Below are 144179 nucleotides of genomic sequence, written 5' to 3' on the forward strand. Positions count from 1 at the left end.
AAACAATTTATGTGAGTACACAAAATTTATTTATGATTATTATGCATATAAATACGTATATACATAAAATATGCATACATATTGCATATGTTTACATGCGTGCATATATAATATATATGAACAGTGTGCAAAATAAAAAACGGACCACGCTTAATAGCTTTTGATTCAATCTTCGAATCTTCAAGTTCTGAAATTCATTCTTAGTTATTCGAAGGGTAACCTCAAATATCTCAATTATTTAGTACAGATGATATTTCAAGTTACAAAAGTCAGACACAAAAATTTTCTCTAACTAAACATACCTTTTTTTTCCAATGGATTCTGAGTTCTTATCCAGAAAATATAGGGAGTAGCCGCAATCTGGGAAATAAGATCTCAATAGTGTAGTCAGAAGAGCGGTCCAAAGTTTCAACCTGAAGTTTAGATACAAAGTTCGGTGAAGTTTAGATACAAAGTATGTTAAATATACTTTATGCGTGTTTCGCCATGCCTCGAGATCTTTTTAAGATAATGGAAAAAACTTTGCACACAATTATAAAATTCATTTATCCAAAGATAACTAAATTCAAAAAATGACTTTTAATAAATAGTATTCATCTTTCATTATTATTTAATTTAATTACAGCCGAAATCTTTGAATAGATAAATTTTATAAATTTGTACAAAAAAATTTCAATTCGCTTCAAAAGTTCTTGAGATATAGCGAAATACGTAAAAAAGCAAAATTTACATTCAGGGGTCCAAAATTCGGAAGTCTCTCCTGACCAAAAAAACGCTTTGAATTTTCTTTTCTTGTTTTTTTTTCTTATGTATTTATCAGTGCAAATGATTTCAGTCACATAAGATGGAAATTTAGATTATAAAATAAAATAAAAAGTGCGCCTCACAACTTACCTTTAACAAGGATACTTTGTGCCAACTAAACATTTCCTACCTTTTCTAATTTTTAATTTACCTGGGTCATTCTCACTGAAAAGGTATAAATAGACTAAAATATTTTCTTAAATTAAAGTAATTAAAAAGGTGATAAAAATTACATAAATGCCTTTATTTATTTTTGTTATATGTCCTTATAATAATGGTCAAGTTTTCTATTTTATTTTTTACAAGATTTAAAATATTTTAAATTCTGCCTTGTCCACGGAGGAGATGTAATAGTCAACGGAGGAGACATTTTATGTTATAAAATATAAAATGTCAATGAAGACTAATTCATTAACTATTGGGTACAACTGATATGAGTTTAACATGAATAAGTAAATAATAAAATATTTCATTATTAGAGATAGAGCTACTTCCGATTAATCATGCTGCTATGAAAGGAAACATCCATTTTTAACCTAGGTGTACTATTTTTTAAGTAACTCTTACTGAATTTTAATAAATTAAAATGTAAAGACTATTGAAATAAAAATTCTGACTGCACGTGAAAGTTGAGTGTTGAGGTTACTATTTTATGAACATTTTATGCAAATTAAACATACTGTCATTCAAATAACGTTTTTGTTTTTTCTCTTTTCTTCCTCTTATTGTTTCTTTTTTCCCTGGGCACAAACGGCTTGCTCTATCAATTTCTAAAAATTTAAGTACATTTAATCAAGATTTTTCAGTTAAATCTTTTTCTGATACAGATTTTAAAGTTTCTTGCTCTTTTTCTTAATTTTTTTTTTTTTTTACTTTCTTCAAACAATATAGGGTTTTCTTTTAATTTCTGTCTAGTTTGCCTCATACTAAGTTTTTTCTGTTCCCTTCTCTTTTGCATTTGAACATTTGATTGCTTTCTCTTTTTACATTTTGGTTTTGCCATTTTTTTCCTAAAATTTGAGGAGAAGAAAAATGTTAAACATCACAGAAATTATTTAGAAAAATTGCCAATATTTAATTCTCCGATAAGAAAAAGTTAAACTTAATTGATTTTCTTTAAAAATACAAACAAGTTAATACATTTGTTGCATTTTAAAAAATATCAATTAAAAGAAATAGCTTTTCAACTATTGAAATTGTATTATGGTTATCTAACACATTGTCTCTTCCATTGACTGTGTCTTCTCCTCCGTGGACTTGTTATGTCCACGGAGGGGACGTCCACGGAGGTGACAAAAACTAGTTCTTGAATTTTACTGATTTTTAATTTTAAAGTTGCAAAAATGGGACAGCTCTTTTTATTAAATATACTATTTTTGCAATCTAAAATTCATCTATCAAAAATAAAATAATTTTCTCTTACCTTCTTTATGATGTCCACGGAGTATACGGTGAGAACTTTGCCAAACCCCAGTTGAACTCATCAATCCAAAACTGACACCAAAGAGAACAAAAACAACTGATAGTGAACATTAGAAAATGGAATGGTTACCTTTCCCAGCAGCTGTCTTATAGGGATTTCGCATATGCTGCCCTTTATTGCATATTTACCGAACTATATTAATTGTCCATGAAGGGAGATTTCATTTTTGATGGACAAAGTTTACTAGTCAATTATTTCATAAAAATAATTTTTTTTTAAAAAAATATTAAATAAAAAGTTACTGTAAACATTTAACTAGGTAAAACTACAAAAATCATTAAAATAACGTTTAAATTGTTTAACAGCCATTGAAAATTATTTTGTGTCACAGACGTAGGGACGTCCACGGAGGGGATTTTGAAGTTATGCTTATTAAAAAATGAGAATGAAATATTAAATACATTTAGCAGAAATGCATATGATTTGTTAGTTACAACTTTACAAAAAATGATGAAGAAAAGAAATCTGCTGCATTTCCTAATATTTATTACTAAGGGACTTAAAAAAATCACCTTTTTGTGAGAATGACCCACCTACGATTCTCTAATTTCTCTACCTTTTCTAGTTTCTTAATTCGTTAATTCTACCGTAAAATGCTCGACTTCGCGCGCAGATTGTCGGACTACCACTATACGAAAACAAGAAATACGAAATTACACAAATTAAAAAACACTATACATTGTATTTAATGCTTATTGTTCAATTTTTTAATAATAACTAAATAAATAAGAAATGAATCTTAAAATGAAAACAAAAATTTAAATAAGGAAAACGTAAAGTTTTCTATTTAGAGAAAATTTAACATTTTCTTTTAATATTTTTTTTTCTTATCGGTGCAAATGATTTTAGTCACATAATATGGAAGTTTGGATTATAAAATAAAATAAAAAGTACATCTCACAACTTACCTTTAACTAGAATGTTTAAGGGATATTTTGTGTCGATTAAACATTTCCTACGTTTTGTATTTCTTAATTTGCTTACAATTTCCTAATTTCCCTACCTTTTTTAATTTCTTAACTCGTTAAGCTGTTCTACCGTAAATTGCTCGACTTCGGGTGCAGGTTGTCGGGCTACCAAAATTGGTAGCTTAAGCGGAGGAGCCATTCCCTTTGCAGAGGATCAAATTTGGGGTGGCATGTCTTTGGATCATCCTTGGTTATGATTCCTAGACCGTTGCCAATAGCCCATTGTGCAGCTCTAGTGCGACGTAAATTAAAAAACTAATTACGTAACAGAATTAAATTAAGAAATTAGGTACGTAGCTACGTACCTAATTTCTTAATTTAATTCTGTTACGTAATTCGAAATATAATTAACCTCATATTTTTTGAAGTAAACGAATTAAAAAAATTGAAAATTAATAAGCATATAAAAATTGACAAAAAAAGTTACTGGAAAAATTGAATTTTGTGTCATTTTACTAGTGTTACGTTAAAAATCAAAACTACAATCCATACAGGGCCAGATTTAAACTTGAAAGAACTCAAAGCTATTGCAGTAAGTAGGAACTTCAAATGCTCAACTCCATTTTTCATACATCAATGGCAAAATTTATTATTTTCTATTGCTGTTTATAAAACATTAAATTTGGTAATATTACTAAGCATTTCATCATCATGACATTTACATAAAAATAAATATAGCGAAAAAGTATATTGATAGTGATGGGGCTAAAATGTAGAATTTTTCTTTTATTGCATAAGAAACTTTGATTCTTTGAAGGAAAAAAAATAAAAGGTTACAACAGAAACAAATTTTAAGTAAACTCCTTTCATAAAGCCAAAAGATATATTCTAGTTTTCGGGGAGCCTATCCAGCTTGTACGTATTGGTGATCAAAATGGGCAACAGGTGGCTCAGAGCAAAACTCTCTCTCTCTCTCTATGGCAACAATTCACATGCTTTCATCATTAGTTCGTAGGCAGTCATTGAAGAAGAAAGTACGTTAGTTATAGTTTCTGTCTTACTTTTCAAATAGATTAAAAACTTTTAAGTTCGGAAACTATCTGCAACTCAAAGCTGCATTGAACATAGTATTTAAAGAGAACATCGTGAAAATTTTAGAAATTACTTTAGTAATTAAATATGAAAAAATAGAAAATATCATCGTACATTCCCAAACAACTGAGAAGAGAAGGGGGAAGTGTAGAGACCTGGAACCGGTCTTCTCCCCCCAGATGGCGTATTTGAGCGCTGCGATAGTAAACAAATTGTTCCGAATAATAATAAAATTGGTAAAAAGAGAAGAAAAAAATTGTTAAAGAAACTTTTTAGTCTCATTCAGTAAATGAGATTTAATAAACAGCGGCTGTTGCTTGTTGGCAATCGAAATGGACTGCAGGTGGCGTAGAGCAGAACTCTTTACCTATCGCATGCTTTCCCCATTAGCGCGTGGAGAGTCACAGAGGAAGGAAGTACGTTAGTTTCTCTCTTAATTTTCATATAGATTAAAATCTTTTAAGTTGGAAAACTATATGAAACTGAAAACTACATTAAACATAGTTCCAACGAAAAGTATCACGGAAATTTTAAAAAATATTTTTATTAAATAAAAAGGAAAAATATTAAGAAAAGAGAAAATATCGCAGTGCATTCCTATACAACTGAAAAGAGGACAAGAGGGAAGGGAGAAGGGCCAAAGGCATGAAACCGGTCTCTCCCCAGATGGCGCATTCGAGCGTTACGATCGCCAATTGTCTGCCAATCAGATGAATGCATGTAAGGAGTCTGCCATACAATTATTTTCTGGCGTATATTTTTCTAAGTAAGCTAAAAGCAAATAAAGTAATTTTTGTTATTGTATAAATTCCTATTCTTAAGCATACCATGTAAATAATAATTATTTTGGTCATTTCGTTTAATTTTAAACTTTTTTACATCAATTTTCGTTTGTAGTTTCTGATTTATATATATATATTCTTGATATTGGGGATATTATCTGAAACTTGATATGATATCTTTTGTCAGCTGAGATAAATCTTTTACAATTGAAACGGCTTAGTTTCTCGCTTCAATACTGATGCAAAAAATTATGCTTAATTAATTCTTTGAATAATGTAATTGCAAATAAACATCATTTAAATAAAACATTTTCCTGTTTACTCAAAAACTGGGTGATATTCATGCTGTGATAACTTTTGTTCAAATTTTAGGGATGCGTTTTGCAAAGTGTGTACCATATTCTATTAAACAAATTATTAAAAGAATCACTGAAAAATGTAATGTAAACAAATTAATAAATTATTCATTATAATTATGCATTGGCGGCTGCTTGTAATTAGATATAAAATCTTTTAAAATGCATAATTCTTTTTTTCTCTCATAAGTAGCTTTGTTTATACTGTTCTGGTGAAATATTCTAAAGGAAAAATTATATTTAAATAAACTGGTTCATACTAAAATAAATTCTTGTTCATGCAGTGCTTGATCATATAAAAATTTATTCAGTATGTGTAACAGAACATTAACATTTGATGATAGTTTTAATAAACACTCCCCTCTCAGTATTCCAGAGAAAACTTATTTTTGCTATCTATGTAATAAAACATTTGCACAAAACTCCAGTTTAAAAAGGCACTATCTTATTCATAAAGGAGATAAACCTCATGCATGCTACATGTGTGAGAAAACACAATATTTACAATTTAGCTTAAATAAACATTATTATTACTCATGTTGAAATGAAACATTCTATTCACACTGGAAATAAATATTTTAAGAAAAATCTAATTTAATCAGAAACTATCTAGTTCAGGGGTTTCCAACTTGCGTGAAGCCGGGGGCCGCAATTAAAAGTACTGGTCAAATGGCGGGTCACAACTTTATCAAAATTTTATAAAAGACTCTTTTATGTTTGATGGAACATAAAGTATTACTGTCAGATTTTTATCAAGTTGTACAAAACAAAAGTATTGAATTACAAATTAAAATAAGAAGTAGATTTTTAAAAATATTTAATTGCATATTAAAAAATTCTTGCTACAATAACTTTAATGTGCTCCTATGTATTAAACAATTAATGTGCAACAGACATCAAATTGTCAAGATATAAAACTTAAAAGTATTTAAAACCCATATTGATTTTTTATGAAATTTGTCCACAAAAAATGAAAACTGATATATTTTTGTTCACGGACCACAGAAAAAGACTTCGTGGCCTGGATGCGGCCCAGGGCCACCAGTTGAAAACCACTGATCTAGTTCATACTGGAGAGAATGCAGTGTGTGTAAGAAATCATTCTCACAGTCAAGCAGTTTCAAAAAATAAACTTCTCTCATTCTAGAGGAAAACCTTATTTGTGTGGTGTGTGTAATAAAACATTATTCCTAAAAACTCATATAAACCAACACTCTTTTTGTTCATGCTGGTGAGAAACCATATAAATGCAATGTACGTTATAAAACCTTCTCTGAAAACTAATTTGCGTAAGCATTCTATTCTTCATACTGGAGAAAAACCATATTAATGCAGTGTATGTGATAAAACATTCACGCAAAAAACTAATGTAATGTAATAAACACTGTAGAGTGTAGGCATTTGTAATTCTTTCTAACTTCATATTGTTTTGTGCATGGACAAGTCAGATACAATGTTTTGTTTAAAAAATATCAGTTTGATGTACACAATTAAAAGTAGAATTAAAGAATTAACTCTGAACATATAATTTAAATTGTCATAATTTTAAAGCTGGTTGTTTTATTCCTCCTGTATACGGTAAGTACATTTTGTTCCTATTGGCCGTATACTTGTTTTGTAAATGGAAACATCCTGTCACTAACTTAATTTCTATGCTTGTATTTGGATATAGCGAGTCATTGTACAGGGGTCTGTCCAGGCCGAATTTACTACCGTTTAGCGGTACCTTCACAAATTCAATTTTAGGTAAAACGGTAGTTTCAGAAATTCAACTTTAGGAAAAACAGTAGTTTCACAAAATACTTTTTCTAAAATTTTATTTTTGTATCCCTTAAGAAACGATAAATCTATATTTTAACCATGTTTTTGTATTGATTTTTTATGTAATTTTTAATTTTTCATAAATTATGTCTAAATTTTTACAAAATAGGTACCTTTCACAAAAACCTAGACAGACCCCTGTTGTATTATTTTTATAAATCTATAATTTTGATTATTTTTAGTGTTCACCTTATTCCAAATTTAGTGATACTAATCTATTCAACAGTGTCCTCACATAGTGTGATCACTGAACTTATTGGATTATTGCTATTCCACGATTGTTTTGTACTACCATTTTTCCTAAACAATCACATTCCCTTAATTTAATTACTGTAGACTCTATTTTTGAACTTAGTTTGTTTGTCATTTACTTTGAAATTGATTATTGTTTTTCTCCATTTAATGACAATGGCCAAATAAAATTTTGTTTTATTGTGATATTTTATCTGTTATATTATCCCGGAACCATTATTTCAATCATCCCATATTTGATTTTGCAACAATTTTTATTTTTATCACCCTCCTAGAAACCCACACTCCCAGTCCCAAACTCTGAAAACCATTTAATTAGTTTTAATAATTTTAACTTAATTTTATATATATATTTATATATATAAGTCATAATTATAGTAGTAATTTTGCGTGATTTAATTTCTAATAAAAATATCCAAGTTTTTGACATGTCATAGTAAGAATCAGTTTCTTACCTCAAAAAATCCCAACCCTGACAATTAATTCCACAAACAGGGTTGCCACAGGCAACTAAAATGCGACTATTTGCAACTATTTTCGGCCTAAGGCGACTATGGCAAATTTTTTTGCCTGAAAGGTATAAAAAAGCAACTATTTTCAGGAAAAGGAAACTATTGTGAGACTTCTGTAATCCTAGCAATGTTTTTAGCATAAATTAGGGTGGCAACCTGCGGCCCGCAGGAACACAATGAATTCTTTTTTCTTAAGAAATTAAAAAAATTTCAATTGCAAATTTGAGTCATCACTTTTTAACGTTCTTAATTTGCAATGCAATCTGATTTTAAACCCAATTTCTAATACAATATTACGGTGCGTGAATTTTGCATTTGAGTGATCACTTTTCACTATATCAATTATTGATAAAAGGGAAAAATTTTTAGACAAAGTATGCTTTTTTTTTTAATGAAAAAGTATTTTTTTTGTCTGAAAATATACAAATTTTTTTATATAAAAATTTAATGCTAAAACACTAACGTTTGTATAAAAATTACCTATCATATTTGCCACCCACTTGATTTAATGGATCATGATCAGGGGTGCCACTTTCAAAAAATTTCAAGGCTGAACTTATTTTTTGATCAAATAATACTGTAACGTTGTTTGCCAAACTTTTAGAAATTTATAGCTCACTGACAACAAAATTTACCTTTCCATAATAATAGCCTACATATTAAATCAATCATTTGATTATTTTTTCTAAAATATTTTTCGTTATTTTATGTTTTTTAGCAAACAAAACAAAAATAATAGCTAACCTTGTATATTTTTTTACATTACTGAACAACCTGAAACCATTCATATCTCTATTTTTCATTTCACCGATACTTATTTTTTGTTCTAGCACTATAATTTCTTTCTTTTTTAAAAAAATAATCTTGATTTAACTTTGGCCAGCATGACAATAGGTTAGGGTGGGGGAAGCAAACTCGAGCAGAATTAGATTCATCAATAGTACAAATTTAATTACACAAGTAGATGAAGTTCAATCAATCCCATTTGTCAAGACTTTAAGAATAAGATTTAGTGAAGCTGACAACAAGAAGATAAATAACAGTCCTGACATCATTACCATATCATATGTTTTCATTAATATATAATATTTTTTTATTTTGACCAAAAAAATTTTTAAATTTCTAATGGAAAATTTTTTTTAAAAAATTTGATAGAATTTATTTGTTCATTGATTTTTCTCAGAACTGATTTCAGTCCCCAGGACTGAAGAGTGCATGATATATGACAATTTAGTTACATTATTGAAAAATTTTTGTTCTTATTTAGGCAACTATTTTCATAGTTTTCGGCATCTATTTTTATGGCAACTATTATTTAAGCTTCTAAAAGCAACTATTTTGCCCATTTTTTTTTCTGTGGCAACGCTGGCATACCAACAATGTGTATGTGTAAGATTTAGAAAAATATGAAAATTGCACAAAAGAACAAAAAAAAATCACATTTTATTTACAAAACAATTGACACAAAAGTCATGGCACAAAATGAATAGTAAATTATACAAATGAAATCCCTTCTTTTTACACAATGAATAAACTTGAATATTTAAACTTATGAATGAATAAATATTCAATGAGTATTTACTAATTTTGTACTAGAAATTTTTGTTAAAACATCTATAAAACCTTCGTAACTCCAATTTAAATGTCAGAATAAAATTTCAACAAATATATATACTTTGCACATTGCACTCGTAAACAATTCAACAGGTAATATACTTTTCAGATAAAACTTTGAAATGCAAATAAATAAAATAAAAGTGGAATGGTTTTTAAATTTTTTGAACTTGCAAACATAAGATAATGTAGTTATAATAAAATAATTCTCACAGGTATTAACAATGTATGCATTGTGTAATACTAAAATTGAAAAGTATAGCAGTTTAAAGAAATATAATAATAATCACTGATGTGTTTAGGCATCCATAGTTTTAATCACTTGCTAAACTACATTTGAATGCCAAAAAGTTAAATGATCTTTAATGATAATAAAAAATTACACTTCTTTGAAATCAATTTACTAGCTTAGTAGTACATATACACATAAGCAGAATGTAATTGATAGTAATTAAATAGATAGTGGATGAAGGAGGTTACATTTTTCAAATATTTGAGTTATCACCTTACATAAAAAATTTATGGTTTTAAAACACTGACATCACTGTAACATCAAACACTGGCACATAACTGTAGAAGCTTGAGTAACAAAGATAACTTCATGAGGTTATCATAACATAACTCCATGTAAGTAAAGGTCAGGAGAACTTTAAAATTTTAAGAATTTTCTTATTATAACATACCAGGTCTGAAAATGTCTTGATTAAAAAATTGGAAAATTTATAGTTTTTCTCAGCAGTGCCATCTGTTGATGAATTTCATAACAAATCGTGAAACTTGGTGACAATAAAATATCTTGTTTTCTAAGTAGAAAGCGATAAGCCTTACAATTCCATCTCTTTTTCTTAAACTGGTTTTTCAAATTTTCTTATTTTTGACAAACCTGGTACCTTCCTCATCCATGTACTTTTTTCGATTCTGAGTACAAGCCTAACAGTTTTATATTTAAAGGAACTTCAACAGTTGGAATTGATAGCATACTTTTTCACCCTACACTTTACATTTAGAACAGATATTTGAATATTTCTTAGTGTTCCATTACAGTGTCCATGTTATAATAAAACAGACACAAAAAAAATTTATTTAGAGTCTGTAAGATGTAGATAAAAGATAAAGCCTCACACAAAAGTTATAGAGTTTTGATAGCTAAACATAAAATTTTTTTAACATCTGTATAAAAAAGTATAAATTAGAGTAACAGAAAAATTGATTGTTGCAATATTATCAATACCTTTTGGAGTTCATTTTGGTAATTTATCTAAATAACGAATTTATTTTCTTCATATTTTTTTTTAAAACACCAAAGTTTGCAAGCACCATATGAAGGTAAAGTTTAGAAAAATATGTATTGTTTTTTAACTCTTATCAAAAAAATACGTTGTTCCATAAAAAATTTCCTTTCTTAATCTATATATATTAAAGTAATTCAGCTGTTTAATATTATTAATAATAAGTTTATATAATTAATAAGCATTAAAAATAAATTTTTGTATTAAAAATATAGCATCAGAATAAATAAAATTTCAAACCTATTTTTGCCGAATAACATCGATATATATATGCTAGTTTTCACTTCTTAAAAGAAAAACTTCTAAAATTACAGAAACAATTTTGAATAAATCTGATAAAAAATAAGCGCCTTTGATGTATTTATAAAAAAAAAATTAGGAGTTTTTTTTTTCCTATTCCTTTGAAGATTCTTAAGTCAGGCTGTATTAGTGTGAAAAGGAACGCAGGATAAGAAACAAATATGGATTGTACATTTGTAGCCCTTTCCATTTTTCCCACTAAGGAAAAATTCACATTATTTGATATTAATTTTTTTAACAGATTTTGCAAAGAGATTATAAACTGTACCATGTATTCTAACATTTATAAAACCTCATTGATAAATTCTAAATTTTCTTTGCAAATTTAAAACCAATAGTTGACTAGCTAAATTATATAATAAAGGCAAAAATTAATATATAATAAAGGCAATAAAAATTATATAATAAAGGCAAATTTAACAAAATAAGGTAATTTTAGCTAAGTAAAATGCTTGCAGCATTAAATAATCTAGAAATATTTAGCCATAGTAGCAGAAGGATGCAAATTACAGATATACTTGCATGTAATAACATTTTTATAGTAGAAAAATTACTGATAATTGTAAGCATGATAAATTTATAGGTTAAAAGTATTTGTCAATAAATAAATAATCATAATTGGACAGATTTTGTTCTTCTTGTTTTATAATAACCTTATTATGTTTTTAAAATCAAAAATTTAAACTGATAAAATCACCAACTTTAGAACAAACAAGTTAAATCTTTCAAGTTTAAATATCTGTTAACATTTAAACATGAGTGACAAACAATTAATCATTTGATAAGCTAAATGAAAGAACATGTTAAAGGTCATTTTAGGAACATTAAAAGATATTAAAAGCCAGGTTATAGTATCATATATTAGGAAACATATTTTAATACTATATTCCCCTTATTTATGATAAGCAAATTAACATATCTTAAAGTAAATATTCTTAAATTTTTATTAAAGTATAAATAAATGATAAAATTTAATGGGGTCAATCTAAAAGTTTAAAGTGTTACAGTAACTAAGTAGAGTGCAGAGGTGTAAGAATGCTTGCTGCAAACTCAGCGATAAGATGCCTCAGAAAAGAGTAGTGTAATAATGTTATCTTAATCAGTTAAAAGAGTTAAAAAAGCCAACTTAATTAAAACAACGACATATATTTATAAAAAATTGAATCCATACTTTAAAATCATTTTGATACAGATGCATGCAGAATTTATTCTATGGTGAAAAATTCATTATTTCAATACGTAACAAAAATTAGTAGTAAAAAATATTTACATTTTAATAACCTAAAACTTCATTATTAAATTTCTTGGAAAGTCAAATTTGTTTTTTCTTAAAATATTTTGCTTAAACTATTTATCGAAATAAAATATTAATTTTACAGTTTAAATAATTCGAACAGATTTAAAGTCTTAGTGTCATCAGCTGTCGATTGAATGCCCTTTTTGGCTGGAGCCATTGTGTTTTTCACCCCACACGACCTGCCACTGCAGTTATGTTCAGAACTTGCAAAATCCAAGAGTCTATTTCATGAATATAAAAGTTATCTAGAGTTTAATGAAGTGGTTTTAAATTTTAAAAAAATATCAATATTTTTTAAATAGCTAACTACACAGATCATTTTCTAACTTTAATAAAATGGCCTGTAACATGTTTTTTCCACTGAGCTTTCAAATTAACAGCACTATGAGTTTTATGAAACTATACTTCACATATCTCTGATTCCATTTTAGGCAAGGGCTTCAATAAATATTTTAAGGGTCCACTAATTTTAGAGATATTATTACCATTTAGGGTATATATTTTGCCACCAGAGAATGTATCTTTGTTCCTTAAAGGAACTACCTTCGGCGAGGGATTATTTTTCGGAACAAGAACTTCTTGTAACATTTTCAAATCACTTTTATTTGAAGGCGTGATATAGTTTTGGTCGAATTCTGTACAAACATCACTTGGAAAAACAGATAACGACACATTCGAATCTACACTGTTTGGCACACACGTTTGCGTTCGTTCTAATGAAGAAAAATTAGAAAATGGCACGTAACCATTTCTGTTGAGGACTGGAGTTAATAAAATTTCACTGCAACCAGATGAATTGGATGATTCTGATTCTCTGCTGTCATTGAACTGACTCGACTGAAATGAAGTTTTGTGATCAGGCAGAGAGTTTGTGCAATCATTTTGAAAATTTCTCTCACATGCATCGGAGAGAACACTGACAGAAGGTGATTTATTAATACTCGCATTAGTAGAATTTGAAAGATTGTTAAAAATGGATGAGTTATGAAGGTCTATTAGATGCTCATCATGAGCATCAGTGAGGTAAGGAGATTTTTCATCAATCTTCATGTCTTTCATGATCCACGACAAATGATTTTCATCACTTTGAAATGGCATAGAGTCAATGAATTCCTCTACATCGGCAGAAACATCCGAACATTGATTCACTGAATTCGAATCATTTGCGCTCCTCATGTCTCCAATAGATACATAACCAGAGGGCTGCTTTGGTTGCTCCATATCAGCAGCAACTACTTTTTCAACAGTTTTAAAATAAAAATTGGGCAAGTAAGCATCTTTCGATGAATTCCTTGTAAGCTTTTTATTTTTTGACATTCCTTTGCCAAATGGATGATCAACCATTGCCATACTGACCGTATTATCAAAGTTCACCATACCCGTGGCGTAGTAATTTTTCGGAGGTGCAAAACCAAATTTTGAATAGCCTTTGCTTGAGAATGTATTCCCCAAAATATCACCACTACTTTTAGCAAGACCAACCTTAGAATAGGGAGCAACTGCAGGTCCATTTTCAAACTTCTGAGATTCAAATACAGATGGTTCACTATTTGCAAGATTGCAGCTGTAAAACGCAAAAGAATTGCTTCGCCACGGAACGGTTGACGATACGCCAGAAATACCGAATTTACTGTAAGGATGCTCTTCTCTGAGGGAAATGAAATTGTGTCTGCTTGATTGAGGGAATGAAAAGGGTTTCCTTTGTAATTCAGAGTTTAAATCTAAAGATTCTTGCTCAATCAAAATAGGCAATGGAGGTTTTTGAAAATTATGAGCACTGTGCTCCATTAAAAGTGAATCAGGAGAAGCTGGAATAGGAATATCTGATTCTGCACCTGAATCTGATGAAAGTTGTATTCTAGTAGTAGTATTTGAAGACATACTGCTGCAACCACTGCTATCACCACTTGGTTTCCTGCCAAATTTCGTACACCTCCCATTTTTGAAAACCAACTAAGGAACATAAAGTTAATTAACTACATGACATTTACATGCATAAAAACAAAAACATAGAAGCATGCAACATTTAGTAGATGGTTCTCATAAAGGTTAAAAATAAATATGAAATCGAAATATTTTTAAGAATAAATTTGAAAACTCTTATTATTCAATTTATTAAGCAAATTTTAGAACATCCTTTTCAGCTGGTTTAAACAAGGATGGAAAATTATTGTAAAAATTTTTTAATAGAATAGCTTCCACTAATTAATAAATACATTTTAAAAATTTAAGTTTTTTAATTTACTTACATTTCAATGAAAACTAACTACTACAAACAAAAAATCTTATAAAGAAAAAAATATTTTCTAAGATTTAAGACTTGTAGCAAAAATAACAAAAAATTTACAATTTATGGTAAACATACTAAAGCAAAACGTATGTCCTTAATAATCAATTTTGTTTGAAAATTTAGCTACATTTATTACTAAGTTCCTTTTTTTTATAAACTAAAATAATTTAATACAAAATATTTATTGTGAAAAATAATAATAAAGATTTATTTAAAATTTCAATATGAAATAATTTAGAGAAATTATACTTAATTCGAATCATTTCCAAAAAACTCAAATTTTGACTTATGGGAATCCTAAGATTCCATTTATTAGCTTGATTACTTTTAAACTTAAAAATAAGATTTAAACATACATATTAGCATAACATAAAAAAATAAAATAAAAAACTGCAGGCATAAAGGAGGAAAACTGCTCATTATTTTTTTAAAAAACTCTCAATCCCATTATTATAGAAATCATCTTGCATTTTAAAGTAAAAGTTTTTATGTGATGTGTCTGATTTCTAAGAAAACCTTATACAGAGTTAGTTGCGCAATCTTGACTAAAATTGATTAACCTATACATCCAAAGGAGTGTATTCCAATCAGCTATAAGATATATTGATTCTGATATATTTAATTCGTTTTAACTAATTCATGTGCAGTGCACAAGAAAAAAAACTAATCACCAAAAATAACTTTCAATCTAATGGTCGGATCTTCACATACTAAGACTACATTCAATGGTTCAAGGGGGTGACCTCTAATATACATAATTAGTGCACACAAAATTTCAAGTTACCAAATCAGACACAAAATGCACATTCTCTGAATAAACAAATATTTTTGACAAATTTATATTCTGAGCCACAATCTGAAGAATATGGTTTGGTCAGAAGAGTGGTCGAAAGTTTAGACTTCTTAATGTTAATTTTACTTTTTGCGCATTTTGAAACGTATCTTGGAAATTTAAGCAACTCTCAACATTTTTGCACACAATTATAATATTCATTTATACAAAGATAATTCCATGCAGAAAATAGTTTTTAGTAATTGTTTTTACAATTTCATTAAGTAATAATAGACACATTTTTTTAGTTGAGACGTATAAAATTTCAAAGAATGAAATTTTATGTGACAAAATAAAAAATTTAAATGAAATCAGTCAAATAGTTCTTGAGAAATGGAACTTTAAATATACGACTTTTTTTTTTCAAAATTTAGTTCTCCGAATTTATTTGAAAAATTTCGCTCAAATTTAATGATGTGAAAAACTGTATTCAAAATTTAATTACAATTCAAAAATTTTTCAACCACTATTAAATAATGTAACAATAAATAATTATTAATAACTATTTTTGCATAAAATATATAATTGCAACAATTTAATTAATTTTTTTCATTCTCAAGATATGGCAAAATGCGCAAAGAGTAAAATTAACATTAAGGGGTCTAAACTTTCGACTGCTGTCCTGACCAAACAATTGGGACCATATTTTCTACTTTGTGGCTACTCCCCATATTTTAAGGGTTGGAAATCCAAATTCATAGAAAAAAAATAGGCATACTTAGTCATAGAAAGTATGTTTTTTCACTTATTCTGTAACTTAAAATATTGACTACACTAATTAATTAACATATTTGAGGCCAGGCTGTCAAAACATTAAAATTTAGTCTTGATAACTTAAATCCTGATCTTTACATCAAAAGTTATTCAGGGTGTTCCATTTTTTTATTTTGTGTACTGCATATGAGAGAAAGGCTACTAATAATTTATACATAGAATTTTTTTTAATTATTAAACATTCAAATCTAGAGTATTCAATTAAAACGTAGTAAAAATAAATAATAATAACATTTTTCTCCTCATCTGATACCATTAAAATAAAGCGAAAGATTTTAAGCTTTTATTTAAAAATACATATAAACTAAAGTACAAGTATAAACAAAGCTAACTTAAAGCAACATTTATAAATGCTTACTAGTCTAACAAGTAATTTCGGGCAAATAGAATAAATACCATTTTAATTTGTTTTAGAGCATTAAATTTATCAACATTAGGAAAACAAATGTGTAAAAAACTATAGAAACATAATAAAAAAATATCAATGTCCATAATTAGCAAATATAAAGGCTAAAATTTTAACAAATAAAGATTAAACTAAGCATCTATAAAAAAATGAGAACCATCTAAAAATATAGATATGAAACATAATGAAAAATAAAATATTACAATCAATGTAAGCAGAAACATGGTTAAGGAGAAAAAAAAAGGTTTAATTCCTATCTTTAAAGCCATAACAATTTTTACAAACATAACTCATAATTAAAGCTCCTGAAAGTAAAATTGCATGCAAATACAAAAATCAGGCATTGATATAATTTTTAAAAAAATAGAGGCAAATTAATAAAAAATAAAATGCTGGTAGAGCAAAAATAAAATTACTGAAAATGCTACCATGCTATAAATGTTTTTAAAATTCTTTCCCACTACTTATAGTAGTTAGTGGTGAAATTTAATTCAATATTCTAACGCATTGTGGTAAACAAACTAATTTTTAATCAATTTTTTTTCAGCTAGGGAAATTGAATTAAAAATATAAATAGTTGTTTAGATCTTAGAGTAGCAATTTAAGCATGCAATGAAAAAAATTTATAAAATCATCATTAAATTATACAATTAGATTTCACTTCATATAGAAATGTGTTATTTTAAACTCTTAAAGCATTCAAAAAATTCCAGCACTAGATTTAAAATTATTATAGAAATATAAATATTGTTTCTTTGTGTTTAAAAGATTTTACTCATTTTGTTTTATGACTTATAAATTAAAGAAATATTTCTTGCCATTATCATTTCTTTTTTAAAACATTCGACAAAGACATTACCATTTTCTTTCTAAAACGGTACGTCAAATTAAAAATGCATTCAATAAAGTGCTTGCAAAAAAAAGTTATATGCATGCCATTAAAAATAAAAGGTATATCTTTCTAAAGAAATTTATCATTTATTAAAATTTTAAAAAAAAAAATTATTTTTTTTAATTATCTTGAGCAGATAAATTTTGACCTAAACCTATTAAAAATAAATAGTATAGTTAATCTGAATAATTAAACTGTTACAGCACAATCTGTTTGTAAATTAGTTGTAAAAAAAGTAATTTTTTATTGAAACATAATAGAGGAGTAGAGAATATTCTGTTCGACATATTTGACAGGAAACCCCATATTTGCTAGATTTCTTATAGTTACCTCATCAGCTGATGAGTTACTGAACTGAGAGCTCCCAGATCCATGTCGATTTTTATTTTCACCCTCTTCAAATACATATGATAATCGATCAATTTTAGTGTTTGGGTTCTTTTGAGCAAGACCATTTTTGAAACTTTCATAATTACTCAGAGGATTCTGAAAACAAAAATCGAATCTGATTTACTTGAACAAAATATAACTAAAACACAGAGTTTACATGTAGAACAGAATAAAGTTAATTTATAGGAATGCACCATCTCACAGGGGATAAAAGTAACCCTTGAATAGTCAATGTGCGGCCTCTAACTTTCAAACAAAAAATGTGTTTGAAAAAAAAATCTCAAAACAAGAATATGAAATTTTACAGGGCTCGAAAAAACTCAGAAATTTTACCCGTCCCCGAGGACGGCTTGTCCAACAAAGTACCCGTCCTCCTTTGAGACTAACCCGTTGCTTCTAAATAAATAAAAATATAATTTTCTCTCATTTATTACAAACCTTTATACAAATTGCACAATGAATTAGCAGTTACTAGGATTACATTTTACAGTAATAAAAGAAATACTACGTTACTAATAGTAACCTAGTATTTCTTTTATAAAATAATTTATTTCTTTTATGAAATAATTTAAATGACAAAGGTCAAATTATGTGGAATGTCAATTTATCCGAGGGTACTGCGCTTTTTAAATGAATCAAATATGACGTTTGCCAGTTCCACAATCAAACCAATGATTTACAGAGGTTTCTGCACAGAAATCTGAAAGGGGTTTTCCATTTAGGTAGATGTTCATAATTGCGTTTAACGCTTCTTGTTTAAGACCAGTACGTAATGTATTTTTTTTTTTGTAAGTTCATTGCTGAAAAGCCCATTTAAACCGTTGCAGTACTCCCAGACTGAGAAAACATCAATTCCACCATGCGCAGTATGTTGCTGTATTTCTAGATTAGAGGGTCATTTTAGAAGTGAGGAGCTAGACTCTTGTAAGATAACAAAAATTGAAAATGTATCAGGAACATTAACAGGAAAATGGCCGTCTGCGCGGACGTCGGATTCGAGAAATTCGTTGTCCGCGGGGAATTTTTGACCGTCGAGGACGGGCGGACGGGCTGTTTTTCGAGCCCTGAAATTTTATAACTGTTTTTAAAACTAATTTTACTAAACATTTTTAAGCAATGTCTTTCACAAAAATATACTTACAGGAGACAAAGTTTTGAGATTAATTTTTAAATTCAAGGTAAAGAAAAAGAATTCCACAAAAAAGGTTTAAAATGAGCTATAATTTAATTTTATCAGAGGAAAGAAAATGAGAAACTTTAAATATTTTAATGCAAAAATGTGCACATACTCTATCTTTCAATTCTTTTTTTTAAAAATGATATACTTCTTGTGCATTTTTAAATTGTTATTATTTGGTCCAAAAGTGGAATTTATTGTTTGCCACTAATAAATTTTTTTTCTGGTGGTTCTCTAGTACTCTTCGAAAAGTATTGCGCACCTCTAGTTTATTAGCTTTTTCCCAAATTGTTTGAAAAAAATTAAATACTATTTTTACACAAATAATGTGTTACTTAGAAATGTACTTAAAAATCATGCTTTTTTTTCGGTTTAAAATGGTTGAAACAGCCAATTCTTTAAGGACAAAATGTGAAAAACGAATCAAAATACAAAATCTTAAGAAATTATTTTTAAACAAAATTGTTTCTGCAATATTAATAAAATATTTAAACAACAAAACTTTTCCTTTTTATCATTGCAGATCACATCAGATTACTTTTAAGTTTGATTATAAAATAAAATAAAAAGCTATATTATCAACAAAATGCTAGCTTATTTGATGTTTAAAAAAAATCAAAAGAAATAAATTTGCAATGAAGGAAAACTATTCTGATGAGTTTATAATGCAATTGAAAATCCCTATCTAAAAAGTGATGCTTTTCTTTCACTAAAACATAGCTAAGATTGACGTTAGAAAATGAATGTTTACTGAAATAGAATGAATTTTATTTCAGTATAAATCAGTAAACAATTCTTTTTTCAAAATTTTCAACTATTATTCAAAATAATACTGCAGACAAAATTAAAATTTACGCAAAAATTCTTTAAATATTATGATGCATAAATTTTGAAAAATAAATTTTTTACTTACAAGTTCGGGACCTTCAAGTTCTTTTGGCAATCTAACAGCAATATTTTTCATTTGATGAATTTTATCATGCATCCTACAAATAATGAAACAATTTTCTTACAAAAAAATATACTATTAAAAAATAAAAATAATTAATCACAAAAATAAATATTTTAAAGAAAAAAAATATTTAATAATTTTTTATTAATTTGAGTTTTTTAATAATTTATTTTATATTTTCATTTTGATTTTTGATAGTTGATTTGATTCTTTGTTTTTATAACATTTTATCAAAATCTGTTATTATAAACTTAAAATATCTCTGTTATTATAAATTAATTTAAACTCTTTTAATCTATTTATTACAAAATGTACAAATACTAAATAAACACTGTACAAATACGAGATATTACTAAAAAAAAACACTGTTTCTTTTAGAAAACCACATAATTTTAAAAATAAAACAAACAAAAAGAATATAGATAAAAATCTATTAGCTTAATGTTTAATGCAACACATTAGCTTAATATTTATTTTTTAAAAAAAACTCTAGATTAGACAACATATTTTATGGTATTGTATCTCATTTCCACATTTTCCTCATTTTGTCTAAAATGCAATGTATCAGATTTGTATCTAAGATACTATAAAGCACAAAATAGTTAATTTATACATCTTAAAATGAAATAAAATGATAAAAAACTAATTGATAAATAACTTAAAAAAGTATTCCCTATTATTCACGAAAAGAATAATCAAGAATATTTACACATTTAAATTTCAGAAATATATCTTTTCAAATTACCTATACTTAGGAAAAAAATTTTCATCATTATTAAAATTAAACAAGAGAACTAAAATTTTTATAAATTAAATAATATTTTGTATAAATCTTACCATTTGACTAACTTGTAAAAAACAAACATAAATAGAGCTAAGGCTAGAGTTCCACCAACAGCCACTCCTATTACTAGAGCCAGACCTAAACAAGTTGAAAATAATGTAAATACATATAAAAGTTATACTTAAACTAATAGTGTGACAAATTACAAAATTTTAACATCACTTTATTAAGAAAAACTTTCTAACAAATTAGGCTAATACTTAAAAGAAAACTCAAATTTTTTTATATAAGTAAAGAAATTAAGATCAGGATTTTTGATCATGCACCTTCCTTTTTTTGTGACAACTTAGAAATTAATTAATATGAATGTGTGATTAGATAAATGATAATACTCGTTAGAAAAAGTTCAAAAATACTATCACTTTATAATCACCCATTAGTAATTTTTAGTAATAATGTAAGTTTGATAAAAATTATGTATTATAAGAGTAATATCAATTAAAAGTCATCAATAATCTGTTAATTTAAAATTCCAATCATAAAATAACACACTCAATAAATTGGTTCTTCAATCAATAAAACACACTGAGAAACAAATTTTCATCACAAACACAAAACAAAAATGTATATAAAAAGATAAACTATTTTCGATGTTAAATAAAAGTAAATAAATAAGACCAGAAAAAATTATGAGAAAAAAGTGAACGTAATTAAAGATAAAAAAAATATTCGGAGGAAAGAGAAAAGCTGATGAAAGACAAAACTTTTTTGAATAAAGAAATTAGCATAGTTAAAAAGAAAAAACAAACTTTTTGCAAAATAAAATAGTAATCCTATTTAGTTTTTCTATTAATAAAAAAAGCAGAATTAAACAAAAAATTACATTAGGTGATAAATAAATATAAAAATGTAACACATAGTAAAATCAAAGCTATGTCTTATATCAAATTAAAAGGAAAAAAAAAACAGAAGATGACAAAAAAAAAATACACTTAGTAAATGATGGAAGAAACTAAGTCGAATTTATTCGTACGAATAAATTAAAGAACAAAACTAAAAAGAATTGCTTAAACAAGTGTACAAAAGTTTTTTTAACAAAATAAAACAAATAATTCTTACATAAAGTGTTCAATGGAAAAAAAATTAGAAACTTAAGTAGTTATATGAACGAAAATATAAGCAGGGAAACAAAAATTTAAGATGAGAAGAAATAGAGCAGGGGATAAAATAATCATTTTAGGAATAAAGTAAAAAAAAATGAAATTTAAAAAGAATTTTTTAAGAAAATATTTAAAAGATCATTAACGAAAATAAACAAATAACTCTTATCAAAAATGTTTTATTCAAACGCTGTCAGATATCAAATAAGCAAAATTATAGCAAGGAAAATACAAATTTTGAAAAAGAAGAAATAACAATACTAAAGCAAAGATGATAAAAAAAAATTTTATTTGATAAATTTTTTTATTTATTAATATGTTAAAATAAATTTAAAAAATCAAATTCTAAAAAGAATTTCTTTGTGCAAATTTATGCAAGTTCTTTAACAAAAAAGTATAATAAAATAAAAAAAATGATCAACCAACAAAAATACAACGAGAAAAACAAGAAACATTTCAAATAAGAAGAAATAGTATAAAAGTGAAGATGATAAAAAAATATTTTAATAATAAAGTAAAAAAATAAAGAATTATTTATTTGTTTAAAATAAATTAAAGTTTAAGAAAATTGCTAAAAATTAAACTAACCAAAACTCGTGTTAAATGGATCATTTAAAATAAAAAATATTAGTACATAACTTAAAAGAACAAAATTTAAAAAAAAAAAGGTTTCCCTCAGAAAATATACAAAAGGTCAATATCAAAATAAAACAAATAATTCTTATCAAAAACTTTTGACTTATTAAAAGAAATGCTAAAACCAGATATAAAGGATTAAAAATTAAATAAAAATAATAAAAAATTGAATTTTATTCACTTATTTGTTGAATAAATCAAAAGAAAACTCAAAAATCAATTCTTTTAAAAAAAATCTGTAAAAGTTCCTTAACAAAACAAAAGAAAGAATTCTAATCAAAACTATTTGACTCATAAAAATTTCCACAACCTTGTCAAATAACAAACTAACAAAAATATTAAAAGGTAAACAAACATTTTAAATAAGCAGAAACATTACATTAAAGTAAAAAGGATGGAAAAATATTTTTAAACAAAGAAAGATAAATAAAATGTATTGTTTTAAAAAAAACACCAAAATTTGAAAATGAATTCCTTGATAAAAAGTTATATTCCAAAATAAATTAGTTTTCCGAACAATAAAACATACCAGAAGAAGCAATTCTCATGATAAATGCTTGACAATAAAAATGTCATTCACTTTCAAAGAAAAATCTCAAAAATAACAATAGAAAAATCCATGGTACTTCCAATTATCAAAAGAAGGTGTGTTTCTCCCATTATCATCTGATTGGTTGCCATAAAAAAATGAAATTTTGAAACTGAGGGAAAATACTATTTAGAGAGAGGGTCTTTCTTAAGAGGATGTTATGAGAATAAGGACAGGAAGTAAGAGATAGAGATAAGAATTGATTGCAATGTGGGAAGAGATCAATTTTTATTTTCAGGAAATGTCTCTTGAAATGAAGGTCACATAAGTGACACACTTTGAAACCATGCAGGTTATAGTGTTATCCTCTAATATTAGAATGCAGAAAAATTCTGCATTCATAATTTTTTTAAAAATAATAGCATTATCTGTATGGCCATAATTATTATAGCCACGCGCTTAATCAATATAGTTCGAATTAAGGCTGCTGTCTTGAAATATTGAAGTACATTTTAACTATAACTTACAGTACATAATTATTAACTTAAGTACATTATAATTATAACTTTAAGTACATTTCAATTTATCAAAATAACCATGCAGTTTATTGATATGTTATCAATTGATGCTGAATTCTGCACAGCAATCCCGTTTTTTAAAAGACATAAAACAAAATTAGTTACAATTAAAAATTAGAAGACAATCCTAAAATTCCACTATCTTATCTAGAAAGTTTCATAATCATAAAATGAGATACTGTTGCGATTGCCTTTCTAGAAATTTTACAGAAATTGTTCTTTACTTTTTATTTTAAGCTTTATTTTGGGAAAAAAAAGAAACAATAAGAAAGAGGTAGCTATAGATACTTTTTCAGTTCAAAATTGCTATACTGCTACAATCAAATGTTTTTTTCCAATTCATTTAAGAAATATATTAAAATTAGCTTTTTCAATTTTGTACAGATTAAAAGCTATTGCAGTGCAACAATTTGTTACCCAAAAAAGGCTTTGATATGTCTTATTTTGTTCCATAGAAGAAAAAATATTTATAACTGAAAATTAGGAAAAATAATAAAATTTTGTAATCATTCCTAGAATTTTAAAATAAAAAAATTATAGAACTTTCACATTTGTAAAATCTTTCATTAGAGAATTGTTTTTCAGTTTCATGCTAAAGCTATATATATATTTTTTTTTAATTGAAACATTTTAAGAGACATATTGGGTTGCAAACTGCTGTACTGTCTACAAGTTTAGAATTTTATTAATTTTCTGTGGGAAATATGTTTTCCCAAACTACAATCATTTGCAGTACAACCATTTGTTAAACAAAAAGGCTTGAATTTACTTTATTTTGTTCCAAATCATGTGTTTAAAATTGAAAACTGGAAAACAATTACATAATTCTGCTATCATTTATAGAAAATTTAGAAACGCAAATTTATAAAATCATATTTTAGAAAATTGTTTTTTGCTTTTAATTTTAAGCACAATTTTTTAAAAAATAAATCACACTTTTTGGTTAACAAACTGCTATACTGCGATAGTCAGTAATATTTGAATGATTTTTAAACAAAAATATAATAATTAGCTTTTATATTTTCATCTCATAAAGTATTATTATTTTTAACACAAAAATACATTGATTTTCCCTACTTTGTTCCAAATTATGCATTCAAAATTAAAACTTAGAAAACAATTCTTTAATTCTGCTATCATTTCTAGAATCACAGATTTATTAAATCATTTTTTAATTCTAGCTCTATTCTAGATCAATGTTTTTTTTTTTCTTTTTTTTTAAAAAAAAAGCATACTTTTTAGTTCACAAATTACTATACTGCAATATACTGACGATTTTGAATAATTTTTCCACACCAAAAATATTACTATTAGCTTTTTGATTTTCAACAACTTGAGGAATATTCGATATACAAAATTATTTGATGTGTAGTATTTTTATCCAGAGTAAAACTTTGAATTGAAAATAACAAAATAATTTTAAAATTCTGAGAAGAGTAGAATTATTTTCTAAGAAAAAATTCTCACATTTTGAAATTCTGTTTAGTAGAAAAAAAAGCAAATAAAGATATATTTCAAGTTAAAAATAATAGTAAGAAAATTTAAAAGATTGTTTTACTTATGATTATAAAAGTTAAAATAATAAACAAAAAGTTTTTCTATACTTAAGAATCACCATGAATTATTTGTTCACATATTTTCTCCTTTCTTTTCTTAAAAGAAACAAAACATTTTTTTAATATATTCATACTCTTAACTAATTATAAATGGTTCAGCTTTTAACACATTATATATTGGTACCGAATTCTACTCAAAATAAACTCTAAATACTTTCCAATAACACAACATGGTTTCTATCTATGATACTTAAAAATTAGATTTAAAATATCTTTACATTTAAGTAAAAAGTTTGAATAGTTTCATGTTGCATAAAGCATTCTTTGTGTTACATAATATTTTGTACTGAATAGCTATTCCAATAATAATTGAAATTTAAGTAAAAATGAATTGATAGCTTTAAATTGCATACATCAAAAATAATAATATCTAGGAGTCTGGAATTGATAACTTAAAAAGTTCTTATTAGTGCCTTTAAAAAATACAAAAAAAAACCATCATTTGAGAAGAAATAAATTAAAACAATGCTTTCCTCTTTAAAATTGCTTTCATTCATAACAGAATATACAAAGCAATGCAATGCATGCTTGTTGTCGATTAAAGTTTGAAATTGATGTTATATGCTAAAACAACAAGAAAAATTAAATTTTGACTACTAACGTTTTCTTTTTGTATATAAATTTGAATGAACACAAAGAAATAAAAAAAAATTGAAAAAGAAATAACCCAAAAACTTAAAAATGCAAAAGAATAAAAAATGTCCTAAAAGAGAACACAAAATGTAAATTTCATGAAAATCCGGGACCTAATAATAACAATTAACTACCTTGTGACATAATACAAGCAGTAGCTTGAGTAGCTTCTGAGAATGGACTTTCCAAATTTTTGCCATTCTTGATATTAACAGCTTGGACATAAAACAAATATTTAACTCCACCATCCATTACTGTTGAACAATCAGTTTCTATAACAGCTGAAAGACTCTGAAATTGTTGATAATTTGTTTTATTATCTCCATTCATTTGCCATTTAACAACGTAAAAATCTATCGGTCCATTTGGATTCAAAGGAGCTGCCCAAGATACTTTCAGATTTGTAGAATTGATCATTTCGACACGTGGTGGATCCACTACACCAGGTTCTAAAGGAGAAAATATATTTGTTGTAAAATAAAATACAATGTAAGAAAAAAAAATTTTCTTTAAAAAAATTAATCGACATGGTATATGTGTGGTTTCAACAACTAGTTACTTATTTTTAAATATTAAAAAATTATTTCATTTTATTCAAAGAGAGCATGCAAAAATTTACATTTTATTTCAAAAATGCAAAAAAAAAAAAAAAATAATTAACACATTTTGTGCAGTGATTCAAAATGTTACTTAAGGCCGTTCGCTCGCTCGATCGGGAGAAAAGCAACCCCCATGTTATTCTATGGACAGTTCAGTACTGCATAAAATCGTCAATTTTCAAGATAATAACATTCCGTTTTTTGGAAACGAAAGGAAATAAAAATATCTTTATTATCCTGTCTGGAATTAAATTAAAAAAAAATTTTACTATTTTTTAAATTCGAAAAACTCATTCCAACTTCCAACAGTTTTTATCCATAGTAGTTTTTCTCTCATCTAGTTCTTAAGAAGGGAAAATTAAGGTTAAATTCTTATCTTTCATTTAAAAAAAAAAGAACAGAATTATTTTTAAATTTGACCGAGAAAAATGGTACAAAGACATCACGAAATGTGAACTTTAAATCTAAGCTAACTGAGTTATTGTGCTGCCACCTACAATGAAGGCGTTGATTTACCCAATTATGCGAAGTGAAAAAAAAGCAACCCCCTTAGTCGGCTGGTCACTGATTGGTTTAAGGAATGGCGGTTCATTCGAAAAAAGTAGCCAAATTTTAGCCTCTCCTTACTGGTAGAATAAGTAATTTTCTTTACTTGTAAAAATTTCTTAGTGTTTTGCGAATTTTATTTTGGAAAACGCTTTACGTCTTCGATTCTTAAAGTTCCGGAATAAAGGATAAGAATTAATATTATGGGTATGCATTGAAATCTGGTATTATAGACATTATTCTGGTATTAAGACACTATACTTTATTATTATTATTTAGTCAGCAGTTAGTAACCCCTCACCGAGCCTCGATAGCGAACTAGGCAGCGCGTCCGTCTCATAATCAACCCCCTTCCCCTGAATGAATGATTCTGTATTTCTTTCATTAAAATATAGAAATCTACAAATCGGAAAATTTGCAGAAGTTTTTAATAAATTATTTTTGAGTTATCGGTAAAAAAATTTCACAAATTTAAAAACATAAACTGTGAAATTTTCTGATTTACTCTCAATAAATTTTATTTAAATTGAGTTTACAAAATATACATTTACCCATACATTAAAAACAGGAATTCAGGGGAAAAGTTATATGAAGCTTTATTTAGAATAAATTGATTCTCCGATTTTTACAACTTTCAGGTTATTAGCATAATACAATTTTTTTTTTAATTCAACGAATAGTAAACATTATTTTCTTCTTAAAAGTAAAAATATGTACTGTTATTAATTTTTTTATTATTCGCAATTTTTATAGCAAACTCACAAAAAAATTCAGAAAAAATATAAATTTTCTAATGGGAAATTGTGCTGATTATTTAATGGAATAATCTAATTTCGATGGAATGAGAAATTACATTATTTAATAATTCTAAATTAAACTTTTGAAACTAGATACATGAATTTGTATTCAGAAAATAACACATGATTTACCCCTTCAATAAATAATACATTTTCCTATAAATAATACATTCAATAAATAATACATTTGTTACCGGGGTAAAGTATCAAACACCGGCATTCCATGATCATAGAATGCCAGTTTTTTTTTTTTTTTTTTTTTTTTGCCAAGCACGAAATATGAGAATTATTACATACTTTCCCTAGACACTATATGTAATAGCTACACATTCTATAGAATGACAAATGATATTTAGACAAAGTAAGAAAAAAAATCCTGATAAGGCTATTCTGTAAATCACGCGCATTCCTCAATAATTTAAATGTTATTTGTAAAAAATAATGAGAGTGCCATTAAATAAATGTATTCAAGATGCGTAGAGAAAATGAAAGTTGGATAAAACAAAATTTATGCCTTGAAGAATTAATCTGCTTGCTCTGATATGGTAAGCTTCAAAGACGTTTGAATTACATTTCATTACATTCGAAACGAATCATAGACATATTTTTTACTTTGCAGGTTTTTCATTACATTGAATGCTTAGAAAATGTGAGAAATAAGAGTCCTTTCAGGCACTGGCTAGTTTAGGTATAACAACGCCTTGACATTTCACAGAATGTTGACTTACAAACTTTGCCGGTAACATACATATCAAAATGGAAGAGCCGTGGTTGTTTAGGGGATAGAGTGCTCTCCTCCAAATGAGGTGATTCGATTTCGAATCCAAGTGATAGTTGGTCATACGAAATCCGCCCACGGCTCACACCGAGCGCAATGCTAATAAAAAATCAGACGGATCATGGATCCGTTAGGACTATCCGTGGTAGGTTTTCGTGGTTTTCATGTCCACCTAACGCAAAGACGTGTTAGTTCTTTCAAAACGTTCTCCACGAAGGCAAATTTTCTCCCAATACTTGATTGAAGAGTTACTTTGTCTTCTGGATTGTGTTCAAAAGTACAAGGCTACGGAGTTGGTAGTCATATGCTGGAAATTGGGTTGGCTGTTCAACGACAATTACTAAAAAAAAAAAGAAGTAAAAGAAGGGAGAAAAAAAAATTAAAATATTGGAAACCGGTAAGAAAATTATTTCTTATTTTTAATCCATAAATATCAATATATTTTCGGACAGTTATAATAAAGATACGGGACAGTTTTTTTATCCGAAAAAAATAAATGTTGATGATTATTTTGTAATCACAAATAGTGAAATCTTATTTTATTCCTTACGATCTTAATTTTTTTCCTGACAGTTGCCAGTTTTTTTAAAGAAAATAATAAAATATAGTAAATCATTATTGATAAGATTTCGGAAATAAATAATTTATACTAATACAATTTCCAGTTGTATATAATCTTTATGTCCCCTCCCCATGTATTCGCATCTCGCCACCCTCGCGCGTTTACTTTATATTTTCGAAACAGCGTAAACAGTATAAGAAACGAAAACTGAAAAGAAAAAAAAAAGAAAAGAAAAAGGAAATAAGCTAAATAATGAATATAAGAAAAACAAGAAACTGTATCCATCTCTTCCTGTTACTATGGGGTATATGCATAAAACCGGTTTTTTTCTGGCTATTCAAATGTGTAGTTGTACTAGCAGGGACTAATATAGGGAAGAAGATGATCTTTCAACTAAAATGAGATGGTGGAATACTATGAACTAAGATGCCTCGCTTGCTTAGCTTTTATGTATAATAAAACTAAAATAAGACTTTCTGATGCCTAATAAAACAACTTTTCGAAATATTAAAAAAATCAGATTGTTTTATAACAGAAGTTTAATTATATTAGTATGTATACGATTGTTATTTCATATGATAATCAACGTTATTGACATGATTCACAAGCTTTTCACTTATTGTTTTCGAATAAGGTATTCAAAAACATTATTCTTGGTTCCTAATTTTTTACCGGTCCCTCAAATCTCTAAAAGCTTTAAACTTTATTAATATATATGAGAAAACGCATGACTTTAACACTTCAAAAGTTCTAAAATAATTTTCTAAGTATTCCTTGAAAAATATGAAAAAATGCATTAGTAGTGGATTGTTTCGATTATTTTGACCGATTATTATACATACATACAACCATATCTATCAGCAACTGAAATGTCGATAAACTAATACCCCTGCTTCGTTTTCTAATAACCATTTAATTTCTAGTAAATCCTTTTTTCATACAATAACTTTAAACTACCAAGGATTGCCAAATATTTTGATAACATATTCATATTTTTAAATATTGTGAGTACATTTCTTACAATAAAGATTTTAAATTTGAAGAAATTTTAAATGAGCATGCCGAAAATATTTGTATGCCATTTACTACGCTCAGCGATTTGTTTTCAATTTATATAACAGACATTCAATACTTTTACAAGTAGTGGAGAATCGACTAATATTAAGTTAATCATGATAGATTAAATTAGTTTGTAAATACGTATTTTAATCAGAAATTATATAGCAAATTTTTTATAAAATCAATGTTAGACTTATTTTAATTAGTTATAACTTTTAAAGTCTCTTATCATTTCGAAGCTAATTAATCTAAAACAATAAACCAGAATTCAATGGAACTCCTGGATCCAGCATTGAAACAAACTAACCTTCGTAGCTTCATTAAACTAATAACCGGCATTCACATTACATGGCGAAGAAAACCACAAAAATCTCCCACATTTCGCTCAACTGAAAATGGAATTCTAACCCTGATGGAATTCTAACTTCGTATCAACCAGTCACCTCCTGGCTCGAACCTGGATCTCCAAATTGGAAAGCGTATGCCTTATCCCCTTGGCCTCCGTAGCTCTCTTTATAATTATTTTATTTAATTTTATAACCGGTGTTGAAAAGCCGACCTAGTTCTCAGTCTGCAACTATCATTGTTCAATTTAATAGTCTTGTAATTTTGAACCTAACCCAGAAGACAAGAGAACTCTTAGATCAAGCATTGCGAGAAACTAGTCTCCGTGAAAGGTGTTTTAATGGTACTAATTTGCGCTTGCTGTACATAGAGAGAAAAACCACGAAAACTTCTTACGGTTAGCTCAACTGCAAGGGGACTCTAACCCAGGGTCCGTCCACCACTGGATATATTTTAAAACAGTACTGCGGTTGGAGAGTCGCCAGGTGCAAAATTCATATCTACCAGCCATCGCTGAGATTCGAAATTGGTTCTCCTCATTTGGGAGGCGAGCTTTTTATCCTGAGCTACCACTGATCTTTTGTAATTATATTTTATAACCATCGTTGAACAATTGACCCAATTTTAAATTTACGACTACTAATGTTTAACTCCATAGCCTTGTAATTTGAACCAATCCAAAAGACAAGGAGACTCCTGAAGGACTTCCGAATCGACAGATTTAACGTGACATGAGCTCAGTGCCCTACCAACCAGGCTATCCTGGCCCCTTTAATCATTCTGGGAATTTTTTTGATTCAATTACTTATGTATTTGTTTTTAAGAAAAATGCGTTTCTGAGTTATGTCTAAAGAATAAAGTACTCACAGCATCCCTTGTGCACACAATATATATATATATATATATATATATATATATATATATATATATATATATATAATATAGTATTTTTTATTAGCATTTAGGATTATCATGATTAAGGTATTTACCCAGATCCCCTGTTTTAATTATATTATTCAAAAACTTTAAAAACTAAATTCGATATAATAGCTTTAAGTTATTTATTTTTTAGAGTGAAAAGTTATACATAATATAATTCATGTTTTTCACTCTTTGAAGCAGAATAAATTAAACTATCATTGAAAATAGTTAGCTTCTTCACAGATTCTACAATGCATTTTTAGAAAATTGGGAGTACATCCTTCTGTTTGCAGTCGCTCTCCAAATACTCGCACTCCGGAACTACTCAATTACTCGTGATATTGTTCTAATTCACTTTTTTCACTAATACCCCAGTTTTTATAGTTTAATTTCTTTTGCACTAAATTTTAAATGTATTGTTGACTGTTGTCATCGGAAATAAACGCTGCTGATAGTCTATATATAGGATATTATCACATATCGAGCAATATATTACATATTAACACATACCGAGAAACATATTATATATTAACACATATCGAGTAATATATTATATATTAACACATACCGAGCAATATATCATATATTAACACATATCGAGCAATACATTATATATTGTGATAATATGAATTACTAGAAGGCTTTGTTTCATACTCGATTCGTTCTCCAATCCTCGCAATTGCCTGTTATTTTTAGCATCCTAACGAAATTAAATACTTAATAACCCCTCAATATATATTGAGGGGATAGTATACTATTTTTTGAGGGGATATTAAGTATTTAATTTCGTTAGGATGTTATCGAATTAGGAATACTTCAGTGACCCAATCTGTCATCTTGATTAAATAATATAACTAAAGATGAAAAGGGACAATGACTTGATTTAAGAACTTCACTTAGATATTATCCGAGATTTTGATTTCAAATACTCTATAACGCATTTATTGGATTTTATTAGTTAAAACACTATGGCATAATAAACATGTAGTTGAGATAAATATCTTCGTTTGTTTTCAACTCTTTCATCCCTTTTCTACATCTTATACATTTTGTAATTAAATGGATTGTAATTAAATATCAAGAGCAGATTAGCTTGTTTTATTGTAAATGTCTACTAGTTTTAATGTTTATTAGGTGAGAGTAATTGCATTAATCATGGAATTTCTTTATGTATGTCATATATTTGGATTAAAAAGTAAATTTAATTAATTTTTAATTTTTTTTTACAAAATTTGAAGAAAAAAGTATTAAAAATTAATTTTAATAAGTATGCTTTTCATGCTAAAGCATTGAGGAGAAAATAAAAGTAATAATTTAAACAAATTATAATGTAAAATAAACTGAAAATAATAAAATATTAATAATAAAATAAACTAATTTTATAAAAATAATATTATAAATTATGAAAGCATTAAAAAATTTTAAAAAAATTACTATGGATAATCATTAAAATAATTATTTTTATTCCCTACAAGCTCATGGTTCTGATTGAGGCTGGTTTCCAAAAGCCTTGGCATTTGTTTGGAGACAATTCTTAGGGATTGAGGGGTCGGGGCTCAAGAACCAGTTTTACTCTCCCCTCAACTAGAAGGAGGAGGGAGTGTTACTTCCGCGTCATTGTAAATAGTCTGAGAATAAAATAATAAAGAAAAGAGGATACCCTTTTACTACCCGCTAAACATTTTTGTTTGGAAAAGTATGCATGGAATACGTAGAGTTTGTTTAAAATACGTTATTATCAAAATGATAATATTATATCTAATAAAAAGAGATAAATTGAAAACTGCCGAGATCTGTACTTGGGTATTAATAAAGCATGATTTCGTTAGAGGAAATGACTTGAATGTTTCTCATCTAGTTTTTATGATATATTTTACTTTGTATAAACTGCTTTACTTATTCATTTGCTTTGTGAAGCACTTAAATCAAACACTTTTTAACCCAACTCATCAAAAATTCTTTAATTTGTACAAAGATTTCTGTTTTATTTGAAAACTATGTAGACTCAGTGGTTCTTACTTCTTCTGTGTCGCGAATTATGGGATGCGTTAAAATTTTTGTAATAAAAATAAAATTAAAAAAATTAAAATGAAAGAAAATTTTTAATTTTCAGTTTTAAGGTTGACTACCGCGATAGTGTACTCGTTTCAGTAAATAAATGTTCGGCTTTTGCCTAATGAAACGAAGCAATGTGTTATAAAAAGCGAGACTCGCTTAACAGTTTTGCTTGCTTTTTTTCATCTATTTTCATCTACAAAATTAAAGTATCTATACCTGAATGCAGAAAAGTTTATAAAATTATTAATTTAAAGTTAAAGGAAATTAATTGTACTTAATTTTGAAATGATATATTAAAATATTTTTTTTACTACTATTTTTTAAGACCCAGCATATAATAAAATTAACATAACTCTCATGTTAAAACATCATCCTCTAACTCGTTGTTACAAGTATTTTTGAAGAATCCAATTCAAAAGCTAGAGTAAGTATATAATTTTGTTAGCCAGGACCTCTCGAACCAGTTAGATATATAGATTTTTTTTTCTTTTACTTGCTTTTTGTTTTGCTCGTAAACTTATTAATGTTTACATTTGAAAGTATATGCTACCTTTTATTCATTTACTAAAGTACCACCTGTGATTTTCAAAAATTCTAGAGGTCTCTGATTAATTGCTTGTTCTTTGATTTTTGTCAATTGTAATTTAATGGTAACTATACGTTAGTTCTGTTTAAAAATTTTTAAAGCAAAATTCTTGTCTTAGAATTGCAGCACTATTTCAAATGATAAAGATAGCTTTAACAAAAAAAAAAAAAACAAAAAAAAAATCTAGTATAACGGTTTATAACTGATAACATGTAAAAAACTAGTCTATAGTATTGTTATTACACATTGTTTTATAAAATATACGGAGCACACATTTAAGAAATTGCGCTATTTATCTTTTATATTTTATTTAAACTTGGATTTTATGAATTATAATTTTGTTTAGACATTGTAAAAATATTAATTTCACATTATGTTGTATTTTCTTTTAATCCTTAAATGACTACTGTGTTATTTTAAAGTTACTTACTTTTTTTTCAAATAAAAATTTTTGCATACATTAAAATTAAATTTTTGAAAGTTCATAATTTAATTTTTCAGTTGTATTTTTTTAGATCTATTGAAACTCCAAGAGAATGTAGAAAAAGACATTAAGATTTATTCGTCGTGAATCATGAAAAATACAGTTTTCACATTTTTCAATAACATCAGAAATATAAAATAAACCTTTGAATATACCTTTAGGATCACCATTAAATGCAAGTTAATTGTCCCCGGTTTGGTAAAACCCTTGCGCATTTTAATTAAGTAAAATATGGTCTGAAATATTCGGAGATGTAATGACTATATACACGCTATATTACATAGTTACGTGAGTGAAAGAAAATTCAAAATGATGTCGAGACTGTAATACTTATTTACTGTTGGGGATACGCAGAAAGAAGATTAAAAGACCCAAAACAATTCATACAAAATTATTGTTAGTTAGACTATTAATATTTATAATATAAATCTTTTTCTAGAGCAGAGTAAATGTTTTAAGGCATTCCTAATATGAAGGAATAAAAGACAGTGTCATACATTATTTTAAATTTTATTTGATATTACCAATATTTGGAATGATGAAGAAATATGAATGGTGTAAAAATAATTAAATAAATAAGAGGAGTAACAAGGAATCACACTACCTCCGTTTTATACACCAAAAATAGTGAAAAAGTAATAAGCGTAGTTGCGTGATCTATTTTTGGCGCACCCTTTAAATATTGAGTTTTGCCAAAAAATGTAACCCGGACTTCCACGGTCGCTCAGTATATCTCCACCCCCTATGTCCACGCCTATTCCTCCCATTCTCCCACCCACAGCTCCTTCAATTTGACTTGTCTTTCAGCGTAGAAAGGGCCTTAATCGAGATTAATTCACATTTGGATTAAAATTATGTAATTAGACATAATTCACATCCGGATGTGAATTATATAATTAGACATAAACTTGCACACAAATACTGAATTCCAAAACAAAAAATCTATCTTACACAGAATCTTACATTTCAAAGCAAATGTATAGTTTACTAAGCCCAAATTCCGCAATTAGAGATCTATCTAACACAAGATTAATTAGACACAAAAATATTTACAATGTTTAATTATTATACAGAAAGATCTTGCGGAACACTATTTTGTGACAACTAACCAAATCAGAGCATAACTTATGTACAAACCTCTTAGCCTTAAAAATAAAAGCCTTTTAAGAAAATAGGAATTGAAAGAATTTAATGAATATGTATATATAGCAATACTTTAAAAAGAAAAAATAGAAATTTACATTGATGAGGTAAGTGACTAAAAAATTTATAAGCAGCATTTTACACCTTGTTGTTTCTAGAAGAAATTCTATAATTATTATCAGCCTTTAAAAACCAGTCAAACTTCTTTCCTAGTTTCAGATCTAATAAATTGCAAAAATAATTTTACTAATTTAATTATTTTTATTTTGCAAAAAAATTATACATACTAATCATGATCATCAATATATATATCTATGTATATATATATATATATATATATATATATATATATATATATATATATATATATATATATATATATATATATATATATCCGGTACATTTTTACTGGACAATTTTAAAATAAGTGGTTGCAAGAGAAAGTATGCAAATATATATACATAAAAAAGGTAGTGAAAAATATAAGTACCATAGGCTACATGAGGACAAAAAATATTTGCTTATGTAGCCTATAAGTCTATTTTAAGTAATTAAGGATTAACAATATAAACATATAAAACATAGGTAAAAAAACTTTTTTTTCACAGACGCTATCTATGAAAAGTTATAGAAAAGAAAACAAATAATTTACCACCGACATCTGTCACAGCTATAAAAGGTTGAGACTTAGGAGAGCAATAATTAGAAACACAGGCAGCCATGGAAATATTGTATTTCGTAAAAAAGGATAAGCCTTCAATATCATAAGACAAGTTCTCTAAGGATTTAGCTGATATGTATTTCTCCATCCCATTGCGATAAAGATAATAGTGAGTAATGATTCCATTTGGTTCTAATGGTGGTTGCCATCCCACTCTGATTGCAGTTCCACTTTTGTCGAGAACCTGAATATTGCGAGGAGCATCAGATGGTGCTGTAAAAGATGAAATAAAGAAATTTATATCTCAAAGTTTACATATATTGCATGAATACTAAGGAACAAAAATATCTTAAAAATTGTTATATGTATTATTTAGAGCTCTTTAGCCAAGTAAAGTCATAAAAAAGTTAGAGTCCCTTAAACTTGAAGCAAGTCCTTCTATATTTATACCATCTTGATATGAATTAGCTGCACAATGATATGGAAAATTATAAGTCCAAGATTTGTATAGAAGCTTAGTGAAAATCATTATAACCAATGAATAATTTTTAAGAATTCAAACAGTATAGAGTTGGAATAACGATTCAAACATTAAAAAAACTATATCAAAAATACTTTTCATATACAGAATATTGAGGTATTTGCTATAATTTGATAATACATTTGCCTGTGATAATTGAGTCTTCAAAGAAAAGTCTTTATTCAAAGAATGGAATTCAAAATAATGCATGTTCAAATTAAAGTTCTTCAACCATTTTTTAAAAAAATAGATCATTTATTCACCAGTATTAAAATGTCAAGTAGAGGCTGCACAGCATTGCAAATATTTCTATACTGTAAATACATTTTATCCTGATATTTTTCAAAATTATTCATTTGAATTTAAAGATACCTCTTAATATGTCATTTACATAAATAAGCTAAAAATGGCAGTATAAAACAGAAACAAAAAAAAGTAAATATTTTTTTAATTCAATACTATATATCTTTATCATGATTTTCAATAGAATTAATATATAGTTTGAATATAGTTATAAAATTAATACATAATTAATATACTAGTTTGCCAATACACATAAATATCGTTCATGAAATTTAATTATTGGAAAACGAAGTACACACTCAAATTTCTTTTAGACAAGGAAGTGAGGGGAATTATAGATCGACTATGCCAACCTTCATCTATCAAAAGGTACCTCAAGATGGAATCAAGTTAACATTGGTGACCCACAGACGTGATATAAACTTGTCAACATTGATGAATGGTCCACATTAAACAGTTGATTTGCTTAAAAATATATACTGCTCAAAGAAAGAAAGAAAAATCCGGTGAAGTAAATTAAGTCTCCCGGTCAATAAACAAAAATGAAGAAAAAAAATAATGAGCAAAATGCTATAAACAAAAAAAATTGAAAAGAAAAATATATATATACTGCTCAAAGAAAGAAAAAAAAATCCAGTGAAGTAAATTAAGTCTCCCGGTCAATAAACAAAAATGAAGAAAAAAAATAATGAGCAAAATGCTATAAACAAAAAAATTGAAAAGAAAAAAATATATATACTGCTCAAAGAAAGAAAAAAAAATCCGGTGAAGTAAATTAAGTCTCCCGGTCAATAAACAAAAATGAAGAAAAAAATAATGAGCAAAATGCTATAAACAAAAAAATTGAAAAGAAAAAAAAATATTATGAGCAAAATTGATATAAATAAATAAACAGCATAATCAACTAGTGGTATTGGCTCATCGATTTCTATCACAGATGAAATTCTTAAAGGGGGGTAATGTGACTTACCACTATAAATATCAAATACCAATTCACTAGTATATAAGCCATGTTAACTTGATTCGCTCTTGAGGTATCTCTCGATAGATGAACATGTCTTATATACTAGTGAATTGGTATTCAATATTTATAGTGGTAGTTACGCCACAGAAGAATTAATAGAATGTCAACTGGTAGCAATTTTGTTGTTAATCATTTTAAAAGTAAATATATGGTCAGTAGAGTAAATATATTTAGTAAAATAAATATGTAAACGAAGTAAATATGGTCAGTAAAGTAAATATGTAAACAAAGTAAATATGTAAACAAAGTAAATATAATTAAAAATCACATAATTGTAATTTTGTTTTGAATAATGTGCTTTATTTATACCTCCAGGTAGTGTATTTTGAAAACTTTCTGCCATGTCCTCACTTGGTATATTCTCTTTATTGAATGCTCTTAGTTTCACACTATAATTTGAGAAGGGGTGCAGATCCTGAAGAATGTAGCTTTCATCATCAGGTTCAGCTTTAGCAACTTCATAAGAAATAAAGAGAAAATAATTAATTAAGCAAATTAAATAAAATATTTGACAATTTTTGACAATAAAGAAAAATGCAATTCAATTAAATAATTATTTAAAAGGAATGAATTAAAGGTTCATTTTCAATTTGCTTTTCCTTTCCTAACTTACAAAAGCCTTTAAAGGTTAAATTTTAAGGTAATTGCATATTTTAGAATTTAAGGTAATTTAAAGATTAAATTTAAAAATACAAAAGAACTCATCATATACAAATGAATCAGATACTTCAATATAAAATATTTTGCACAATCTGTCAGAAAAATATCTTAAATATCTATTATCTTAAATATTGATTGAAAAGAAAGAAATACTCATTATTACCTTTACAATTTCCATTCATTCCTAGCTTACAAAAAGTAATTTCATATCTGTCAATAACAGACTTCATAGCTTCACAGTCAAGACTCCAAATTATTTTTAAAGTTGAAGCGTCTTTTTGTTCTATGTGTTTAATTGGAATTTTGCCTAGAGCTGTAAATTTAAAAATTTTAGTGATCGCTTTGACTACTAAAAGTCAGAAAATTTACAAAATAGAAATATGCAAGCTTAATTATAAGATTAATATAACAGCATTTTCTTAACTATAACATCTTAACCTAAACTACAATGCTGGGTCAACTTACAACATCCACGAAATTATATAATCACTACATCTTAACTGATTTATTATTTAGAACTTAATAGGTTTAGTATGAACATCTATAACTATTAACTACACTTGTTTTTCATATAAAGTCAGCCAATTATTACCAAATAAAAAATGTCATGTCTTTCTTTGCCAAATGAAAAATATCATGTTAATTGTACTCCAGCATTTTACAGGCATGACATCTTTTAGACACCCTTGGTAAAGCATTGCTACAAAATATGCTATGATTTTTTTTTTTTTCAAAACGAAAGTAATACAGTTCACAATCACAAATATCAAATATTATCAGCTTTAAAATATGCACAACTGAAAAACATAATCACTGCAATAATTAAACTACATTGCTATAATTTAATATTTTAAAATATAAAGTAAAACAGCACCATTCATACGTCTTTTAAAAGACCAATGTAAATTGATGTGCAAATGAAAAGATGTATGTCAGAAAATGAAATAAATCAATAGAATTTTTCTTAAAAAATAGCAATTTTGATATTGTAATTGTATTGTTAATTTAGCTCCCATATTATTGATACAGGCAATAACAGAATTAATAGTAATTAAAATTAAAAATAATCCCTCTCTCTCAAGAATAAAAACAAAAACAAATCTTTAATCCACATTTTGAGCATGCAAATTTATGCAACTTCTTCTATAAATGTGAACATTTAAGTGAAAAATTCCTTTTTAGAGACTCATTCGGAGTTAAGCAAAATCAGGCAAAATACTTTTGTACTTATTTGGTTTTTTTTATTATAAACGAGCTATTTAAACATTGCATAGATTAAGAATGTACTAGGATTTAACAAGACTGCTTAATAGACATTGCGTATGGTGCTTAACTTTATTACAAATTGTTTAAAATTTAATCAACAGGATGAAACTGATATTTAATAATACTAGATAATCAGCCAATTTTCCCACTCCTTCCCCCACAAATCTGTGTGAAATTAGCCAATTAAAATGCTCTCATTGGAATTCATTTTTTGCTTAATAAAATTTTCTTTGATGAAATTAATATAAAATATACTCAGACTAAACCTTAATCTTCAAGAACCTATTTGTTTTTCTCACTAAGAACTAGAACTAAACTGATTGTTTACAAGACATAAAGCAGATTCATAAACCCTATATGCTGGTATTAGTCTAAAATCTATCTAAAATTACTGATATTTGTCCAAAATTGTGAAATATTTACGTTTTTATAAAAGAAACCTCAAAACGATTTTGAAAACTAGATTGCTAATTCTAAATAAACTTCTCTGAGGAATAATCAAGGTATATGTTCCATGCAAGAACTTACGAGCTTTTTGCGGTACAATACATGAAGCCCACTGCATTCCAGAGCTTTCATTTCCCATAGCTGCTACCACTGCAAATTGGAAGTTGATATGCACATCAGTAACATTCAAGATGAAACTGTTCTCCTTCAGATTAGTATTGGACCACTTGATTGGACCATCACAACGTGAATTGCCACGTTTTGCATTGGAGCACCAAAATACAGTGAAAGTATAGTCATAAATGCTTCCAGCCATTGACCAGGTCAAATTATAATAGCCCAGCTCATTTGAAATAGCTCTGATGTCATAAGGAGAAGGTGCAACTAAAAATAAAATATACTCACAATTAAATTATGCAAAAATTATAGTATGTATGTGAGATATCAATCTTTTGGCACATTACCTGTTAACAGTGTTTTAAAAATTTTTAACAATGAAAACAGTTAAAAAAAAATATTTATTAGTAAAACTTTTAAACAAATATTTATTAGTAAAAATTTTAAACAAATATTGATTTACAAGTCTTTTGAATACAAACATTAACTCTGTACTGTTTAGGAGAAATAAATTATCCTACTGAAACAAGTGTGTTCTTAGCAAAAATGGGGAAATATTTGTTATTCATAAGCAAAAATTGAAGAATTTTGTCAAACAGTTCTCAGTTACCAAGCAGCAGTAGAAAAGAACTTTAATAAAGGATTTTCTACAAATAAATAGTATCGCTTTGCGCTTTAATGCCACAGGTCCAAGGTTTTATCCTCGGAGACCAGGCTAGTTTGACTCAGCCTTTCATCCCTTCAGTGGATAAAATGAGTACCAAGCTTGCTTGGGGACACAATACTAGGGGTTCCCTGTTCGGCTGTCCCCCCCCCCCCAGAGGCTATTGTCAGGAAAACTGAAATGGGCACGGTAGATTTTGGCGCTTCTTGGGCTGTCATACTACTGAGTTTAGTTCAGTTTAGTGAATTCTTTGACAGATTTCCCTAAAATATTGCAGATCTTGCAAGATTAAACGGTCTTTGTATTAAAAAATTCAGCCTAAAAAATTCATTAAAATAAGAATTTATGCTTGATAGCATGTTATTAATTAATTTATTATCTTTAAATGCCACATTTACATACAATTTTCACACATATAACAAACAGGAAACATAAATTCGCAATATTTTCACTGTATAACTGAGTCTTACTTCTATATGAATTCAGAATACCAAAATTCATAATTAAAAAATATCATTATCAATAATAATATTTAAAAAAGCAAAAAATTTCAGATAATGTTCTCTAAAAAAATCTAAACAAGATATAACTTTATTTGATGCCAATTAACACAATTTTCTATTTTCACATTAATTATTTATCTGTAAAATCAAAATATATAATTACTAGATTATCATATTTAAAGCACAATATATATACTTAAAATTGTATTAGTATGATTTGTTATTTTATAGCATATGATTCTTTAAGAAAACCACTTAAGTATTCTTTTGTGGTATGCTTACGATTAAGTTAAATCAAAGTTAAGATTCCAAGTAATGTATTTATTAAAGCCTAAATGTGTTTTGGAGCCACTTGGAACGTCTACATCAGCAGGATAAATTAGTAGGAATGGTAAAAATATTGATAATTATTTCTACATTTTTTACTACAGAAGGCAAAATTTGTGTATTAACAATAATACTCCAATGTTATATTGATTATCCCTCATAGCAATTACTCAATCATAAAAATTATCACTTATTTTTACAATTTTTTATAACATAAAATAAACAAGCAGTTTAAGTGCATAATTTGCAAGGAAAAAAATGATAAAATACTTTTCATAAAGTGTTAAACAATCAAAATATTTAATGCATTAGGTATACCAAATGTAAGATTATAATACTGAAGAATATAATAAAAAAATTTTGCTAAATAATTAAATATTAATGATAAGCAGAAAAATTTGTGTATATAAATACTAAAAACGATTTAATTGACAAAGGTACATTTACTTTTGTTTCTTTCAGCAACATAAATTTCTTTGTAATCAGTTGATAAGCCTTCCTCGTTAGCTGAGTAAATTTTAAAGATGTAAGCTGAATCATTATTTAAATGACCAATAGTGATTACTGGCAGTTTCGATTTTGCATAAAAAGAATTCTTGTTTTCAGTCAGAGCAGAAGGATAATACACAACATGATAGTGAAAGTCTATTCCACTATAATATCTTTCAGGTACAGGCTATAAAGTACAGAAAATATATTAATTATAAAACTTATTAATTATAAAGAATAATACAACAAAAGCTGAAGAAATAATATTGAGAAGTGAGTAAATTTTAAAAAAATAATTGTGAAATATATTTAAAAACAGTATATCATAATAAAATGCGTACATTTACAAGTATAAAACAATTTAAACAAAAAGGACAATTTGGAAACAGTTATGTAAAATAGTTCATAATAACCAACTTTTTGAACAATAGTCATGCATGCCCACAACCATTAAAATAAGAAAACAAAATTCAAAATGTAACACATTTAACGTGGATTAACATTAATATAAACAGTGGTTTAAATCAAATATTTATTTAAAACTCTTAATACAAATTAATCCATTGTCAATGCAATTGTTTTTGTTTCAAATTTATTTTCTAAGGGACTTCAGGGTAAAAGAAAAAATATCAAAGTAAGTTTTGATCACTATTAGAATGAATAGTTTGGATAGGACGTTCTAATAGTAGGAAATAGAAGGTGAACTTTATACATCGATTGTTATAATAAAACTGTTGCAATGGGTTGGTCAGACAAAAGATCATAGACTATATAAAAACAAATTATAATTGTTGATAAATTATAATACCAATTAATACAAAAACAAACTATATAGGATAAACATAATGAATAATTAAATCTATAATTATAGCTTAGCTTTCAATTATAGCTTGCGAAGTACAATTATAAAATTACATTAAAGATAAATATTTTCTTATTACAGATGTTAACAACTTACTTTCCAATATAGAGTGGCGTTGCGATAATCTTCAAAATTATATAATTCATAAGCTAGCGGATTCACTTCAGGCAGAATAGAGGGTACTGAAAAATAAAAAATAAATACAACTTTAAAAAAGGGAAGTAAAAATATAAAGTAATAATTAAGATTTATTTTAAAGAAATTAAGCGAGCATTTAAAAATTAAGATGCAAAAATTTTTCTTATTAGAAAAAAAGCATTGCATACATCAATTTTTATTTCTAGAATTTGTAGAACCAACATAAAATTAAATGATCTGAAAAGAGTGGAGTAGAAATTTGTGTTAAATTATTTTTCATGAAATATTGATTTAACCTTATATCTCAAAAATTAAAAAAGACAATTGCAATATTCATTTCTATATAACAAAATGCATCTCAAATAAATAACATTTCTATGTAATAAGCAAATAATGATAAATTAATTTTTATTATGAAGTAAAAATTTTCAATGTAAAACTTCAAATTCTTTTAGTACATTGAATACACAAGACTAAGAAATACAATTCCTTCATAATAAGTAAATAAAGGAAAATAATAACATTCAGGTTCTAAACATGTGGTAAAAGAGTTGTACAAATTCTAAACCAATAAAACTAGTAATACAGAGAATCATATAAAACATACCATCTGGTAAAGTTTTGATTTGTAAAGATATTATAGGACTCCACATTTCTTCTTTAAATGTATATTCGGATCGACATCTTAACGACACATTATAAAAATAATATGGAACTAGCCCTTCTACTATATAGGTAAGCCTCTCTAAACCACTATTGATAACCTGAAATGATGTAATTAGATGATAAAAATTATGTGTGGAACCTAATAAACTCATAAATTGAAAGTTCAAAACATGGCTTTAAAAATACAAATTTTAAATAAATCGCTACACTTTGGTTAAAAATTTCTTTAATGAACTAATTTGAAATTATAAATTTAAAAATCAAATGAAAAATTATGAACAAATTTTAAGACAATCAATATTAAAAATTATAATGAATATAATTTTTCAAAAAATGTCATAGGAATTATGAACATCCTACACAATAAAAAATTATTTCACCAATTTAAGCAGTAAACTAAGTGGAAGTTTAACATTTTATTAAGGTCAAAAAAATTTGGTAAAACAATAGTGAATTAGGGTGAAAAATATAACTAAAAGATCTAAACAATGCTAATAAAAATTTGATGGATTAAGTTTAATCAGAGAGAATCTACAATATCCTTAAAATATTTACTACAATAATATTACATTTTAACTTATGACGTTTATCTGCACATTTCTAAATGGCAAATTAATTTGAGTGAACAAAAAATGAAAACTGGCTTAGTTTAAAAAAGTTTAATACTAACAACTCTATCACGAGGATCAGGACCAAGCTCTTCAAGCCATAGTTGATAGAAAAGAGGAGGTTTTTCAATAATATGCTTCATTTTTGGAGGAAGCCATTGAAGAATTATGAAATCTTTTCCAATTTTTAAAGCTGTCAAATTTTCAGGACTATTTGGAATAACTAATTGAAAGAAAAAAATATATAATATAAATAAAACCTGAACTAAAATAAGCACAAACAAGCAGATTTTAATTAAATTTGTATAGAAATTAATCTTCTTACAATTTTAACAGCCTCAACTTGTTATTGATCCTCATTCATATTTTAAATGAAAACATTAAAAATGATACTAAAATTTTATAATTTTAATGAAAAAAGCTTAATATATGAAAATATTTAATGACTAAAATTTAATAAAAGCACCACAGTATGATTTAATAAAAAAAACTAGAAAAAACATCACATTTACAGTAAAACCTGAAATCCAGACATCTTGGGAGATTTAAAGGTCTGGATAATGAGTTTTAGACTTTATACATCTCCATTAAACCAATAAAGAAGTCAAAGTTATAAACCTTAAATTTAATCAATAGACATAAGTTAAGGGTCCAATATTAATAAAAATGCAAAAAAAGTTTTTTGACTTTTGTTTTTGGTAATTATATTAATTGTCATTGAGCTTTTAAAATTTTTATATTTAAATTAATGGGCAAAAAAGCAAGGGTCAATTATTAGCAAAAAATTTTGTATATTGACATTGCTTTTCTTAGCTTTTTTAGAAATTATAGCACTAATCGCCACTTGGCTTTTAAATTTTTTATATTTTAATACAATACTAGGAGGCTTTGCCCCCTGCTCGCTGGCGCACGCCAACCCCCGGAACTGCTTTCGCAGTTCATTTCGGATTGCTTCGCAATCTGATGCTCGCTCATTGGATACGTTCTTAACGTCTAGCTTTTGTATACTTTTTTGAACACTGAAGTTCTGAAAACTTTTCACTGTAGAAAATTCTAAACCTGCACATTTCAATATTAATTTGAAATTGAAAACAGTTCGCATATTTTTCTTAATCACACTATTCTAAATTTCAGTTGTTGAGAAAAGTAACTGTTGTAAGTTTTGTTTTAAAGTCTTTCCCACCAGAGGGCTAAAACCATGTGTTGTAAAACAATATGTAATAGTACTGAACGCCGGATGTAAAGCATCGGCTTCGATAAAGATAATTTTGTGAGAATTTTTTTGACAATTCGGTGGGAATTCACCCGATTAGACATATGATACTCACTACATGCTCTTGCGCGCCGAAGCCTATCAATTAAAACGTATTAGCGTTTCATATAATATAGATTAGCTATATGATGCTCACTACGTGCTCTTGCGCGCCGAATCCTATCAATTAAAAATGAAAACTGTTGCCAACGCAAGAAAAGAAATATCATCGGTTTTATTGATACATACATACGTATTAGCGTTTTATATAATAATACAATATTATGACATGCAAATGTTGGCCACTGAATAATCTCTTTATGATCTAAGACTTTATGCAATTTCCTAATCCATATGGTTCTGTCATTTGCTTTTAGAGCAATTATTGATATGCATGGGTTTTAAAAAAAAAAATTTTTATGTTGTTTAAATGCATGAATTTCCCAGTTTAAAACTGATTTTTAATTTTTTTTTTCCTTAGCCATGAGTTGGAAAAAGACTTTTTTCATTTTCAGGGTTTCCATACCTAAGAAGGCTAAATTTTCAAAGCTAAATAATATCTATAAAATTCTTAAAAAAAAGAATAATACCAAAAAATAGTTATTTTATTAGTTCAGTATCTCAAAAAAAAAAAAAAAAAAAAAAAAAACACTAACATGTTTAATACAAAAAATAAACAGTAAAAATAAATATTTGAAAATAAAATAAATGGTTTCAACAAACCTATTGCAAAATGGTCGAGCATAAATTCATTTTCAGATATCCCTAGGCTATTATTTCCATGCACAATGAAAGTGAGATTCCTGTTGCTTGTTTGATAGGGAGGATCTGTATCATCTCGCCACTGGCAAAAAGTGTTGTTGAATGTGGGGCAATTTTGAAAAGCTCTAAAAAAACACACATAAAATTATAAGAATATGATTTTAAAAAAAAGCCTACTCCTCAATAAACTTCAGGAGATCAAACAAAGTCACCTTTTAAGATGAGATTGCACTAATCAGGAACTACTTAATTCTCATTATCAAAATTCATCGCAATTAAATAATTTGTCATTTCACTATAAACCATGCTAAAAAGATTGTTTAGTAAAACTCTACCCAATAATTTTTAAAATTATGCTTCTGAAAACTGTATAAATATTTAGAGCTTAAAGAAAAGAAAATTTAAGAAAAAAAAGAAAACATTACCCCATTGAGAACAAATTCTTTTGCAAAGAATAATTTGTCTTCACTTTGTTAGGCTCAATATCCCAAGTGCAAGTCAAATTATCAAAGTTCTTACTAACACACTTAAAGTTGCTCACATTTTTTGGAGTATCTAAAAAAGAAACAGCTATTATCAAATAAAAACATAACAATAATAAATAAAAAAATATATATATAATAACAGTTTAAAATAGAAAAATTATAAGCAAGTTAGAAAAGAGAGAAGAAGAAAAATTATCCGTCAGTATAATTTAACACCTTGTAACTACAAGGTTATATATGGTCTACCTGAAAACCTATTTTTTGACGGCGACATTGTGAAAAAAAATCCTAGCTGTTAATAAATTCCAAAAAAACTTAAAACAACCAAAAATATATCAATAATGCCCAACCTATTGTTACATACTTTGCATGATATTGAATTTAGTTGGAAAACAAATAATAATAAACAAATCAGAAATTATTAAAACCATCACTTAGATATACCAGCAAATTTTTTTTAATTCAGTTTGTAATCATTAATAAAACTACTAAAATAAGAAACATTATTCTAATTATTCTAATAACATTAATTCTAAATAATAGTTAAATAGTCAGTACTTAATGTGGTTTTTTAATTTGTATTTTACAAAGTTGTCAAAGTTCAAATTTGTAATGCAAAGTCAACTACATTAAGATTAGTTCTTGAAGAAGCAAATAATCTTAGTCTTTAAAGCTCATCCTAGTTAATCTTTAATGATATTTTTAATGTCCATAATATGAACTCAACAGTTTAATCTCATGATTTCATGGACACGCCTCTGGACAAAGCCACACACTGTTTTAATGAGTTGTTGTAATGATATCAACATTGCTGCTTTCTAGCCCTGTTGCATTCAAATGAGTAAGATGTTATGCATTATGATTAAGTTTCTAACAAATACATTATCAATAATTCAATTTTTTGTAAATTGAGTCTTCACACACTAATGTCTAAACACTGTTTTTTTAATTGAGTCTTCACACACTAATGTCCAAACCTATGACCTGCATGCCACATTGTTTGCCACTCGACTTTAAACATTAGCTATAGAATCAATCTTTCAAAAGTATTACATCTTTAGAAAAAGAGAATATTACAATCCACGAAATAATAATATAATGATAAGTTTGAATGTTAAATAATTAATTTAAAAAAATTGTAAACCCAACAAATAAATACTTACAGCCAACACTGACTTGTGTACTGCATACATGAGGATTCGTTGATTTATCAGGTACTGACAATGTACAATGATAGATTCCAGAATCACTTTCCTGTGCTGCGGGAATGATTAACTGAGCTGTCCGTGAATCAATTATATGAGTAAACTTCAACAAATCTTGGTTATCTTTTTTAAATACCAAATTGGATGAATTTACTTTTCCAGATATGCCAGATAAATCTTCAGAATTTAAAGTACAATTAAGATCTAATTCTGAACCAACAAGAAGATCATAATCTCGAGTAGTATCTGAAATTAAAATAATAAAAGTATAATGTAAAATTTAATAGTCTTTATTTCAAGCAAAGATTAAATTATTTATGCAGAAATCTTAGCTACAAAAATTAATACTTCTGCAACCACAGTAGCTACAAATCATAAATCAAAAAATAATTCACTTTTTATCAGCAATTCCAATTAAATTAAATATTAACTTTTTTTATAGGTGAATTTATGTTTTACTTATTTTGCCTAGTTCTCAATAATTTGCCTAGTTTTCAAACCTCCCCCCCCCCCTCTGTTTCCAATTTTTTTATATAGATTGTAATGTTCCGCCAATCAACAAAGTCAAAAGTGTCAATCAACTGATTAACTGATAAAATTCAATCAATCGACGACAGTAACCAACCCAAAGTTACCTGGGATCCATCCATGTGTGGTTTACCATGTATTAGCTTTCAAAGAAGTATGTGCTCATCGTTAGTTTAATTCAAGGTTGTTGTTTTTTTTGTGCCTTCTCTGCTTGTGACTAAGATTTAAAAGCTTTTAAAGAGATCTACAATTTCTATTTTGAAGATAAGGTAAATTTCTACATTTATGATTTCCAAAAATTTCAAAATTTATCGAATGTTAGACGCACATCGTTAGGAGAGACAATGTTGGATGCAATCCAGCTTCCCTTCTTCTGCACATTTGGTGCTCCTTCAATGGGATAAACCAAGGTTTTTTTTCTTCTCAAAAATGCCTGTGAACAGACAAAAACGGCCAAGAATAGACAACAAGAATTCATCCATGAAGAAGCCATAAATTTTTATCTGATCACCACTTGCAAGTGACTCCGGGAATCTCTAAGACAGGACCAGTAAAGATGAGAATAGATTTGAATGAATAAAAATATGATCGCCAATTGTCACATTTATTTCTCGACTCTTCATTCATTTTGGTCACCCGATTACCATTGATCCTGCGATTGAGATCTTTCTAACCAGTTGAATCTTTAATAACCTTTTTTAAACAAACGTTTCATACATTTTTTCAAGCATTTCTTAAACTTTTTTAACATTTCAATATTTAAATTCATACTTAATGAATGTAGTATTATGATCATATTCTATTCCATAAAATCAAATATTAAGAACGTAAAGTCATAATATGCAATATTGACATACCTAAACAGCGTTATTTTCTTATTTTATGAACATGAGTTTGGCATAAAACTAAATAAATTTAATAATATGTTTTCGGTTAAAAACAAATGGTAATATCTTAAAATTATGCACTTTTGCATCAATAACAAATATATAAATAATTTTTATAACATTAATAACTATATTTTTTGAAATTTATAATAACTTTCATCATATATTATAACTTCATCATAGAAGGTGTGAAATTTCATATTCTGTAGGGGTCAAAGGTTGAGAGACAGCCCTGATTTCGTCTGCCGGTATCATGTCGATAACAACACAGCAATATGCCGAATTGTATTTGCAAATAGAAATATGGGAGTTTCAGAATTACTTTAAACCTCTAGTAGTCAAACAGTTGTACTTCTTAAATAAAGCCATATTTCTCCGGACAGCGACTATCGTGAAAGCAAACTAAATTTAGTTGTGCTGTTTCATCTACAACAAATTGCGTTTCTTGAATGTGTCACAGTATCTAAGGTACAGTTAAGGCTTGTGTGCAATGTACTATTATGTGTACTTGAGTCTGTTGTGTATAGCTAGTCCTAGTTAAGTTCTAGTCTAGGACTAGCCAAGTCCTAGTCCTCAACTAACTAATCCTGGATAGCAAACCTACGATAAAGCTTGTCTATTTCTACAATCCCCTGTCTGCTTGATTATTTTATAATTATCACAAGAATTTCATGATAAAAATAGTGAATTTAAAATTTAACATCAATTACAGCATTAATTTGAGGGGGTGGAATGTGGCTCTTTCTTGTTACACTATATAAAGTGAAAATAAAAAAAAATTACACAAGATAACAATTATAAAGAGAACCTATAGAGGGACTGCTTCACAGCACAATATTTATAAATATTTAATCAATTTAAAAAGCTAATTATTAATATTATGTCTTAAGACATCAAAATAAATTAATTCACATCATTCACTGTTTCAGTAAATATTTTTTTTTATAATTTACTGCAGAATTTTATATTGTCAGCATAATATTTCAAGATAAATAAAAGTTATGCTAAAATGAAATTTTTCTCAGCTAAAATATGTCATCTGACAAGAAATATTAATAGATAATAAAACTTCAAGTCTGCTCAAAAAAGATTCATACAACAGTTTTTTAAGAAAGATAAATCTCCAAAGATAATTTTTTCTGACCTGCAATAACCTAGGCCAGTTTTAGTTCAGTAAATAAAAAATCATATGTTTTTATCTAGGAACCTATGTTTTTATCATATGTTTTTATCTAGGCATAGGAATATTTTTTTTTTTTTTTTGAGAAAAAAATAGGTTTTACTAAAAGAAAACAACTTAATCAAAAGTAAGTGAAATAATGAGTGAGTGAAAAGTAAGTGAAATAATGAGCTGGAAAAACTTTCATTATTTTATTGTTAAAAGAAGCTTGTTAAAAGCAAAAATATTTACTTTTATATTAGTCAGTAGGATGCACTTAATTAATGTGATAACTTAATTTCATTTCAAGGCCAATTAATTTCTTATATGAAGTGTACGGTAAAGTAAAAATTTTACAGTCAATTGAATTGTAAAATAAACTTAATTTGAAAAGTAATAGAACTATGAAAAAGAATGCGAGAATTTACATTTTTTTTTAAGTTTTATAATTAAAATAATAATTTAATTATTATAATTTAAATATTATTTTATCAACACAAAAGAATAGTAGAACAAAAATGTAGCTAATATTATGGATATATACAACATAACATTAATGGATTTAGTCTATATGACTAATTTATTTAAATAAGAAAACAAAATATTAGAATTTAATTTAACTTTAACGATTACTTTTTTTCCTGAACTTAAGTAACATCTCTCTAACACTTCAAAGCTGTAACACAAAATTGCAAATTACAAGCCATGCATTTAGTTGAATATATTTTACAAGCTATTTATCAAGTCTTTTCTAAATCTTTACAATGAATGACTTTTCTACATAATAAAATATGATATTTTATTTTAACAAACTCTCCGTACATGATATTATAACTTTCATTTTTTTTTATAATGAAATTACGTTCAAACATCTGAAGCTATAAGAAATCAACAGCCGAGTTTTTAAACATTTCAATAGTTTTTCTAATTGTAAACAATAAAAAGCATGCATTTATTTTTAAATGACACTTTAGGCTTTCTATTTTCGTACATTATAACCTTCTTAAACAAGACTCCTTATAAACCCTGAATGGTTTAACTTAAACGTCATAGCAAATGAAATGAGTTACAGATGGCGCAAAACAGAACTCTCGATCAATGGCAACGCTTAGCATGCTTTTACCATTAGTGTGAGGAGATTCTTAGAATGAGGAAGAACGTTGGTTTCTGTCTTGATTTTCAAATAGATTAAAAACTGTGAAGTTAAGAAACTAAATGGAACTGAAAATTGCATTGATTTTAATTCTAAAAGAAAGCTCCCTATGTTTTTGACAATTAAATACGAGAAATATTAAGAAAGGGGAAAATATCGTAGCACATTCCTATACAACTATGAAGAGGAGGAAGGGGGAAAGGTCAAGACAAGGAACAAGTATTTTTCCCTGAGAGCATTGTGATCGGGAATAATAAACAAGTGAAAATAATTGTACTTTTTTTTTTTTAAGGGCAATCTCATTGCATGCGATTTACGCACTTCCGATCACCATAGAAAGGAAATGCTATTCTGTTAGGTGAAAAACATTTTCCAGCGAAAATCCCCCCAATTAGGTTCTATATTGCTTTCAACAGTGATCTCAAATGCCTAAACCGGATGCAGTGAGAAAAGTCCTTAAAAATCATTTTCACTTTTTTTGATTCACACGTATGGATTTGTGGTCTAATTGAAACAATAACAAGCGTCCTTAAACCGTAAGAAATTTAGAAAATTTCCAGTGTATCCCTCCGCTTATGTTATGACTACGAGGCGATGTATGAACAAGCCTAATATTCTATGCAGTTTTGTTATTGTAATTTGGGTTCAAATCTAAACATGATTGTACCATTCATAAGAGCTTTCAGAAATGTATTGATTCTCAGAGGTCGTAAGGCCAAAAAAAATTTTGGTAAGTTAATATCTCATTGTGAATAATTCTTAAGGTTTGCCATGTTTTGTATTTCATCCCTTATTTAGCTACATTTTAATAAAATGTCGCCAAAAATATCTTTTTAAGTTAGCCTAATTAGAAAATATTCTAATGATTATAATATTAATATGATAATGCTGAAGTTTAAAGGCTGAAAGAAAGAACTCGGCACATGTGAATTACTTTCAAAAGATATGATGCAATAATATAATGGCGAGTTTTTTAAATCTGCGGCGTAAAAAAATATCGGAAGCAGTAACCCGGAAGTCTTGAAAGAGCAATTTTATCACTAGCGCCACCACCCTCAGCTTTACACGATCACCCATCCATATGATTGTCGTCAGGGAAAATTTTCCTTATATAGTATTTTAAAGCAAAATTACGATTTAGAGAAAATCGAATTAAATTTTCCCTTCATGCACTTGATCAAACTGCATAAGATATGTATATATTCTTTCATATCTCAAATGTACAATGAAAAACGTAGCAATAAACCTAATAGAAAATATTATTTTTTAATAAAATTTTACCTTTAATTTAAATTATTCAACTCAGTGTTTATATTTTTTTGCAGAAAAAATTACACTGAAATAATTATGTTTAAAAAAGTTATAAGAATAAAGTAGAAATTTATATTATTTGGAATTATAAAAATTTATATTTATTCGGCTATTGGCGACGGTCAGGGAAACACCCCTGAGGATGATCCGAAGACATGCCATCACAATTTTGATCCTCTGCAGAGGGGATTGGCACCTCCGCTTCGGTAGCCCGACGACCTGCACGCGAAGTCGAGCACTTTTTGGTAGAACAGTTTAACGAGGACCAATACCGCACACCCTTGATCCCTATGCAGACTAATCGAAGTTGTCACCTACCCGCACACTGACCGCAGCCAGTGATGCTTTACTTCTGTGATCTGCTGGGAACCGTGTCTTAACGATAAATCCACTGCGGGAGTAATAAATTTAAAGAACGAAAATTATTATCATGCCATTCAAATAATTTTCTTCAGAAAGAAGAAGCGGCAAGAGCAAAAAAGATAGAAAGAATTATAGATAGAACTATTAAAATTAATCAGTTTGGCCAATTTCATTAAAAAATGTTAAATAATTTTATTATTTATTCAAGAGATTCGTTATTGGATTAAATTCTTCCTTATTATTTGATAATAAATCTTCAGTAGTTTAATAATAATGATTCAGAAGTTATGTTTGTAAGAAAAAGAGAGAGAAATATTCCGTTTCCATAAACTGAAATTAATAGATTTGATACAATTTATCTGAATTAATTTTGCTTAAAATAATTTTCTTTACGGTTAGTTTTCCAAGCCACAAAGAGTTATAGAAAGGGAGATATTTTCCTATAATCTAAAGATAATAGATTTAATAGAATTAATATATTTAGTCCTATTTACTTTAAACAGTCTACATTTGAAATAATATTCCAAATTATTAGTTTATTCAAGTAACATAGAATTACAGAAAAAGTGTAATATTCCTTTCCAGTAAATTAAAATTAATAGATTTGATCCTATTTACTTGAATTAGTCGTTTTAAGTAAGATTCAAAATTCTTAGTTTAATCAAAGAAGTAGAGAGGTTCAAAAAGAGAGAAATTTTTATTTTATCAAAAATTAATCAATTAGGTCAAGTTCAGAGGGGCTTTTTCTTGTAAGTTCCATCAAATTATTTTCAATCGAAAAAAAGTGAAAGAAAAACAGAGATGAAGGAAAGGTAATTATCCTTTCCCTGCTATTTAATCAAGCAATTTCCAATTTTGTCAAGTTCATGACGTTTTTCAAAATAAATGCTTGAAAAATCTATAGTTTTTGCTAGATCAATAGAATCGGAGTTGGAATAAGAGAAAAATTTGCAAGAGTTGGACAAATTTGCACAACTTCGAATTCAATATGTTAAAAGTTAGATCCAATAGATTAAAAAAAGAACAAGTATTTTTGAGGTTATAAAAATTATGGCATAAATTGATCATAAATTGATGACGATGATGATGATGGTGTTCAACAGTAGCTGAGCCCCTGAATTAGGCAGTATAGGAGCCTTAAACAATAGCAGTCTCCTTTCACGACAGTCTTTGGTTTCCCGTTATGTCAAATGTCTGAATAATGATGGTAATTGAGTAGAAAAATAGTTTCTGAAATACTCTTTTATATAAAAAATAAATTTTGGTTTTAAAGTGAAGAAAAATTACGCGAGTTTTACCTACACAATATTTGCTTTCCGGACAAGCCTTGCATTTAATGTTAGGAATCATTTCAAAAATTCAACTCTTAATAGAATAGTAAGAGATACATACCACCATAGTTTGGTGCTGTGGTCCCCCAACAAGCTCCGGATAAAACAATAAAAAAGGGAGAAAACAATGGAATCAAAAGTATATAGTAGAACCAGTTCATATCAAAGAAGGGTCTTGGAAGTTTATGGAAGATGAGGATCGGGAGGATGTATAGGAAGCATGAGATCGGACATCAGATCCTTTTTACTTTTCATTGGATCAGAATTCGCACTGTAAATAAAAATAAATAAATAAATAAAGTAACTATCAAAATATCAATAATATAAGTATACTAGCAAAACAGAGTTTAGCAATCTTAGTTTAAGTTCAGAAAACAAATACGTACTGTGAGCCATATAAAAAAAGGTATCACTTTGATTAATGTTTGTTCTAATGATCAGACTTTCACGTACAATCTAATGATAATGATACAATCTTAGTGCAAATCTTAATGATTTAAAAACATAACTCTAAATATGCTAATTAATAAGTTAATAACACTTAAGTTAGGAAACCAGACGCAAAGACATTTTTATCTCAATAAACATATCTTTTTGTTTTTGATGAATTTGAATTCTTATCCATCAAAATATGAGAGGTATCATATAGTTCAAAGCGTCCCAAAACTCGTAAAAATATAAGTTTTTTTTTTTCTCATTTACTGATTTAACTGCACTGCATGTAATTTTTTTATTCGAGGGAAAATGGACACGAGTACTTGAACAAATGTTCATTTTATTATTTTTAAATAAAGTAAAAGTACTATACGACATATTTTTTTTTCCTAAAATATCTATAAAATTTTCAAAAATTTTATTAGGAGGAATCGAGAGCTATTTTCACCGATATCTTGTTGATTGGTTAGCTTCCCTTGTTTCTGCTCTGTACCGCTCAGTATTTCAACACGAAATATTCTGGACAGTAGCGGGTTCGCAAATTAAAGTACCATTACCATCAGGTAAAGAGTGGAATGTGTCCATGATTTTTCTTCTCAAAGTAACACAAACGCAAATTTATTTATCCGGAATTCTTTTATCTTCTAAGTTAAGTTTAATACCGCACAATTACGGTATTATACATACAGAAAAAAATTGCTTTAAAATTACCATACTTTATATGAATAACGTTTCAGTTTTTAAAAAACAAACAAACATAATTCTGGTAATGAAAAACAAAATATATGGTATTTAAACCATCATTTAATTATTTTTCCATCCATATTGTAACGGTTTAACAATAATTCTAATTTTTAAAATTGTACTTCTTATTACCACATATATTGTAAAAAATACAAAACTGAAAAGTTAATTTAACCAAATTTATGGATTTGTGTGCCATGTTCTAAGGTAGTGATTCTCAACCTTTTTTTGTCGCAGCACACTTTTAACGAAGTCAAAATTTGGCGGCACAAAAAGAAAAAGATAAGTTTAAAAATTGTTTACATACCTATAATACACTGTGTTAAATAGTTTATGATAATAATTTGGAATGTAAAATAAAATAACTTAATATGTACTACACAAACACGTTTATTAAGGGATTAATTACAAATGAATAATAAGAATACTTTTAAAGAAAAAATTTGATATTGATGTTTTTTGATCATTTCATTTACATTTGGTTGTAAAAATGACAATGCTACTCTCATATCGTCTTCTACATTTAACAGTCTCGATCTTTCTTTTCGTTTTTATGTTGGTTAATACTGAAAATCCGCATTCACACAAATAAGATGTAGAAAATTGTAATAATATTTTTAAAGCTTTTTGGCTATCATGGGATAATCGTATCTAATGGTAATCCAAAATGAATTAATTGATTCTTCCGAATATTTTAAAATTAAACCTCGATTGTTAGAAAGTGAAATTAGTTCTTCCTCTCCTTTCAAAGTTAATTCAAATACGGAAGTATTCGTTATCACAAATGGATTACGAACCCAATCCATTCTTTTTATATCTAAATTTGGGAAATAATGAATAATTCTCTCCTCTAATGTTGTCAAATGGCAATAAAAATTTTATGAATAGTTTTATTAAAATATGTTGGGACTGAATGACTCAAACTTTTCCAAATATCCTTCCTGAGCTTTATTCTTCCATAATGTTATTTAATTTTGGAATCCCACCAGTTTATCCGTTGAGTTTAATATATTTTCTTTCTGCCCTTACATACTTGAATTTATGTTATTAAAAATAACAAAAATGTCTGATAGGTAAGCTAGCTTAGCACACCATATTTTATCTTCCAACAAATGAACAAAATCATAATTTTTATTTTGTCCAAAAAACATTTTCATTTCGTCTACACAAGATAAAACTTTTCCTCTGGACAATCACCTTACTTCCGTATGCCGTAACAAGGATTCGTACTTAGCTTCCATAGCTTGGCATAAATTACTACATGAGCGACTATTTAACAGTCTTGATTTTATATAATTAACCATTTTAACTATTCCAGAACTATTTTCAACTATATATATATATATATATGTATATATATATATATATATATATACTTTTCTTTAATTTAAACTTTTCTCGTAATAAAAAAAAACATTATAATTTTTACTATATGCATTTCTGAAATTTAACGGCACACAAAAGTGTCGCGGCACAGTGGTTGAGAATCGCTGCTCTAAGGTATCATGATAAAATTACCGAAATTTACCACATTTGCTTATCACACATTGTGAAAAAATATTTCATTATTATTAACATAATTTTACTGTATTATTACAATATTCTTTTGCAAAATCATTACCAAAGCACTTCATCAAAGACGACCATGCTTTTTCAGCCAGAGAGCCAGAAATACTGTAAATTTAAACCATATTCTATTAGCTTTAACCATATTTTTTCTCAATGTAGGGTAATCCATATTTGCCATTTCCCGATATGGTAAAAAAATGTAAATAAAATAGTACTAAAAATCTGCCTTCTCCATTTATATGCTTTAGCTGATGCTAAGCTTGGATGTTTAGTCCTAAAATGACTTAGACATTTATTTTTATAACTTGATTTCTTTTCAAAAAAAAAAAAAATACTAAAGAATAAATAAAAAAATAAAGAAAAGGAAATGAATGAGCCAATGATAAATTAGAAGATGAACTTATCAGCTTATGAATATATCGAGAATAATTCTTTACAAGAAATAGTGAAGAGCAGCAAATTTTTTCCGAAATCAATTTTCCAGAATACGTTTTAAATCAACGAGTTTTTGAAATGCTGCAATGCTTAAAATTATGCTTAATTTAAAGCGGGAATTAAAAATAAGAAATAAGTGAAATTGTCGATAAAAATCAACATTTTGTTTTTACACTTTTAGCTACTATTTTTAAAATATTCTGAGAGCTAGTAAAACGTTGCTTGAGTTAGATTTCAAAACATTTTAGTGAAAAACAACGAAATATTAAGTCAACAAAAATATGTTTTTTTCATGTAAAGGAAGTTTTTTCTTTGATTTATTATTAGAATCAAATAAACCAGCTGTATTTCAGCTCATTCTACGCAAAAATATATTACTATATTTTGTTCTCTTTCCTTTTTTTTAATTATAAACAAAAGCAGTTTCATAGTCACTAAAAAATTCTGTTAGATTATCAGAATTATTTTTGTACTGAAATATAACATCCGAAAAAATATTTCGATAAAAATGTTTTTTCTCATTCATATTTAGAAGTTTATTAATAATTTATTTTTATTAATTAAAGAAATTTCAACGATGAATAACTGTTTCTCTTAGATTTAAATAACTGCAAATAAGTACAAATTATAAAAAGAAAATATTGTCTGGAAGTGTTCCATGTTTGGAAGATTTTACCTTTAACTCAGAAAAAGACATAGGTGTTTCATGCTTTATTTCATAACCATAAGTTAATTGAAATGTTAAATGTAATATTTTTTGCTTATTTTGATTTTAATTAATACAAAATAATGAAAAAAGTATGAAAAATATATTTAATAAAAATTCTACTTCAAGAGGTTTACTACAAAGCCTTTATTTCTCTGTTATTTATGTTTTCTAATTTTTATCTTTCTATACAATAATTCAATAAAATATAAATCCAGTCTATAGCTAATGAAAGGCATTTTGTATTGAAGTAAAGAACATTACTCTCTCTATGCATTTGATATTTTTACATGGGCATTTATAATCGCGTAAAAGCTTAATTTTCCTATATTTCATTAAAAATAGTTTTACGCTGAAATACATGGCATCTAAATAAATTACAATATGATTATAAATTAACAAGAATATAATTTATTAAATAAGTTAAGAAAAAATATGTAAAACTAAGATTTTTATAGCAGTTACAATATCGGCACTTCTAAAATAAAAAATTTAATGCAAAAGTAAAACAAAATTTGTCAGAATTAAGAGATTTTTAAAAACTAATCCATTCACAAAAGAAAAACTGTTCTTTTTTGTAAAAAATAAAAGTAAGTTTGTTTTAAAAATTATAGAAAATTTACAAATTAAAATAATAATAACAATATATTTCAAATAATAATAACAATATATTTAAAATAATAATAACAGTAAATTTACGCAAATATAACAGATTTTCTAACTACTTTTTTAAAGTTATAAAACGAAAAAATATATAAAACTAGGATTTTTAATTATAATAATATATTTTTAATATATAAAAACTTTAAGACGACAGTTACGATATCAGCATTTCTAAAATAAAAAGTTTCATGCAAAACAGATATAAAATAAAACAAAAGCTTTTAGAACTATGAGATTTTTAAAAACTATTCCATTCACAAAAGAAAAACTTTTCTTTTTGTGAAAAATAAGATAAATTTTTTTTGTTCAATCAATATTCAACTCCGTAACCTTATAATTTTGAACCTAACTCGGTGAATAGGAGAACTCTTGAATCAAACGCTGAGACAAAGTATCTTTCATAGAATACGTTTCGATGAAACTAACCATGGAGAGGAATATCGCGAAGACCTACCACGGTTAGCGCACGTCTAGCCCAGAATCCGCATACCACTGAGGATATTCTTGCGGCATCACTGTGGTCAGTGCAAGCCGGAAGCAGAATTCGCATTGATCAGCCATCACTGAGATTCGAACTTGAGACCACTAGAACCTGGACGCACTTAAAGGCAAGCACTCTATTCCCTGATCTACCAAGACTTGTGATAGGTTAATTGAAAGATCTGACTCTTCGCAAACAGCTATGATCATTTAGAAATGCGCCAGACTAAATGGATAAGTTTTCACTATTTTCTATTCAGCCTGAGAGTTTTCAGGCTTACTGCAATGAGCATACTTACATTTACATAAATTAGAAAATATTTAATCCATTGTTAAATTAGCCTAAGTTATTTTAAGCCGTTTATAATAAACGCCCAGTAGTAAAGATTTATTGCAGTGATCCAAGTGAATCCAAAATTTATTAAAAAAGAATTCAATCAAAAGAAAAAAGTAAAAATTAAAATTAGCCCCTGCTCTTTATTTAAAGCTCATGAGAAAGTACAAAGCTGATTGCAATAAGCCTGAGTAAATTCAACTGATTGAGTAACTCTTCCCAGAGTTTTTGATTAGTCTAAAGGCATATGAACTGATTGTAAAAGACTGAAAAAATATCACGCTTAACAGAAAATATTGGTGAATTTTTCAATTAGCCTAGAGCATTGCATAATGATGAAGTAGTTTGTAAGAGTCGAATCATTCAATTATACTACCTATATGATCTCAAAAAAGTAAATTCAACGCCTTGAATGTTTAATATCTGTACCTTGAATCATGATATGATGCAAATATGCTGCAATTTTAACAAGGTTTTAAGTTAAACCACATTTCCTCTCCTGTTGAGCCATAGTGCAATCAAATTTAACAAGGCTTAATTTGCACGATAATAAGGTCCCACTTGGAAACGTATTAAGGTAGCAAAATTAACTCGGAACTTGTCATTCAGGGACCTATAAATATTTGTAGAAAATGCATAAAAAATATTGGAATTTAATGCAAAGTTGTTAAACAATCAACAAAAAATACATTAATTTTGATTATGATGAAAATATTTTTAATTAAAAACGGAGAAGAAATATATAAAGACGGAAAAAGCTTTATTCAGCTACATAACAACTTAAGTTACTCTTTCTGTCACTTTGCTTAAATTATGTTGCTTGTAGCCTTCTATTTGAGGTTTGTGAAGGTAGTATTAAGCCTTCTGCGTATATTAAACATAGGTTATGATCGTAGATAATAAGGCGAGTTTTGCCTATGTTACCCTATTTACGCAGATAAGAATGTTGAATAACATTTTTGTAGGGAAATAGATTATACCTAAAATCGTTTAAGAATAGATTCATGGATTTTAACAATAAACTTTTAGTTAAGCATTTAATGTATCATAGAACCTTTGTTGAATAGATTTATAGATACATAAACAATACAAATTTTATTTAGTATTAATAGATTTTAGAACTGTGGGAGAAAAGATTTATTGATAGAAATAGTGAAAATTTTATTTATTATTTAATAGACCATGGAATTTTTTACTTTAACATTGTTGTCTATTCTTTTTAATAATCGTAGTTATTTGGAATCAAATATTGTTCATGCTCTACACTTGTCATATTAAATCGATAACTTATTCTGAGATGTTTGATATTTGGAAACTAATACTTAAGTTATAATCAAAATTTCGAGCCTCTTGGTTAAATACAATAAGATCTAAATACATTAATTTCAACAAAAAGTCTTCCAAGATGTCTGGTTTCTTCCAATACTTAATACAGAAGTTTCCTAGTCTTCTGGGTTAGATTTAAAACAACAAGGATACGGAACTGAGCATTGATAGTTTTAATTCAGAATTGGGTCAGCTGCTTAACGCTGGTTATAAAATATAAAAATAAAATGCATTATATTGAATTTAACTTTCTAAACCCGAGCGTTACGTAACGGCAGTAAAGGAGGGTTTTACTTAGAAGTATGTAGCTTAGAATAAAATTAACTCATAAAAAGAATTAAAAAGAATTTTCTTTTAAAAAGTTTTGATTTTTTTCAATTGTTATAGAAAAATGACGATTTTTATTACTTAGCAGTTTTATATGCTGTGGAAGGTTTTTATTCTGTTTGTTATTTCCATTTTTGACTTAAAAAAACTCCATTAGAGTCATAATAATATATTTTTATGCCATAAAACTCTCCGAAAGGTTATTTGAATCGAATTTCTCATACTTTCAGAGTCAATCGCTTTGTTAATTCATACAAACAAACAAAAAATCATCTTTTTAGATATAAAATTGTATCGAATGTTGTCCAATATTTTAGTCTCAAAAGGATAGAAACGTTCCAGAGAAAAATGTATTGGGCTTAAAATAATCTTTACATGCTAAAAAACATATCCTGACTATTTGACTGAAACATTATTGCAGAGTCTTAACTACTAAATCTACAAATATAAAATTTGTACAATGAGTTACTTTTATGACATAGGGACCCACCAAGGAAGAATATTTTGATATTCCATCCCCCCTAGGAGGTAAATAGGAGAAGACGATCTGTGGCAATACGTTTACTATTTAGATTGCTTATTTAGATTCATTTTGCTAGGTTGTCTTAAGTAATAATTTAAGTAGTGATAAACAATTAGTTATACGCCAAGCATTTTTTTTAGATTCACTTTGTTAAGGCATCTTATTTATTTTTGATCTATTCTAAAAATATTTGTAGAAATTTTAAATATAACTAGTGCGATAAGTATTATTCAGATAACTATTATTTTTGTTAGCCTGTCTTAAGTAATAATTTTAGCAGTGATAAATACTTAGTTATACGCCAAGTATTTATTTAAATTCATTTTGCTATAAAGACTTACTTATATTTTATCCTTTCTGAAATGGCTGTAGAAATTTTAAACACAAATGTTGCTAGGGTGCCGCAAACTCTCATACCAATTAATGGTGACGGAGTTTGCCTTTTTTTGAGCATATATATACACTATTTAGAAGAAAGTGATGGGACACGACATTATAACGACATAAATCAATATTTATTAAAATTAATAGCAGGTAGGGCCTCCTTTGGCTGCGATCACAGCTGAAACCCTTCTGGGCATGCTTTCCACTAAATTAGCCATAGTGGCAAGAGGAATTTCCTTCGAAATGCTTAATAGGAAGCTCCATAGTTCATCCTTGCTTTTGTGGAGTGGACTGCAGGCCCTCAACCGACGGTTCAATTCGTCCCAGAGATGTTCAATTGGGTTAAGATCAGGGCTCTGCGCCGGCCACTCCATGCGTTTAACGTTGTTGTTCACATATCAATCAAGAGTCCTCCTTGCAACATGGGATCTTGCGTTGTCGTCGTGATACAAGCAATCATCCATACCGTACGTTGCCCACAAGGTAGGAAGAACATGGTTGTCGAGAATATCACAGTATCCATCGGCATTCATCATACCATCAACCTTTACCAGTGGGCTAGCCCCATACCATCAATCCTCCTCCACCAAACTTTACAGTTGTCCCGTCACTTTCTTCCAGATTGTGTGTATATATATATATATATATACATTTCATAACATTAAAATTAAACTTTAAAATAAAATATTTGTACCAGTTTAAATTTTTACTGTACAGTTCAACTTTAGTATTAAGCATATTTTCTATTCAATTTATTAAAATTTATTTTCAAAATTGGAGTCTATTTTTTACTTTCGCTTCTGAAGGGCACTTATTACAGAAATAGCTAAAATTTTGTAGGTATAGGGATGAAATTTATCCTATTTAAAGCTATAAAAAGCTATAAACATATTACAATCACATTCCAAAACATCTCAGCTCTGCTTTAAATTGCTCTAGGGTAAACCTTATTCTTTTTTCAAAAATTGCTCTAAATCTTCTTACTATTTAGTATTTTTTATAGAACTGTCAGATTTGTTAAAAATAATAACGACAGTATGTTTTGTTGTAAAAAAAGGAATTTTGTTTTCACAATTTCAAGCAATTTAAAATTATTGTTCTTCACACTTCTAATACTTGATGCTGTTTCTTCAAACTAACAAGATCCTTAAATGGTAAACTTCCCTTCTATATTGTTCCAATCACATACATTCTTTTTATTAGGTATTTCTTTTCATAAAACTGTAATATTTTCTAAAAATAATGATTAAAATGTATTTGGTTGCAAAGAATAGGTATTTCATTATTACAATTTAAAACACTTTAAAATTATTTTTATTCACACAATAATGAAGTTATTGTGTAAATGTTCGAAGCACACAACAACTTTATTATTGTGTGTACAATTCCAAGCAATTTAAAAGTATCGTTCTTCACACTTATAATGCTTGAAGGTTCTTCAAACTGACAAAAATAGAATATTCTGTTCCATCTGACCAAACATACCACTGTAATTAATGTAATGTAATACTCAGTTTTTGAAGAAAAATGGTTTTAATAAAAGCCGAATTTTTCTCAACAGGTTCATTTTTAGTAGTTTAAAACAAAGAATAAAAACGTAACATGTTAAACAGTTATATTTGAACTAACGTCAAGATATATTTTTATTTTAATACTTAAAAGCAATATTTTTAAAGATCGTTTTTGAATTAGACCAATAACTTGCTCGCTACATTCTACAATAACACTGGGGAACATATTTCTTGTTGAATCTATACAAATACTTGATCTTGCCTAATTTGGATGTGGAAATTTCAAATATGGAATTAGCTTTGTTCTAAAGATACTGATTTTTCTTAAATGACATTTTTAGACTATTTCTCGTTGAAATGTATAATTTCAAAAACGTTATCTATAATTGGGGATTGCGTAAACTTCTAGGAGAGTTAGAGCAGATAATCCACCAGGATTAAAACAGAAAAGGAACACATGCCCATGAATGTCGTCTTACGCATCTAGGGGTACTTCCCTATTATGACCTGCTCAGAAGCACAATAAGAAACTGCTCATAATAGGGAAGATCCTCTGGTGGGGAATGATAACATTTCCGGACTTTGGTTCGTATGTAATTTTAACCTAGATGATGTGCCCTAACTTCTCTAGAAGTTTGCCACAACATTTACAAGATCTTGAGTTAAATCCAACGTTTTTAAACTTGTACATTTCGGCAAAAAATAAACTGCATCATTTCTTGAAGAAAGAAACCGATTGTAGATTCGAAATCAACTGTACGAAAGCATCTGAGAAAGATCGAAAGATGTGCTTAAAAATCCCATGCAACAGAAGAAAAAAATCAACCTCTAGTAACAATGAGGCCACGATTGCCTTGAAATGATTAATTGAACTATACTATACTATACTATCCAAACAGCATAACTATACTATCCAAAACAGCAAACGAAGTGGATTTTTAATTCGTTTGTTTTGATTTCTTTAAGAAGCTTGAATTCGCGGAATGATCTATTTTTGGGATAGCAATCTATTCCTTTTAAAAAAAAGAAAACAAATAATATTTTAAATAATCACTTCTCAACAACTAAGTTCTGTGTCGAGAAAGTTCAAAGCCAGTGTGTTGACGAGGTATTTATCATCACCTGTAGACAAGAGCGTCATAGGAGATTTCTGTTCAAGATTACACTACATAGTACCGGGATTTCCGAAGCAGCTCTGACGTGAGGGTTTGAAAAAAGGGAAGCAGGAAGAATTTGATAAACAAAAATTAAAATTGCATTTATAAGAGTGCCATAATGCAAAAGGTATACTTTGGTGCTAAACTTCAACAGGAAATAAATTGAAGTTCGGTTGAGCGACCAGAAGAGGAAGTCACTGATAACCAGATAGGAAGCGCTTCCTCACAGTTGACAATTCTTTATAGTAAACAGTCAATGATGCTTCTTTTTAATTATCATTTGTCTTTGAAATGTGACTGAGAAAATAATGAAAGTTAAAGAACTTTATATGTCTGTAAATACAGTATTTGCAGTGGGCCCCAAAAAAAGGCAGGACATTTTTTAGAACATAACATGTAAACCATATTACTTTTAAAAATGCAAACTCTTAACTAAAAAGCATAATTTGCTCGACGTAAAAGCAAGTTTTATTGCAATAAATAATAAAATATACTATTTCTTAGTTTAAAAATTATTGAGTTTAGGATAGAAAGTGATAAAAGAATAATTTAATTATTATATTAATGCTGAAATTACATAATTTTAATAGTATAATTTCATTAATATTGAAAAACGCATAATAATTTCAAATAAATGTAAGGAAAAATTTTAAATTACTGACACATTCAAAATGAACCAGTATCAATTAGTTAATATTTCCTCATACCATTATATAATTAAAATTTGTAATTGAATTCTGGAAACAAAAACATAATGAGTATGCCACTTAACATTGTTGTACAAAAATAATTTTAGTGAATTTAGTAAATTTAGTGCTGTACAAAAATATTTAGTAGGTAATTTATTGGAGGGTTCTTCTATTCATCATTTAAAAATTCGATGATATACTGCATTGCTAATTGGAATCGATCACTTTAAAATCAGATTGAAAAAGGTGAATCAGTAATTGGTGAAACTACAAGACTATTTACTGCATTTGCAGAAAATAATATTTAAACTTATTAACCTTGAAATCATCATCTTACTAATCTGATAATGTAAAACCAGGGGTCTGTTTAGAAGAAATTTGGATCTGTTAACGGACCCTTCACAAAATATCTTTTCATAAAAACGAACCTTCATAAAATAATTTATCTTCATTATTGTTTTGTTAATCAAATAAACCCTTCCCGGTAGGGGGAGAAGAAAGACTGTTACAGACAAACTAAGTTTCCCTAAGTTTAAATTCCAAATGTAGTATTCAAAGAAAATATTTCTACTTTTACAAACATCGTGTGCACATTCTTATTAATATTAAATCAGATTTTTTTTGTAAATAAATAATTGATCAATTTATATTTATTCATAAAATTAATTAATTAAATATTATGTAAATAAAAATTAATTTCTGGCAATTTTTTAAATTAAATATTATAAATTTAAGAGCTGTTTTATTTTACTTAATGGGCAACACATTAAAAGTGATACATTACTAAGTTGTGTTATTTAAAATATGTCAATTGAAATTATTATTATTCGTCCGAAATGAATATTATGTGTTGAGCAGTGTAGGCTAAATACCAAATATTTGTATGTTGCATCTCTAATTTAGTAGCAGCAATTGTTGAGCAGAATCTTGTATCTATTTGCAATTTAAAAACTTCTTAAAAAGGTTTTTAGCAATTTTTACAATAACAGTACCCCATTTGCACAAATTCACAAAAACAGGACCCAGGTTAAAAGAATGTGACTTAACGCTTATTTAATACTATTCACAACTTATGAATAGTTTTTTCACAATTTTACGAAAACAGTACCTTTCACAAAATGTCTGCACAGACCCCTGAAAACAGTTAATCGAGTTTCCTTTACATAGCATGACTAAACCCCCTAAGAGGTTGAAACAATGAATCCTGTGGGTAAGGCTAAATACCTGAACCATGTAGTATATAATTAGTAGACGGTCCCTAAATTGGTATTATTGAAATTTGAGACTTCCACTATCATTATTAATTCAAATAATACGGAATCAAAAATTCAAATCTTGCAAAAGGAGAACTTTTGAACATACGCAAAAATTAGAAATATCAGAACAAAAAGTTGAAATAAACAGAGAAAATAAAAACAACATATTTTTAATCAAGAAAATGAGAAATATCCGGACAACTACGATACGAACCCTGTGAATAGTTAAATTATTATGAATATTAATTTGTTGTGTTGCCTGCTTGCTCTGTACCAACACCACTACAAGACATATTGATATTTTAGTACTGAACTATACTACTTCTTTAAGTCAATGGGCTTTGAAGACATAAAATTCAAAAATATATTCTATAAGTTTTGATTGAGTGCAATAGAGTGCAATTTTTTCTTTACTACCCTGCATATTATATTCGCTCAACATAAATTAATTCCGATCAGTATAACAACAATTTTTCAAAAACCTTTTAAAAAGTAGAAAAGGCAACCAACCTCAAAAACACAAAAACTTTCATGCAGAAAAGAAAATCGTACAAGTTGCTTTGTAATGAAAAAAAATCTGATAAATTTCCTTTGTTACAAACAAAACTCAAGATGGAGGACTAAAAAAAAGCAGTGATGTTAAGGAATTTCAACCTCGGATTAATGTTGTTCGTTAACAGATTCTACAAATCACCCGCTAGCATCTGCCTCATTGGTTTTGGTTTTAAATTTAGGTTCCGCTTCTACAATAATTTAAGAGTTTGAGGCTGGCACCCGTCTAAGGAATTTGAATGGTGCATACATAGATAATTTTAAGCCTCTTTACAATGAGAAGCTCATCTTAGATGATACTCTCTCTCCTGACTTCTACACTGCGATAGCGAGATAATTTTTGGCTATGACAAACTTAGAGTGCATAAACAGCTTTTACAGCCTTTGCACAACTCATTTCGAAATTTTAAATGGTAAAGAATTAGATCACGTTTACAGTTTTCACCTATTTTTTTCCTTAACAGATTCCATTGCTATATTTATTTTTAAGTGCTGTGACTTTATTTCAGAGTTCAAACAATCTCGTGTAGAAAGAGTTTGTCAAAATGGGGATTTTCTAAATCAAATATCGTACATAATTTTAAAAGTAATTCCAAGTGATAATATTTTATTTTATTAAAAACATGGTTTAGAATCATAAATGGTAAATTTTTTTTCAAAACTTATACGCGTTTCAATGTCACAATGGCACATCTTCATCAGTACTATAAATGGCTATTTATCTAACTCATGTTGGCTGTAGTGCGGCTATTTATCTAACTCATGTTGGCTGTAGTGCGGCTATTTATCTAACTCATGTTGGCTGTAGTGCGGCTATTTATCTAACTAGGGTGCATTAATGGGATAATGCCGAAGTTTCAATGAAAATTTCACCATTTGAGATTTTAGACTTTTTAATGAAATTCAAAGATCACATGCTCGGCTGACGTAGTTTTAGAAAATAAAGTGTAACTCATCACGGTAAAAATCTTTATCGTTATCGTCAAAATCTCAACATAGTTAGTCAAAATCTCAACAACATATTCTCTAGTCTTTTTCTGATCGGTATAGATTTTCCACCGTCGTCTCTAATTAACAGGATTATCTTAGAAATAATTTCCCTGAATACCCTCGGATGTATGAATGAGATTTGAGTCGTAGAATTTTTTAAGAACTTAAGGTAAAATATGATTTCATAAAGATAATCAACAAACTGAACATTTAGAAAATTTGGAGCGTATTGAGCCATCGTTCAAATTAACTGCAGCCTTTATATAGTACTTAATTAGATCTTATTATCTAACTGCTTAAACTGTATTAAATGATAATAATATTTTTGTTGAAGTTAAACTGAAACATAATTCAATTTAACACCTTATTAAGGTATACTTGGTTACAAATATTGGCTTCAAAAAGCATGGAAATGGTAATGAAAGTCTTGCGAATGAAAGTCAAGCGCTCTAAAATAGGTGTCCATCCTCAAGACTTGCTGATCACGAGCATTAAAAAAAAGTAATTTGAAACATAAAATGCAAAGTTGCTAACAAAAAGTAGACAAGAAATGTAAAACAGAATTTTTGTTCTTGTTTCGTCTCTTTTAGACACAACGGTTTTCCCAGGGATTTTTTTAGACATTTTTTAAAATTTTTTCTGTTTCACTCTCAATTACTACGGTTTTTCTAGCTTTGGTTTTAATTTTTATTGTCCTTTTTCTCCATTTTTCGTTATTAAGTTTGCTTTTTATGTTTTAAATCACTTTTGTTTTTCTTTTTCCCTTTCAACAATTCTTGAGAATGGGCGCCTATTTTTGAGCGCTTAAAGCATGTGGATTTTTATTACCATTTTGATATCTTTTGAAGCCAATGAAAGTTTAATGAAGTTTATATTTCATTCGCTTTAGTTTCATTGTATTAATTATTTAACATTACGGTGCAATTTGGTTCCAATTTGAACCGATATTTTTCAGAGTTTTTGAAAATTACTTTATTGCTCATTATTGAAAATTAACTTTATTTTTCTTAAACATACACATATCGTCTTAAATACTGATCAATAAACTCTATACAAACAGATTACTAAATTTTCAAGAGATATCGCTACCAAAATAGAAAAAAGTCTATTTAAATATGGTGACATATCTCAGCAGCATTACTTTTATTAACCTTTAACGGTCAGCTATCACTTCCTGGCATGATATCGTACTTTATCTTGCAAGACTTAGACCCCGCAGGAAGCTATACTCTCTAATTAATGCTAAAAATATTACACTTCGCCAACAATCTGAAAGATAAATATTGATGTCTGAAAAGACGCGACAGGCTCAATCATGTTTGCATGGATTGAGTTTCGAAATTTCTGATGTGATGTTTTAAGAACTAATATGATTTAAATGATGGTTCCGTTTTTCAACTATATTTGAATAAATTTCGTAGCATATGATTGTAGATTTTGAACAAACTTTCACAATATTTAAAGCAAGAAAATTTCATATTGTCATTAAAATTTGCGCTACACATATTTTTTTTCATTACGTTTTCTTTTTTTTTTTCAAAAAAAAAAAAAAAAAAAAAAAAAAAAAAAAAAAAAAAAAAAAAACGAATTTGATTGATTTATATATTTAAATAAAAATTTTGAAACAGTTTTGTTTGACTCTGTTGCAACCCTACTTTGAGATTAAATTAAAGTATGGCACATCTTAGACTTGATTACACGTTTGTTGAACTTTAACGAAACCCTGGTTCAAGAAAGCATAACCGCTATTTTCAAAATGATCAAATAACACCAATATTTAGCATATTTATTCATATTTATTCATTTTACCCGTATGCCCTAAATAAGGGCGGGTAGGGGTAAATTCTTCCATATTTATTCATATCACATATTTACCACCTATTTTATTTTCAACCTATATATTCATTCTCCTTAAAGGTTCAAAATGTGCTTTTTTTTTTGTAAATAAATTTTTTAATAAGAAAAATTTAATACTTCGCGAACAGAATACTTCATTAATATTCATATGAAAATAATTTTGGAAATCAATGAAAGTTACTAAAACATAATTTTAATTATTCATCGAAGTAGATTTGCTTTTTTCTATAATTTAAAATTTCGCATTTATTTAGTTTCCTTTAACAAATTAATTTAACTAACAATCTCATTCTTTTACGGACGTTTTGCAATAAGCCCAGAGAAGTGAATACTTATTGTGTATAGCCTTATTGAGGGTTTATTTCAATAAGCCTAAACCAAATTAGTCTGAGGAATTTTTTACTTATTTCCGAACCAGCCTAAAGATACATATGGGGCCGTTCAAAAAGTACGCACACAAAAATGGAGAAATTTTAAACCCCTCCCCTCCCGTCGTACATTACCGTACATAAGGTCTTACTCCCCCCCCCTTAGAGTACGTACATTTTATTAGTCTACCCCCCTTTTTCATAAAAATTAAAATAATTATGTTTTAAATAAAATTAAATATTTACTTAAGGAGGGTGTAGGATAAAGTCAAATTTAAATTTGGTGTATGTTTATAAAGTACGTACTTTGTATAATACCTCCCCCCCTCCCCATCGTACAAAACCGTACATAATAGCAAATCCCCTCCCCCCCTTCGGGATGTACGTACTTTTTGAACGGCCCCTATACTGATTGTAATAATCCTTTAAAATTATCAGAAAAAATTGAAAACACGGAAGGCTCTTACAGTAAGCATGTCACGATGTAAAATGTCAATGACATTTACAAGGAGCAGGAATTTTCAAGTTGCATATGCATAACTTGGCAACGAAAAATACATTTGTTACTCAAATTTAGTGCTAATATGTTTAAAAATATGATATGACTAAAGTAGATTGATCATAAAACGCTGTAGTCAGTAGATTACTGAAGTCAAGCACGACTAGTCTGTCATTGAGCGGGTGGGTGACTACTTTGATCCCCCTGCAAATGAACCGAGGTATCGTATCGATCTTCGTGAAACTGTTCTACCTTAAAGTGCTCGACGTCACGCACATGTCGTCGTGCTAACAAAGCGGGGAGCAGTTCTCTCAGCTGAGGTAAGTGATGGCATATCTTCAGATCGTCCTCAGAGATTTGTATAATAACCCATCGTAATCATAACCCCCAGCTCTAGTGCGACGTAAATAAAGTACCACTACGACTATTAACTACAATGTAAAATATATTATTATACATATCTTGGATATCACGATCAACAAAAATATTTTTTAAAAAATATCATTTATTTTGACTTAAAAAAGGGTGGTATGAAGATTATCCCGTTTAAAATTTAATGTTAATACAGGTCTATAAAGAGACTATTTTTTCTTCCCGAAACTGTCAAAGGAATGAAAATTGAAAAGGAAATTTCTAAATGAGTTTTAATCATTTTCATTTCATTTTATCCCATAAACTGAGCGAATAAACTGATGGTGGATATTTAGTCTGTATCTTTCAAGAAATTTAAAATACAAGGCCGTCTACCTAGACAATTTAGATATAAAGTGTGCAATATTTTGGAGTGGCTATTAATCATTTTTTCCTGATATAATTGCAATATTTGGAAGAATTGCATCATCTACTTCCTCGCTGAAAGGCGCCAGCCTCTTCAGAAGGAAAAGCCCCGGTATCCACGGAGCCGAAAATTCTAGGCAGGAAAAGTCCCGAATTGATAATTAATTCTAACTATTTTCCATAGAACAATCTAATTTCGCATTATTACTTGATCCGGCAACCCTGCATGTAGGCAGCTCTCACCAGTCATGATATCGCTGTTAAACTTATTTCCTTTTTTTTATTAAATGTTAAGTTTGATTATTAAACTATTGTTTTTATTTTTTCTTATGCTCCACAAACTCCTACAGATAATGGTGTTTGCTTCCGTGATGTGAAATTCCGTGATGAGTTTTTGAACTTCGAAATCCCGAGTAGGGGATACGCACTAAATTTGTGAGCTAAATAGCAATTCCTTAATGTATTCAGCTTTTTAAAAGATAGTCTAGCATTATGCATTTGTATAGTTTTAGATTTTTGATACCTATTTTTGTTTTGACATAATTTACATTGAAAAAAATTAGTATCATCAGATCAGTTTTCATTAGTTCAACACGTAACAATGTGTAGTTTCAAATAACTTACTCAAAACCAAAAAAAAACTTTAAACTTGAAAATCAAAAGAAGTTCTAAAAATGATCAAGCATTATTTTTTCCTTACTCTAATAAAGCGAATCTTCTTTTTAATCTTCTCTGAAGGGTGTTGTGCTGTCGAATAACATTCAACCATCAAAAGTTGGTTTAAATCGAAAAATATCAATAACAACAACAACAAAAAACGCAAATGAAAAATTAACCTAAAATCAAAAATGGCGAAGAAAGAGACATCTCAATTGTTGAGAAAGTTACTACAATATTATCTCTTTGATGGTTAAATTATTTTTTATAGGTTGAATTGATAATTTATGTTATTTTAAGAAGTATAATATGTAATTATAAAATACATAGATTTAGCACAAAACATATGATTTATATGAATAATATAAATAAATAAATAAATTCGTCCTTACCTTCTCAAACTGTATATGATACTATAAAATACTATATTCTAAAATGTGATACAATATTTCTTCTTTTCATTTTACTTTCGCATCATGTGACCTTAGAGCCCAGTTATCTTTTTAATATCCTGCTTTCGCTCTGCAAGAGAAATCATAAGCTAATTAATAAGCTTATATTAAAAAAGTGTTAACATATCTATCTTAACTTTTATTTCAGTTTTAAAGCCTACTTGCATTGTGAAAAATAATTCGGGACAATGGATGCGTTAAAGAAGATAATAAATGTAATGAAACTTATTTTTCTAAAAACATTTTCCACTTTTTTTTCTCTTCCTTTTCATCTTAATTGAAATATCTTTTGTAGTGAAATTAATCCCTATTGTTTTCAGATATCGCAATTGATTTTGGTTCAATCCCTGATGAGTTCTTGGAGTAATTTTTTTTTAAATGCAAAAAAAAAAAATTATTTCTTTTCATCCATTTGTTGATACTTACTTTTAATTTCTCTCTTGGAAAAATCAGTTCATTTATGAAACACCTTGAGCCATAATACGGTAAAAAATTTATTGAACCTTATTAAGTTATTAAATTGAACTATGATTATTTCCAAGTGTATTATTATGTAATCAAGTTGAAGAAGTGAGACACTACGGTTCATCATAGCGCAAGTCATTGTAGAAAATTTGAGCGATATTATGATTCAACATAGATTTTATTTTATATTTTGATAGTGACTCAGTTAAGAAACGAATTTTTGGAAAGTTTACTGGCAACCGACAAAGGGGAAGACCAAACACCAGATGGATAGATTCTGTGGAAAAATATCTTAAAACCATGGGCATTAATAGATGGAGAAACCTAGTGTCTGATCAAATCAGAGGGAAGCGACTATAGTTAGGACGTCTCAGGCCTGTACTAGGCTGTCATGCTGATGATGGAAGAATACATATCTTGCATAAATTTTTGAACTGGTCGCAAGAATTAAGCTTTCTTTGTATTACAACATAAAAAAATGCTATTTTCTGGAGACCTACTTTACTTTTAATTTTTATATTATTTTAATATTATTCTTTTAATATATATGTTACCGGCAAAGTATGAAATCCGGCATTGTACAGAATGCCTAGGCATTGTATAGAATGCCTAAAATTAGCCGGCAAAGTATAAAATACATCTCTACTGACAGAAATCTGAAGAATGTCGACTTTCACCGGGGAATGTCAAGATTCACATAGTCGCTTTGGTGAATATCCAAAATATTTATTACATCCGATTTGATATTAATTTATTCGTGGATATAATTACATTTATTCGATATTTTAATGCTTACTGATGATAGGTTACATTTATTCGATATTTTAATGCTTACTGACAATAGATTACATTTATTCGATATTTTTGAATACTTACTGACGATAAAGTACATTTATTCGATATTTTGATACTTACTGACAATAAATTCGAAGATAAATACCGGGTAAATGCATACCGGGCAGTGGCACTGAACCTTAAAAAACATCAGTTTAGGATATACCGGGCAGTGGTACTAACTAGACCTAGTATATATTTCGGACATTTACCAAAGGTCTAGCCATACTAGGTCTAGTTAAGTGCCACTGCCCGATATATCCTACACTGATGTTTTTTTAAGGTCAAGTGCCACTGCCCGGCATACATTTGCCCGGTATACCCTACACTGATGTTTTTTTTAAGGTCAAGTGCCATTGCCCGGTACATATTTGCCCGATACTCTAAACACTGATGTTTCTTCCAATTTATGGTCAGTAAGTATTAAAATATCGAATAAATGTAATTATATCCACGAATAAATTAATATCAAATCGGATGTAATAAATATTTCGGACTTTCACCAAAGCGACTATGTGATTGTCAACATTCACCGGTGAAAGTCAACAACCACCAATTTCGGTCATTCACAGTAACATGCACATCATTTACATAATAACCTCATCAGGGCGTTTATTTCATACTTTGCCTAAATAGCATTTGTTATTCTATAGAATGCCTAGGCATTATATACAATGCCTAGGGAAAGTATGTATTAATTCTCACATTTCATACTTTGCCTAAAAACATCCGGAATTCTATACAATGCCGGAGTTTCATACTTTGACAGTAACATATATATATATATATAATATCGCAGAAAAATTCACACTTATTTGTATTGACCTTGTTCTTAATAGTATCAAAAAGCCAAAGAATAGATGTTTTAGGCTCACTCACGAAATAAGATTTTTTAAACAAGTAAAAAAGAACCTTTTTTTAAGTCCACTTTTCTTTTTATCCGGTGATTCATAAAGAAAAATTTAATTCAATTTCAATAAATATTTCTTTGAAATGAGGAGAGCTAAAACATTAATTTGTACTGTAATTGATCAAATTATATATTTCTGTGCTACAGTGCTAGCAAAAAAAAATCTATGCACTTACAGTTGTATTAATCTCGTATAAAATGTTTTATATGACACATAAAAAAATTTAATTTTGAACCTGTTCATATTCTAAACACAAATATCACATGTTAAAGAAACCCTTATAATTTATACTTCCTAGTTTGATCCGGGTTCAAGATGATTAATCAAAATACGATTCACGATATCACGAGACTCACGATAGAAAAAGCAACGTCAATCACTTCTTTAGGCGAAAGAACTTTCACTAAAAAAATGGGCCAAATAAACTGATGCGATTAAATTATGTAATATAGTTATAAGCTTATCGTACTTATAATTCGTATCAAATTTTATTTTTTCACTAAGAAAGATATCAATCATTTCATGAAGCGTAGGAGTTGAAAAGCAGTGAAAATCTATTTTTTAGAAATAGGAATACGTGATTTATTGGGTCATCCGAAATCTGGCTTCGTAATTTGTTTACAATTTTACTCATTTAGCTTCAGGTTTAAGATCATATTTTTAGTGCCTACGGTATATCCGCTATCCGGTATGCAGACATACGCACAAGCAAATTCTTTATTAGATTTCGCTAATAAAAACAAATTTAGATTCATTAAAAAATAATAATTTATGCCTTTAATATGCATTTGTAACATGTTTTAAGGAGAAAACTTTAACCACCCTCTTTGAAAAAGCATCAAAAAACCTCTAATTAAACTTTTCTATTTTTATTTTATTAATTTAAAATTTCTACCTAAAAAAATAAAAATCCTATCTTAAAATTTCTTTCCTACATCAAAGATAAACAAAATACAAAACATCTATGCATTATAAATATGAAAAACCAAGCACTTTCAAGTATACCTCATTCTTACATATGGTCATATCATTTTAATATCTTTATAAAAATTATTCATGTCTGATTTTGTTTAGTTCAATAATTTGGAAATAATCTACAATATTGCTAATAAATAAATTTCAAGATTTGAAATAATTTGAAAAATTCGAAAAAAAAGTAATCACACAGCAGTCACATCTTGGTCAGAGTATTAAAATTAAGGTTCCCCAGTTTCAGAACTAAAAGAAGCATGAATAGTGACAATAAAGATTGCACACAGGCCGCCTTTATTTTCCAGAAAAAATAGTACCCACCAATCTGAAGTTGATTGTTATAGAAAAATGCAACTATACATACGTGCTTTTTCAAATAATTTCAATAATAAAGTAATTCCCACTAATATGTTTCAATATAATAATATGTTGCAATAATTACAAATTCGAATGATAATATACAGATGACATGACCTGATAAGGACATGCCTTAAAAAACACAACCTGATTTTTTTTTAAATTTTCCAAACAAAATGTAGCTTAAAAAAAAGAGATTAATAAAACATCGAATTAAAAATCAATTAAGAGCATTCACTAAAACAAAATTTAAATAATAAAAGCAACATTAGTTCTGAGAGTAGTGGTGTACATACTATTAAGATTATCCAATATGTACTAATAAGATTTTCAAGAATTTTTAATAATATTTTATGATAATATATACTTATAAGATATATGAAAATTCGTTGTAATGCTAAAAAAATAAGCAATAATTTGTTTCATTACGAATTACAAATATTTGTAATAATAATACATAAAAATATATACTTTTGGGGGTCCGCAAAAATAAATAGCTTCGTAGCTTGCTATACATTTACTATTTTCACGCCGAGAAAAAATTTTCTTTAAATTACCGTACTGTATGAAAATGATTTTTCTGGTAAAAAATTAATTCTGGTTATAAAAACCAAAATGTACTATATTTTAACCAGTCATTTGGTAATATTTCCGTTCATATGGTAACGGTTCACAGGAAATTCTAGTTTTTAAAATTATAGTTCTTAGTACCACCTATTTAGTAAAAAATACAAATCTGAAAAGTAGATTTTACCGATCAATCGGTTACTCTAACTAAAGTCACATGATAAAATTACCAAAATTTAACAGATATTATAAAATTAAATTTTATTGTTAATTTTACCAAAATCATTTCCAGAGAGCTTCTATAAAAGTCTCGGTGATTTTTGGTACTTTCATAGAGACATAAACATGGTATATTTTACCATTTTTTTGATAGCTTTGACCATATTTTTTTTCTCATGAAGAAATCTATTAATCTTCGTCACAATAAACACTGCATTCCTTTTTCACAGGTGATGAAAAAAAAATTAAAATTCTCAAACTGAAATTATTTAAATAATAATCTACAAATGATATGACCTGCCAATGATGAGGTCAAAAACACACGACCCAAATTTTTTTTTAAAATGTCCCAGACACCTAGTATTATATAATTCATATAAAAAAATAATACTTTTTCAAATAATATAGAATTAAAAATCAATTAAGAGCATTCACTAAAGCATAATTTAAATACTAAAAGCAATAGTAATTCCAGGGCGTTGTGACGTAATGAGAACTCATTATCATACCTAAATAATACTAAGATGCCAATCTTCCCACCATGTTGAAGGTTAATGAAGTCATCATCATGGGTTGACGGTTTTGAATGGGACTTCTTGTTGACATGCATGAGGCGTGTTCACAGAAATCCATTTCTTTTCTTGAAGTTTGAATTAATTTTTAGTGACACTCGATTCAGAAAGAACAGTAAAAGTAATTAACCTGTTCAGTTAATAATGATCAATCACTCAAACAAATAATTTCGTTAATCCATTGGAAGAAACGAATGTTTCAAATGCTCAGAATCAGAATTCAATAATGCTGTCATTTAGGTTTTATCATTTTCTTTTTTATCAGGAGGGTGTTATGTCTTAAATTCGGGTGATAATATGAAATAGTTGACAGGTCAATTTTTCAATTAAAAAACTGGATGCTTCTGTTATTGGGAAAAATTATATAAAGAATGATAGATTTTATTGATAAAATTAATATTTGAGATACATATTTATTTACAACATTTATTAAAAGAGTGATAATGGAGTAGTTACGAAATATTAGAATAATTGAAAAGTTCTTCAAAATTCAAAAATTCTCTCACTTTATTTTTTTATTTTTTGCTTACTTAAATTAAATTACAAATTTAACGAGTTAAGTTTATATATCTCAAAGTATGTTTAAGTATTAACATAAATATTAGAGTTCTGTTAACATAAATATTAACATTAACATAACATAAAACATAAATTAATTTTACTATCTAAATAAAAAATTTCGGCTCTAAAATTTAAGAATATTTCCTTATAAGCACTAAAATTCAATTATAAAAGGAGAAAGAAAGTTACATAATATTTTGTAGCACCGCCTTTTAGTTTTGATATCTGCATATAAACGATCTTGCAAGAAAGAAACTAATTTGTGGCAGTATTTTTCTTTACATTAGCCCAAGTAGACTTAAAGCTCTGCACTAGCTCTGCTTTGCTTTCAGGAGTTATTTCTTATAGTTTTTTTTTAACTATACTCCATAAATTTTCAATGGGGTTAAGATCTGGTGAACTATATGGCCAACGGTAGAGCTGTAATTTTGCGTTACTCCAGCCAGATTTTAGTTGATTTTGATGTATAAGGTAAATCTCTTGTAGGAGAATAAAATCGTATTTAAACAAGTCTTCTAATGACAGAATCATGCAGTGCTCGAGAAGATCTTGATAAATATCTTAATTAACTGTTTTCTTCAAAATCCATACCCTTCCAAGTTCATTTGCACTCATACAACTCTATACCATCACACTAGCTGCAAATTTTGCAGAACTATTAAACGCTCGTTCTCGTGCCACGGGTCCTTGGTTCGATCCTCGGGCCGGGCAAGGTTGACTCAGTCTTTCATCCGTTAAGTGGGAGAATATATAGATAAATATCTTAATTAATTGTTTATTTCAAAATACACACATCTCCAAGTCCATTGGCACTCATGCAACTCTATACCATCACACTAACTGCAAATTTCGCAGAACTTTATTAAATGCTCGTTCTCGTGCCACGGGTTCTTGGTTCGATCCTCGGACCGGGCAAGGTTGACTCAGCCTTTCATCCGTTCAGTGGGTTGATAAAATGAGTACCAAGCATGCTTAGGGGCTAAACACTCGGGATTCCGCTTTCGGCTGACCACCCTACCAATTTATAATGTAAAATTTTTTTGGGGTATTGTAAAAAATTTTTGAAAAAATTAAAATTTTTTGGGGTATTGTAAAATATTTACTAATGCCAATATTATAAAGAAAAACCATGAAAAGTATGTAACATCTTCAGGAAAAGATATTTTTCTGGTGGAAAACAAATAGCACTGAATCATGAATCCGACACTTATAGTAAAGTTTACATACATATTTTAGAATAAAAAAAACTTTCTTTTTCCACGTGCAGTTCACCTTGAAACTAGTTTGGAACAGGTATACAAAATACGAACAAAATATGCGAATGAGTTACTTATCTAAAAATGTTAAAATAAAAAATAAAAAAAACTTTTCAACACGTATTTTGAAGAGGATCTACTTACGAACGAAATTTATTTTTGTATTACTTAAAATAAAAACTGAGTAATGACAAATTAATATTAACTTGAGTTTAATTTAACCTTGAGTTTCATTTTCTTCTCTTTTTTATATCAACGATAAGAATTCCTATACGAGCAAACCACAATAAGATCTTGAATGTCCTTTACGGGTCTTGAGTTAATGTTAACGGGAATAATTTATTTTGTCAGCATTTAACTACTTAAATGAAACGGTGTTATTTCCCAATAGGGATATGATTGCAGTTTAGATAATAGAGTACTTAGATTAAAAGCTTTTAAAAAAATCATCAAAAAATATTTGGGTAGTTGCGTTTTTATTCTATTTCATACTATTTTACCAAATAATTTTCTCTTAACCTATAAATATTACAGAAAATAAACTTTAAGGAATAATAAAATTACGGAAATGTTTTTACGGAAATATGTTCTTTTTCCACCCTACCATTGTCAGTTTCAATGTTAAATAATCGGAACGCACACTGAGAGTGATGTTTTTATCTAATCGAAGAGCTAATTTTTTAGTTATTTAGTTTTTCATAAAAACTTTCCGTAGTGTTTCGTAACAGTATAGGAGATAATTTTTCAAAGTGTTACATAACAGTAATAGAGATAATTTTTTGTAGTTTTTCATAACAGTATATGAGATAATTTACCGTAGAGCTACATAACAATAAAAGAAATATTTTCGCGTAGTTTTTCGAAAAATTAAGAGATATTTTTCCATTGTTTTTTTTATCGAAGTAAAGGTGACAAATTTCCTTAATTTTTCATAGTAGAACAGCAAATATTTTTCCGTAGATTTTCATAACAGTATCAGATATAATTTTCCACAGTTTTTCATAATTACATGGGAAATAATTTTTCGTGTTTTGAATAACAGTATGGGAGATATTTTTCAGCAGTGAAATTAAAGCATTTTCGCAACAGCCCATTTTGTGTTAAGGGAGTCATGGAGATTAAAGAGCGATATCATTTTAACTAATAGTAAAATGGACAATGTGGTCAGCATTGTCCAACAAATGTCTTTACTTCTCAGACATGTTGTGTTGATGCCTATCGATCTACATCTGAATGAGCTGTCAACTTGAGATCGAGTAGAGAACCTTCGTCTTTTTCTAATATGTTGCAGTGTCTTAACCACTGAGCCACCGCGACTCAATTTTCCGTATAACTTTCCATAACAGGATTAGTATTCTAAGCAAAAGATATACTGGTATTTCATAAATATGAAAAAAAAACGTTCGTTTTTTCACCAAATACGGAGTACTATTTCTAAATAAAGAAACAAATTTGTCCAAAAATAAAGGGTCACTCGAAAATTTAAGAAGGAAAACTTACTAGAAATTAAAGTCATTAAAAATAGAGAAAATTGTAATTTGAAAACCCTTTATTTAATCCCATTATTGGAACTGAAATTCATAGCGGTAAATATCTTTGATTAAATAAACCAAGAAATTTGCAGATATTTAAAACTTAGCATCTTTTTTATTCCTAAAGTTTTAACTCGATAAAAATTGAAATTTAAATTCCATTAATTAAAACAATATTTTACAAACAAAAGCCGCAGTTACAAGAACTGCAAATCAATTTTTAAACGTAAAATAACTTCGTTGTGAGAAATTTTATTTAACCAAATAACAAAAAACAACCTCAGGAATATTTTATTATACTAAAATGAAATTTTCCGCTTTTTATTTGAGCCAATGTAAATCATAAAATTGGACAAGTTAATAAATTAGAATAAAATTTTTATTTGTTTATTATTTTTTGTAATGATTTTTTTTTTATTATTTGAATCCCTGTGGTAATCTTCTGATAGCTGACAGGGTTAGCAGAAATAAATATCAGGATTTTATGTATTTATATTATTGAAACTATTACACATATCACAATAAGTGAAACACCAAATTCAATACAGTTCATAAATTGCGTCTAAGGCCTGTGGGTGACCAGTGTTTTACCCTTAATTATATAGCCACCAAGATTACCGGACCTTACGCTATGTTACTTATTTTGATGGGATTGCATCGAAGACACTGCTTCTGAAACAATTATACTGAAAACACTAAAATAATTCGTAAAACGCATTTGTGGAGCTACAAGAACCACTATGATTATAAAATTACAAAATGTAAAGAACGAACTTGATAAGCTGTAAAAAATACACACTGTAAAAAATACCCGTTTTCTCCCGGACTTTTTCAGTATATTTGATAAAACGGTTTTTTACTGTTTTCTTTAGCGGATCGTAAACTAATCATAAAAGGATTAAAACCATAAGTCAAAATTCTAGTCTTTACAATACAGTTTTGCTTACTATACGAAAACTTTAACTTTGCTCAAATCATTTTGAGATAATTTTCTATACTCGCACTTATTTTTCAGCAATTATTTTATGGTTTTGAACATCATATAAATAAAACTGCGATTTGAGTTTATTATTAAATTGATATCTTACCTGATTATTATCTATATTTAAATGTATTTTCTTTTGCAAGTTAAGTTGCCAGATATTTTTGTAAAAGTGTGCGTAGTTTTAACGCTTTTACACAAGTATTTATAAGACTTTTAAAGTAAAGAGAGAGCCAGACTTTTTTCGTAATAATACCGTAGAGCCGTGGAGGATCAGGTGACAGTGCACTCTGCTCCTAATGAGGTGTCCCAGGTTCGAATCAAAGCGACAACTGGTCTTACGAATTCTACTTCTCGCGCCGACCACAAACTATCCATACAGATATAACTCGTAACTTTCCCAGAGTAAACTTGTTCCCATTTGGTAAAGCTCCCTTTTTATAGCTTTTAAGGAGAAAAATTGATTTAGTATGTTTAAAAACATTCTGAATTTCTTCGTAATTTTTACAGAGAAAACTTATTTTCGTATACCATTACCATACCAACTACGGATTTACTCTGTAATTTTTGCGATAAAATCTTGTTTTTTTATAATAAAAAACTTTTGAGGCTACGGATTTACATCATATGATACGGTTTTGCACAACCAATCCAGCTGCCAGTTTAAAACCGTATTTTTTTTCTTTCTTTTTTACGGTGCAGATAAGATGTTTGTTGCGTAACTAAGGATCACGTGCCGAACATTTGTTTCTGAAAAAAGAGACCTTGGTATATTTTCTTCGAAATATAAATATTTAAAAATCAAAAATTTAAATATTTAAAACACCCTACAGTCATTTGAAGCTTATATTCCATTAAAATATGTAGTTTAATGAAACCGGATAATAATAAACTGAATTAGTATTAAATAATCTTAGAACATAAATTTAGCAAAACATATTCAATTAAAGAAAAAAAAATTATAAATTGTAAATTGCAAATGAAAAATTATTTAATAATAGCATTAATATAATTATTATTATTTATTTCACTAAAAATATTACGCAATTTTGACCTCACAGTATTTAATATCCAACATAATATGAACTTTGAAGCTTTTCTTATATATTTTATGGCAAATAATTTGTTAAATATTTCACTAAACGGAGTTTTAGAGTTTTATCTAGAACCTAGCGGAACTATCATTAAGTTTAAATATAGAACAACTCTTAAGTTTCAGATATATTTCGAAGATTAAGTTTCGTGTAGAATAAAAATAATTGGAAGTGACTTTTGACATTTCATTTTGCTTCTTTCCGTAAGCCTCACACGACTTTTTCTTAGAATATTACAATAATTAGCTCGCAATTACAATAAAAAAGTAAGTCTAAAGTAAATTTAAATTAGCCATTCGATACCAAAAAATATTATGCCGCCGAATTAAAACAATTAATTGCCATCGAAATAAAAAAATACCAAATCATCATTAATTTTGTCTAAGCAAGTTACATGTTTCTTAAATTGAAATTAAATAGATAAAATTAAAAAAATATATAAAAACAATAATTTCCATACACCAAATAGGTAAAAAAAATTATTTTTCTACTATTTTGCATGAATAGATTCAAATTTCTACACACAATACGCATACCAGGACATATTTTATCTTCGGAAGTTTTTTTCCAGGGAAATAGTAAGGATAAGTTATGGTAGGACTGACTTAAAAGGGCAAAATTTGAAACTATCATGTAGAAAGGAATGATTGGATTTTACAACAGGCAAATAGTTCAAATATTTATAAATTTTATAATTTTTTAAAAAATCAACAAATTGGAGAGATTTTTCACTTAGAGATTCCGACTAAAAGGGAAATTTCTTAGTTTTAAGAGGAAAATGATGCAACACTTCCCATAAGAGAGAAGGCCTTCGCACCGGTTGCCATAAACGAGAAATTCGATCATTTTGCAGTCTGAACGTTGTGACGTCTTTCTTATTTCCCCCACTTCGCAGTTTAGTTGTCAGAAGGTTGTGATATCTTACTTAATTCCCTAAACCACGCAGTTCGTTCTTTTTCTCTTTTAGAAGGTCTTGAAGGATATCAGTCTGATTACACTTGGCTTCTATTGCAGACTCTTTCGTATCTTCAGAAAATAAATTCAAGGTATGTTTTCTTAAACTCTTTGATAAGGAATTAATGAAAAGTAACCCTAAAGCAAAGGACATGTTTGAAAAAAAATCAGTCATAGAGTTTTGATTTCTTTAACTATTCTTAACTGTTCTCTAAAGCAGTGGTTCCTAAAATGTGTTCCGTGGAACCCAAGGGTTCCATGAAAGAGTCACATGGGTTTAAAGAGTTATAACCAGTAATAATTTTTGAAAGCTGTATTTAAATTTATAATATATCTAGATACATATTTATTTAATGTTATTCATAATTTATTTAATTTTATTATTCGTAATTTATTTAATGTTATGACTATTTCAATGAAATTAAATTAAAATGGCAGTGTAAAAAGAAATAATTTTTTTTTTTTAAAATGTCCAATAACAAAATTTTGGACAAATTAGAAAAAGTGTTTGCATTTTTAAAAAATTGCATTAGTGTTCTTAATCGAACATTTCAACTTAAAATAAAATAACCAAATTCGAGAATGGAGATTTATATCTACCTGAATCAACGATTATTGCAGTTCTTTTTTCAAAAACCATAATTCAGCTCATTTTGATTTTTTTCAGTTTATGTGTACACCATTTCTCTCTCGGAACCCAAGGGTTTAGGTTTCCAAGGAAGAGGTAAACAAGTTCCAAGAGTTAGAAAAATTTTTAAAGTTTTTTTTAACATTTTTGTAACCTGTAATTATATTTAAATCCAATTAATAATCCATTATTTACTTAATATTTCAGTTCTCTTTACGATAATATTTAATGTAAAATGCCACCGAAAAGGGACATATTTTTGTGGAGAAAAAAAAGTAATTTTTAAAATAATAATGTGTCAATGTTATATCTGTACTGTTAGTTATCTATACAGTTAGTTATCTCTACAGTTAGTTATATAGCATTAGTACTTCTCATCGCGCTTTTCAAACCAAAATAAAATAACTAGATTGCTAATAAAGAAAAATGTTTTCCTATGTTTACAGCATTTCTTTTTACTTTTCATTTCAATTAAAACCATAATTAGGCTTATGTCATTCATTTTCTTATAGTTCAAAAAGAAATGTATAACAAGAATATATTCAGCTATGGGACTGTGAATTCAAAAGTCGGATCTAAAACCTAATTTCAGATTATTACTGATGAAACAATGAAACAATGTCATTCTTTTTATTAAGTATTTTCAAAATAAAACAGTCTTTTTTAGGTTAATGCGCTCACAATTACCTTTATATACTTTGGTTATAAAGTTGGGGGGGGGGGGGGTTCCGTCAAAAGAGCGTTGATAATTTAGGGTTCATAACCGAAAGAAGTTGGGAACCACCGCTTTAAAGAACTTTATTTCATATGACGAAATTTCATTCTAAAAGTAAGTTAAAATAACCGACAGCAGTCTGTCCATCCAGTTAAACGTAAAGTTTACGATAAAGAACATTTTTCACCTTTATGGTTTTGAAACCATTTACAACTAGTATAGTTAAAAAACCATGAATACAGAAATATACGGTTTTTAACCATTTGCAAATAGCATGGTTTCAAAACTATAAAAAAAATCAACAGGACACTGGAGATAGTTTACATGAATGCACCTGTGCACGAATGAGAGTATCGTATTCTAACAAATTGGAGGGTACAGGACACTGGAAACTCTTCATGTCTTGAAAGGAATGGAAGAAATATTAGGGTACCAACGCTGAGACTCGAACCCTCGCTCTGCCAGTCATTAGATTGAAAGATTAACCCTCTCGGCTATAATAGGCGTCCATCTGCGAGGAGCTTAGTGGCTTTATTAGGTGGGTCTAGTTGGTGTGATAATAATTCTGGTTTCTTAACCGTATTAAGTGAAAGCAGTTAATAAACGGTTTTTCTGATAATTAACAGTTTGAATAGCATCTTATTTATGATTATTTTACTGTTTTGTTTGAATAGGGTAAAATAACAATGAGATAAATTGTTGATTATCCATTATATCCGGGAAATTTCTAACATTGAAAAGCCTTCAAAGAATAGCTTTAAACCCACACGTTAAACCTTCTAGAAGCCCCAAATGTCACCTAACTCATCAATTTATAAATCCATGCGTAGGCGGAAATGTATTGTTTTTTTTCCTGTCATAACAGAGGGACAAGAGTTAAACTTTCCCAAGCGTCCGATAAAAGCTTTTTACACAAAACATCAATAATTCTATAAGGAACAGATGAGAACGAAAATATCAGTCACTCAAGAGGAAAATATCAGTTTTCATTATCATTGTCTTGGAACACTAATTCGAATGTGGGACGATGTTAAAATACTTGATTTATAAAAGATGAACTCTTTCAGGAGGTAAAAAAAAACCAGAAATCATGGGAGATGATCATCACATATCTATTTAAATATACACACTGTTAGAAATTTCTCGGTAAGAATGGTTAAATAGCAATTTATTTAATTGTTTTTTACCAGAACAGTCAAATAACCATACAAAAAGATGATATTCAAAGTGTGAAAAGAAACGTTTGTTGTTTGTTTTAATCTATTACGGTTTAACAACCAGATCCACCTTATGAAGCAATTTTGTTCCGTGCAGTACGTAATGCAGCTGAGAGGGCTAATCGGTCAATCTCATAACCGGCTGAAAAGGGGTTGGAATCTCGTCGTTGATACCACAATATTTCGTCCATTCCTTCAACACATTAAAAGCGTCTAGCGTCCTGCGACCCAGCTTATGAAGCCATTTTGTTCTGTACAGCTAAGTATAGACTTTAGCTGTGAATGCTAATTGGTTAATCGGCCTGCAGAATAGGGGTTGGAATCTCATCGTTGATACCACAATATTTATTCCATTCCTTCGAAACATGACGAGTTTCTAGCCTCCTGCACTCTTTCCTCGTGACCCTAGTCTATTAGAATACAAAACTATCATTCACGCTTAAATTGCGCAGCACCCACAGAGCTCCAATGTCTGTTTAAGTTGTATTTTTATGGTTTAGTAACAATGCGAGTTGTAAGCAGTCTCCAAACTGTAAAGGTAAAGAAATATTCCTAACCATAAACTTTACGGTTAATCGGATGAATAGGCTGCTGCCGATTATTTTAAGTTCAGAGTGAAAATTGTAGCAGTACAGAGTGTTTCGCCTTCTGCACCCTTTAAGCAATATATATTTAGACATTAATTTGAAAATGACTTTTGGATTAGTTTTCAATTCTTACTAATTTGCGTTTCTTAAGAGGTCACAATTTTTTTTTTTTTTCGATTTCAGTACTCATATTTATATTAAAATCACCGGACAAGACAGTATTCACTAATAAGTTAACCATAAAAAAGACACAAAACTACAGAAGTACTCAAGAACAAAAGTAAAGAAGAAACTCTGTCTGGGAAACAAACTCCGAGAACTTCCTACAATATCGTCTGCTTTCTCTTTATTTGAACTTGCGCTGCTTTTTTACTAATGCTCCTGTTAGCCTGATTTTTTATGACTCTTACAACTTTTTATTTCGGATTATGGTATTGAAGTTGATATTATCCAAAAGTGTCCGAACAAGAAGAGCCGAGAACAACACCAATTTTCTAAGTGTGTAATAAAAAACTTACCGAAATCTGACAAACTCTTACTATGGAAGGTGGGTAAAGAAACATCTAAGTCAAAAAAAAAAAAAAAAAAAAAACATTGATGATTTTTAACTGTCACTTGCTGATTGTGCATGTTTCCAATAACCGTCATTTAACTCCTTCCGTGTTCACATATCAGACAGAAGTTTATGTTTTAAATTCCGTCATACACAGTAAATTGTTTTTATACGTAGTTTGCATACGTATTCTTTCTATAACGTAGATTAGAACTTTTTTGTTGCATTTTTGGACGTTTATGCTTTTTTCACGAAATTTTTCTGACAATTGACACTAATTCAATTGAAAAATAAAACAGGTATTTTTTACAAATTTCTTAAAATTAGAGCTACATAGTAAGAAGATAAAACACGACAAAAATGAGCTACATAAAAATTAATAGACAGACAAAACACTATAAAAAATCAATTTAAGCAATCGATCAAACGATTTAACAAAATAGCATTTGTAACATTTCGTTATCTTGATCGATTGCTTCATATTCTATCACACACATTTGCAATAACTAATAAAAAAAACCTTCAGACACTAATCAACTTATTTTTGACTTTTGCAAACTAGCACCTACCTCCTTCTTAATTATATATGAAGCTTTAAGAAATGAATATCCATTTCTTCCCCCTTCCCATTCCCATTTTAGCAAAACGGTCGTTTTATTCTAAAATATTACTTACATTAAGGAAATAATTTACAAATTTTTTTAAAGCGATAGGTTGCAGCAACCTTGACAAAATATTAGCATAACAGGATTTTTCAAAATGGATTACCACTTGATACAGACATTTAGTAGCTACTTTTTATGCTTTTTTTAGTCTAAACAAATGAAATTAAAACTAACATTTAATGTATTATACGCGTTGTGTTCATTGTGAAATATTGCTCATACACTGTAAAAAATCCCGGATCAAATTACGGTATATAAATTAACGGCACTTTGGGAGCATCCTCCGTAAAATCCATTTTACCGTAGAATCCATTTTTACCGAAAAACATTATATCGTAATTTTTACGTAGTAATATTTATATAATTCGAATAGTTGTTTAATAAGGGTGATTCAGTGAGTTTACGGTAAATATTACGGTAAAAATTTCAGCATAAAATATTTTTTGTTCCGTAACATGAGACCTGGTACATTAAGAACCGATACATCTTACCGGGATTTTTAACAGTGTATAGGTAACAATTTTTGCTTATTAATAATTAGCAGCAATTTAGCATTTTGCCAATTATAGTCACGATTCATATATAAATCAATTAATAAGTTATTTAGTTATAAGAACAAAACATTTTCTTAACTCCTTACTACAGATTTTATACAAAGTCTGTAAAATTTCTAGATTATTCAAAACAATGTGTTTTTTTATTTGTAATATATAAATGTTATTAATTATTTATTTAAAAATTACTAAGCCTTTTTACGAAAATTAAATAATGAAAAAACATAAAAAATGGCTCAGTTACAGGATGACTAAGAAATGTTATTAAAACATCAATGTTTGTAGATGCAAAATTGAAAAGAAAATATATAACTTAAAGATAAGGTTTGTAATTAATTTTTAAAAAATTATATTTTTGTCATTCGTGTTACAAATCAGGTCAGTTAAATTTAATCTATAAAATAGTTTAAATAAAATAATTTAAATAACTGAAAAATAACATAAAATAAAAGAATTAAACATTTACTTATTAAAACTTCCTCCTCCCATTTAAATGGTGAGGTTTTAATCATGCAAAAAATATTGCTGGTGCATAATATTTGTACAAGACACGGATGCCGAATTTAGTAACTTCATTAAATTTTTAATAAGGTTCGATTAAATATATGACTACTTTATAAAAAGTAATGAAAGAGTGTAAATCTCTCCAGTTTCATTGAATCAACTAATTTAATTAATATAAATGTTAAACTTTTTATAGATTTTTAAATATTTGCTGAAAATATATTACTTTAGAAAAGATTCACAATAAATTTAATTTTAATAATGGAAATTTAATTACATTAGCAAATTTAATTTTAATAATGGAACGAAGTATTTGCTGATCAATATACTATATTTTCATGATCTCATATTACAATTAGTGATAAAAAATAAATGTTTAATTTATAAAAATGTTAATAATTTAAGAAAAAAATAACTTTTAATGTATAGTATGCTAAAAAAACTAACCACTCTGAATAACTTTTGATCTAATGATCGGATCTTCACTTTCTAGAACTCATTCGTTCTAGGACACATTGTGAAATCACACACAAAAACGCACTTTCTCTGAATAAACATATTTTTTTTCAACCGCTTTGGGTTCATGACCCTCAAAATATAGGCAGTAGCAGCAATCTAGGAAATATGTTCCCGTAGTTTGCTTAGGAGAGCGATCGAAAGTTTGGACCCTTTAATGCTCATTTCGCTATTTGATTATTTCGCCATAGTTCGAGAAATTTTTAAGCGAATTGAATTTTTTCTTTCTTACTGTTAAAAATATTTTTTTATTATTTGTTTATTATATTTTGTTACATTAAATATAATTGTAAAATTTATTTATCCAAAGATTAGTCTATACAAAAAATAAATTTTAGTAAATATTTATAAATATTTATTAAATAATAGTCGAAAAAATTTTGAGTCGAAAACCTACACAATTTTTTACATCATTTTGAAGTATGTAATTTAACATGGCAAAATACAAAAATTTGAGCGAAATCAGTTGAATAGTTTCTGAGAAATAAAATTTTTAATACAAGAACTTTTTTTAATGATTAATTAGCATATTTGAGGTCACCCTTTCGAACCATTAAGTTTGACACCTAGAACGTTCACCTAGATCATTAGATCAACATTTATTCAGGGTGGTCCGTTTTTTTTTCTTTCTTTTTTTGACGCACTGTACATTGTTGAAAATTTTACTTAATATTAAAATCTCTTAACTGCTCATTACCTAAAATACAAGAATGCATATAAACAATTACAATGTATTTGAAACATTTTAAAAAGCAAAACTCATTATAATTTCAATGTTTAATCAACCCACAAATGCAAAAACCGTCGAAATTACTTTGTATGTTTCAAAACATACTAACAAAACTTACAATTTTATCCCTTAGAAATGTCTCATCTCTGAAATAACTATTAAAATAATTTAAAATTCTAAAATATTATCCCAAAAATATAAAAAATATACAGTCAAGGAAATTCTTAAAAAATAACATCTTACAAATGATTCATTTTCAATCAAAACAAACTTCAAAAGATTACATTTCAGGCATATATCTGAAAATATATAGTATTTTTTGCGATATTTTTTAACGCTTCCAAAACGTAATTAAGTCGTTGTGAGCTACATTGCTATTAGTGACGGAATATTTAAAAGCAATTTCATAAAGCAGCTCAAATTACAAATTTTTTTCAATCTTATTTTGCATTTTAAGCTTTTATTAAAAAAAAGTTTACAATATTTTTTTCCTTAGTTGTTTTGTCTGGGCAATATTTAAAAGCTAAATATAAAATATTCTCAAGCAACATATAAATGCTAAGTAACTTGAAACTAAACATCTTGCAAAACTATCCTTTCGATTAAACGTATGACATTTTAAGAAATTCTCCAAATTTAACGCTTTTCTTAGCATCTCAAATCATATATGATCATGCAATTTGACTGCACGATGTTAATGCAAGAGAATATAATTCAATATTGATATGAATACTAAAGCTCTTTTTCCATAGTATTCCCCCTCTTTCACGTAATTTGATCCGTTTAGTTAGCATATATAATGAATTATTTCATTTAATATTCAATAAGTTATTTAAAAGGGTAAATACTTACTAATCTCTGAAAGCTGAAAGCTTTTCTCCGTAATATGGTTATTTATAATAATTGATGAAGCAGAGCAATTCCATTTATTTGACATCTTAAAGCCTAAAATCTGAAACTATTATCATGGTCGCTTTGTTATTAGAATTTATCTACAAATCTTTGATTACGGTAAATGTCTGTTTCAGTAAGGATAGATAAATTCCTTTTAGAACAAAAAGAAAAGGTTCGGTAACGCTCTGCACTGTTAGAAATTTCTTTAAAAAAATGGTTAAATAGCAATTTATTTAATTGTTATTTTACCATGTTCTTCCGAAATAGTCAGATAAACATAAAAATGATATTCAAACTGTTAAATGTGAGTAAAAACGTTAATTGATTGTTTTTAACTTATATTGTTGAACAACCAGAATTCTATCCGCGCCAACTAGACCCAGCTTATGAAGCCATTTTATTCTGTACAGCTAAGTATAGACTTTAGCTGTGAATGCTAATTGGTTAATCGGCCTGCAGAATAGGGGTTGGAATCTCATCGTTGATACCACAATATTTATTCCATTCCTTCAAAACATGAAGATTTTCTAGCATCCTGCACTCTTTCCTCGTGACCCTAGTCTACTAGAATAGAAAACTATCATTCACGCATAAATGGCGCAGCATCCACAGAGTTTCAATGTCCGTTTATATTTTATTTTTATGGTTTAGAAATTATGCTAGTAGTAAATGATTACAAAACCATATAGCTTTGCATTCACGAACTTTGAACTGTTGCAGACTGTTGTTACCAGTTGTAGACGGTTTCAAAACCGTGAAGGTAAAGAAATGTTCATAACCATAAACTTTATGGTTAGTCGGATGGATTAAGTGCAGCTGGTTATTTTACCTTAAGTTCAGAATGAAAATTCTAACAGCGTATTAAAAAATATAAAAATCAGTAATAGAAAATTATTATGGAAAATTTCATAAAATTATATTTGTGCAAAACAAAATTATGTTGTACCTTTTTAAATTAGAAATGCTACCTTTTTTTAAGCTTTTTGAGTAAGTTTAGATAAACTCCTTTTACGTGCAAAAAGAAAAGTTTTGATGATGCCGTATTTGAGAAATATATAAATTTGGAATAAAAAATTATTTTGCAAAATGTAACAAATATATATATGAGCAAAATATTTCACGATGTACTTTTTTAAGTTAAAAGCGTTACCTTTTTTTTATTTTAAATATAATTTTATATGCGAACTATTTCCTGAAAAAAGAATATTAACAAGTATGATAGTTTTAACTTAAATCTAGTTAGTTAGTCACTATACTTTAATTCCTCCTGGATTTGGAGATGAAACATATTATTATTTATTATTATTTATAAAAAAAAAAGAAAAGAAAAAAAACAGGAAAACTTATTGAAAATCACAAACACAAAACTTACAAAAAATGTTAAAACAAGACATTTCTAAAGGTTCTCAAATGTAATATTATTTCTGTTGTTAAGACTGCTGCTAAAAATATGATGCGTTAAATGCATCATATTACGTTAGTTGGATAAAAAGAGGGTTTTATTTTAAAATATTACTCTATAAAGTTCTAATGTAATTACAGCAATATTAAATTTAATGTAGAATAAATCTCGAGTTTTTTCATTATAAGAAATTGTGTTTTTTAATTTTTTAAATTCAATAATTATTTTCTTATTTCGTTCTGCGAAAACTGTTAAACTCTCGTTAAAACAAATTTCCTTTAAAAAAATATAAAAAATGAAAATGTTTTCGACCTAATTTAATAAAACTAAATTATTCAATCTAAAATAATTAAACTTTATTTTATGAATGTTAATTGTTCCTATACTGAAGGTAATTAAAATAGAAAAAGTTAAAACCCGAAAATTAAAATATGTTGTTTTCTGTCAATAAAGTATTTGGTGAAGAGGAAAATATTCACAAGTATATAGTTCGTAAATAATTAAATAATTAATTTATGACGAATTTTTAAAAAATTTAATTTTCAATTCTTACAAAATTAGAAATTCCAAATTCATAAACAAATTTACAATTACGAAAACTTTGCAACAAATTTGCAGTCGTAATAACAACATAACAAACATCATTTTAAAGAATTTAGTTGATACAGGTTATTGCCAATGTCCAGTAAAATATTAATAATGTTTCTAGATACATCATAGCCTATGCTGAGAAAAACAATATGATCAAAATTACCAGAATATGGTAAAATTTACCATGTTTCTAGCTCCTTGGGAAGACCAAAAAACGCAGTAATATCATAGATTGTGGTTTAATTACCAGAATTATAATTTTTTTAAGAAATGTTTTTACCATGCTGTACGGTAATTTTACCAGAATTTTTTCACGTGTATTGATGAGTAAAAATATATTCCAATAACTTCATATTAAACTAAATGTTTATTTAAATAAAAAATCATAAACTTTTACTATTTGTGTTATTATATATTTATACACATAATATTCAGACCGATATAACAAGGTATTTTTTCCAAAAACAGATTTCAGTTACTGTTTTTCATTTCAGAGAATCATATATATTTTATAAACAAATCCAAATGTATAAATGGATATATTCGGAACTAATCAGTGACTCTTTCAAAAGTCACTATTCTTCTTATAAAACATATGTTTATTTCAAACAGCTCATTGTATAAAAGTTTAGCATTGAATACTTATTAGTTTGTCAGAACCAACTGTTCTAAGAAATAGACTGGTTATTCTCATAGACAATTATGTAAACATTATTAATTAAATCATGTTCGATATTTTGGTATAACGCTAATGTACTTAACAATAATATTAAAGAAAATTGGAATTACTATTATGATTGATATATAAAAATCATAAAAATAAATAGTCCGTTACAATGTAAAATTGTACATATTGAATAAAAACTTTTCTTCGGGAAAAGTTTTCAATTTTTATTTGGACATGATTCTGTAATGCTCAGTTTTAACTTAAAAGTCTTCCTAATAAAATATTTAATAAAGTGAAAAATGTGAATAATGTAATGTGAATGTGTAATAATGTGAAAAAAATGTATATTTATTTATTATAAGAAATAATTTTTCTAGTCTGAGAAAATTGGAAAATTTAAAAAAAAAATTTAAGAAGTTTGGAGGCAAAAATATGTACAAGGTGTTGCATAATCACTACCCTTAATACATATTTTAAGAATCCTTGCCAAATCAGAAATTGATAAAGTATGCACATTTAAAATCGTATACTTCTGGAAGGTTTTTTTAATTTCAGGGTAATTATTTTTAAATAACCACCTCTCTATTTTCACGGTGAATCAAGCAGGATTTCTTATGGTTCTAATTCTGCTTTCTTTAATGGTGATCTGTCACATTTCTCAAGCATTTCTTAGCTTGAAATATTAATTTGCTTTTTTTTTAATTTGTGTATTTTTTTACTCCGTTACAGCTACAATTTCTACAAATATATATAAAAGAGGAATGATTTTAAACAACTTGCCCATATACACAACCTTACTCACAAAATTCATATTTTTAATCAAAAAAATTTATTTGAATTGCGAAGTGCAATGTTTAGACCATAAATAAAAGTTCTATAAACTAATTTTTTTACTAATTTACTATTTTATCCTCTTCTTTTTGTCAACAAACCCTCCTGAGACATTCCACTTGACACAAAATGCAGATGTAATAAAAACACAACAGAACAACTGAACATTATAAAAAAATCCTCAAAACTGAGTAAAGTTAAAATAACTCTAAAACAAATAGTAGTGGAATTTGAAAGCCGCATGAATTCATTATTGCGTGTAACGCCATGCTCAAAATTTAAAAAAAAAAAAAACATTTAACCATTCTTGTACAAAAAGCGTTATTTCAAAAATTCTGGTATAATTACCGCACAATATCGAAATGATCTAGAAATAAACACCTAAATATACGATATTTAAACCATTCATTTGACAATTTTTCCGTACATATGACAATGGTTCGCCGGAAATTCAGATTTTCAAAATAATAGTTCTGATAATCTCACATTTGGTAAAAAATAAGAAACAGAAAAGTAAATTTAACCAGTTTAATAGTTTTTATGCCATGCTCTAAATTATTAGGATAAAATTGCCAAATTTTACCACATTTACCAAATTTTATCAGGCATTATAAAACATAATTTTATTGCTAATTTTACCAAAGCATTTCGATAAAAAATACCGAGCTTTTTGGTGTTGTCATAGAGCCAGAAACACGGTAAATTTTACCGTACTCTGGCAGTTATGCCCATGGTTTTTTTCCTTAAGTGCATGACAAAATGACGCATCATCACCAAAGATCAAACTTTATTAGTTTATAGCGATCAAATATTCGGAAAAAAAATATATAATTTGATAAAAGTTTACTCCATTTACCTTCTTTTCAAATTTATTTCATGAATGAAGTTCACTTTCCTTCCTTGCTGCCATGTTTAATAAAACGGATTCTAAGGGTTTTTTCAATTTTGAGCATATCACGTTTCTTGCAAATCACTGCATGGAGTTTTCAAATTTGACTATTTTTGTTTTGGAGCTAATTTGGCACATTTTTACTCAAATTGGAAAAACTCTTTTTAGCAGTGAATTATACGAATAAGTCCTAAGAGTACGGATTTAGTAAATATTTCATATAAAACCAATTTAAAATATCATTCATTATTGATATTACTTGATTATTTGAAAAGCTTTCACATAAATTTTGAATCATTTTACTAGACACGTGGCAATAACAAGTCATATGAAAAAAAGAAACTTAATAAAATACTAAAGTAGTATTAACATGCTAATGAATGCACTAATGATATTCAAAATAAGATTTTCTTTTTAAGGCATAAATTCATCAAAAAATAACGAAAAGAACATAGTCAAGAAAGCTGTCACGCGCGCTAGAGTATAATTAATTTAAATAATATGAAATTCAGAGCAACAGGGTTTCTAATTTTCATGTTTATTGCCGAGCTTGAAAGCAATAAAAAAAACACTTTTTTAATTATTAAGAAATGTACCTATAGAACAATTAAAAACATAATTTATCTTGAAATTAATTCGTAACGATAATTAAAACAGTTTATCAAAGTGTCAAGGTTTAAAATAACCAACTTAATAAATAATTAGACTAATTGTACAAAAAAATATTGCTTTTAAAATTTACATGTTGCTAATTTTATTCCTCTTTAATACTTTACCTAAAATTCTTATTTTTCTTTTTTAATTCTTTATGTTAAATTTTTCGATCAACAAAATCACACTACATTTTAATGCTTAAAAATTGTAATAATAAGGTCTTTTCATGCGTAAGTACTTTTTTTGGTATTAGAATATTATATTGTAACAAAGTAATTTTGTGAAACAAATAAAAATTATCAACCGAATATGTAAGTGGACACCTTAATTAACATATCAAAAAAAAAGAATAGTTTTGTTAATTAACTAGCATTGTTTTTAACAAATGAAGCTGAAATGGCGTCTTGGGGACGATTGTAACAATAAGTAAAGGGACGATTGTAACAATAAGTAAAGGGACGATTGTAACAGCTGAAAATAAATAACCTTATGTTTACAAACCATCACTTAACTCTTTAAGAACCACCAATAGTTTTCTATATCATTTATATTATGTTGCATGTGCATTATTTTATTTGTCACTTTTCACAGCATAAATTAAAATTTTTAGCCCCTTAAAGTTGAAAATTTAACCCTTTAGGTCTCTGCTGATTATTATTTTTACTCCTAAAATATCACTACTATTTTGATCAATAAAAAAATATATCACAACTATGGTAATCTGTATAATTAACTATGTTTTAGTTGAATTTATGAACTGTTACAATTGACCCCGTTAGTGGGGACAATTGTAACAAGTGCACGACTGTCAAAAATTGTTAATAGCTAATATAATAACATTTAAAATAAGGTATTTATTTTTTTTTCTAGTAGAGGATAGTCTACTTTGTTCGTCTGTCAATTAATACTAATAATATATTGGATTTTTTGTTAGTTAAAAATAGTTAAGTAAAAAATGTTACAATTGACCCCACTCTCCCCTACAGATTTACTATTTCGAGAAAATTCGTTCCCATATGATAAAAAGCCGTTATGAGTACAGATTTACATTGTAACTTTTACGGGGAAAAGTTGATTTGGTATGGTAAGAAACCGTTGAGTTACGGATTTATTTCGTATATTTACTTCATATGTTTAACACAACCAGCTGCCAGTTATAAACTATAAATTTTACGGGATTTTTTTTAAAATCTATAACAAGAAATGATTTCATAAAGACAAACTAAGCTCTGCGCATTATCTATTGATTATGTTGATTCAACTGTGATATTAATAATAAATTGAAGCAAAGGTTAACTTTCTTTTATTATTTAAAGCTTGAAAGTAAGTCAAATTATGATAGAATACATGCATTTTATAGTTGAAAGTATCTGTTTTATGGTGAAAAGCAATCACTTGAAATAATATTTCTTCTTGAATGCGTCATTTAAATATGACGCATGCAAGAAGATAAATAAGATGTATTCAAATAAGAAGAACGAAGATAAATGAGATTCAGAATAAGTAATTACAATAAATTATAAAAAGTTGTAAAAAGAAAAAAAAAACTTTAAACATAAAGAATGCACAAAATAAAGCTTCTTAATTATTTTACAAAATAAAATAAATTCAATAAGGTTCTAAAGGTGAAATCTGGAAGAGAAATACTATACTGCACGAAAATTCTTTGACTGAAATTGTAAAAAGATTAAAAAGAACGAAATATAATTCAATAAAGAGACTAACTATAAGAAAAGAATTCAAAAAGAAAAACATCGATCGAAAATATAAAAGAACTGAAAATTTATTGCCATAATGATAGAAAACTCATTGTTTTTGTCATCAAACTGCTTTTGAAAATAAAAAGTAGTACAATCGGATACAATAGGAAAAAAAATAGCCCCCGGCTCCCCTAAAAGTAGTTTTGAAGCCAATGAAGAAACGTTATAGTTTGAGAAGTAGCTCCCTATCGATTTCGTTACATAACATTGTTTTGTTCGACTAAAACGAAGAAAACGTTGCGATCTGTAAAAACGAAAATATCCCCAACTGCATTGCTTACGTACGTTTAATTTGAATTTGATTTGGATAAGATTAAACAAATTAACTTAAGATTTAACAATTGATGAAGTGTTAATGCAGCCACATCCTCCGTTTGCGAAATATTTTATTGTTCAATAACCTTTTTTTTTTGTTAAAGCTAATTTTTTGAAAGGGAGCTCCTGATCAACAGAAGTATAATGTATTATTTTGTTATCAACCCAAACCGACTCTTCATTAATTTAGTTAATTTATGACTTGAATATAATTGCATCAATATGAGAGGTAAAAATATTAATAACAATATTCTTAAACAACTAGTGTAAATTTCTCCAATAAATTTCAAGCACTGTTTCCCACGAACAAACAACTCTTCTTTAACAATATATACCAAACTTCAATCAATAATATTTTTACTTTCTTAATTATATACACAAAAAAAACTCTTTTAAAAAATGCATTTAGCCCTCACAATTAGCGTAAAAGTTTAAGCTAACTTCTATATTCGGTTTTGGGCAATAAAATAAGTCTTTCAATAATAAAATGAAAGAAATATTCCAGAGAAAAACACATTTTTCATTGCACTAGTTACCCAAAAATTCATTTTATTATTAATAATGGGGTATTAATTTTCCGACAACCCGAGTGGGTTAAGTACGTGGTCGAAAATCTTTCTAATGCAATAAGACTAAATATAAATTGAATATTTTATCCGTTTTTCTAAAGTAAAGACTACTTTAAAATTTTAATGTTTTATTAAAAGAGGATGAATATAAAAAATGGCTATTTTAAAGTTATTTGTTCAGCTTGGATATATTTTTTATTTAACAATATTATTCCAATAACTTTTAACGAAAACAGAAGTCAAGCAAAAAATCGAAAAAAAGGCTATTTTGGGAACATGAAAACAGATTAATCCAATATATTTTTAGCTACCATAATTTGTAGAGTAATAAGACTTATAACATTTCTATTTTAAATCACACAAAAAATGTTAAAAGCATTTTATTTTTATTATTCATTTTTAAAATTGTGAAGTCATTTCACGTTAAAATTTTAAAACATATGAATAGTAAAATAAAATTTTCTCAAAAAGTCCTCACTTGGTATTCAAAAGTAGTAACATCCAAACAAAATTTACTCATTGTCAAAAAACCATTTAATTCAAAACATGCCTTATCACAAACAGAAGGAAAACAAGACGAGGACCAATAATCTGTTTGGGAAATAAACTCGTTTACCCGCTCTCTTTCTCCTTTAAGTAGAGACAAATATTTTCCAGATTAAAAAAAGAAGCCATCTACAAATTCAAACGTGACGCCGAAGCTTAATCAGTTGGCTACAACCTAACTGTCTGCCAGTTTTGGAAATTAATGTTTTGGCTGCGGGCTATATAAAACGTGAAGTCAACCTGCAAGTTCGAAAGGTATGGGAGAATTGTGATCTAAAATGTGCAGTAAACTTGTTCCAGCAGTTAATGCAGGTGTCTTCAAAGTATTTTGGAATTATCTCTTCATAAATTCGGACTCTAATGTAGGTGCGGAAGAAAATGATAATTGCAAGTTAAAGATTATGAGGAAAGTTATTAATGAAGATTGAAAGTTTAATATCTCCTGTAATTTTTAATCGATGGCGAGTATGGGAAAGGTGACCATCCTGAGAAAGTATGAAAAGAACCATGAATGATTAAGAATTATTTGATTTATCAATGGCAGCTTTTCGAAGGCTTTCTCGTCGTACAAAATTACGCTTTTTCAGATGTAATATTAAATTTTTACAACTACTAGAAGTTGCAACAGTTATTCGTGACTGCTTGGTTATGTTTTGCCTAAATTTATGCAGCGCTTTCAATGTTAAGTATGAAAATGACTCAAAAATTCAATGTAAGGGAAAGTCGCAGTTTCGTGAAAATGAAAAACGTTCGTAATCTACTTTGTCAATATTTAGTTAGAGCTACGCTGCATAGTCTCCACTCAGCAAAATTTACAAAAATTGAGAATTATTCATTGATTTTAATAGTTTTTATTTTGGTTGAAAAAACTCGCCAAATTTGCAATGTTTGAAAAAAGTTTAATTAATTTTTAAAATGTTTAAGTCATCAGGCCCAGATAATTCTTTACAGCAAGATGGTAAGCATAGTATAAAATTATAGCCTTGCATCAAGTGTAAGGCACTTAAACTGTATAGAAAAATGTCCCAAAATAGCAATTTTCTTTAAATAATTAATAATTATTTAAATATTTAAGCTATTTAGCTGTTCTAGAAGGAAGGTAGTTCTTTGCGGCAAGTTAGAAAATAAAGTTTTAAATTATAACTTTTCTCTGAGTTTAAAGCACCAAAACCGAGACTTGTTTTTTATTTTCATTGGCAAACGATGTTCGAAAAAAAACCTTCCTTCAAGCTGTTTTTTGCAGGCTCTTTTTTCATATGAAATAACGCTTTGTAGCAAATAATATGCTATTTTTATAACTGTTGTGAGTTTGTAACTGTTGTTCGTAACTGTTAAAAATTGAAAGCTTCACCCATCTGTAGCCTGCAACCTCTGTACTTATGAAAATAACGTAAAATATCAATATGAAGAAAAGCCACAATTTTGCGAACATGAAAAGTGTTAGTAATTTTTTTTCAACGTTTAAAAGAAAAATAACGCTGCATTCTTTGAGTTCATAAAGTATGCAGAAATTATGAATTATCCATTGATTACTACGATTTCCTCCAACGTAAAAAAAAATCTCGCTTAAATTGGCGACCTTTTCTGGAAAAATAAATGATTTTTTAAACATCTAAGCAACTTGACCATGTCTAAGTTCAGACTATTTTTTTAGCAAGAGAGTATATATTGTTTAAAACGGCAGCTTTGGTTCCATTTTAATGTCCTTTTATTCAATTTATTTTTCTCGGAAAAAAAGCTTTAAAGAACAAAATAAATTGCTTTAGTTTTTCATCCTTAGTGGGAAAAAAATTCTAATTTTCTTTATTTCATTTTAAATTAAATTAAATGCATAAAAAATCAATGATCATAAACTCTTAATTTATTGCAATTATCATCAAAGTCAACACTTAAATTATGAAACACTGGGTGAAAAGCAGCAATTTCGAGTAAAATTTAGATTTTATTTTACTGTTTATATTTGAATCTATGTTCAATAGCTTTCTCTTTAAATATTTGTTCTCCGATCCTTAGAATCGAAGTTATAGTTGTTTTTCGCATGTTGATAAATAAAACAAAATAGAAATTACATATTTTAAATACATTTTCAGAAAAATGCTAATTTTGTAAAAATCTCTTTAAGTTAATAATCATTACAAAACAAAATTTATTATAGAATTTTCTGATGCATCGTGTATAGATTTTGCATAATGTTAGCTATGTTTCGAAGTAAAGGCTAAGGTCTAGGTGTAAATTAATTATTTTTATCGCTCTTTTGTTAAGAATGTTAAAACTTTTTCTTTAGAAGATCAATATAAAACAATATTTTCATTTCTTTAAAAAAAGATTTTACTTCAAAACACGGTAACCATATAATTGGTCTTAAAAATTATTTTTTATATTGTTGCATTGCGCTTTGTTGTAGAGCTGCTTGCGTGACATAAAACCTTTAGTTTTTATGCTAAAATTTGTCCTTATTTTGTAAAAATATTTCATAAATTTTTAAACTTTACATCACATTTATAATTTTAGGTTTTATGGATTGTAAGTAATTATCTATAATTTTTTTCTTCCTTAAGTCTAAAGTAACTAAGCATTTCTAAAACAGGCAACAACAAAGAATTTCAGGTAGAAGGATGCAATTCAGAATGTCTCATACGAAACTTTCTAGATAAAATAATAGCTTAAAAAAGATTTGTCTTATAAATTTTAAGCTGTAGAATTCATTCTTTCAAAAAGAGCCATAAATATTCAATATTCAAATTAAAAGATTGTTTTCGTAGTTAATGTATAATCATTTACTGGAAGCTAAAGCATTAAAAAAGTACCAAAAATAAATAAATTATAGCTAAATTGAAAAAAAAAATATCTCGATCTATTATAAATTTTTATATTTTTGACAATAGAATGCGTTTTTAAAATTTGTATCTATCAGTCATTAGGACAAATATTTTGATGGGTGGCAACTCGAAAAATGAGTCACCAACACGTGGTCTTTATAACCGATAAGTACCAATATTTTTGAAGAAGAGAGGTTGAACATCAACAACGACTAGATGCAATAAGCGTACTTAGAGTGCTCATATTTTAGACTATGATTAGGTTTTTACAAAGTAGCTAATATCCATCAAAAGTGCCAACTAACATATTTTTTTGTTTAAAATGTTAACATAGGTTGTTTTGAACAACAAATCCTTTTTTTACCAGGTTTATATCAACTTGCCTTTGTGTATGTCTGTTCGGGTGGAATTTTGTAATCGATTTTAAACTAATTTCCAGACTAGCTACGGACTTCAAATTTGGCACATAGTTCAGAATTGGATGACAATGTATGAAAATGAAGAGAAAAAAGACATACAAAGTAAATTAAAATTAAAGAAAAATTTATATTTTCGCAATTGTCTTTTGTTGTCGATTCGATTATTTCAAATTAGTGTCACATGTCAGTTGAAAAGTTTTGTGTACAATGAGTGAAAAAATTGCGATTTTAAAAGTGAGTACAAAAAAAAAATTTAAAAAAAATAAAATTTTTAAAAATCACGTTTTTGTAGTGGAGAATAATAATTAAAAAACAGAAATTGAAAAACGAAAAACGTGGGGTCATGAAATGCATAACAGTACATATACTTATACACATTTTCTTACGCATACACATCCACATTCAGATACAATTACAGATATGCATACACATATTCTCATGAGCACACATACTGTTACTGTTATGTATTTCATGAGCCCCACGTTTTTAATTTTTCAAATATTTGTTTTTTAATTATTATTCTCCAATACAAAAACGTGGTCTTTAAAAGTATTATTTTTATTTTTTTTTTAATAATAAATTCGCCATGGTACCCATTTCTGTGAAATGCTTCGAAACACCCAAGATCTGAAAGTGCAAATATATGAGAGGTTAAAATTAAAGCTATTATTACTTGCGCAGTACACGGAGAAAAAAATTTTGGTAAAATTACCGAACTGTACGGTAATGACAATTCTGCTAAACAATAAATTCTGGTTGAATTCTGAATCCGTCATTGAGTTCATAAATTGGAGATAACCCTCATTATAACCTCAAGGACATTGGTATGTATGCAGCAATCCAACTTTTAACCCACAACCTAGATGTATATAATTCAACGTTGTAGGCGCGGTATAGCCACAACGGGTTCTTGCGCCAAAAATTCCAAACAAATCAACAAAACATGGTTAAATTCTGCTGTTAAAATACCATAATTCTGGTTAATAAAACCAAATAATTCGGTATTTAAACCATTCTGATAAGTAGTTTTTCGGTTCATGCGTCAATAGTTTTTCCGGTTTTTAGGAAACTTTGGTTTTTAAAATTGAAATTCTTATAACCACATATTTAGTAAAAAATATAAAACTGAAAAGTTAATTATGAAATCAAATGGAATGAATGGTTTTTATGCCATACTTCTAGGTATCACGCTAAAACAACCAAATTTCATATCATATCAAAAAACCATATTTTATTGATAATTTTACCAAAATCATTACCAAAGCCCTTCGGTAAAAAATACCGAGAATTTTGGCGTTCTCATAGAGCTAGAAACAAGGTAAATTTTACCATATTCCGGTAGTTTTGATCATATCTTTTTTTTTCAGTGTATAAGTTAATACTTATATACTGTCTTGATTATTGACTACGATTTTAAATCTCGAGACACTTGAAATTCTACTCATTTAAAAATACGGACCAGCTGGTCTCTCGAGGGCGATTAGTAATAACAACTTCACAGAGGAGAACTTTTTCTTTATCATTGAAACGCATTCTGAAACATTAAAAATTATATCTATTGAAAAAAATATTCTGGGTGGTCAATCGCACAGTTTCACAGCTTCTTCGCATTATTTTTACTCAGAATTAGAACATATTTCTTATGAATTTTTTTTTAAATGTTATATTTTTTTAAATATAACAATCAGTGAAAAAAATAAAATACAGTACAGAACCCGTTATCCGGAAATCAGAAAACCGGAAAACCAAAAAACCGGAACGAAATTCGATAAATTTTCCCTCCATTTTTTTTAGAAAATGTTTTTTTCCTCATAAGATTTTAGGATTTTTCTTTCCTTTTTGAAAGATGTTCACCTTACCATCATTTTGGAAATAATCATTAGTGTATTACTTCATCGTTTTTCTTCTTTTTAAGAGAATTTCCGAATTTTTTTTTTTTTTTTGGTTGGGTTTAACAATAAAAAAACGGCTTTTTGTAGCGATTCAGAAAACCGGAGAAATCAATTATCCGGAATAGCGATGGTCCCGATCGTTCCGGATAATCGGTTCCCTACTGTAAAAACAAATCAAATATATTAACCCTAATGCTAATCGTAAATTAAAAGATAAATATGTGCGTATGAACTGTAATGTATGATGGGACAAACAGAAAAAATTCAATACCCAAAGTATACATTTTCAAAAAGTAGGAAAAGAAATGACCCATAAAAATTTATTATTCCAAAATATTAGGAGGAAGCTTGGGAGAAATTGATTTTTTTTTCTTTAAAGTGAAAAAAGATCATCAATACCATAGATATTAATTATGAATTTAAATATCTCACGTTTAAAAGCGGGATATTTTTTTTAAGTCTGAAAAAAATGATAAAAATAAAAATTATTCGAGAAAACTCTGATGATAAATTTCTTTTGTAAAGCGAGAATTTTCATAAATTGTGTTCGATCTTCTTTGGAACGTGTACGTTTTTAAATTACAGTATTATCTCTAAGAAAAACAAGAAAATCACTCAAACATCATTATGGAGTAGAGGTTGTAAATAAATGCTTCTAAAAATACAAGCGTTTCGGTGTCGAAAATTTAAAATTTGAAAATATTTATTTTGAATAGAAATTGTGAGAATCAATTTACTTTCGAAAGAATTTTAATTGATATAAATCTTTAATAATATAAGTCAAAGAATGGATATGATTCCTATGAAACACTTTTTTCGTAATTGAAAATTTATTTTAATTAAAAGAGAATAACATACTTTCCAATGCGCATGGATTGCGTATTCTTTTCCACTATAAACGTGCAAGTGAAATGTGATAGAAACGTATCAAAATATATTGAGAAAATCACACGGCTGACAATAAAACGAAACTTTAATCAAAATAAATTGCCGCCGTGTTCTTACTTTAGCATCAAACACAAGAGAAAAGCATCAAATGTATTTTCTTAATATACCAATTTATACCAACCAAAAGAAATAACTTTGTATTTTTTCCTATTCTTAGAATTAAAGAAATAGTTTTTACGAACTCAAAATAAAAATAATTACGAGTAACTTTAAAATGTAATATAGTATAAAAAATAACATGAACAAGAATAAAACAAAAAACAAATTGCATAGTTTACTCAGATCAAAAATAAATTTAAATTTGGATCATTTGAACTATTCCTAATATATTAATACATTTTTAATTATTTTAACTTAATTATAAAATAAAACAGAAGAACGAATTTAAAAAATAAAGTTGATAAATAAAATAATAAATAAGATACGATATTCTTTCAAGATTTTTAAAGTAGGACTTAAAGGTTAGAAAATACATTATAAAAATATTAATTAATTTGTAATGAAATTTATTCAAACTAAAATGTGCTTTATTTCAATTGAATGTGGGAATTCTTATAGTTATTAAGTTTCTTTATTATACTTTTGAGTTGTCTAAGAATATTTTATATGAGCCATCTAAAAAAAAAAGAGTTTTTGTTCTATTTTAGTTTAAATGTTTTATGGAATAATAAAAGCATTCCACCATACAAAGGCGAGTTTCTAAATTAGCTATTTCCATTTAACTATTCTGTACGTTATTTACAAGATTTTCTTTGAAAAAAATTAAATTGGCATACTATTAATAATATTAAAGTTTAATAAGAAGTATTTTAATTTATGATTTTTGGCAACATACCTAACGATTTTCATCGTATTTGGCCAAAAGCATTTAAATTTTTTAAAAAAAATTTATAAAAATTATGCTTATTAGAATATTAGATTATGCTAAAGACTCACATGTGCTTAATTATTTTTAAAATTAGATTGTTTTTTTTTTATTTTTCATGCTTACATGACACCTTATTTTAAATATGAACCATTAACATCTTGCAGTGTACAAACAACATTTATTGTTATAATTATTATCAAACATTATGTCAGCTGACTATTATTAATATTAACAAATTATTAGTCAATTAACTGAGAAAATACTATTAATAAGAAAGATTATAAAACACTGTTACAATCCGTTCAGGAAACCTTTTTTGATCGTAAACACTTGAAAACTTGTTACAGGAAGTTAAAATTATTTTAGGCAAGCATATTATGTAATAGTGACTATGTCTTTAATGACAAATAAATGGAACTATAACACAGATCGTAAAGTTACAACCACAAATCACGTCACAACGTTTGGTCACAAACTTTAATTCGCATTAGTAGCGATTTCCTTAATTTTTGAATTTAAAATCTCTTCCCGAAAAACGTATTGTTTTAATTAAGTCAAATGAGATATCATAGTGATGCGAATCTATAATTTTCTTTTAAATATGATTATTGCCGTACAAAAGAAATTTTTAGACTTATCGGAGGAAATCCTGTACCACACGCTACATGATATTTCATCATTAATTTTAAGTTTTGATCCCTTCAGAAAATACTTCATGATAAAAAAAAATTAATTTATAATGTTTCTTAAATGTCTGCTTAAGCACCGTAATGTTTGCCTAAATATAACTTAAATGTATTTATGGTCTACTAGACGTCTACATTCATCACGTCTCGTGACTGCTTTAAAGTAAATATTAGATTAATTTGGGAAAATGAATATTTTCATAGACTGATTATTATATTATAATATAACTTATATTTTTATTAAATTATAAAGATGTTTAAAAAAATTGTTAAGTAGAACTCAAATTTTTTTTAAGTATCTTATACACGAGGAAAAAAAATAAGAAATATATGGTAAAAAATATAACCAAAATATACGGTATTTAACCCATTTATTTGGTAATTTTTCCGCTCATATGGTAACGAAAATTTTAATTTTCAAAATTATATTTCCTATTACCATACATTAAGTAAAAGTATATAAAACTGAAAAAGGAAATTTAACCAAATAAATGGGGTTCTTACCATGATCTGAAATATAATAATGAAATTACCAAATTTTACCATATTTATGAAATTTTAACTCATACTATAAAACAATATTTTACTGCTAATTTTACCAAAAACATTAACAAAGCATTTCAGTAAAAATTACCGAGCTTTACGGTTCTTCCATACAGCCAGAAATACGGTAAGTTTTACCAAATTCTAGTAGTTTCGACCTTAATATTTTTCTTAGTGAACAAAAGTCATCAACAAATGTTACGATTCTTAGTTTTTTGAATTTTATTAAAATATTTATTGAATATTGGGTGTGTCAAATTTCTTTCTGAAAATTCCTTTCGCTTTACGCATTTTTAAGGGGGTGGGGGCCAATTGTCACGATATTATTTGTAATATTTACTAAAATTGCGATAAAATTTATTTCTTAACTCAGATATTGTTTTTTTGCAAGAAAGATGTCTATTTCCTTTTATTTAAATAGTGGCAACGCTAAAACTTTCAGGAAATAATATTGTTGAATTCGTATTAAATTACATACATTATTTTTACAATAAAATATGCATTATTGCATGAAGATTATATTAAAATATAAGGGTATCTGAAAACTATGTAATTTTCGTTTGTCTATTAAAACTGCAGCTTTCCCATCATAATTATTTAAAAAAATTTTATTAACTATAAATACATTTATATAGTTTTAAAGACCACATAATAAATAAAGCCATGCTCGATTTAATATTTTATTTTTTAACAATTTTTCTTTATTATAAAGAACGTACTGAGATTTTTCATTGATAACTATTAGTCTGTTACAACGGAATCCCTTATTTACTAGACGAATATGTGATATACACTTTGCATTAACATTCAGCTATATATTTTTAACTAAATATTCTTTTAAATAAAATTTTAAAAATTAAAAATTTATACGCTACATTTATGTCGATTCTGTAAACATTTGTTTGAATATAGACTGACAGTAAGACAGAATTCACAACACACAAGTCACAAGACTCAAACTTAACAATTAGTTCTTTCGAATAAGTCAAAAAGCAAAAAAAGTATGCAATTTCAAATATTTCACAAACTGGCAATCACGGTTATTTTCACGCAAAAAAGACGTTAACCCATATTAATATATATCATTCTCTAAATTGACAAACTGTCTTCACTTTCAAGCATATTATTAAGAAGATAGAAATTAATGATTTTAATAAATGTGTAAATCGTTTTAAATTTATTTATAATTAATTTTCATAATCATATACGTTCGAACTTATGGCACCAGCCAAATATTTTGTATTTTTTACTTAAACCTCAAAAAAGTCTGTAACTTCTATACTAAGAAATTTTCTCTGTAGCACATTTTTCATGGTTTTACATTCAACTAGAGATATTTATAATTTTCAATTACTCTAGAGAGACTCTACTGTATTTTAATACCTTCCAAAACCGAAAAATACGGTTAAACGTAATAAAAAGGTCAGTTTTTAAAAACAAATTAAGGTAAGCATTTCATTTGTTTTATAGAATTTTTTTTCATCAAGTAATAAAACAAAATTTATCCCGTTACGCAAGTTTACACTTACATCAATAGATTTTGGCATTGAGGGAACTTAAGTTTGAGAATTGCTACACATTTCACATAATTTATTATGCATTCTATTCTAAAAGATCAAAGTTATTCACCCTGATCTACACTGCAACGGGCATTGTCTTCCTAAGAAAATCATACTACGACGATAAGATTTTATGATTTGATGCTCCTCGGAAACGATATTACCTTTCTGAACTTGAAATGCATAAAAAGCCTCAGGAAGGTATCTAAATTTAAAAATTTATCCGTGATGTCTATAAAAGTTTATGGGATTACGATTTCACTAACGTTGGATATAAAGATAAAATTTAGTCTCACTGCATTATTTTTTAGAAATGTTTAAGCTAGATATAGCGTGAAAGATTTACCTTTGTTTTATGAAATAGAACGTATATATACGGAATTTATTATTGTAAAAATTAATGTATGTACAAACGAGGTAAACTATGAAATTAATAATTGTATAAACTAATGTATAGGAACAAATAAGATAAATCAAGAAATTAATTATTGTTTAAATTAATGTGTGAACTAATGAGGGGAACCATGAAATTAATTGTTGCTTAAGTTAAAGCATGTACAAACGAGGTAAAAAACTAAATTAATTATGGTATAAACTAATGTATAAGAACAAATAAGATAAATCACGAAATTAATTACGGTTTAATTCAATATATGAACTAAAAAGGGGAACTACGAAATTAATTGTATAAATTAAAGCATGTACAAATGAGGTAAACCATGAATTTAATTATTGTATAAATTAATGTATGAACAAAATAGATAAACGATGAAGTTAGACATTGTGTATGAATTAATTTATGAACAAAATAAGTAAACAACTAAATTAATTATGATATAAATTAATGTATAAATAAACGAGATAAACCATAATCAAATTTGTTGCACACTATGGGTAAATTTTGAACATTTATGGCCATCATTTTATAATATTAATACAACACTTTTCGTAACAATTTACAGTAGATAAAAATAGAGAAATAATTAGTGAAGCAATTACTATAATTCCATACCGGCCACCTGCTTAAAAAGAAATCGCACTAAATACTGTACCATCCCGTCACATATTGAAGCTGTTCTTATATCCGATAAAACATGATAAAAATCTTGATTTCACAGTGGATGAAAAAATATCTACAATGACTCTCTACTGACAACAATAAAGATTCTTTGTCCTCATAATTTATTGTAAAAATTAAATAGTAAAACAGTTTTTTTTTTTTATATTACAGCATTAAAATATTTTTAAGTTATAATAATCTGCTGTTATTAGCAAGCAATTATATAAAAATTCCTTTGTATCAATTATGAAAACAAAAATATACAATAAATATTATATATTATAAGTTAATATATATTATATATATTATATATCATAATCTAATATTTCTTTTTATAAATGAAATGTATCACTTCTATCTGTAAAATAAGTCTTAGCTCAGAATTTAAGCAATAAAATGCTTAAAAATGTAACAATTCTTTTTTCGAAGTATTATAAACTATAATTAATATTATAATTTTCTTTCGAAATTCAATTACATTTTGTAAATAAGTAATGAAGGCAAATATGTAATGCAACAGGGATGTAATTTTTCAAGTAATTTTATGTAAATAAAATTTATCACACCCGACTGTAAAATAAATCTTAAATATTATAGTATTTAAAGAACAAAATTTAAAATTATATAATAATTTCTGTAGACATAATTCTGTAATTATCTTTAGTTATAAAAAGAAATTTATTCATATTTTCAACTGTAGACAAAATCTAATTTCATTCCTAAACAGCTAACACTAGAAAAAAAAATCAAAATTTTCCCAATCTTATGATATTTTACAAATAAACAAAAGATACGGAAAGACTTGGTGTCAAAATTTACCTCGAAGAGATATGACCAGTATTTTATCATAATTGTGTCATTTATAATATCTGACATACAGGTCAAATAAACAACTGCAGCTGAGGGCAATATTAATGATACCAATCAAACAAGTGTCCAACTGTACATACTTTAACTCCGTTTAGAAAATCTGTTGAAAATTTTTTAAAGAAGAATCTTCTTGCTGTGAAATGCAAACGATATTTTTTTTAACTTTACTCTGTTTTTAAGTTCATGAAAATGTCAAAAAATATATTTTAAAAAAAATCTGTTGAAAAAATTTTGAAGAAGAATCTTCTTGCTATGAAATGCAAGCGATATTTTTGTAACTTTACTCTGTTTATTAGTTCATGAAAATGTCAAAAAATATATTTTAGAAAAAAATCTGTTGAAACAATTTTAAAGAAGAATCTTCTTGCTGTGAAATATTAACTATATTTTTTGAACTTTACACTGTTTTTAGTTCATGAAAAATGTCAAAAAAAATATTTTAAAAAAAAGTCTGCATCATTTTGTGTAGTTTAGATGACAAGATAAACTATAGGTATCACACCTAAAATAAAAAGCATTATTAACAAAGCCTTTAAGAAGCTTTATAAACTTTAATTATATACAAGAACAATCGTACCCCCTTGCCTGAATGGCCTACGACAAAAACAACAACATAAACTTTAAGTAAACTATAATTTTAATTTAAGAGGCGTGTTAAAATGTAAATAATGAAAAAAATTGATTTGTGAAATATTTTCATCGTTAGCTTTCCAAAATTTTATCATTATTTTTAATAATTTATTTTCAACAATGTTCATCATTAATTAAGTGCATCGTAAATTTAAAATAATGACCAGTAAGTAAATAAAACAGCGCACTCATTAACTTTCTTAATCCTAACTCTCTTAAGTCAATGCGTTCAATAATATTGAGCAACATTTGGTACAATTGTATCACCTAAAAAATTATTTATAAGAGATTTTTTTTCTGTTCGTATGCATTTAAAAAGCGATTGTCTGTTCAAAATTGTATTAGGATTTATTCTCGCTTATCGGAGTTTTTAATTAAAATTAAAAATTATATAAAACTGGTGTAAAATTCCATTTTTTATTCTCTTAGACAGCTTTATGGCCTGTACGCGTATAATTATTTGAGTCTAGTAAGAATCCTATCCAAAATGATCTAACATTCCTATCCCGATCAAAATGTAAAAAATACACTATGAAAATATCTCACAATATTCATAAAGTGCCAAAAATATTTTTTTTTCTTCATTTTTTTAAGTAATAATTAAGAATTAGTTGAAAAATATAATTAAGTTCAATTAATTTAATTTTTCTTAAAAATTATTTTATCGCATTAATGTGATTTTCTTGTTAACTACATATTTCTAAGTAAAAATCGCATTTTTTTTGCCATTATTTAAAGTTTGGGACGAACGAAATTAAGTATTCAGAAAATATTATTGGAAACGATAAAAAAAAATCATAGTTTATTTCATTTAACGTAAAATAAACTCTTAAAACTTAATAAATCAAATGATAAACTTACTTAGCATTTGTAAAAAGAAATAATCCTATTTGAAAAGTACAACAAAAACACAAGAAGAAATGAAATTAGTAAAACCACTCCTCGCTTAGAAAATCAACCTCACTAATACGGATGATGTGATGTTTACATTTTACTCAGTTGCTCACAAAGGACGCCAAAAACTTCAATATCGCCAAATCGTCAGCCAATCGCAACAGGTATTCGTTATTGATAGCAAACGCGTGAAGGAGCAATCAGTTTTACGACTTAACTGTAACCTTTTCTCTTTAAACACCTGAATTCGATAAATCGGAATAGTTATGCTCTAATCATTGACTCATAACAAAATAAACAATGAAATATTCGCAATTTTATTTGTTTTGTTTTTTTAACAAAACCCTTTTTTTTTCGAATAATTCATAAAGTATAATTTTATAAATTATTTAAATTGTGGTACATGACTACGAATTTAAAATAAAATGGCATTTTATATCATAACGAATTGAATTTTTATAAATTTTAGTTAGCAAAAATTTTATACAATATTTTATACCTTATGTACATTTATTCAAATCTGTCGAAGTCACTGTTAAGCTGCCGAAGTGAAATTTAGTGGCTAATAATTTCTGAATTAGATATTCAGCAATTATATATATTCCTTTATTATTATTTTTTTTTTTTTGTAATTGGTTAAAAAATGCAAAATTCTTTTACCGATTTAAATTTCATCAAAGATTTTAGATTACAAAAAACGTATTCAATTTTTCTTACTCGGTATCAATTTAATCAAAAGTTTTAACCTGCGTTTCTATCGAAGTGAAATTTATTGATTAGTACTTTTGGAATTAGATATTTAGGATCTCTTATATTTTCTCCTTTATCTTTTTTGTTACTGGTTAAAAAATTAAAACTCATTAATACCATAACGGTTTAAATTTCATCAAAAATTTTAGATTACGAAAAATGCATTAAATTTTTCTTACTCAGAATCAGTTTATTCAAAAATTTTAACCAGTGTTTCTTTCGAAGTGAAATTTATTGAATAATGATTTCTGAATTAGATATTTAGAATCTGTTGCAAAATTATTCCTTTGTATTTTTTGTAACTTTTTATGAACCATTTTTTTTATTTTTGAATGGCCCAAAACGAAAATCACCACTTCAAATCTTTATGTTGAACTATTAAATAAAATATGATTATATTTAACGTTTTAAGGAAAAAAACATTTGTGGGTAAAATTTGCGATTTTACTATAAAATATTCTCAAAAATTTGCAAAAAGATATACTAATATTGAAATATCCCTGAATAATATAACGATACAAATTGTTAAATTTTTAAAGATATATTTTTAAAGATACAGATATATTTAATAATTTTTTTGCATAGAATCTTTTTAATGACACCAAAATTAAGAAACTTGACTTATAAATAAAATAAAAAAGTTATGAACGTTAAGAATATATGAGCCACCTTCTCTAGTTACGCCATTTTATTCAACTAAAGCAAATTTCAAAATGGTTCCTCATTGTAGTTTTGGTTCCAAAAAAATTTTATAAAATATTTTAGAACTTTTTCAGCATGTTCTTTTTCATAAAAAAATTCTCAAAAATCTGAAGTATGGTAGTCACTTGATTTTTTTTATTTCAGTCCATTTCAAAGCAGATAGTCAAAACATATATTTTGGCTATTTCTTTAACTGAGAAATGTATCTTTAACTGCTGTTCCAAGAAAACCAATAAAGCTAATAAAAATAATTAATAATAAATAATTGTTATTAAATAATTGATAAAATATGACAGAACTCAAAATGGTTTCTTTATAATAGATATTTGCAGCTTCTATTTTTTTGTCGCGTCTCACAACTTATCGACATTTTTCTAGATATAAGTTCGAAAAAACTTTGCGAATTTTAATAAACTCAGCAGCAACCATTGATCTATTTGCTTTTCTTAGTATGAACAAATTTATATTAATGAAATTACACCAAAATTTGGTCTTTTAATGTTAAATTGATCAATCTTGACAGCGATTTTTAAAGTTTAAAAAGTATTTCCCTGCTTTCCTTTCCTAATAGTTACTCTTTGTTTTTGATTACAAACTCTAAAGTTCCTCCGTTGATTGAATTCAAACCATTTCAAAATCGGTACTCTGTAAGAAAATTACTGGAATTTTAAAAATTAAAGAAAAAGAGACGAAACTAGTATTGGTGTATAAAAAAAGTGTCACTCACTTCAGAATTCTAATTTTTTCAATAACATTCGAGATCTAAATTCAAAAGATTATATAAATTCTAAACCTCGTACCAATTGAATTTCATAACGATATATTCCTTTTACGAACCATGATTTTAAAGCAATAATTTTGTTTTCATTCATAACTTACAACAATAACATTTAAGTATGAACTTTTATGCTTGTATTACTCAAATTGTCTGCTTAAAGAAGATAATAATATTTGGTTTACCTATATTTTTAATAAATTGTTCAATTTTAAATGAATAATTGAAGTTATAGTAATTAAAATTTCAATCAGTAAATGAAATCCAATAAATTTTTTTGTTACAGCTTTTTTTATTTATTATTTACTTAACCTAAATTTTACTTTTAGAAAAATAAAAAAATAAAAGCTGAGAACCTCAAATACAGCCTTTTAAAAAACTGTTCACTGAACTTAGAAGAGACTTGAATTTCGAGGAATACAAAAACAAATACAAATCGATTAAGATCTATGATTAGCAAAACAAAATGATTAAAATTTCAACCCTTCATAAAGTTTCATTTTTAAGTGTTATGTTGGGAAATCAATCAACACAAAATGTAACAATTTGACTGATTATGAATAATTTATTATCAAATGGAAGATTCTTAGAACTTAATAAATTATTTAAGATTATAATGATACTTACGGTTAAAAATTAAAAAATAACGTTATTGATGTCTATAAAAATATATTTGATTCAACATAAATTCGTTAAAACTTTTAGAATCTTAACTAATTAAATTACCAAAACATGTATTTGATTACGCACAAATTCGTTAAAATTCAACTCTTATTGTGTCTAAACTGATTGCATGAATATAAACTATATTTGATTCGACAGCAACTCTTTAAAAGCCAACTCTTATTAAATTGAAATTTATCATAAATTAGAATTTCTATAATCACAAATTTCAGTGTAGGAAACAAAAGTCTTATAGAACTGTGTAATATTTGTTGAAAATTAATTATAATTTAACATTTATCATTTATAATATCTTTTAACATTTATCATTTATAATATCTTTTAACATAATATCTTTTAACATTTATCATTTATAATATCTTTTAACATAATATCTTTTAACATTTATCATTTATAATATCTTTTAACATAATATCTTTTAACATTTATCATTTATAATATCTTTTAACATTTATCATTTATAATATCTTTTAACATTTATCATTTATAATATCTTTTAACATTTATCATTTATAATATCTTTTAACATTTATCATTTATAATATCTTTTCACATTTATCATTTATAATATCTTTTCACATTTATCATTTATAATATCTTTTAACGTTTATATTAACTTAAAAAGAAAGCAACTTTTACCATGTCTCCATAATAATAATTGCTGAAATTTTAAATCAATAATCAATACAAAATAGTACATTTTTAACCCATCAACTATTTTTCGTATACAAGTATTAACCACTTAGACTAAAAGTTTGACTGATTATTAATCACTTTTTCTATTATTATAAATTTTATTACGGAGTATTGACAATTTTTATTTCTCGCGTCAGAATTTTAATTAAACATGTTTCATACTTTTTTCATTATTTTGCATTAATTTAGGTCAAAATAAGTGAAAAATATTATATTTAGCATCTTAGCAACTTACGGTTATGAAGCACAGAGTATAATAGTACCAGTGTCTTTTTCTACGTAAAAGGTAAAATCTTCCAAGCACTGCTCACTTCCAAACAATAATTTTTCAAGCTTGCACTTATTTATAATTATTTAGATCTAAGAGAAACAGTTATTCATCATTGATATTTCCTTGATTTGCAAAAGCAATTATTGATACATTTTTATATATGATTTTTGTTTTAGATTTTATATATTACTAGAAATATAATTTAGATAATTTAGCAATTTTTTTAGTAACTATTAGACTGTTTTTTATAATTAAAAACTATCAAAATACCAGTGAGCCAGTGATGCCAGTGAACCATCTGCGTCAAAGGGTTAATGATGTGCGTTTAATTTAAACTTAGTTTCTGTTAGAATTACATTACATTTCAAAATTTATGAATTTATAATTAATTAGAAAAAAGAACTGATAAAAAATTTATTACCCGTAGAAGATTATGATATTAAATTAAATTGTCACTGAAGTAATAATTGAATAACTTAAAAATCATTTATTCTCTAATTAGAGTGGTGTTTTTAAAAACTGTACCAAAAGTCTGCAGGGGTCTGTCCAGACATTTTGTGAACGGTCCTGTTCTTGTAAAATTGCGAAAAAACTATTCATAATTTGTGAAAATAAAATAAGCGTTAAGTTACATTCTTTCGACCAGGGTCCTGCCTTTGTGAATTTGTGCAAATAGGGTCCTGTTATTGCAAAAATTGCTAAAAACCTTTTCAAGAAGTTTTTAAATTGTAAATAGATACAAGATTCTGGTCAATAATTGCTGAGATGCAACATACAAATATTTGGTATTTAGCTTATACTGCTCAACACAGAATATTCATTTCGAACGAATAATAGAAACAAAATCACTCACATTTTTTATAATTTCAATTGACATATTTTAAATAACACAACTTAGTAACGTATCACTTTTAATGTGTTACGCATTAAGTAAACTTAAACAATTCTTAAATTCATAATATTTTATTTAAAAAATTGCCAGAAATTATTTTTTAATTACATAATATTCCATTAATTAATTTTATGAATGAATATAAATAGTACAATTATTTATTCACAAAAAATAAATTATGATTTAATATTATTAAGAATGCGCACACGATGTTTATAAAAGTAGAAATATTTTCTTAGAATACTACATTTGGAATTTAAACATAGGGAAACTTAGTTTGTCTCGAACCGTCTTTCTACCCCCCAGGAAGGGTTTATTCGATTAACAAAACAATAATGAAGATAAACTAATTTGTAAAGGGTCCGATTAAAATATAAATTATTTTGTGAAGGGTCCGTTTTTATGAAAAGATATTTTGTGAAGAGTCCGTTAACGGACCCAAATTTCTTCTAAACAGACTCCAGGCCTGGTTTATCTACATAAATTTGTAATTATATTCAACTCACCAGTTTTAAGCACAACAATATACACTAAAATGAAGGAAAAAAAATAAAACAAAATTCAATCTATCAAATGATTATACTTTTAAGATCTGATTTAAAAAGAAGGCTTAAGCCTGTCGTGAACGTCTTTGAAGGAAACAAATTACAATTTCAGCAAGAGTTGCACATAATCAATTAGTAATTGTTATAAATTTTATTAAGAACAGCATTTCATTTTGACATTTAAGAAAGGAAGTTAATGGGAAACATATTCGAATGAATAACTACTCGCATAAATAGAATAGTAATAAATCAAATTTCAACCAAAACCCCGATCGATCAACTTACTACCATAGTTCAGAGTAACAACGGTTCCGAATTTTTTCCTGCTGCGGAAACCTAAATGATTGACATTCTTTTGGCGGAACTCCGATTTAGTGAATAAACTTCATTGGTGATTATAAACATATTAACCATAAGAGCACTGATAATCATTTATGAGTAATTAGAGCACTGATTGCTCAGGGGATAGAGCGTTTTCTTACCAATGAGGTAAACCGGGTTCAAATCTCAACGATGGCTGGTCGATATGAATTCCGCATCCGGCTTGCACCGGCCATAGTGTTGATATAAAATATCATCTGTATAGACGGATCATGGGGTAGGGTCCCCTTGCCGTCAGACTAACCTTGGGAGGTTTTCGTGGTTTTTCTCTCTACGTAACGCAAATGCGTAACTCAAAAAGTCCTCCATGAAAGCAAATTTCTCCCAATACTTGATCCAGGAGTTCCCTTGTCTTCTGGACTGGGTTCAAAATTACAAGGCTACGAAGTTGAGCACTAGTAGTCGTAAACCCAAAATTGGGTCAGCTGTTCAACGAGTGACATAAAATAAAATATGAGGAATTAAATTAATTTTTCCTTTGTTCTATCAATAGTAATTTTAAAATCAGATGTTATGTCAGACAGTTGAATTTAAAGGAGGGGCATCTATTCCAGTTCTGAATTTGCTTTTGTGTATATATTGTGTATGTTTTCGTGTGTAACTAGTATCGCAACATACGACGCCAATGATGACACGCTGCCTACTGATGGTCTGCTGATGATATTTTATTGTCTCACTGAATAATCTGAATCATGTTAGACATATATACAATGAGAATGGAAAGATGCATAGAATGGTAACTAGTAGATCAAAATTCAATTTCCAATACTGTTCCGCGGGCAACTGGTGGTTCGCTGACGATATTTTAGTGACCGCGTGAATTATTTCCTTCATATTAGTACGTTGATACAACAAGCAAATGGAAAGGCGTGTATGGTAACTAAGATCAAACTTCAATGCCAACATTGTCCCGCGAGCTACTGGTGATTCACTGATGATTTTTTAATGTCCCGCATTATCTTAACTAGTAATGCAACATACAATGCCAATGATGTCCCGCGGGCTACTGATGGTCTGCCGATAATATTTTACTGTCCCGCTGAATTATCTGAATCATGTTAGACATAGATATAATAAGAATAAAAAGGCTCATAGAATGGTAACTAGTGGATGAAAATTATATGTGATTATTGTTAAATAAAAATATTTTAAGTAGTTTTTAAATTCTTTTAAGAAAATAAATGCTAACAAAATATTTTTACTACATACAGTTTTTTTTTTTTTAACAACTTTCTTTATATAATGCTCTCATAAAGCTTATATTTAACAAATCTCTCACACCATTTATAGTTTAATAACTATTCAAAATTTATTTTACGAAGCAACTTCATTTTTTTATTCAACTTGAAAAAAATCGTAAAAATGTTTGATAAATAAATAATAAGAGTGCATGAAAATGAATAATGATCTTTTTTTATCCTGCAAGTGCGCGCAGAAAGGAATTTCATAAAAAAAAGTTGCGAACGATTTATAACAGTTCATGAATGAACAACTGCGCAATGAATAGGTCATCATAGCACCATCTTTTAATTGTTTCAGCGTCAGATCAATAACATAAATTTATTAATCTAAAATAAATAGTATTTCGACGTCATCATTGACGTCATATTTTTCAGACTGTTAGGCGTACACCTGATAAAAATTTCCTCGAATTTAGGAAATGAGCGAAATATAGGGAAGTGGGAGAATCAACTAGTCGTAGTATTATTGCCCAAATTAAAGAAAGAAAATTTATTATTGAAGTAAGAATATCTCACTAATGCACTCCAACTACGTATACAGACTTACCGACTCAAATTTAAAAATATTAATAATTTAAATTTGAAGCCCATGAAGGGTAGTCGGTAGAGCATATATTAATAATGCTAAAACTGACCTTTTTCGATTTACCTTTTCTCAACATCTAAACAAGGTATTGTTTCAGTTTTTGTTCAGTCGGAATATTTGCATGTGCATGTTTACACTGTGATAACTGTAAATACATATCTTTGGCAGAAATTTTTTAAAAAAATTATGAATTGAGAACTTTTAATTTTTGTAAAAAATTTCTTCATTTTCGAGCAAAAATCAAAAAGTATTCCTACTAAAGTTACATCATTATACAATATACAACTGATATAATTACAAATCCAAAAAACATTATAAACCGATATCATGAGTAGTTTCTTAGAAAAGGTACATCGAAAAAGGTAATTTTTACCATTATTGGTAAATGCTCTGCCGACTCCCCTTAATTTCTAAGGTATTACAAGGAATATATATATATATATATATATATATATATATATATATATATATATATATATATATATATATATATATATATATATATATACTTATGAATGCTCATAAAATTTTGATTGCGATTTCAACAAAATTATTGAAACTATGCATTAAGGATAGCCATTACACGTTTTGTACAGTGCGCAAGAAAAGCAAATCACCTTGAATAACTTTTGATCTAAAAATCGGATTTTCACGTGCTAGGATTAATCTTAATGGTTCGAGGGGGTGACCTCAAAGAAATGAAACACAAAAGCATGCGTTCTCTAAAATAAAACACTCTTTTTTTGTTGTTGTTGATGGGTTTGGATTTCTTACGCTCAAAATATACAGAGTAGCCGCAATCTGGGTAATATGGTTCCAAGAGTTTGAGCATAAGAGATGTTAAAATTTTTGACCCTTTTATGTAAATTTTACTTTTTGTGTATTTAATCATATCACAAAAATTTTCAAGGGAATTAAAAACAATTTACACACAATTATAAAATTCGTTTTCCCAAATATAATTAAATTCAAAAAATAGTTTTCAATACTTATTTCCTTTAATAATGGTCGAAAATATTTTTTAAATGTAAGATATACAAATTTTTACATGGTTTTAAAAAATTTAATTTTATAATGCAAAATACAAAATTTGAACGAAATCAGTTTAATAGTCCCTACGAAATTTTTAAAAGTTATATACTCAAATTTCGATTTTTCAGTAACTATTCGATTTATTTCTTCCCATTTTAAATTTTGCGTTATAAAATTACATTCTTTGAAAAGTTGAAAAATGTTTATAATTCATAACTTAATTTTTTTGCGAATTTAATTAAATAATATAGCTAAAAAATAATTAATAATTAATAAGAATAATTTTTAACATTTAATTATCTTTGGATAAACAGGTTTCAGATTTGGGTGCAAAAATTTTTTTAATTCGCTAAAAAATTACCGACATATGTCGAAATACATAGAAAGTAAAATTTACATAATGGGGTCCAAACTTTGGATATTTCCACTGACCAAACTATTGGGACCATATTTTCCAAACTGCTGCTGCCCCTTATATTTTGAATGTCTAAAATCCATATAAGTTTAAGAGATATGTTTAATCATAGAAAAACGTGTTTTGGTATGATATCGTTACATTAAATATCACCTGTGCTAATCAATTAGCTTACTTGAAATCACCCCATGAACCATCAAGTTTCATTCCTATGAAGGTTGGATCATTAGATCAAAAGTTATTCAGGGGGATTCGCTTTTCTTACACTCTGTACAATGCTTTTAAGCTCAAAAAAGCAATGCATATGGATGTAATTGTTTGCTAGACAAAGCAAGTATTTTGTATTATACAATCATTTAACACTAAACATATCGAAAATGCCCATATAATCTTATCACTTTTGAACATTTAACTTCATGACTTTTTCTAACAATTACATCCATCCGATTAGTTGCACATTTCTGCAAAAAACTGTTGCGTAATTGGTTTAATCAGAATGTCTGTGAATTGAAATTTCAAGCAAGTACCTGAAATTTTAGTTTGGTATTTTTGTGTAAGAAAAAGTGTCAAAAACTAAGAGTTTTGGCAAGTAGCTTATATTTTATTTTGATTGCTTTGCTTCATTTCTACCATGGTTAGTTTTTACCCAGACCTAACTACCTATGGTTAGTTCTTACCCAGAAAAATGTCGAAACAATCAAGACAGCAGAAATTCTTGGAAGATATAAATAATGTAGGTAACGAAGAGTTTTCGGAAGTTGATGAAGATGAATTGAAGGTATCCAGATGAATGAGTATACAGATGAACTCATCTGATTGAATATACAGATGAGTTTGAATATACAGATACTGACGATGAAGAAGAAAATATTGGGAATGAATGTAGCAGATCAGTGTTTCCCAAAGTGTGGTACGGGAACAGTTTAGCGGGGGCACGCGTTCTTATGAGAAATATCTTGCAACAAACGGAAATGTCAAAAACTTTTATTTAAAAACAAAGCTAGTCATGAAAATTTACGATAACGTATTTTTCTATTGGTCATTTTTTACCGAGTTAACAGTTAATAATTAGTGGTGTCAACAGCCAGTTGTGATTTTTAACTTTTGTGCAATGTTTTTATAGTAAAAAATACATTGATTTTTTTATGAGTGGTACACAGCGTTACGAAAATTTTAAAAAGGGTAGACAAAAGTCATAAGTTTGGAAAACACTGTAGTAGACGAAAAAGAATAAGATTACCCTCGAGTTCTGAAGAAGAGGTATAATGAAATGAGCAGCGTGTTGAGATTGAATCTGTTCGGAAAGAAATACAAATAGGTGGTACACCTGGAAGATCACCATTTTCAGGCAAGAAGTGAGCTCAACAGGATATGCAAAACGTCATATTATGAAAGGTAAAGTTAGCACTGCTTTTTCGTTGATAATTGACCATCGTGTTATGAACCATATAAGAAAATGCGCTATAGAAAAAGCAAAGAGAGTGTTAAAATTGGCACAAAAATTGGCAATATACAATTTTTTTTTAATATAATGAAGTTTTTTTGTTTATTTAATTCCTAAAATCGATATTTCATACATTCAATCAAGAAACATGAAGTCCGGTAATTTGACCGTTTATGGTAGAAATAGATTTAGATTAAGTGTTGGTATGCTTAGTGTTAAACATATTAAAACAAACTAAACCTAATCTTGAACTATCAACTAAAGTTACAACACAGTTTGATGTAATAAAAAATGTAAATAACAAAATAAAATATTTTTTTTAGACTCTGATAACATATGTCAATTATGTTTTAGAAATTAAATATGTATTTTCTTACTTGATTACCTAATTTCTGTTCTGTTAATGTGTAATAACTAGTAAAACTGATCCAGCCGAAACTTTTATTACCAAAAAGCATCGAATGCATAATATTACAATAAAGGAGAAAATATGTTAAATCCAGATAAACATACATGTTTACAAATTTCTGAAAGAAAGTTCTTTTCTCACGTGGATAATAAAAAACTGAAACTAACTAAGCTATAAGCTGGGATGAAATGAATGGTTGAAAGCGAATAGTTTATATCAACAAACAAAATGTTATTTATCATGTTTCAATTATACTTATTTAGGTTTAACAACAATAAGTTTATTCATTGTTATTTTTATTTATTGAAAAAGTAATCATGCTGTTACGCTTTTTAAGTATAATAAAAAAGCGTGCTCGAAGAGCAGAAGAAAGCGTTGACAGTTAAGAAAGGCAAAAACGTGCAGTAATACGTGTTTTTTTAAAAGCATAATTATTGTTTTATTTCTACAAGTTTTTCTATTGCATGATATTAATTTCAATTTCAAAAAAATTATTTCAATAACCTAATATTGACTAAAAAATTTATTTTTTAAAAAGAAACTTGTTTTAAAGATTTTAATAATTGATTTAAATTCTTTTTTATGCTAAAACGCATTTCGTATGGGTATAACTTAGTAGCTAGGGAAGTGAGTATGGTTCGCTAAGCAACCTACAAGGTCGCCGGATAGCAATCTTCTGGAGTTAGGCGTGCCAGAGAACATAGGACGGAGCCCACTAGATTATAATTTACGTATCCTTTTATATTTTTAGCACAATTTGGGTAAATCTGAAAATAAAGCTTTTTCATTACACTGAAGTTACAATCAAAGTGCATTTTTTTATATAATTTCTTTCAGTTAGATTTGGATAATTACTCAATCAGAGGAAAAATTTGAATGCCGTTTGTAGTAATTCTCTTCGAATTCGAAATAACAAGCAACCGTCAGGCAATCAACTCTCGATTTCAAGAATGTGTCCACAAATATTTGCTAGGTGTGACGTCAGCCGACAAAGATATCACACCTGATATGTCGCCGGCGTCTTGAAATGCCTGATTAAACTTATCATGATCACCACCAACATATTTTACTACCGAATCTCGACCGTTATTTATCGTGTGAGTAATTCAACAATACCTACTTCTGGAAGTGTGAAAAATAATTGAAAATATCTCCCGCGCTCAAAGGATTAATAGCTTTAGGGTTCTGAATTTTCGAGTGGACGAAACGATTCATTAAAGAGAATCGGATCACCGATAAATGCAGGGTGTTCTGCATTGACCACCCACAACATATATTTTAAGCATCGTTTTCCAAAATAAAGATAAAAGCTATGCACTTTATGGATCGCGAATTGATATTTAGGTTAGGTGATAAACAAAATCACAGTGGCCATTTTCAGTACATACTTTTAGAATCCTTGTCAAAAGTACATACAAAAATATGTGCATATAAGGGGCCACTAATGATCATTGATTTTTGTGTTAAAATTGAAAAACACCGTCGAACTCTGACACATTATTGAGTAGGCGATGTACAAAATATAGAAACCAGAGCACTTGATGGAAGAGTGAGAAAAGATTCGAAAAACAATTATTAGAACACCATCAAGTGTCAGCTGAAAATCAAATTAGCTTTAATGTTTTACATACCCGCCTTCCTGAACAGGGATTTGTCAATTTTTTTTTTTCTAGATTAAAAATTTAGTTTATGTCATTGTACATATTTTGTTTTATTTCATTTTCGAAAACAATACTAAAATATACAAAATACTAAATAAGAAAAAGAACTAAAAATTTGAAAAAGCGCCGGAAAACAAAATACGGAACCAAAATAAGGCTTACACGATTATATCAGCAAAATTATATATTTTCCATACGGATAATATCTTTTCCTTATTTTGTTTTCCAGCTTTTTTAAATTTTTTCAAATTAAACAAAGATAAAAAATTGCATATTATGATGTTTTTTTTCTTGAGAATTTAAATGAGTATTGTCTATCAATAGTTCTAGATGCCATTTAGGAAAAAGGCGTTAGTAATTCTGAAAATAGTATATAGATTTTTGTAAACTTGTTTTGGTGTTTATGGAAGCAAAATCTTGCAATCAATATAGTTTAATTAGTAATCGTTCTTTGGCTAATGAGAGTACTTAAAAGTGAAAGATTCGTGTCTGAGAACAGTAAAATTTTGAATCATTTTCTGACCACTACAAGCATAATGTGTAACATATTATCACAGGGCACTTATCATCAAACAAACTTTAGACCACTTTCAAATTAACTGATATAAAATTCTAACTGAAGTTCTATGCTTGATGACGTAACAAGTTTCATTGACTTACTTCCTGACTGCTCCACGTAGAATTAATCATCATTTTATCAATTATGGGAATTCATCAAAATTTCGTCTCCATATCTGAGTGACTAAAATGTTAAAATTCTACTCATCGGATGACGAGAGAGGTTCCGTTTGCTTCTTGAGTGCTACAAATAGAGATAATTGTCAGACAAATAGAGATAATTGACATCGACAAATAGAGATAATTGTCAACCATTGTCAATTGTCAATCAAATTTCGACTGCTTTCCGACTCAAGCAAAGAAAAAAAAATTATTTTCTTCTTTTTAAATTTACTTGAAAATCTCAGTTTTGAAAATTTTCCTTTTATTTCATTTTTTTTTTACTCTAACAATATTTGTTACGATTGGTAAAATAAAATAAAATTTTTTGCACTGAGGATATAGATGTGGGTTAAATGTGAAAGGTCGCAAAAACAAAACAAAAATTTACTTTTTTTTATTAACAACAATAGCCTTTAATCTCTATTGTAACTGTACCACAGGAAAACCCTCTTCTCTGATTTAAATTCTAATTTTTTAGTTTAAAAACGTGACAATAGCCAAGTCTCGCACCTCCCAAAAGAAAATTTAGGACGATGTGAATTAGTACTTTGCATCCATGGCAAAAATAGTTATCAAACAAACCAATGCATTAAATTCGAATTAGTAGACCAAGATGTTCAAAAAAAATAATTTTTCTTTACTACTTTGAACCTCCCTAATTGGATATCTCGTCAAGTTTCCAAGGTTTTGGATACATTATTTTTTAAATCACTACCTGTACAGAATAGCAATTGTAAGCGAAAGAAAAAAACATTCTTCCTGGTTGTTTTTATTTTACTGATATAAAATAAATTATTCTCACATATACATTAGTTTTGTTTTCTTTAAAAGGCAAAATTTTGTTTAAACTGAGCGTGTAATTAACGCATACATTTAAAATTAGTGTATACAAAATTACAGTAATTGAACTGAGGGCCTTATCCGGTTTCTCTTATAACCGTTTTTTGAAGCAATTGTGTCAATCGTATACTGAATACTTATCCCTTATAGAATAATATAATATCGCAATAAAATAGTTTCCGCATCAATAAGCAAAATTTATATACGTATTTTTTCTCATAGATGTTTACGTAGATGGGTTCGCTGAGACAGTTCTTAATCTGTCTTTCTAAAATCCTTTTCAAAAACTAAAACAAACAAAAAATTACGCATTTCTGGCTGCAAATTAATTTTTTTTACCGAGATAAGAACAAAAACGTTTTCGAAATCTGACAAATCACAGTATAGGATAAGCAAGGATGGAAAAAACAACTAACAGATTTGATGGTAAAAGGAAACAGAAGAAAAAGAGAAATTTTATTATTGATAATTATATTATTGATAAGGATTCTAAATATTAAGCTTGGTCTTTGCAGAACACCCTGCATATTTGTAACAGTATAGCAGAAATATTTTCTTATCCTTTCATGAATGAGTAAAAAAAACTTCATGTCTTGTTAAAGTACTGCATCGAATGAGAGAATGAGATTTCTAGCTCATGAAAAGTTTCTATCTTGAAAGATACCAAAAGTTTGCTCTTCATCATAATAATTGAATCAGCTAAGTAAATTATCAATAGTATACTTAAAAATTAATCTTGTGAAATTATCTTGTTAACAAAGTGGCATTCATAGACTTTACGTAAATACAGTTTTTGTTGGAAAAGATCCCTTTGAATACGTTAGATTAGTAGAATCTTTTAAATTTAAAATACGACTCGAAAACGAAGCGGAAACACAAAGAAAAAATGGCTTTCTCGCGTCACTGAAAAAAGTATAATGTTTGAAAATTTATACTTTTTTCCCTTTGGTTTTATGCAGACATTTGAAGATTTGTACATATAAACTACATTATCAATATAAATCAGAATATTTAGACTTCAATAAACTTACATAGTAAGTGATGATTACATATTTAATATGCCTGACAATTTTATTATATATTTACTTTCCAATAACATATCTGCACTACTTGATATCAGTAAAAACTAATGATAGCATAAAATAATATCCGCATATGATAATGTAAACCGCAAAGAATAATGTTGGAAATATCCTCACATTATCGGATTAATAACATAATTCTGTAAAGTTATTAATTATCCTCACCAATTTATGTATATTAACAAAATTTAGTATATGCAAACTACAACCAGACTGTAGTTACAACTAAAACTGCAATTTTTAAAATATGGGTTACACAATAAATGAAAAACAATATAAGATATAGTTCAAGAGCCATAAATTGTTTGTGTATGTTAACCTGTGTTAACAAAGTTATTTAATATGTGTTATCACGGTAAGGTTATACCTATGCCTTTAGTACACTGAAAAAAAAGGATCATCAAAACTACCAGAATATGATTACATTTACCGTGTTTCTGACTCTGTGAGAACATCAAAAAGCATGGTAATTTTTACCGAAACACTTTATAAAATTAAAAATAAAATATGGTTTCATAATATGAGATAAAATTTAGTAATTTTATCATACCTTGGCATAAAAATCATTTATTAGGTTAAATTTACTTTTCAGTTTTGTATATTTTACTAAATGGTAGTAATAATTAAAAATTAATAATTAATCTACAATTAATAACAATCTATAGTTAATACTAATTTAATTACAATATTTTAAAAGTAGTAATAATTTAATCATCTACAATTTTGAAAACCAGAATTTCTTGTAAACCCTTACCATATGAACGGTAAAATTATCAAATAAATGTTTTAAAAGCAGTATATTTTAGTTATATTAACCAGAAGTATAGCTTTATAACCATACAATATGGTATTTTTGCCAGAATTTTTTCTTCGTGTACATTCTTTTAAATAAAAAGGTGGGTATATTCAATTAATGCACCACAAAATCTGATTTATTTCAAAAAAATATTTTGATTGCAATCAAAGTGCGTAGATTTTGTCTATAATTTTATCACAAGTTTTCTTTTCTATTATCAAAACTGCAGACATAATAAGATAAAGAGAAAATGTAATACCTAGGAAGAAGAATGCATGCGGAAAATAGGTGCAATTATTAAGAATCAAGTGAAACTTAACAAATGAAAAACTATAAATACACTAATTACTTTTGTTACTGACACTAAAAATAGGTAAATTTATTGATTTAACTAACATTAGCATTATTCCATATTTTAACATTTATTATTTTAAGAAAATCAAACATTCGATTTAGTTTAACTTGAAAGCATAAAACTATTCGAAATAACTCTTAGTTTTAACAATAACATTTCATAAAAATAATCTTTTTAAATCATCGGTTCTTCCATTTTACTTTGGAAATATATATATATATTTATAGCTATTTATACATTTTCCATTTACAAAAACCCATTTCTAAGACATAAATAAAAGAGCATGTTTCCTAACAAATTTCCGAAAAAAGTTACAAAATCTTTATTTAAACAGGTTCAAGTGACTTAGTACGTCAAAGGTAAGTGCTAAAAAAATAAGATTACGATTTCATCTTAAGCGGTATATCTCTTATAAATGACGGAGAAAATATTTTGAAAAACTTTTGTTACAAAAATTAAACACAACTTATTCAGTAAGCAGTCAGACCATGTTAAAAAAATATCTAAGCCTCTTTAGAAATCGTTATATAGTGTGATTGATAATTGTCAATTACCAATAAAAAGCAAGGTATTAAAATTGATTCCCTGATCACTGCAGTTTGCCAATTACAAATTAGAACAACGTTGTTATATTTTCCAAATAAAAATTAATAGGGTTTTGCAAAAAGAGTATTTCATTTTCAAATCTCTATAGAAATTAATATAGTATTTAATTATTAAAAAACCTAAGAAGTTTTCAAATTCATTTCAAGCAGAGACTTTCAAGACATTATTCTGAACCTTGTATGCTTTATTTTTCTCGTCAAACTTATTTTAAACAACATATGTGTAGGTTTAATGAAAAACCTGGCTCTCTGCAAAGATGCAGTCTAATTGCAAAGCTTTCCAAGCAGTATTTTAAATATGGTTTAGAACAGGTAGATTTCATAATTGTTTTTTAAACAATGTCTATGTTGTAGGTTACTTGAAACACCCGGCGCTATGTAAAGCAATGAAGTCACTCGCAATGATGCAGGCTAATTGGAAAGCTTTTCAAGTGGTAATTTAAATATGATTTAGAACATGGAGATTTTATTATTGCTTTTTAAACAATGTATGTGTTGTAGGTTAATTGGAAAATATGACTCTCTGCAAATCTATGAAGTCAGTTTGCAATGATGCAGGACAATTGAATAGGTTTTCAATTAGTGATCTGAATATGATTTTGAGCAGGTAGATTGTACAATTATTTTTCCAACAATGTATACGTTATAGGTTAATAGAAAAATTCGTCCCTTTGCAAAGCTAAAAAATCAATTAGCAGTGATGTAAAATAATAGGAAAAGTTTCCAATTAATATTAAAATGTCATTTTGAGCAGGTTAATTTTATGCATGTTTTTAAAAAATATTATATGTTGTAGGTTAATTAAAAAATCCAACTTTGTAGTCGTCACTTTGCAAGGAATTCGGTTTTTCAAAAGCACCTTAAAGTATTTATTTCTAACCAAAAGAACCTATTTTAAACGTAAACTAAGCCAATGTAACTCCAAGAGAGCATGTAAAAGATTTTTTAAACAAAATCAATTTAGTTTTTCGATGCATATCCGAACAAATAACGAACAGGATCGCGTTATTATTTTAACAAAAAATAGATTAAGTAAGTACTTTAAACTTATTTATCCATTCTTAAAAATAATTTTTCAAGTATTTAAGCATTTTTTTATGTTTTGAAATATTTCTGCAACAAAATTCTATTTTCTTTTACCTAAAACATAGCTTTGCCTAATCGTATAACGTATGCAACGCCAAAGTTTTTTTTATCATAAATTTATTGTTTAAAAATGTCCTAATTGTTAATGCCTGAATTGTTAATTCCCAAAAATCTAATGAAAAAAGTTATTATAATGCTATTTTTATTTAAATAGAAAACAATATTGCATTAGTAATGAATATTTAAAGCATTTTCGAAATTAGCTGATGTTTAGTGCATTCTTCCCATCTTTTGAGAATTGCCTGCATCCAAATATTTCATGAATTTCCAGAGATGTAGGTGATTATTATAAAATAAACGTAAGTAAGTTATTAGCAGGTCATACACGTAATTACTAAATCGGCTGTACTCAATGTATGCCAATCATTCCCATCTTTAATGATAAAGAGATGGAAATACACACACGTCAACTGATAAAAAACGTGCCAAAAATAAACCCCACTGCTGGTTCAACGAGGTCAGTACAGATATAGATAGAGAATTGTAGGAAAAATTTTGAGCAAATGCATTGCCAATGTTAATGAAGAGGGATATTTACTCAGAATAATCAATGAACACAATTTATTCAGGTTACCGGACGTTTGCGATTACTCTCTAAAATTATTTGTAACTTCTGTAAGCGCATACTCACATTCCAAGAAAAAAGAAGAAAATTGCAAAAACATAAGAGAAATACCATAATGCTTACCTAACTAAACATAATGCTTAGTTTTATATTTCACTTCATAACCGTCGTTGAACTGCCGACCCAATTTTGGGTTTACGACTACTAATGCTCAACTCCGCATCCTTGTAATTTTGAATCAATCCAGAAGACAAGGAAACTCCTGGATAAGTACCCCCAGAGGCATGATTTGTTATGGGATCATGGAGGACTTTGAGACTTGACAGATTTAACGTCCATCAGTCACCATTTACTACACAGGGAATCTTCGACAGGCGGGGATCGAACCCATGACCAAGGGTCCAGCGCCCTACCAACCATGCTAACCCGGCTCTATAATGCGTAGTTAAATAAGTTCTGCATTTTGTAGTTTTTTTTACCGACGGGAAGTTTATTCTAATCCATTATCTACCACTGAGATATTGTATGTTAGCACAGTAGTAGGTGCAAGCCGGGAGTGCAATTTGTAAAAATCAGCCATCGCTAGGATTCGAACCCGGAGAAACTCATTGGGAAGCAAGTGCTCTTTCCCCTGAGCCACTATAACTCCGTGAAATTAAATTTATCAAAATTCAGGGGTGTGTTACTTCAGTTGAACTTGTTAAATATTGCAGTTGGAAAAAAAAAATTTTTTTGTTTACCTAAAACAATTTTGAATTAATTTCTGATAATTTAGATAAAGCTTCTATATTATTTGAAAAACTGAGTGAAATTTTTAAAAAAAATGTATTAAGAGGAAAGTTAAATTTTTTTAGTGACTTCATTTTATTTTTTATTTATTCTCATCCAACTAATGCAAAATAATCCATAATTTTTAATTTTTATTAATCAATAACAATTTTAAAATCAATCGAAATTTTTAAATAATACCAAAGAATATTTTATAAGAAAAAATAATACATTTGAACAGATATTTTTCAATTTTTTTTGTTTATACTGAGTCAAAAGTGCATAAACTTATACAGCGTATAAAAAGACTTAAAATATTGAAGAATATTTTCAATTTTTTAAAAAATACTTGCAGTACCAATAAAAATTTACAGCTTCAAAAACAGCTTTATAATTAAAAAATATATATTTGCAATTTTTGAAAACATAATGTTGTTTTAAACAAAGAATAAGGAAAACACTTTTTCACTGCTTCTGATACTGCACATAAATGACATTTTAATATAGTCATATCATCTTCAATTCTGCAAGGAAATTGATAGTCGGAATAGGTGGCTTAATAAATAGCCAACTATAATTCCAACTTTTCAACGAGTAATATTAACAGAAACCTATTACACAATAATATCACTTTACCCTAACAATTTCACGCATTTGCAACTTAAACAATATTTTTTTTTTCGTAATTCGTCTCTGTGACACAAAAACTAAAATAGCAGCAGTAAAAGTTCACCGACTCTTAAAAGATTTCCCTTCTCCCCAAACAATATAATTTTCATGGCTTTGCGAAAGAAAAAAAAATAAGCCATTACCGCAAAAACGGAAGTTTCTGGGGCTTGTGCCAAGGTGTTGTCTTTTATTACATCTTCTTCCAACAACAATTTATAAAGGAACGTTAAAAGAAATGTAGGCTCTTTTAAGAATCAATTATCTGCTGCATTTTATTGGATGAACTATAAACAAGCCATGTCATAAATTTGTTTAAATAAAAAAACTATTACAGTTCAAATTAAAAGATAATTTAATACTTGAACTATTAGTTTTGAGTGTAAACAAATTTGTGATCTGACTGGCATAGAATTATGACTATTCATTTTATTGTGACATTTACAACTATTCATTAGTATTCATTTAAAATTTGAATTCACTTATGTTAAAGCTAATTCAATTTTGTTAAAGAATGAAAGTGATCATATTTTTAATAAAAACTGTGTAAAAAATGTGAATATTAAGTTTTAGAATTTTTGAACTAGCATTCTGTTGCTTAAGGGTAAATTAAAATTCTAGGAGGGTCACTTCAGGTAGCAGAATCTCGGTAACCGTAACGTTAAAAACTGTCATTTTTAAGGAACATTTTCTAAAAATAGGTAATTCACTCAAACTTGAACAAGCTGGGTGGTATAGATCCTTGTAAGTAACAATAAGCAAATCACTGACCTTCCCCATTAGGTGATTACGGAATATTTGAATGGTCACATATTAAGTATTGAGTCAGCTTTTGAAAGCATTGCAAGACTTTTATGCCTAAATATATGTATTTCATCGAGACCACGCTAAACTGTGCTCACAAAGAATTGTAACTACGACGAGTTCTGTCTGCAACAAACTGTGCTCGTGATAAAATTTCGTTGCGAAGTGTTGTGCCTTCGATTAACTGAGCTCGTGACGAATTGGGCCAACACCACCTAGAAAAGAAAAGGCCTCCTCACGGGCTACCATAAAATCCGATCCATTAGTAGTCCGAACGTAGTGACATCTTTCGTATTTTTCTCTCCTTGCACAGTTTCGTAGCCCGTACGTAGAGACAAATTTCGTATTCTCCCTTCACTGCGCAGTTTATGTTTGTTACGTCGAACTGCTAAATTTATTCGGGCAGAGGCCTTCCTTCTTCTAGGAGATGTTGATTGGGTTTGTGATGAATTTTACACAAGACGAATTTTATCCACAGCAAAGTGTCACCCCGACCAATTGTAATCGATGTATTGTTCCACGACAAATTGTGAGTGACGAATTGGGCCAACACCACCTAGAAAAGAAAAGGCCTCCGCACGGGCTACCATAAAATCCGATCCATTAGTAGTCCGAACGTAGTGACATCTTACGTATTTTTCTCTCCTTGCACAGTTTCGTAGCCCGTACGTAGAGACAAATTTCGTATTCTCCCTTCACCGCGCAGTTTATGTTTGTTACGTCGAACTGCTAAATTTATTCGGGCAGAGGCCTTCCTTCTTCTAGGAGGTGTTGATTGGGTTTGTGATGACTTTTACACAAGACGAATTTTATCCACAGCAAAGTGTCACCCCGACCAATTGTAATCGATGTATTGTTGCACGACAAATTGTGAGTGACGAATTGGGCCAACACCTAGAAAAGAAAAGGCCTCCGCACGGGCTACCATAAAATCCGATCCATTAGTAGTCCGAACGTAGTGACATCTTTCGTATTTTTCTCTCCTTGCACAGTTTCGTAGCCCGTACGTAGAGACAAATTTCGTATTCTCCCTTCACTGCGCAGTTTATGATTGTTACGTCGAACTGCTAAATTTATTCGGGCAGAGGCCTTCCTTCTTCTAGGAGGTGTTGATTGGGTTTGTGATGAATTTTACACAAGACGAATTTTATCCACAGCAAAGTGTCACCCCGACCAATTGTAATCGATGTATTGTTCCACGACAAATTGTGAGTGACGAATTGGGCCAACACCACCTAGAAAAGAAAAGGCCTCCGCACGGGCTACCATAAAATCCGATCCATTAGTAGTCCGAACGTAGTGACATCTTACGTATTTTTCTCTCCTTGCACAGTTTCGTAGCCCGTACGTAGAGACAAATTTCGTATTCTCCCTTCACTGCGCAGTTTATGTTTGTTACGTCGAACTGCTAAATTTATTCGGGCAGAGGCCTTCCTTCTTCTAGGAGGTGTTGATTGGGTTTGTGATGACTTTTACACAAGACGAATTTTATCCACAGCAAAGTGTCACCCCGACCAATTGTAATCGATGTATTGTTCCACGACAAATTGTGAGTGACGAATTGGGCCAACACCACCTAGAAAAGAAAAGGCCTCCGCACGGGCTACCATAAAATCCGATCCATTAGTAGTCCGAACGTAGTGACATCTTTCGTATTTTTCTCTCCTTGCACAGTTTCGTAGCCCGTACGTAGAGACAAATTTCGTATTCTCCCTTCACTGCGCAGTTTATGTTTGTTACGTCGAACTGCTAAATTTATTCGGGCAGAGGCCTTCCTTCTTCTAGGAGGTGTTGATTGGGTTTGTGATGACTTTTACACAAGACGAATTTTATCCACAGCAAAGTGTCACCCCGACCAATTGTAATCGATGTATTGTTCCACGACAAATTGTGAGTGACGAATTGGGCCAACACCACCTAGAAAAGAAAAGGCCTCCGCACGGGCTACCATAAAATCCGATCCATTAGTAGTCCGAACGTAGTGACATCTTACGTATTTTTCTCTCCTTGCACAGTTTCGTAGCCCGTACGTAGAGACAAATTTCGTATTCTCCCTTCACCGCGCAGTTTATGTTTGTTACGTCGAACTGCTAAATTTATTCGGGCAGAGGCCTTCCTTCTTCTAGGAGGTGTTGATTGGGTTTGTGATGACTTTTACACAAGACGAATTTTATCCACAGCAAAGTGTCACCCCGACCAATTGTAATCGATGTATTGTTGCACGACAAATTGTGAGTGACGAATTGGGCCAACACCTAGAAAAGAAAAGGCCTCCGCACGGGCTACCATAAAATCCGATCCATTAGTAGTCCGAACGTAGTGACATCTTTCGTATTTTTCTCTCCTTGCACAGTTTCGTAGCCCGTACGTAGAGACAAATTTCGTATTCTCCCTTCACTGCGCAGTTTATGATTGTTACGTCGAACTGCTAAATTTATTCGGGCAGAGGCCTTCCTTCTTCTAGGAGGTGTTGATTGGGTTTGTGATGAATTTTACACAAGACGAATTTTATCCACAGCAAAGTGTCACCCCGACCAATTGTAATCGATGTATTGTTCCACGACAAATTGTGAGTGACGAATTGGAGCTATCTTCATAATAAATAATTATTCCTATTCTTATGATATTTAGTGAGAAATTAATTTCTCTGACATTTCGCTCTATTTAAGATTCGGACAAGTTAACAAGCCTGAAATGCTTCATTATATTTAATTTGTCAAATTTCTAATTAAACCTGTTAAAATATGTTTGGTGACGCTTGGTAACACGTCAGCTGTATATACGAGTAACAACAAAATTTTTTATCAGGAAACGTCACCCACATAATGGTGACGTGGCTTTCACGCGTATATCTTACTTAACTACTCACAAAAAATCTTCCAAAATATTTATACAAATATTGTCCAATATTCTTCAGAAAAACTATTAAATTCCTATAAAAGTGATTAAATTATTATAAAGCACGAGCATCTGGTTCTCTTTCAGAATAATCCTTACGATCAACAATATTTTTACTTTGTCGAACAAAAGACTTGGATGTATTTTCAGGTAGTTCTAATGATTTTTCAGCTGTCAAATCTCTCAATATTCTAACATTTACAATCTTTTTGTAGCAATTTTGTAAAGCTTCAAAGCGTTTAAAAATATAAATCCCTGCTGAAGTTGAATGCCACATTTTGTGTACCATTTTGATTCCTTTTATGAACTGCAGTTGTATAATGAACTATTTGGTCTGAATATTCTATACGACATTTCCCCTTATTATATTCAAAAATAAATTAATATGAGCCAGCAGCGCACGCTTAGTATAACGAAACGTGTGGCCTGACAGAGATTTTGTTGCAAACCCCAAAGGTAGGTAAATGCGTAGGCATGCGCGTTAGACCGCTAAAATTTAGATATAAAAACTTTTTTTTTCTTCAAACTTTTTCAGTTGTAAATTGCTTTCTTGCAATAATCTCTTTTCGATGCAAAAAAAAAAAAAAAAAAAAACGAAGTATCTGATAAGCCCATTTTTTTTAATGGCGTGAGCTCGTTCTAACTAATATATAAAGTTGTGGCTGTTAAATATTCCATTAAACAGCGATAACCTTATGAATGGCGAAAAATTTCTACGTGCTAAGCAAGGAAAAAAAAGAGTATATCGGGGACCATTTCATATATCGGGTCGTCTACAGCTGAAGCTAGAATTGTGATAACTCTTCCAAAAAAATTGACTACATTAAAATCACGTTTACTGCTTGGTATAATACAATCTGAACCTAAAATAAATGACATAATTGTTAAATTAAAAATATTAACAAGTTCTCAACAGAATTCGACATTATTTTGAACATAAATATCACAAAGAAAAAATATCGCTTTGACAAAATATTTAAGAAGCATAATGTCAGAGATACAAAACATCGAAAAGAAATTATCTGATCCGAATAAAATACAGAGACATGAAAATCTATTTTTAACTCTATGATTTTTGCGCAAAATTTTGTTCCTCAGATATTTCATTACGCTCAAGATGTCGACCGGTTAACACGTCTCAAGATGTTTAACTTGTCGAATGGTTTGCTAAACAAGTATAAACCTGCTAAAATATTTCTGGTAAATTTCATAAGCAATTGCTTTATAGTTATAAAGGCCTTTTTTATATATCTGAAGGATAAGTCAAAACAAAAAATTATTGTCGATAATAAAAAATTGAGTATTTGATGAGAGCACCTCTTTCGAAAGGCGTAGCCCATTTTAATATATTGGAGGCGTGGCTGTTAAATATTCCATTAAATGGCGATAACCTTTTAAATCACGAAAATTTCCACGCGCTAAACTGTTTAGGGGGGGGGGAGAAGTTTTCTCCAGGACCATTTCAAATATCGGGTCGTCTACAGCTGAAACTAGTATTGTGATAACTCTTCCAAGAATTGACTACATTAAACACACGCCTGCTGTTTGGTATAATACAACCTGAACCTAAAATAACTCACAGAAGAAAGAAAAAGTAACAATAATTCACAAACAAAACACATGCTTCTTCGGAAATAATTACCAGCCGTGGGGAATGGATATTACTGTAGTTCAAATGGTTGGTGCTCCTCTCTTAACCGCAAAAATAATTGCTTGTGTTATTGCTTTAATTGATGCACTGATTTAAGGTTGGCGCCATTCAGACTCTTAAATACGATTTCAGTGTAAATCACTTTGTGATATGCTAAGTAGGCTACACAGATAATCCAAGTGGGATAACAGGGCATTAATTAAAGGTATAAACTATTCAGCGAAACTGATTTGAATTTTAAGGATAGTTGAATGAAGATGTGTATGCAAATCACGTCGAAGTCCTCTTCTCTGGTGGAACAGAAAGAAATATATAGCTAAGGACCAGCACTTAAAATGTCCAAATCATGTTATCAACTAAGCATAGTGTATCAACTCAGTTTGGATCTAACTCAGAAAAAAAATTTATCACTATGAACAACGTTGTGTTTACTTACAGGCAAATTTTTCGTCTTCATCTAATTTTAAGCAATAACGCCATTACAGAAGATTTAGATCCTTTGATTGCAAGTCACAAGCTTCGCAATTAATATATATGTGTGCTAAGACGAATGCAATTATTTTTGTTTCTGATTATTTCGTACACAGAAAATATTAATTAAGGCAAACGTAGCACTACACATTTAATATAAAAGAGTTGAAGGACTTATTGTGCTGTTACTGATGGCTTCTTAGACTAACTATCATATGCAGTTGTGAAGTTATTACCTATCATATCGTACCCAATCATCCTAAATTAGAAAACATAGTACATATTGTTTTCTCATTTAGTATCTACTTTATTTAGTACCCTACAAATATTTAAAGTACGCTGTATTTAACGCTTTACAATTAATATAAATAAAAGTTATAGGAGTTATTGCGCAGTTATTAAAGATAGTTGTATAGACTAACTCTCAAATGCACAGTTGTTTCAAGTCAATACCCAGCAAAGCTTAAATGTAATATATTTTACTAATACAGCAGTAGTTATTGCGCAGTTGCAAGAAGGTAGTTTTAACTTACTTTCACGTGTATATTGGTTTCCAATTTTTCAAATACTCAGCAAAAATTAAATATGGAATATTTAACGCTGTACAATTAATATAAATTAAAGTTGTAGGAGTTATTGCGCAATCGGAGATGATAGTGGTTTGCTATAACTAGAGCCCGGATTTTGATGACCTAAAAAAACTCAATTAATGCCCTTAAAAACTGCAAAAAATGCCCTTAAAAGTGCAAAAAATGCCCTTAAAAAGCGAAAATTGCGCTAAAAATGCCTTATGACATGACTTAAATAGAAGTAAAAATATTGAACTAAAACAATGTTTTACTCTTTAAAATTATTATGAGTCGTTTCAAAAAATATAAAGCAATGCAATACTTGTTCTACGTTCATTAAAGTTTGAAAAATATGTTTTATATCCTAAAATAACAACAAAAAAAGGAAAATATATCGACTCCAAAACATTTTCATTTTGTATAGAAACTTAAATGAATATAACAACTTCCATTTCATAATATTACTAAATATCAGAATTACAGTGGATTATTAAATTTTTTTTTAATATTTTGAAATGTAAATGAGCGTCTCTTGTCTGAAAGCAAATTTTTATACCAGGAGAAGCTTTTTTCAATGTCTACTGATGTTATTGGTGCGTACCTGAAAAGGAATGTCGCATTTACTGACAATTCTTCTTCAACTTGAAAAGATGTTGCTTCACCTTTTAATATCCTAGAGATTTTTTTTATTGTTTGGAAGCCAGTGTAATAATAAAAAATTATAAAAAATAATAAAAATTAGAAAAAAATTAACAAAAAATTTAAGAAATGCTTTAAAATGCAAAATACACCCCAAAATTTGAAAAAAATGCCCTATAAATCTCAAAAAATGCTCTAAAGGACAAAAAATGTCCAAAAATGCAAAAAATGCAAAAAAATGCAAATGTCATCAAAATCCGGGCCTTAACTATAACTCATATAAGTACAGTCTGTTTCGAAAGGTTCATCAAAAATAAATACGCTAAATGCTGTGCAATTAATAGAAAGAAAAGTTGTAAGATATATTGCGCAAATGCAACAGATTGAGATTTAAACTAACTCTCTAATAAATCTGCAGTTATTTTTAATTATTTTGTGAAGCTAAGTAGAAAGTAAGTAAAAGCCCAGTAAAAACTATGTGTGGTATATTTAACGAAATGACACTGTTTTTAAGAAAAGTTTCAGGATTATTGCGCAATTACAGAAGATAATTTTTTAGACTAACTCTCACATATTTAGTTGTTTCTAATTAATACCCAGTGAAAATTAAGCGCAATATATTCAGCGCTATACAATTATTTTAAAGACAAATTACAGGAGTTATTGCTCTGCTTCAGAAGATATTTGTATATCAAACCACCCTCAAAAAGGGAGATCCAATACTAATTCCATTCAAACTCCAGTTATTTTGATACCAAAACGAATTAAACATAACCGTTTGTCTAAGAAATGCACTGAATAGCAACACCTTTACCCTCTTTAATCCCGAAATTGCAATCAAAAACACATTTAAGAGCCCCACAATTCACGTCAGAGTACTTGATTGTAATGAATTTTTCCTTATCTTCCACTAAACCTGTTCTCTTATTAAGTTAAAGCATCAAGACACTTCTAAAATAACCTCAAGGTCGACACCTTTCGCACTTAGAATTCTTACAATCTTGATAGATTCGATCTGAAAAAATAAGTACCGCATCGAAATCCTGTGATACCGCCATCATGTCTCAGACTAATATTTTATAATGGTCAGGAAAAACTTTAAATAGGTTTTATTAAAACAAATAAATGACATTTTGTTAAGGCTCTCTGCTTTAAAACAAGGGTTACAAATATAAGATGGCACAGAAAAACATAAGTTTGGAAACAACATATCTTGCACAAATATAGTCGGGGGGGGAGGGAATTATTGACGAAAAAGCGTGCTTACTTCTTAAAGAAGACATTACAAAAATGTGAAACACTAAGCATACCAGAGTTTCCATAGTGGACTATTTTAATATGAATGTCACGTGGTCACCCGAGTCCTTAAGAAGTAGTCAGTTTGCAGCATTTTGTTATAACATGAATGACACGTTGTATGCAAACATTTTCGTCAATAAAATAAATTTGAGTCATTCGAATCTGTGACCGAAGGTACACAGCTTACATATTGCGCAAAATAAAAATGCTAACACCCTGAATAGCTTTTGATGTAATGGTCGAATTTTCAGGTACTAAAACTCAATCTTAATGATTCGAGGGCATAACTTTTAATATGCCAATTTATTTAAATAGACGGTATTTTAAGTTTACTGTCTTTCTTAATTTACAAAAATTAGAAACAAAGTTCAAAAACAGTAAACAGTAACAGTTTGTATTAAAAATATTGAGAATTATTAAGAAATGTGGAAATATCTAGTAGCAACTATAAAAAAAGGAAGGAAAAAAAAAGATGAAAGACGATGAAATCGACACAAATAAAGCACGTCAAAAGTGATGATTAAAATGCCTGATTCGAAAATCACAAGTCGTTATAATACCAGATTAAATAATATCAATTTTGAAATCCCGTGAAAAAGAGTGGCAATAATTGTTGAAAAAACGTTTAAATAAGTCTCTTAAATTCGTCTGCCATTTATTTGCGACACAAATAAAAGGCACATTTAAATGCGTTATTCGAGTGCATTTTAAAAATATCGGGATTTACAAAATCATGTGGAAATACATTGCAATAAGTGCTGAAAAAACAATACAAAAAAACTTAGAGAAACGATACGATACATAAAAAAATGAGTGTAAGTCAATACTTAGTTACGAGTTAAACTTAGATATACGTACTTAGAGAAACGATGCAGGAGTAGTACGAAGAGAAAGAGGGTACTTAGAAAATGGTACGATAATATTGACGCAAATAAAGCATGTCAAAAGTGATTATTATTTGCACAATTCGAAATTCGCGAGTGCTATTAAAAATATAAGAGATTTTAAGAAACTTAGATTAACTATAAACTGGACACAAATAAAGAGCTTTAAAAGTAATTAACTAAAATTTGAAATTCGCATATCATAATTTTGCAGAAATAAAAATATTGGGATTTTTAATAGTTTGGAAATTCATTATGGTAACCGTC

General features: G+C 27.9%; 1 protein-coding gene across 3 annotated transcripts; it reads right to left on the reverse strand.

Moving 5' to 3' along the window:
• Positions 1 to 12671: 12671 nt before the first annotated feature.
• On the reverse strand, positions 12672 to 114771 carry LOC107452768 (cytokine receptor). 3 transcript variants are annotated; one of them, XM_016069345.4, is made up of 19 exons: positions 114638 to 114771; positions 74360 to 74489; positions 55790 to 55999; positions 48955 to 49242; positions 47732 to 47861; positions 47268 to 47431; positions 45355 to 45515; positions 44626 to 44782; positions 43977 to 44062; positions 42977 to 43205; positions 41000 to 41302; positions 39369 to 39518; positions 38855 to 39001; positions 36690 to 36971; positions 26294 to 26608; positions 21061 to 21145; positions 20185 to 20257; positions 18035 to 18190; positions 12672 to 14463 (listed from the first exon to the last, which is right to left on the reverse strand). In XM_016069345.4, the coding sequence occupies exons 3-19, from the start codon at positions 55887 to 55889 to the stop codon at positions 12910 to 12912; spliced, it is 4380 nt and encodes a 1459-aa protein (XP_015924831.3). In that variant the 5' UTR covers positions 55890 to 55999; positions 74360 to 74489; positions 114638 to 114771; the 3' UTR covers positions 12672 to 12909. The 3 variants fall into 3 exon arrangements, with proteins under 3 accessions (XP_015924831.3, XP_015924834.3, XP_015924832.3); XM_016069348.4 differs by lacking the exons at positions 55790 to 55999; positions 74360 to 74489; positions 114638 to 114771 and adding an exon at positions 52393 to 52550; XM_016069346.5 differs by lacking the exons at positions 55790 to 55999; positions 74360 to 74489; positions 114638 to 114771 and adding an exon at positions 52204 to 52550.
• Between the last annotated feature and the right edge of the window lie 29408 nt (positions 114772 to 144179).

The sequence above is a fragment of the Parasteatoda tepidariorum genome, chromosome 1, assembly GCF_982258835.1.
Source record: "Parasteatoda tepidariorum strain Cologne lab strain chromosome 1, Ptep-v5.0, whole genome shotgun sequence".
Taxonomy (NCBI): domain Eukaryota; kingdom Metazoa; phylum Arthropoda; class Arachnida; order Araneae; family Theridiidae; genus Parasteatoda; species Parasteatoda tepidariorum.

Coding starts and splice junctions, on each gene's coding strand:
- LOC107452768 (XM_016069345.4), bottom strand. CDS start 55,889: ATGAACTGGTTCTACTATATACTTTTGATTCCATTGTTTTCTCCCTTT. Junction 47,432..47,731: donor AAGAATTTGTTCTCAATGGG/GTAATGTTTTCT, acceptor GTGTTTTTTTAG/AGCTTTTCAAAATTGCCCCA. Junction 26,609..36,689: donor AGCTGTGACAGATGTCGGTG/GTAAATTATTTG, acceptor TTTCTCCTTTAG/AACCTGGTGTAGTGGATCCA.